Below are 132,494 nucleotides of genomic sequence, written 5' to 3' on the forward strand. Positions count from 1 at the left end.
AAATTACAAGTAAAGCAAAGATCTAGTAAATATCGTCTTTGCTCAGCATTTACATTGATAGCAAATTCTTACAAAAATGATGTTTACTTCGCTTTGCTGATATTTGGACATGAAATAAACTTGATGTTTACACACACATAATGGTAAATTCCGACAAGCGACACGGCGTTTAACAGCGACATGGAAGAAATACAATGGCGACGAACGACAAGACTTTTATTGAAATAGCGACAGCGAAGGAAATAATTAAATAAGAGCACTACGGCGAATCTCTCGGTTTCTTAAATGTTCGACGGCGAACCTGATGTAGTCACAAATCGACACAAATCCTCTGCCCCATCAGCATGCAGGGCATGCTTTTAGGTCCCGCAGCTATCAAGTCGAAAAGTGGATAAATACAAACAGTCAAAAATTGTCTTTGCTTGTCCTACTCACCAGTATTTCGCTCTAAAGGGAACAATATGACAGATCCTTATTCGTTATGGCTGTGGCTGATCAAATAGTTATAAATTCAATAAAAAATTGAAAGGAACAAACTCAGGCTAAACTAATGAGGGTTTGCATTAGAGCGGAAGAGCGAGAATGTTGCTGTTATAATCACTGAGCTGGCAACCAACTAACGTACTCAGTTCATCCTGATAAAGCATAGCAAAGTATAAGGAAATACGACAAAAAAGCCCAGATGTCATTTCAGCCGAGCGAGGTCAAACTCACCTTTGAAAAATTGACAGTGAACGCCTGAAACAGCGGACAGCAGTCCAAAAATAATCGCCCGTCGAGGTCGAGAAATTGGTGGAGAAATGTTTTGCGATCGAGAATTTTTGATCAGTTGAAAACACGTTCAGCTTTTGTCACGTCGTTTTTTATTGGTCGAGACATTAAAAACATAACTGCCTTTTTAAAATACCGGAGAAAGTTCTGCTCTGTGTACCTAGGTTACTCACGTGTATTGTGTTCTAAAGTTAGAACGTCGTGTTTTTTATCTGTCAAATGATTAAATTAATCTTAACGGCTCTTTCAAAATGCACGAAAAAACTTCTGCTCTGTGTACTTAGTTCAGAGTCATGTCGTTTTTTAATTGCTCGAAAACTCCTGCTCGTTTTTAATTGGTCCAGATATTAAAAAAATAAACTGCCTTATTAAAATACAGGGGCACCCAGCACACCGTTTCGGTGTAAATTCGGGTAATGGTATTTCGGTCCATAAAATTTTCTGAAGTTTGAAAGTACTAGCTTGCATATCCGAAAAGATACACTTTTCTTAGATAAGGCTTTAAATCACACAAAAAGGACACTTATAATAAACGATGTTCCGACGCCTATAGTAAAATTTTCTCGTTGAGTGCCCCTGAAAATACCAGAGAAACTACTGCTCTGTGAACCTAGGTTACTCACGCATTTTTTTAATTGGTTGAGAAATTAAAATATCTGAGAAGCTTCTGCTCTGTTACTCGCGCCCGTCCTTAGACGAAATTACGACAGCGACATGCGGACCATTCTTAGTTGCGACATGACAAGCTTTGAAAAAGGAGACGGGAGACATGCATACCTACCCTAACAGGGCCGCGGCAAACACTCAAAATTCATTGATAAGTTGGGACCCCGGAAAAAACCCTGCTGCTTGTTTCCAGCTTTCCTTATGTAATAATATAGGATAATATATAGAAGATAATACATGGCTGTGTGGAAATATGAAATTATCTTCGAGTGTGCAAGGTACATTTCATATCTCCAAGCAACCAACAAGCATGAACAAGGCTTTTGAAGATTTTCCGTATATTTCCGAAGATTTCCGAAGATTTGAAGATTTTAAAATGTTGACCGAAGGTCATATGAATGTTTTCAAACAGTTTTCGAACTTTTCCGAAAATTTGCGAAGATTTCCGAAGATTGCCGAGGAAAATCCGAAGATGTTTTGACTTAATATCGATAAACTTGGGCTTATTCAGCATTGCGAGACAACGTTTCCTGCGAAAGATTTCCTAGTATGTCATTGATGTTTATATAATAATTATTATAATTTATTAATAAATAATTAATAATAAACAACAGTGAAAAAAAATTAAATTAAAAAGAAATTTAGGGGTAGTACAATATACACACATTGTGTTGCGTACATGACCATACTAGTGCCAGTCTCTCTGGCTGTATAATATCCCGGATGTTGAGCGGCCGCGGTGGTTTGGCGCGCGTTCGAATGGCACTGTTGATTATTCCCGCCATTGTTATTATTGAACATGGCCGGCGGTGAGAAATTTTACAACTTTTCAACGAGTCTCTCTTTATAATGGGTTGAAAATCCTCCAAAACGTTCCTTAGTTATTTCTTCGTCTTTTATACCAACGTTTCGCCGCCGTGTTAACGGTTTCGTCTCGTGAGGATGGATACAAGCGTGCCCATTGCAACACTTGCTGGCATCACGAGTCTAACCGATCGTAAGTGAAATTTTGACATGGCAGTTAGCTTTATAAAAGCTTTAAACTTTAATCTTTCCCATTTGGTGAAACGAATCTATCTATAAAAATATAAAACAGAGAAGATACGAATTGATTGGAAATCTCAGATTTAAACTTGGTCTATTTACGACTTCCGTTCAATTTTCCAGCTTAGCTTTGTAGCTTTTATATTTCGTGATTCATTCATTTAACTTTAGCATATTTCTCTCATTGTAGTGCTTCCAGAATTGCCTTTTCCTGGACCTTCATCTTCCAATAGAACAGATAACTTACTTCACAGCCCAAAAGTCGCTGAAGAAGCCAGAGAAATTCTCAATCGACCCGAGCGTGCACTTGTTCAGCAACTTTCTCAGGCACTTTGCATTTCAAAGTCGACCACAGACCAATTGTAAGTAATAAACGTTCATAGTTCGTATACAACTGATCCGTTTAAACGTTTAAAATAACGTTATTATTATTTAGGCTTCTCGATAAATGTCAATTAATGGTTTTTATGACTACTGTATTGAAAACCATTAGTTAATCTTTTTCGTGTAAATCGCACATGATCTTATTAGCTTATGCTAAATTATGAAAGGTTACATGTATGGATATGGCTATAACATCAACATTGCTTACTCCTAATGATAACTCAATATTTTAAGTATTAACAATGGAGTTCTCTTTTGAAAAAAATATTACAACATGGTTTTGATGTGATATTTTAAATACATAATTTTGAACTTTATGATGAAGACATGCATATCACAAAACAAAGTAATGTAAGATCTGACTTTCGAAAATTTATTGTCTCTTGGTGTACATTTATGTTCATACTGACAGCTTGCTGTGTTTTGTTAACATTATGACTACCTTATTACATGAAATATTCGCGACACGTTAATTTCGCGAATTTCGCGATTCCAAAAAAAATCGCGAAATTAAAGTGACGCGAACAATTAATGTCGCGAACATAACATGACGCGAAAATTAAGTGACTCACTTTATGTCAATAATCAATAAAGAATAAGTTGAGCCAAGGGGTTTTGTGCCAATGAAGAAGGGAATCTTAAATGTAAATACAATGTAAATGGATGTCGTCGTCAATTGACTGACAATAACTCAAGCATAACCTACTAAAATAACTTGTAGATATTGTGAGAACTGATCTGTTGTTGCTATTGCCGAGATTTAGTCCCGTCCTTTGGCGTTATTGTTCCTTGGATTAAGTCATTTTATTTATTTCAAGGGCATGTTAAATGATATTGCCGAGAACTGTAAAACCAAAACGCGAGATTAAAGTGATTCAAAATACAAAATTTTTGCAAAATCGCGAAATTTAAATGTCGCGAAATATGCGCACCTCAAATTCGCGAAATTAACCTGTCGCGAAAATTTCTATAATAAGGTATTTATTACAGTAAGAGGGTCATATCTAACGGCTGGGAAGTGTGCATTAATTTTTTCAGTTTTTTAGATGTATTTTCTTGTTCAGTGATATCAAATAATATTATGCTACCTTATTGTTACGTATTTTTGGGGGACTTAAGTTTTGTGATTTCTGTGATTTTCAGAAAATCAAGTAATTAAAGCCCCGCAAATATGTATTTTAAACGTTTTTTATTGTATTTTTATGATAATTACGTATTTTTGACCAAATTTGTGAAAATTAAGTCCTGCGAAATATGCCTGTTCCATTTTCCACAAAATTAAGTTCCGCGAAAATAAGTAACAATAAGGTAGTTAAAAGGCCAAATGTTAGAAAACTGAAGATATTATACATTTCCCAGCAAAACTTCATCCCTCAAATGTGTCAAAATTTACTATCACAACCTTAATGTTTTGTTTTTATTTTTTTGGCTAGCTGGTTTAGCCAATTTTGGAATGACAAGTCAAACTTTGCAGCATAAAAATAGGTCATATAGGTCAGTTCTGGCTGCCTCTGGTATAAGTTGCTTAAATTTACACAGGACCACTAAACATGAAATCTTGCAAAGCAAGGACAATCCCTTTATATTTTAATGTCCCCTACCCCACCCCCATACCTGGAGTAGTTTTGTCCTCTACCCAGATTTCTGTTGCAAAAAAATCCAAAATGTTGGACCCAAGATTGAACCTGGCGTCTGAAAAAATAGAGCGATTGTTGAACAGTTTACAGGATACTGTCCCAGAGTGCATGTTATAATGAGAGGTTGAAGTCCTCTGAGTAAAAAATGAAAGAAAAAATAAAACAAACTGATTCATTAATTATGTTTATCAGGATATTGAAAGATGGGGTTAATCAAAATGATGACATTTCCTGTCAAGGAGCTCCACTGTTGCTACAGGCTATTATTTCACAGACACCACATGTGTTTAGCTCCCAGCCAGTTAAAACCGTGGCTGAAAGCTACCAAGATCCACAAGGTACATTGCAACAATTAAAGATGAATTCCAGTCCGTACTGCGCAATCTTGGCTGCAATGTTTATGTGAGCCCACACGAAGGAATGTTTACAAGCAAAACTAAAAATTCCGCGACAAACTTACCTTTTTCTTCATAATTAACGCCAGATATCCTTGCAGAACAAATAATATCGAGTAGAGGAACCTTGACGCTATTTCAAACCGACGTTTCAGCTCATCGGAAATTCTTGAACAAAACGAACTGTAATGACGGACTAAAAAACTTCATGTATGCTGTCACCAAAGTGTAACGTTTCAACGAATTCAAAACAAAAACGAAAACAAACCCCGAGTCTGCGCAGTACGGACTGGAAATCAGCTTTAAATGAAGGGCTCGGTGGGAAAAGGGCGGAAGTAATTTTTGGCTCAAAATGAACATTGCCAAAACAACTTGAAATGTTGGGTTTGTTTATGTTCTTGAAACATTGTCCTGGTTTTATTGTCGCCCGCTTTTGCTTCGTTTTCAAGAAATAACGCAGAAGAAAAAACCCAGTTTCTGCAGTCCGCGTCTTATTAAGTAGTTTCTTTGTTGTACTAAAAATTAATAAAGAAACTCTTTAACTGACTGGAAAAACCAAGTTTCTTGCATACATTATTTCTCAGAAACAAAGCAAAAGCCAGTGAAAATAGACACAGTACGCTGTTTAACTTATGTAAAACAGCATTTGGAGTTCATTTGGAGTGAAAATCACTCATGCCCTTTTCCATCGGACCATTCAAATACTAAGCTAAAATAATGGAAATTAATGACTGTTTAAAACTTTGTAAGCTATCTATCGTATTGGCTAGCAAATGACACAACACAAAGCAATACCTTTATATATTGATGGTAATAAACTGAACCTTGGAATGGACCTTTGAACAGATACTTCCCCCTCCCCTTCCACAAACACTGGAACCCAGACTCCCAGCACTTGTTGATGGGAATTTTTAAACTTGTGACTTCTACCACATCATAAGAAAGGGAAGCCTCAAGCGAAGTTTCTACTCCCCCTGAATGGGATGCTAGTCCATTGCAGGGTACCGTATTTTTTCGATTAAACGCCGGCCTCGTATAAATGCCTGGTCAAAATTGCTAGTTTTTAAATAAACGCCAGGGCCGTTTGTTCGAGGTCCCGGCGTCGTCCCGGCGTTTATTTGAGGTCAAGCTAAGGAGAATATATTCTGTTTGTCACAAATCTTGACTGCAACATAAACTATCCAATCCGTAATAGTACACCTTTGGGAAATAATCACCTTTGGCTACCCAGGGACACTTTTTCGGGGCAGAACGAAGAGAAAAATCGTCCCGCCTTGACAAACCGCCCCTTGGTCTCGAAGATCGGTAACAATAAATCAATCTGAAAAATTGGCAGAAAATTGCAGTCCGTTGATAAACGCCGGGCCCCGATTAAACGCCGGCTTCAAATAAACGCCTGGTTCACGAAGCCAAGTTTGAAATAAACGCCGGGGGCGTTTATTTGAGAAAATACAGTACTCCCCTCCCACAACATAATTTTGCCGGTACCTATTTATACACCTGGGTGGAGAGAGGCAAGTGAGAATAAAGTGTCTTGCCCAAGAACACAACACAGTGACTCTGGCCAGGGCTCAAACCCAGACCGTTTGACAGCCTTCTCCTTAGTTATCCGAAGCCGTTATCCAAGGTAACACTGGGTGATCGCTCCTTTACATATGCTGCCCCAAAACTTTGGAATGCTCTTCCTTTAGCCATCAGATCTGTGAACACTGTTACCGATTTTAAAGGCAAACTTAAAACATATTTGTTTTCTAAAGCGTTTTTATTAAAATCCGAATAGAATTGTAATTTCTTAGAATTTTAGATTTTAGTTAGGTATAAATTGTACTTAAACGCTTGTAATTTTTAACCTATAACTTAGTTTTTTAAGAATTTTAGTTTTTAAGCTGTAATTTTAACTTCTAGCGTGTAACGTTCATTTTTTGTAATGCGCATTTGAACATTTATGTATGGAATTTGCGCACAACAAATTTGTAATTATTATTATTATTATTATTGAGAGTCTAGTGCACCATTAGGCCACTACTCCTTCCTTTACCACATCATATTGCTCTTACAAGTTCCGATTGGAGACATTCTCATTGTCTACTGTTACAGGCTTTTCTCCTGTTGGATACAACCACATGTCGCCTCATCAGAGAGTAAGTCCAACAAAAGTAAGATCGCCAATGTATGCAGGTTCCCCTGGAGCATTACAGCCACAATCTCCTTACAGACATGCAGCTCTTCAACAGAGCCCTCCAGATCAGGCTGGTCCCCGTCAAATGGCATCCAGCCCACACCAGTTTCCAGTACAAAATCATGCGGTTCCTTACTCTCCATACAGTGGAACACCACAAGGTGCTCATAGCAGTGCTGGACACTCAAGAGGTGTGTTTCTATTTATAGATCTTTACAAGTACAGCTGTACATGTATATGTTTACTTAACAAGACTGAAGAGCAATCTACTGTATATCTAATTTGTCCTAACAGTAGCAAGACAATGAAGAACATATAAAAGATCATGATACATGTAGCTTTATATGAGCCCCAAGTAGTTCTTTTTTGCATCTCTGTGGATTGAAGTGCAGTAGAGATCCATAATCTCTCACAAACAAAAGAACAAAGTCAATATCCAGCCAACTTGATCAAACAAGCTTGATATATTCTTGTCTAATGGACAATACAAACTATGTTATAAATTTAAAACAATTATGTAGGTAGGGTTTAGAGCCACCTTAATTTATGAAATAATGATGTAGCTCAGAATTCTGCCAACAGATTCTTGAAAAAGATTGCAAAAATGCTCCTTTCATGGTATAGACAAAAATATTTCAAAAAAAATTTTTTTTTTTTAAAAAAAAAAATCTGTGATAAAGATGGGCACGCCTAAACCATTACGAGCAACCCTCCAAGTTTATTTTTTCCCTTAGTGGCCATTTTGCCATCAACTGCTCAAGTTTGGTCGCCAGTGAAAAATTTTAGTCACTAAATTAAGCTCACGCTTTCAATCCTTCTTCTCAATTTTAGTCGCCAGGCTGGCGACTTCCGTTTCAATTTTTATAATAACCTGAATTCTATGCGCATTTTGATTGGTTCTTACTTATGATCTATCAGAGTACAGACGCATGGATGACGTCACGCGGTGGTGTGACTCGCGCGCGTGATCAGAGTTCATAGTCCAAATCAGAGTTGTCGGCAAAGTTTTTCAAACTTGCGAGGCCACAACAAAGCAAAAAAGTTCAGCTGATAATAATTACAAATGTCCAGTGAGAAACAATACGCCAAGCATCGTTCACCTTTCGAAGCATTTAACTGGGCGAAACAAGCTTGAAGAAGACAGTGAATTATTCGAGAAATTATCCGAAATCTGTATGAAAGTTTGACCGATTTTGTGCAATTCGGACAACGCCACGGGAAACAAACGAATTGCGGTTGAACGCTTCGGTTATGTTTACAGATTTGAACAACTTTCCAAATCAGAATAAAGGTTAGCTTTTTCATTTACTTTCAATTGACCATTTTTCTGTTTATTCAATCGGATTAGCAGTGCTTCGTGTTAACGAAAACTTAATGGTGAAATCAAAACAACTTAGCTCATCTTTACGGCGGCATTGGTCAAACTGAAGTGTGCCGAAGTCTTGTGTTATTATATAAAACAAATAGATTCCATTTTGCCGTGGGTCTGTTCAGTTATAGATCACAGAAGACGTCAAAATGTGGTATGAACATCAGTGACCCACTTGGCTAGCGCCTCGTGGGCCACTTCTCTGTTCATACCACATTTTGACGTCATCTGTGATCTATTACTGAACAGACGCACGGCAAAATGGAATCTATTTGTTAAGTAGTTGCGAGCTCCAAATTTTTAGTCGCCATGGCGACTAAAATGGTCTTAACCTGGAGGGTTGACGAGCCACCTTTAAATGGGTCTACTGTTTAACCACATACATCACATTGTAAACTGCCAACTACACCTGTATATGTAGTGTTCATATGGGTATTTTGAAGTACACTTGTTAACTGTGATTATATAATATTATTATTTTTCTTGCTCAGCTGAAACCTCTGGACTTGTAAATGGAGGATCACCAAATGTACATTTAATGCAACCCCACTTAGTACTGAGTCCAACACAGACCTTTTCTCCAGTCAAGACAAGGCGTATGAGGCAGGGCCTCTCCAACAGTGAACCACAGCTTAAAACTAATCGGGATGTGCCTAATGTTAATCAAGGTTGGTCATTCTTTACTTTGCATTAAGGCTGAGATACCAGGAAGAGTTTTGGACATAAAATAGTGGTACTGTAGTTTAAAGGTCACACGGTTGCCACGGGTCAGGAACTGGTCAGAGAGAAATGAAATTCTTCAAGGTCAGGAAGAAGCCAGGGAATTTTTATTATGAGTCAGGAAAAATTGACTTATTAAAGAAAAGTCACGAAAAATTGAAATTATATCACTGCTGAATGATGCAATACCATTAAAGACTGGAAAAAATATTTCAGGTCAATGTGATCTCCGCAATGTTTTTTCCTTTGGAAATGGAGGCTAAATGCTGTAATTATATCTGACATTTTGCATTTTTGGGTCAGGGAAATTTGATTTCTATCAGGGAAAAGTCAGGGAATTTAAAAACTGAGGTCTGGTGCAACCATGGGTCAGTTTTAGGCATCTGTGTATGGCTGCACATTATTTTTCTGACTTTTTTTTTTTTTTTTGCATAAAGGTGCATTGACAGCTCCTCGTCAAAACAAGGAACAAAGAACTATTGATTTATCAACAACTGTGAGAAGAAATTTGAATGAAACTGAATTTTATCATCAACATGCTGCCCAATCTCAAGACGGAACAGCAAATGTTTATAACCAAGGTCCATATGATAGTCTTGGTGCCCTCGAAGCACTTGCATCACAGAATGGCTTCAATTTTGATGCCTCAGTTCTGGGACAAGCCTCACAACAGCTTGCTGCATTGACTGAAAAGCAAAGAAATGCTCATTTACATGAAAGAACTTCTGAACAGCCACAGGTCTTGCAACAGGAAGGCCATATTGGTAGAACTAGTGACTTAGAGTCACATTCAAAATCAAAGAAAAGGCGTAAATCGTCAAGAAGCAGATCAGAGCCAGACATAGAAAATAACCCAGTACAGCTCAGCTCAACACAGTTACCCAATTCAGGAAATGTAGAGCTTAACAGTGTGCTTAATACAGCATCAAGTGACAAATGCCTACACCGAAGACCGTCAAGATCAAGTAGAAAGTCTGTGGATGAGCACTATGGAACTAATTCAGACGCTTCTTCTGATGCGCAGAATTTAGCACCCATGTCAGCAAAGGACTTAAATATTGAGAAACTAAATCATTTACATGTGCTGCCCAATAGAACTGAGTTACATGTACCAACCTCACCAAACAGAGATCAAAGAAAGGATCAAGTGCCATGCATATCGCCAACCTTAAAGCTATCCCCAGCTCTCAAGGGAATTCAGTTGTATGTTCCAAAGTTAGTTATAACAAAAATAAAGCAGCGACGAGGCTCCAAGGAAGTGGAGACACACCAAGTAAGAGAAATATTGCCAGGGACTGAAAGTGATTTGCCAAGGTCAAAGAAGCGGCAGAGGTCAAGCGACGAAAAAATGAAAAACGACAGCAGTCATGATTCGGAAGAAGGTATGCCACATGTACTAGGTGTTTACACCTGCTTTTCTGTGTTACATGCATAGTGGCTTTCTTTCAACATCCATCTTTCGACATCGTCTTTCGGGGTGCTGATTGAAATGAGCCAATCAAAACTGATGCATTCTGTGTTTTTTTATAAAAATGAGCCACAAGAAAAGGTTATGCTAGTGGGCTGTGATTGGTGGATTTGGTCCATCGTAGTTGTTTAGCATGTCGAAAGAGGGATGCTTAGAGATAGCCGCTATGCACCTAACACTGAAAGCGGGTGTAAATATGACCAAATTTTTCAAATGTGATGTTGTTTGAATACATTTCGTGTGTACCACACCATTACACCTGAGGAACTCTTGAGTCTCGAGCCTACCAGGCTAGGTGCTTAAATCACAAAGACAGCTTACTGTACTCCACTGTTGGTAAACTTGGTTTTATTAATATTTGTTAATCCAATTTAACTTTCAAATCACTGTCTTTATAGCCCCACCAAAGAAGAAGAGCAAAAGCAAGAAGCAGAAAGTTCAAGAGTCTCATGAATCTGAAGGTAAGATTGCTCACTGTAGCATTTTAAGAAATAAATTATTATTTTGTCAAAGTGGCTTTCCTGTACTTGTTTTACTTTGTCCAGAGGATGTAACTAAGTGCAGTCTGCATTTCACTTCCACTGTCACTTCTCCTACAAATGAAGGGCTTATGCTTTTAAAACAGCTACGGTTTTTCTAACATATGTTTGAAAGTACAATTCATCCAAATGCCTTTTTCTATTTATACTTTTGTTTAGATATCATGGAAACACCAACCTTCAAAAAACTTGGAGACTTACTTGAGAACTTGTTTGAGTTTGATGACGAGTGTAATGCACCAAGTTTTCATGATTTGGGTAAGTCATATCCAACCTCAAGGCTGCTGCCTAACGGGCGCCCGGTCGCCAGGGGCGCCTAAGTTACGAGTGCGGGCGACTGAATTTTTGTTCAAGGAGCCCGCATGGGCGCCTAAACATTGATCTTCCACTCCCATCTTTTGACTTCAATTTCCTTGTAACCTTGTTTCATTGGCATAAAAAATCCCATTTAAAACAAAAAACTGCTTCATTTTAAACGGAAACGCTAAAATTGTTCGCATTTAGCGTATCAAGTACGTAACGTGTCTTTGCAAAATTTAGCAACTTCGAAAACCATTCGCTTTCAAGTGTTTAGGACTGGGCCTAACTTCCAAATATGGAATGTGTTATGTTCTGGATTACGTTTCATTTGCTTCGTTGACGTTTCGGAAAATTTTCGAAGTGAATCTGAAGAAATATTTACGGATACAAAAGTGAAATCAATCTGTTTGCTACTGCAGTCATGGATCAGGTCTGAAATAATTTTAATCTGCAAACGCTTGGTACAAAAACCTTTCCGACAGGCTTAAACTTACGTAAAACAACGTGCAAATATCGTGATGTGTACACAAACTTACGTGGCGTGTTTTACATGTAATTCAGCTTAATCTATAAAGCATTGAACGCTTAACTTTAGAATGAACAAAAAGTGTATGCCTCTTTCTTTTCATGTGACATTTCATATCTGCTGCCGCTTTTTTGTGGACTAAGGTTGTTATTTTCAACGAACTGTTTCATGTTTTCGCATTTATAATGAGGAGCATTCTCGGGCATTGATCCGTAACTAGCAAATTTTTGTGCTGGAAACCTCAGTGCTTTTTGCCTGCTCAGATGTTCAGTTTGAATAAAATGAATTGCTTTTGTTACTACATTAATTTTATAAACAACTTATTTGAAGAGTTAAGTAATTTGAAGTGTTTTCACAATTTAAATTTTCTGTTCTATTTTTGTCAACTGGTTTATATCATGTAACAAAGATAAGATCATAACTTAATTAAAGTGTTTACACAGGTGTTTTTGACTTCTTATTGCCTTTTTCTAAACCTAGGAAAAATTGACCTGCTTAATTATTGCTTCTTTTTTAACCTTGATTACTAAAATATTCATTGAACTGGATTTTCCTGCTTCATGTTCATTGATTTTCTATGTGAAAAAACTAATGAAAGTACATGAAATGCACTCAGACTGGCACTGGCTTAACAAATGAATTAACCCTTCGTGCTTTCAACTAAATGCATGTCAGTTTTCATTGTTGGTTTATTTCTCCCAGCCCAGCTAGTGATTTAACCAACAGAGGGGAGAGATAATATATATTGCTGATATTGATGACTTATCAAACTTCTTTTCTCTGGGTCTCTTAGGTTGCTGCAGAGTAAAAAACAGTTTTATGGGGAGGCTCTGCCCCAGGGTACCCTTACCCTTTATATATACCCTTTCTGCAACCTCATTCCCAGGATCTCATGAACGAGGTTGCCATTTTTGGTATGTGAAAGCGACCCTTAACCTTTTAGAAACCATATGCCCCCTCATGAAGATGACACCCCTTTCACATACCAACAAAAGGAATACTACATCTTTTTACTTATTTTTCACTTGAATAATAACACTTAAAAAGACTTATTAAATGACTTGATCATTTGGTGGGTCTGTTCAAGCATTATGAAGGGTTCTTTTAATACTTTAAAACCAGTTTTCCCTCCCCTTTTGTATAGTCCAACTCATGAAATCCCCGGGGGGGGGGGGGGGGGCACCCGGTATATTTTTGGGTGGGGGTGTGCCGCTGGGAATTTGAAGCCCTTAAACATACTACTTGCAAAAAATGGTGAAAATTTATTAAGCGCCCAGCCTCGAATAAGCGCCCACCCTGAATAAGCGCCCACCCTCGAGATCCAAAAATTTAATAAGCGCCCAGGGCGCTTAATCAAATAAATACGGTAGTCCACTATAGGGAGTACCCCTAGGGGACATTCGGGTCTATTATAGCTATAATGTTGGGAGGAGGTTTAATGCCTGGGCCCCTCTCCTAGCTAGGCCACATAGTCGACCACATATTTGCCTAAGTAACCTCCACCACCCCCTCCCCCCCCCAGATTTGTCTTTGGCAACTTAAGCTGGGCTCCTAACATAATGGCTTGGGCTCCTAAATTTTTAAGTTAGGAGCCCGAAGGGCTCCTAAAAAATTTCCTTAGGCAGCAGCCTTGAACCTACATGTACTGTAACAAAAGACCACTTTACAGTGCGACTACTATTGCCGGGGTCATTCAAACAAAATTGATTAATCAGATTATGAGAAACAAATGAATTCCAAGTAATTTGTGACTTGAACATTGCTTTCTTTCCCACTAATGATCGATTCAATAGTCTTTTGTTGGATTTCATTGTTTGTGTCCTGTAACCTGATTGGTTACATTTTGTTTTAGTGACCCTGGTAATAGTAGTCGCACTGTAACTTTACTTCCTATATCAGATCATGTGATGTAAAAAGAGCCTTAATTTTATTGGCTTGTTTTCTCCCCTTTAGATGATCAGGAACCAAATCCAGAAACCCTACTTTCAAGATCATCCATTTTGGAATTTTACACTGAGACAGCAAAGCTCAAGTCTCTAGGTGTATTACATAAGGTAAACATGTTCCAGGTTGTAATGTGTGGATGTTCTAGATTTGTGCTACTAATAAGAGAATAATTTGATGAATTTATTCTGAAATACTCCTTTATTGTATCATCAGGTACCCTCAGATGATTTGATGAGACTGTTGAATATAATGGAACGGCACATTAGAGATGGTTTACATTTGCAGTTACAATGCAATGCAGACCAGGTAGGTAAATTCTCTTATTACTCTTAGAGTTTTACTGCACCATTCAATAACACACAACTACTCAAGTCAATGGTTGCATTTTTCGCTGCCGTCAATCATCTTAGCGGACCTCACAGGTAACAGAAGTTCACTTCAACTGGTTCGAAAGGTCATGTCTGTTGGTTGTGATTGGTAGATTTTGATCCATTTTGTTTGTTTATGTTTTTCAACGTTTGTTGGCTATTACCATAATTATAATTGACAGCAGCAAAAAATGTAATCGATAGTTGGGTTTTTCAAACTTTAGAGTTCACATGTAATTGAAAGGCACAGTAAAACCAAGTGGTAACTGTAAAACTGTGATCTAGTGATCAACGGTTCCAATGCTACGTTAGGTTATATATATTTTTTGCAGGAATTTCCTAGCAAAATGTATTGTGCATGTACATGGTACATGTGTGGCTACAATGTTTGTCCAACAGCGACCTTGAATTTTCAAGTTTTGTTCTCTTTCAGGATGATGATGAAGAGCAAAGACTGTGGCGTGACTTGTGCCTTGATAGGATGGTTCGAGCAGTGGAATCTTCTTTGGTTGTACTTATCATCCTAACTTCTCCTTCAATGCCCAAACAGTTATACCTTGAGGAAGTCATCAACAGGGTTATTTCCCTCACAAAGTTCCAACTGAAAAACAATATTTTCCCTGAGTATGATCCCATCTACAGAGAATCAGATCCTAATGGTGAGATATTGTGTAACACAGTTCAGTGTGGATTACAGCACCTATTAGCAACATTGATAATGAACAAGTCAAAAAGCAAGTGATTTGCAAATGTTACCACGACAACCTCCCTATCGGTAAAGCCCCTGACACCTGTCAAACTGCTTACTAACTGCTTAGTAAAAAACTGAAGGATTAATAAAAATGAATATCTGTAGATCAGATATACAAAATGTACATTTACCTGATAAAAGGAGGTTATTTTAAAAAGTCTGCAGTCTAAATCTGATTGATTTTTTCGGAAATGCAAAAACAAGGCTTGAAAAAAGTGCTCTCGGGTCGTTCAGGACAAGTAGATTTTCTTGCCAGGCAAGTGACTTTCATCCTCACTTGCCCGATGGGGAAGGGTCCAGGGCATTTTATCTGTCAACTTAAGGGCATTTGCGCTAATTGTTGATGTGCATCATTATTGCGCACATAATTCATGTCGCAACACCATGTCACGTCATGCATCGAGTGCTTGTGCTGACGAAAATTCCAAACACGTGTAGGATGGGTAGCCGTCTTGTTAACTTTGCTTGCAGTTTTGCTCTCTTAAAAAGTCAGTGACCTCCAAGCATGCAACTTTCCATGGCAAGGAAAATTAAAGAGCTGCTTGTCTGAAAGTCAAGCTGGAATTCAATTTTTCTTTTGAGCCCTGTTAACATATAATAAGTTGTTTACAGACTTACTGATCAGAATTTTTGGATTGTCTTTTTTAGAGAGTGCTCTTATGATGCCTAAAGCCAAAAGAGCCAAGTCTTCTAATGCAAAACTCAAGTCCATGTCACTGTTTTATAACAAAGTTTGTGAGCTGGTCTCATTGCTGGGTGATCTTGTGGATATCCAAGCGCTTACTGATACTGATATTTTACAGGTACCAGTTTTGTACCACTATGATTTTGTTAAAAATTTGCAATTGGTAAAAAGACAAAAATTATACAGTATCATTCAAAATTTGGTTACCAGTCCAGTTTCATTTCACACCAGACAAAATTTCTGTGCCAAGGGACTTGACTCTTAATCAGTGAGAGTCTGCACTGAAATGGCAGTGCTTTAAGTGTTGTTTTCCGCTGGCTGAGGAACGAATTAAGCGAAAAACATTTTTCTCACACACCTCTGGGAGTCTGGGTGAAAGTGTGCGGGGGGTCTAGGTCACATGGTCCGACAGGGTTTTCAGTTTTCTTGTTGCCGTTCGCCATTACCTGACTCCCGCCCACCCGCCCCTTTTTTTGCAATGTTGATAGCTGTATTGCGAGATAGTCATTGGTTATTTTTTTACTCTCTATTTTGTGAGGCCCTTGTCGGGTTTATCGTTTTTTCGACTTTCAGTCGTAGAACTTGTTTCGTAAGTCGAACCTTTTTCTCATGGTTGCCGGACAGTTGTCAATTTTTTCAACCTAATTTTTTCTCGTGATTGTTACCAGAGCTTTTTTCTAGTGTTGTTACGTTATGATTTTTGTTCCGTTTTGTTATGACTTAAATAAAGGTCAGGCTGCAAGTTCGGCTTGGTATTGCTCTTGGCATTGCTCCCAGTACTAGTTGTGTGTGAGAAAAAGAAATGACTGGAAATTGTCTCACATGAAACCTCTGGAGATGGTTTGTCACAGTACATGTAGTTTAAAAACCTGCATTTGCATAAGTAGAAAATCAGAAGTGGTTGGGAACTATTATTTTACACGGGTTAAAATATGTGCATACACTGTATGCATTATGGTTTCATTATAGAAGCTTTACATACCATCATAACACAGCCTACAGTTCTGTTACTGAAAATATTATTTCTAAACAGGGTATACAACTTACCTGTCATTTTCTTATTGTCACGTCTAGGTCTCAAATCTGGGAACATCTCCATTTTTCGTAGAGAACATCAGTGACCTGCAGCACAGTGCCCTCAAGCTAGTCAGATCGGTATGTTTCTTCTGTTTTTTTTTTTTCCAGTTATACTGGCAGGTTTGTCAGCTTTAAGTCATTTTTTACTTGGGACAGACCATCAGGTCTGATTGTCAAAGGATATCCAATTCCTGTTAAAGAATATACATGTACATGTAATGTGTTCAGGGACTTGTGCTGTTTGGTGTTAAGAAGATGTTGCACAACACTGGTTAACAACTGCATCACTTAATGGAGGTTGGGTGCCTGGAATGTCCAGGGGCTTCCACTTTTGACAGCCAACCCCTAGACTGAATAATGCCCCCTTGGCTTGCATGGTGGTGCTACCCAGCCATGAGGGGCAGGGCCCCTGTTGATATCAGCAAAGTGCTGATTGGGCCACCCTGCCTAATTAAAGTTGACTTGACTTGATGAGGGTATACATTACAGGATGTAGAAGGTTTTGTATTTCAAAGCATTCCAACTTTACAGTTTCTCCCTTGTTTTGGCAGATTTTCCGAAAGTATATCAAGCACAGGGACTTGATCTTGGAAGATATTTTTGCATCATTGGCAAGACTTCCTAGTAGCAAAAGGACACTCCGAAGTTACAGGTTTGCCATGCAGATAAATGTTACTTATACTTTGAATATTTATAAAGAGACATTTTTACTTTGTTATGGTACTGAATGAGATTGAAACTCATGTGCACACCTCGATGAGAAAGAAATGTGTAAACATGCACAGGACTTGTAGGATTTAGAACAACAACAAGTTACCATCGCTTGCATCTAAGCGTGAACACTCGCCACCGAAACATGATCTAATTGGGTATCAAACGTGGCATGATTGGTCATCAAACGTTGAAGTTTAGCAGACCGTAACAGCAACTTTCGCGCTCAAAATGCTCACCATAAACACTGGATACAGGCGAAACTTTACACCAGAAGTGATTCAAGTGAACCTGCAAATGCATACTGTATCTACAGAAATCAGGATCAATTTGTCGGAAGAAGTCTTCATATCCAATCTTTCCGCCATTTCGCAACCGGAATGTGTTGCACTTTTGGCGCGAAAGTTGCCGTTACGGTCTGTCAAACTTCAACGTTTGATGACGAATCATGCCACGTTTAATACCCAATTAGATCATGTTTCGGTGGCAAGTGTTCACGCTTAGATGCAAGCGATGGTATTAATTACATAAAATTACCTTCAAGATGGACTTGCTCATGACTTTGTTAAGCTGATTCAGTGTTTATTGTCTTCTTTCCTTTCCTCAGACTTAGCAGAGACTTGTCCATACAGATGGTCACAGCCTTGGTTCTTCAACTCATTCAGTGCTCAGTTAAAATCCCAGAAAAGACTGATGAAATACAAGATGAAGCTGATACTGAAGATGGAGGGGATGAGAGCAAACCAAATGTAAGCTTTGTAACACTATTTTAAGTTTTTCGGTGCCTTAAAAGAAAATGTTGCCACAATTCTGGACAAAACCAGTCAAGGCAAGCAAAATATCACATACTTTTCGTGTAGGTCATGACTAATAAGTGGGTAAGAAATATGTTATCCCCTGTTCTCCTTGCTTCCTGCTCAATGTTGTTTCATGGGGTTTGCAATTCATCAGGTTTTGTTTTCACAGCGTGACAACATTAATTGACAGCATTGACATGTGGGGAGAGGGGGTTGAAAAAGTGAGCTGTGGTACTCAGATAATTGCAAATTTGGCCAAGTGTCTCATCAGTGTTGAGCAGGATTGTAAAAATGATCTTATTCTACATTGTAGTCAATTATTTTATGTCAATTTGCAATTTAGGTTGACAGGAACCTCCTTATCATCACATCCTATGAAAATGCTTTGAGAACAGCACAGAATTTCTTGTCAATGTTTTTGAACAAGTAAGTTGTTACAAGTTTTGGTTTCTTTGTATTAGTATGGAAACATAATAGTAATTATATTATGCTATTAAGAAACACATGATAACAAGGAGTTATGTTTTTTTTAATCAATAAAGCCCCAAATATAAATTCTGATTTTCTACATTGTAGTTGACCTCTGAAACTAAAAGAGTTGTTCAAATTGGATGGCTCTAACATCTTTTCTTACAAATGTTAGCTTGAATTGTTTGTCGTAACTTAATATTAAAACAAATATCAATTTGCAGGTGCATAAGTGTTGGAAAAGATGAAGAAGATTACCGTCCATTGTTTGAGAACTTCCTACAAGACCTTCTGGTTACACTAAACAGACCTGACTGGCCTGCAGCAGAGGTTCTACTCACACTTCTTGGTAGACTGCTGGTAAGTTAGCTAACTGTGCTTACCAGTAAAAAAACCTTTCCATTCAACTATCCTGCAGTGCTAGAAGTTCTTGAAAGTACAGTGTAAGAGCAAGCTCTCATGTCTCTCAACAAGAAATTGAATTTAATAAAAATTAAATATCAATAAAAAAAAGAGAGAAATTGAATTCAAAATGTACATGTATGGTTACAAAAGAGATGTTTAAAAAGCTGTCAGTCCTAGTAAGTAATATTTTGTGAAATTTATTACACTGTTTTGTAGATTGTGACCTTCAACAACAAATCAAATGATGTCAGTCTGAGAGTCTCAGCCATAGACTACCTTGGTGTTGTTGCTGCTCATTTGAGAAAGGATGCCGTGAACAGCCAACAAGATACAGAAAGCATTACAGAAATTTTAGTGGAGGTAAATTATATCAGCCAATCAATCATTCTACTTTCTTCAGTCCACATACATGTACCAAAATAAATATCATAATGTGATAATTTTTTTAATTGTTTACTAACAGCAACTTGGGGAAGTGTCTGATGACTCCAGTGATGAAGTTTCTCATCTGGTAAGTTTCTGTTACCTAAGTTTGAGATTTTGATATAATACAAAAAACTTTTGCACAAAGCAATCATGCAAGTTACACTTTGTGATATTTATCCTGTTGGAGAGCACAGTATAAGATATCAAAAAACAAACATAATGTAAAAAATATTAAATTACATTATTTCCTTCAGGATGAGCGTTCTGACAAGAGAAACCAGATTTTACAAAAGGCTGTTGCGAACTGGTTGAATTCAGAGGGAAATACAGATGCAGCCTTCATGGTAAGAAGATAAAAATATTATTTGCAGCATTTTATCAGTGGGTTACAGATACATGTATGTAGATTATTCACCTTTGTCTTTATTAACAAAATATTAATCTCCTGTTAACTTAATCTCTCTGTAATCTCTCTGTAACTTTATTGCAATATTTTTTTCCGCTTGGCCCAACCACTTAGCTTGATTAGCCTTAGCTATTTCTAAGTGGCTGTGCTCTTTTTTATTGTTAATTTTTCCTCTTGCATGTATTTATTTATTGTAAAACTCTTCTGGGCACGAAATAAAAGATTGTTGTTGTTGTTGTTGTTCCTTCATCTTTGTATTCACAGAAATTCTTGTACCCTGTCTCAGTGCCTCAAGTGATCACCCTCATTTTTCAAAATTTCTGCTTCCCAGCTTTATTATTATTTTTTTTTTTTTCCTAGTTTGCAAGGCAATTCTTTTTGGCACAGTGGATAAGAGACAACCATGTTGAAATGGAGCGTTCACTACGAAGTCCTGCTGAAGATCCTCTTGATGGTGCAGAAGGAATTAATAATGATGCCTTGCTAGGAGCACAAAGTATTGCAAAGTTGGAGGACAAAAAGGCTTTCCTGCTGTCTATTTTGGATGGAAGAAATCTGTCAAACTTCAGGTTAATACTAACCACCTCTCTTTCTGTTTTAGGGATGTCTGTTTTGCCAGGCTAGGACACTATCAAACTAGTTTGGAATCAATTTGACCTGAAAGTCATTCAACACCAATTCCCATTAAAAAATGATTGTGATTTCTGTGATACCATTTCTCTCCCCCCCCCCCCCCAAAAAAAAAAAAAAAAAGGAGGTGTGGTGGCCTTATGATTAGCGCACTGGACTCCAGATCAAGCGGTCCAGGTTCGAGCCTGGCCGGGGTCATTGTGTTTTGTTCTTGGACAAGAATCTTTACTCTCATAGTACCTCTCTCTACTCAGGTGTATAAATGGGTACTGGTGAACAAATGTTGGGGGGTGGTAACCCTGCGATGGACGAGCATCCCATCCAGAGGGGGGGGGGGTAGAGATACTCCTAGCCGATTCATGCTACAGAAACCGGGATAAGCTCTAGCATGTATGGGCCACTAGGCTTAATGCAGACTTTACCTTTTATGTCCCCCAAAAAATTAAAATCGACTATCATTTCTTAAGGACCTCGATAAAAAAAAGTTATTGTAGTAGTAAAGATGAGCTTCAGTGAGATTTATTTCGGTATATGAACAAAACAGGTTAAAGTGCATTGTAGTTGTACTTGTACCTTTTCAAAGGACTGTTTTTTGACATGCTTTGGTCTTTCCAGGTCATCTCGCAACTGTTTAGACTATGAACAGGCAACCTTGGTTACAAGACACCTTGCTTCATCAAGATCATTCTCAAAAAGCTTTGATGCATACTTGAGCCAGGTATGACTTAATTTCACATAAGACATGAATACATTATTTTGGAGTAACAGGAAAATCTGAGGCTTACTCTCCTTTTGCACTTATTCAGTAAGCACACGTACACTGCAGGGATGTCTCTACACTGTAGAAAACACTAAGCTGGCTCAACAAACGAGCCCAGCTGGCTTCACTGGTCTTGGCAGCTAGTTTACTTAAGTCTTTATTTTCATGTAAAATTTTGGCCGGATTTAAGTTCTCTTTCAGCCGGTGAAATTTGCCTCAGCCAGCCCTTAGCAACATAACTGGTACATGTAAACAGTGTTTCTATCCCTATGGTCATATAATTACAGCAGCTAATTGCTGTTGTTGGCAACCTGTGCTGTGATCTCATACACACATCCTTCTTGGGAAATGTGCGAGCAAACAACAATGTAGCTGAATGAATTGACCTTTGACCTTATTGCATGTACATGATTGTATTTCACAGATCCTGAGAGTGCTTAATGAGAGTGCTGTTGCCATTAGAACCAAGGCAATGAAGGCTCTTTCTGCTGTCATCTCTGCTGACCCATCCATTCTCTCAAGGGTAAGTGTATTTTAGTCCCTAAAGCCATACCTTTATTCAAGCATTGATTTCTCTGTTATCTTGAATGACACTGCTTTTTTTGTCAGTCATCAAGTAATTGCTGTGCTCAAGCGTATGAAATTTTACTTGTGCTTCTTTATTCCAAATGGTAGTACTCAATAGTGATGATTAGATAATAATAATATTGTAGAAATTATTTTTGTAGAACTTAGGCCCTTAGTGCTTACTTACTTCTAGTAGTACAGGCATACACCCCTATGACTAAATCAAGCTGTCTGTCTTAGAGAGGTGTCTACCTAAATAACATTTGGGAAAATATTGATATGATTATTGCTTCATTTTGACATAAACACTATGTGGTATGCAAATTTTATACAAGAAAAAGGCCTAATACCACTAAAATTTCTAAAATAACATTGAATTTTTTTCTTCAGAAATTAAGAACCTAATTAGCCTAAATTTTGTGTTAATAACCCTTTATGTAAGAACCTGTTTAGGCTAACCTGAAAAACAATAGGTTCTTTCTCGCGGGTTTTTGCTGTTCACTTACAGTCAAACAAGTAAAATTCAGCCATGATCAGCCAGGGGTCTACTTTGAGAGAATTGACTATATGTCCTGATTTTTTTTTGCCCTTTTGTATTTATTTCCATCTTCAGGATGATATGCAGAAAGGAGTTCATGCTAAATTTGTTGACATGTCAACCAGTGTCAGAGAAGCAGCAGTTGAGCTCATTGGACGTTTTGTCCTCAACAAACCAGAGCTAATTCTTCAATACTACGACATGATCATTGAGAGAATACTTGTAAGTAGTTTGTCTTTAAAAACATTGTACAGGGTGTGGTGTTGATTGTGTTGCCAGAGCTCTTGGCAATCTAAGTAGCTCAAGGGGATTCCCACAGACAGGTGGACCTTTGACTTGAAGCTACATTCTTTCTCCATTGGGTTGACTTGAGTTAATAACAGTAACACACACTAGATATTAACTACCCCGGGCTTGTCACCTTAATGGCAGTAGGAGCTAAATGAGTCCTTGGCAAGCTGGATTGATTAAAGAAAAAAGACTGCAACATAGGATAGCTCCTGGTCCTCCAGGTTAGAGGGGTTGAGTACAACTATCACCCAAACCATAAATGATGCTACAGAGGTGCACTGTTTCTAAGGAATTACATGTAGCAACTTGGAGAAGAAAAATTTATGTCCATAAAGCCAATGTGAAGCAAAGGAAATAACATATCAGATAGGCCAAATCTTAATCTATATTTTTTGGTTTTGTTTTGGCAGGACACTGGTATCAGTGTAAGGAAAAGAGTGATCAAAATCCTCAGAGACATTTGCATTAGCCATCCAGACTTCCCAAAGGCTACAGAAATCTGTGTCAAGATCATTCGAAGAATATGTGATGAAGAAGGAATCAAGGTAAAACAGGATTAGATCGTGGTTAGAACTAATTAAATCTTTTGTAATTCTTTTTTTTGGGGGGAGGGGAGGGGTACAGTGTAGATGCCAATTCTATGTCCTCTTAAGAAAAACCGGTAATCTGTTTTACTGAAGTAAGATTTGCTTTACTTGTCATTTCAGGAACTGGTTACCAAAGTGTTTCAGCAGATGTGGTTTACTCCACTCAAGGGTGATGAAAACTCAGATGTTCTTGTCAAACGTGTCGTTCACATGACTGATGTGGTGAGTTCTTTATCTCCTTAATGTGTGAATGTTTCATTTCTTAACCATTGTAACATTGTTAACAAAAAAGTGACAAAATATTCTGAATGTCTACAATACAGGTTGCAGCATGTGGTGAGAGTGGGGACTGGTTTGAGCAGCTACTGGAAAATGTAAGTTACATGTAAATCTAACTTTAATTTTATACATGGTCCAGGAATTATAGTCCATGCCAAGGGGCAGGGCTTAAAAAAAATGCTGTCTGGTCATTCAGGACAAGTAGATTTTTGTGTCCAGGAAGTAAATTTTCATGCTCACTTTCCTGATGGGCAAGGGCCCAGGAAAGTCATCTGCCTGAGTAAATCGTAAAAATATTAAAAGACAAGCATGCAGCTGCCTGGGTAAGCAAAATTTGAGAGCTGTTTGTCCAAGAGGCAAGCTGAAATTCAATTTTTGTTTGTATCCGCTGAAGGGATATGTTACATGTACATTCCCAAGATAGTTGGTATTATTTAATATAAAGTTACAACAAATCAATTACTGGTATTACCAAATTCTCAGAGCTCAACAAAGAGAAATGCATGGTAATTATCTCAAGCTTGGTACTGAAAGTGTTATTCTTTATACTTTTCTTAGCTGCTTCACAATGAGGAAGACTCAATTTCTAAAGCTTCAGAAGAGGCCAGTCGACAAATTGTCAATTGTCTGGTTGAGAACGTGTTAAGTCTGGAGGAAAAAGCAGTTGGTAAGTAACTCAGAACAATTTTTTGTTCCACCCAGCCTATACTATAAAAAAACCCCTAACACCTGGCTATTCGAGTGTACAAGAAAGAGAAAAAGACCCATCAAAAAAATGTTGTCCTGATGAACAATATCGTAGCAGGATTTATCTCATGGAGAGGAAAAAGCTCCCAAGGATTAAGACCATCATGGATTTTGATATACAGTAAGAATAAGATTATGAAATGATTAACATCTTTATTATCCACATATAGAAAGGAATTAATAAGAGCCAAGGTTTTTGTGACTACTGCGCATGCGCCAGTAGTCACTATTGCTGTCATGTCCGTCCCGAAAGTAAGTAAGTAACAATAGAGTATTCTTCGGAGCCAATCAGCACAAAGAAATACAGATATGTGAGTCTCTTCGGTAACACTTCGTAACAACGATAGCCTACCGATGGTCTACGATGACAAACGAACATCTTTGTAGTGATCGATTACATGTTCGATTGCGAGGTCTGTGTTTTATATTTTACAACATTATATTTACCTCTCACAGCTTTCGTATTTTGTTTCTAACCGAACAGATGAAAGGTTCGTGAGAATTTTTCAGCTTTTAGGTCGGTATAGAAAGTATACGACAAATTTCTCGGCTTCGCTTCGCTCTCAGCTTTGGAACGGGTTGTTCGATCGCGAGTTAAGTGTTTTTATATTTTACAACATCACACAGCGTCCACATTTGCTTCCAACCGATCAGATAAAAGGTTTGGTGAGTACATTTATGCCTTTAGCTCGACCAGTTATTAGTGTGCGACGAATATGTATTGTATTTTAACCTGATTTGACCACGCGTGATAAACAACACGTGCGCTTGCCGATACTCCAACTCCATAATTGTAAAGTACATTAGCCTCGTGTGAAGAAATTGAACCCCTCTTTAGGAGAATTCAGCTATTGCGGATGAATATTTCGCGCTTAAGTGTTAGGGGAATACATGATCCTCTCTCCCACTATGGTAATAATATAATATTGTGTCCGTTTACGTAGCAAACAAATCTGAGCAAGTGCCTGCTATTGACCTCTACTGTTGAATTAAATCTTCTAGTGATCGCGAAACTATCGATATGAAAGCTGTGGTGAATCATTACGAAAAAAATAATTACTCCAGAACTGTGATTTGTTAGATGTATTAAAACATAATGATCGTAAACCGTGGTAGTTCGATCAAATAAGCGATAAACTACAGTGTTCATCATTCAAGCCCTCGCAGCCTGAAGTTTAAGTCACGCAATCGCTTTTATACAAGTACTTTTACATATATACAACTCCACAGTACGCTTTTATTTGAGATTTTAGTCTTAATATCCGCTTTTTAATTGCAATTCTTATTGTAATATTTTACTAATATTGCAACCTTTATTTACTAAATTCAGCAATAATTATTTCTTTATTGCAAATCATTTAAGTGAAGTATTTATATACAGGTAAATATTTTGTTTAAAAACAACTTCCAGGCATAGAAGATGAATGAAAGTTTCCGGTTACAAACACAGTTTTTCTCGAGTGTATACAATGAAAAAAGTTCTTTGATTACCAATTACAAGGAAATGAACACCAAGAAAGTGTGAAGTTTTTACCGATTACAGTAAAAAGAAAAACCCATTTGTATATAAGTTAAAAAGTTCAACGCAGACACCTTTTCGAACACCAATAATATATTGATGGGTTCAGTTGTAGATACTATGATATGTAGCTGAACACTATCCACTTGACTTCTCAAGATCAGAAAATGAGAAATTCAATCCTATTGTGCTTCTATTAAAGGCAAACCAAAAGCAAATATGAATAGTCCATTTTACAGCTGACCGCCAAGTGACCCAGCCCCCGAATGGCAGCGAGGCCGGAGGCGACCCCGCACCGACACAAACCTCCCCGCCCTATTATGTAAATCCAAACTAGTTAGCATCAGAACAACACGATTTACACAACAAAAGCAGTGAGGTCTGCCCCAAAACAAGGCCACCCCCAGCCCCACCCCCATTCAAAGGCCAGGCAACCAAGCAGACAACTGCAAAATGGCCTATTGTTCTGCAATGCTTTGAATAATTATGTTCTGTTCTTGTTACCTATAGATATACAAAATAACGATGTAGCAACTTCTGTTAAATAGATCTCACTAAGTTGTTGTATCATTCTTGTTTGATATTAAAGTTTATTAAATTAATTGAAACTGTTTTTGATTATCCAATAATTTTTGGGTTGTATTTTGGAGCCGATTTCTGGTTACTTTTGTGGGAGGCGCAGTGGCCTAATGGTTAGTGTGCTAAACTACTGATCAATTGCAAGCAGTTGGGGTTCGAGCTCTGGTGCGGCGTTTTGTTCTTGGGCAGGAAACGTAACTCTCATGGTGTCTCACTTCACCCAGGTGTTTAATGAAATGGGAACTGGCAAATTGACTGCTAGGGGGTAACCCTGCAATAGACTTGCATTCCATCCAGGGGGAATAGAAACACTTCTAGTTAAATGCTAAGGAAACCGGGATAAGCTTCAGCCTGATGGGCTACTTAGCTCATACGTAGACTCTTCCTATTATCTTCTTGATTACCACTGATTTATACACCATATAACACTCTGACCGACAGTTTGACAATAAATATAGCCGCATATATATGCCAATTCTACTTTTGTAATTTTCATCGTCTTAGCAGTAGTCACACGCGCCTGTAGGCGCCTATTTTTAGATGTGCATTTTGTGATGGCAGTGTGTCATTTTGTTGCAGCCCAGTCTGAAGGCAAAGGTTCAAGCAGCCAAAGACTTGTATCCAGCTTGTCTTCATTGTACCTGATAAGCAAGATCAAGCCACAGTTGTTAGTGAAACATGCAATGACTTTACAGCCATACCTCAGTACAAAGTGCAGTGTAAGTATTAGTAACAGTAATGTACTTACAGTAAGTTCTGAAAATGCACTCCACCTTAACCCCTACCCCTTCTAAATAATTTATTAGGGAGTTAAAAAACCAAGACACTGACACCAAAGACAAGGTCGAGTAAAAAATTAATTTGTATTTCACCTAGTGCAAAACTCACAATAATCTACATTCATTCTTTTTGTCTATATCACCGCAAGAGCCCTCCCAAAACTGAATTTATAGGACAGCTTTCAATTTGAAAAGGAAACTTATAATTTTCTTCTGATTGTAAGAGGTCTTCACTGTACAGCTTGTTTGGCATTTCTTTTTGTTGCAGTGTGTTTAGACTTAAGGTGTACAAAGTATTTGCTTGGTTTGTGTTGCATATAATAATTTTTATGTTTAGAGACTTTCATCCTGTAGAATTCTTAGTAATCTTCTTCTTTGTTTTTTGCCATATCCTTCTGATAATGAGCCCCTTCTTTAAAAAAAAACTGCACATCCTTTAAAAATCAAAATGACTTTCCAAAGTGTATTTCCTTTTACATATTTATTGATGCATTGATTCACCTTTTTATCACTCTTTCTCATTAGACCCAAGGGGATTATCTTGTGATCCACAATGTTGCACGCATTTTGGAGCTTGTTGTTCCTCTGATGGAGCATCCCAGTGAATCATTCCTGGCCAGTTTAGAGGAGGACTTGATGAGACTTACTGTAAAATATGGACAAACGGTATGAAGGGTATAAGGGTAACTTAAATAATAGGATTTGTTGTTGTGATTGTGAAGAACCATTCTGCAGTCAAAGGATGAATGAATGAATGAATGAATGAATGAATTTCCCATGAAGTCAATTAAGTACATTAGAATGTATATCAATATTATAACTAACTTGGAAGGAAGACTAAAGAAACCCTCACGGCAACCCTCCAAGTTAAGACCATTTTAGTCGCCATGGCGACTACAATTTTGGAACTGGCGACTACATTGGAACCGAAGTCGCCAGCATGGCGACTAAAATTGAGAAGAAGGATTGAAAGCGTGAGCTTAATTTAGCGACTAAAATTTTTCACTGGCGACCAAACTTGAGCAGTCGGTGGCCAAATGGCCACTAAGGAAAAAAATTAACTTGGAGGGTTGCACGGGCTTTTACAAAGTAGCCTCCTTTTAGTAACAACTTAAAAAAAAAATACATTCAATTTATATCAGTCAGGTAGTACAATAATACATGTACAATAATAATAATATCACTCTAATTAAGTAATTTCTAAAAATATTATTTACAAGGCTAAAAAAGGTTATAAAATTTTAAAAAGGAACCGAACGTTTTCGACTTGTTGTCATCATCAGGGTCAGGGTAATTTCTATTTTCTTATTTTACTGAGCTGTCACTGCTAAAGATAAAATATACTGTTTCAGTTTCTTTTTAAATATTTTTAAAGACGCTGAGTGTTTGATGAACAAAGGTATTCTATTCCAAAAGTCAATTATTTTGTTTCTTGTTGAATATTTTCCGTAATTTGTTCTGTTATAAGTTTTATGAAGTTGCTTTGAGTTTCTAGTATTATATTCATGAACTTGCGCATTTTCTAAACAGATATCATGCAATTTCTCTTTTAAGTCTGTTTGTCTAATGTACTGTGCTTTGTTCCCAGTTAAATTGGACGATATTTACTGCAAGTGCATTGCTAAAAAAAATGATGGCATTCACTTCATTTCTGGAAGAGAGATATTTATAAATTTCAGGGGAATACTTTTAATTTGCTGAGCAATCTTCAATTGGCTACATTCTTGGGTATTTGGATTCCAAGAAAACATCTTGTACGCATGTACATTTGCAGTGTACAGTGTTCACCCTTGCAGTTTATACCACGCCATAGAAAATACAGCCAATCAGAATACAGGAAAGCCGTTGTATATTCAAGGGTATTCAACCCAACCCTCCCATAGTGCGCTGCGATCTTATTCTTGACGAAATTTTGTAAGTGTATTTTCTATGGCATGGTATAAAATAGTTACATGACACTTTCCTCGTTGAATGCTATGGAATAACCAACGAGTCACTTGTATTTTCTCGGTATACTTAAAAAATAGTCAAAAACACTTGAAAGCATTGCATAACTAGTATGTACACCCTTCGTACATTGTAAAGTGTCAAAAAGCATGGCGATGTATTGAGCCAACATTTTGTTCTGTTTTCCCTTTCAGGTTGTTCAAAGTTGCATAAGTTGCTTGGGTGCTGTGGTTAATAAAGTCACCCATAACATCAGGCTTGTAAAGGACTATTTCCTAAAATACCATGGTAAGCTCAGGCCAAAAAGAATCAAACTCAGTCATGCAAAAAAGCCATGAAAATTCTAGTGTATGGACAGAACATCTTAATAAAGATAAATCAAACTTATCACCCCAGGTAACTGCGTGTACAAATCGTAACGCAAATTATGCCCAAGACCTCCCCTGGGACATGTGAATGAGACTATCCATGACCAGCATTTTCCTAAGGTTAACTATCTGTAATGGATTAAAATAATTTTAATGATTTGTGGACATGAAAAGGCATGAAATTTTACGCAACAAAAACCATGTGAAAGCATTTCATGAAATAGCCAGAAAAATGTTAGAGCTGTTGGATCACATCCCCAAATAGTGCACAGAATTGTATCAGTAGTGAATGCACTGTTTTTATACTCTTGTGGTTAATAGGCTACCTGGCAAAGTCTAAGGCAGATCTATGCAAGAATCCTAGCAAGGCACAGGTGAACAGACCAACCCTACTACGATCCTTGTTCACTCTTGGACTGCTCTGTAAGCAGTTCGACTTTGACAGCGATGTGAAACCAAAGAATGAGGTAAGCTTAATGCAGTCAAACTGCCTCAACAATTTAAATTTAATACAGCCACAAATCAACTTGAGCAAAAAGGTTGTTTAGTTGAAGAGCCTCTCCTAGGGGTTTCAGGGAACAAGGGAATATTGCCATAAAATAATTGGGAACAAGGTAACAAAAAGAAAATAAAACTGGGAACATGGGAACAAAACCTTTTGTTTGTGATATCTTAGGAACAGAGATCACAAAAATCGAAAATTAAAGTACTTTTAAGGTCCGTTTACACAGGCGATTTTTGCCGCGCAACTCAATGCAATTTTTGTCGCGCCGAAGTTGCATCATGTCACCGCGATATCGCGGCGACTTCATGCAACTTCGACGCGATTTCGCGGCGATAAAATCGCCATAAAATCGCTGCAAGTTTGCACGCGTGAAAACAAGAGGCAATAAAATCGCCACGAGTCGCAGGAGTTTCAACCCTGTTCGAAACTTGATGCAACTTCGGCGCGACGAAAATTACATTGAGTTGCGCGACAAAAATCGCTTGTGTAAACGGGCCTTTAGGGAACAGAAGGGAAATTGTTTTGGGGAACAAGGGAACATGGAGCCCCTCCCCCCACCGGGAGAGGGGCGCATTCAAGTGAAAGCTATTGCACAGTACTTTCATGTGATGCTTTCTGTTTTCATTTTGCTTAAACAACATACTTTTCGTTATGAACTATTGCTTTGTTGGGAGTGACAGGGTTTCTTAATCACTCATGTGCTTATTTTCTCTCTTAAGCAGGGTTCCACTAAGGACAGAGTATTTGCTGTGTATATCTACTTTACTAAGCACTCTGATGAAGAGGTTTGTCAGAAAGCCATTACAGGACTAGGTAGGTGAACTAACGTCCCATTACCCAGTTTGGTTTCTCCAGATGGGAACTCGGTAGACGTGCCAGCTTTCATATTTTCATGGACTCTTAAACATATATGTAGCTGCCGATTGTAGCAGAAAAACTGTTTAAATTTTCATCTTTATCCCTTTAATCCCACTGACTCAAACTGTGTTAAACTCAGGTATTTCCGCTATTGCATTTAAACCTTCATCGGTTTGAACTGATCGCCATTTATAGGCCATTTCAAAGTTACCCTTTGCCTCTGTTTTAAAACAAGTCTACGTGCAAAACCATTCATATGAAAACGAGTTTTACCTTACAGGTCCATTTTCATGCTAATCAAACTCATTTTCATTTTAATGGATTTGTACGTAGACTCATTTTGAAACAGAGGTAGAGGGTAACTCGGAAATGCCTCTAACATTCACTACACCTGATTTAAGCTGATGAACTCTAAAGCACTAGTTAGAATGTACATGTATCTGCAGTGGAACCCTCTTAATCTGACAACAGGCCACCAAAATATTTACGTATTCACAGGGTGGTCGTATTCAAGGTGTTCTTACAAAAGAAAATGACTAAGTTTTTGTGTGAGCCCCAAAAAAGTTGCCTTATAGTGCGTTTGCCATATTAACAAGGTTGATGTAAAAAAAGGTTATTCTGTACTTCAGAAAATATCTGAGACATAAAATTTGAACGTTGTTGTTGCGTTATTTTTTAGGGTTTCTTTGCATGAGGTACGGTGAGTTGCTGCTCAAAGGAGAAGCCAAGGATCTTTACCAGGGCATCCTATCACAGCCTAATCAGCCTTTAAAGCTTAAACTTCAGGTAGGAGTTTCGTGTATAATACAGTCTGTAAAGAACCGGTATCTTTTCTTGTGGCTAGCGTAGATTGATTGATTGATTGATTGATTGAAAACCGTGATTTAAGCCACGGACGAAATGATTTCAATTTAAAACGTACAACTTTGACTAAGACTTTTGCTTTGGAATTCAAGCGATATTCGGGGAAGAAAGAACTCGCTTGAATGGTCGACATGTCAAACGGCACATTTTCTGTTTTCAACCACAGGTAATCTTTGCTAGGCGATGTTCGCTCGCTTATTTTTTCTACATGTATGGTTAACAATGGGTAATTAAAATCTCGAGAGAAGTTAGAGCCGTGAACTTGCAGTTTTTACAAGCGTCTCGCGAGACGAGACACTCGTCTCGAGAGACGAGAGTCTCGTCTCGCGAGACGAGAATCGCGTCTCGCGAGAGGGTGGTAACTTACTTTTGAGCGGTACTGTAAGTGCTAGGAGGCGACCCTTATTGTTTAGTTATTCAATCTACATATGTAAGTAAAGTGCTTAAAAGACCACGCCCAACCAGATCCCTTTATTGGTACAGTGGATTCTTTGTTTATGCAATTTTCTGTACAGTGTGAGTGACATTACCCGTTTCAAAAGGCTGCGAAATTTTGCTGTTGTTTGACATATTCGTTTTCCTTTACTTTTATAAGGTATTGAAGAACTTGCAGACACACCTTTTAGAAGAGGAGAAAAGACTTCACGTTCAAGATCATCACCGTAAGAGAAACACTTATAGACTCAATTAATTTTTCCTGTTAATAGCTCTGATATCACAATGTTCTTCTTGGAATGAACTGTTCTGCTCTTTGCTAGCCGAGGACAACTCTCTAGTTGTCATTCTGAAACAGTTAAATGTTCATGTTTTAAAACAGCTAGGCACCTTAGATATAGAAAAAAAAAACATGACGACAGTGGATGTTTGTTAACCTTGAAATAACGATAATCTTCATTTTTTTTGGAAATGAGCGAGTTGGTTAAGTCGAAGTTGTAATGTGGATTAAATTCATAAATATTTCTTGGGGGTTTAAGCAAAAACCAAACCAAAACAAACAAAAATTGTAGCGTGGCTGTACGTTGTTGTATGGTTGTAAAGTTTTGTGTGAAGCATTCCCCACATACATTCATTTGTTTTCTCATTTATTTTAGGACACAGGAAGGCTGAAAAAGAAAAGGAAAATCAGAACCTCAAGGAATTGGGGGATAGTCAGTCTGGGTAAGTAAAGTTTTACCTTCAGGGTTTGTACGTACGGACGCTTAAAAGATCCTTGAATGGTAAATTTGATGCTTCAGTCCTTGAATTTAAAATGTGTTGTTTTCATTTATTGTTTTCTCTATTGATTGATCTTGCAAATGGTAAATAGATGATCAAAAATTGATATAACTTTTACATTAAGGTGCAAAATCTTCATGATTTTATAGTTCATCGCAGTATATCCTTGAAAGTCCTTGAATTATTGCTTCAAAAAGTACCAACCCTGCTTATGCATAAACGCAGTGGCCATTTAAGTGTCGCAAAATGTTGTCCTTCTCTAATCGCGATAATATCATGGAAAAGTTAGGCTTGTCATTAAAGAGAACTTTTTTGATTAAATCTACAATTCAGACATAAGGATGTAGTTTCTCCAACCGTTATGTGTACATGGTTTTCTTTCTGTAGTACAACCAGTGCAGTAATGCAAGTGTATCTCAAGAGTGTGTTGGAGAGCTTTTTACACCCGCAGCCTTCTGTTCGTATGGCCGCCCTTCACGTTGTGAATTTAATTTTGAGACAAGGTCTTGTTCATCCTGTGCAGGTTGGTGGTTTTACTTGTCAATCAGAACAGCAGCTTTGCTAGGGTAATGTTTTAGGGAATGTCGCATTGTATCCAACCATTCAATTAAACAAACTAAACTGTTATCGGTTGACTTGGTCAATAAAGTACTTTTCGATGGGTATTCCTCCTGTAACGTGTGCTCGCACGCTTGAATACACGCACCCAGAGACGCAGGCAGCCACGTACTCACGCACGCACGAACCCACGCTCGTGCATTCTGTACGAGCGTGGATATGCCATATCCTTAGTTGGTCCAGGGCTCGAAAAAAAAAAAGTCTGGTTGTCTGGGACAGGTAGATTTTCCTTTCCTGGTAAGTAACTCGTCATTCTCACTTGCGCGATGGACAGGAACCCAGGCAAGTCGTCTGCCATCTAAATCATACAAAAGAGGAAAATATGACTAGCATATTACTGTATAGGCTCGATTTCCAGCCACTTTTCGGGAAAATGAGCCCGCGCTCCTCCCCCCGAAAGTCTCTCTCGGGGAGGAACAAAGGAGGCGGCGGAAATCGAGCCTAATAACTGTACAGAGTAATCAAAATATGAGAGCGGCTTTTTGGTAACAGTAGAAGAAAGGCTTATGCTTTAAAAGTCACAGTGTTCTTTTACTTTTAAATTAATTCGATAATGAACTTACAACATTGCTCAGGGTTGTTCTCTTTGTCACGTTCTCTTTAGTGTGTTCCATATCTGATTGCCATTGGAACCGACGAAGAACAGCAAATGAGAGTCAAATCAGACCAGCAGTTATCAGAAATCGACAGCAAATATTCCATGTTTGTCCAGGTTGGTAATGGTTTGGCAAAGCTAAGTCACGCATATCCTTACCTCTCAAAGAAAACTGTTTTTTAAATCGTAAACTGAGTGGTTTGCTTTCGCTTCGCCCGTTAGACTTCTCGACTAGTTTGGATTCCATCTTGCCTACTATTTGACTACTGCACCTGCCATGTAAAAGTTAGATCCCGCTGGATTACGCTAAATGTATCGTTTCTTTTGTAGATGAAAGCCCTGGCTGGAATAAAGATGTCTTTTGAGCTTCAACGCCTTTGTCACAAGGTATGATTTGGTTGTCAAGATATCTTTTTGATCATTGGTATTGTATAGCAGCAGGGTTTGAAAAATTGTATTTGTTGTTTCATTACTATATCGTTAAAGTTGTCGTCAACCTAGCAGTAAGATAGTGATTAATCTGCAGACAGGCTGCTAACTTCTAAGATTTTAGAACGTTAAACTCCACTTTAACATCTTACTGGTTTGTTTGTTCCACAGGACAAGGAAATACCAATCCGTGGATTCAGAAAAGAAACAAATCAATGCCTGCTAGGTCATCTATATTCCATAATACGAACTGGTAGACAACCAAGGCGGTCCCTCTTACAATCCATGCTGAGAATATTTGATGATCACAAGGTAGACTAGCTTCTTTATTGGACTTAAAATCAAGTGTTTATTCGTACTTTATAATTTATCGCAGTTAGTGGTACAGCCGTCAATACGGACACCGTAACGACCATATTAAGTGTCGCCATTAAAGATATGTCCGCTTTAAACAAGTTGGTAATGTACCAGATAGGGACCAAATCCACTCTTCTCACACACAACTGGGAGCCATGCCAAGCCGAACCATGCAAAACAAGAGGCAGTGGTGGATGGCAAACAACAAACCGAACCTTGTACCGAGCCATGCGACCTTAAATCCCCCGCACACTGGAACCCAGACTCCCAGCAGTGTGTGAGAAAAATGTTTTCCACTTCATTTGTCCCTCAGCCAGCGGGAAACCACACTTATCTCTCTTCCTTTTTTATGTGGAGGTTGGGTGTCTGGGTCATCCTTGGGGCCCACTCTGGCTAGTCATTCTCTAGATGGAATACCGCCTCCATATCAGGCAGAAGGATGAAAAGAAGAAGGGACGGGGGGGGGGGGGGGCGGAGAGGAGGAGAGGAGGAGTAGCTTTTAGGTTTGAAGACAAAACATTCAAGACTGAAACAGCACTACAACATATCAGTGGCACTTCCACTGGAGAGCTCAACGGCTAACCGGCCCCTTGTATACTTGGTTAAGTTTTCATTTAACCTCATTCAATATACTGTACGATTGTCCTTACACCATACTTTTTCCTCATTTAGGGTGCCAAAGCGGACCTTCTGTTATACATCGCTGATAACATGGCACACTTTCCGTATTCTGTTCAAGAGGAACCACTCTTTGTTATTTACCACATAGACAACATTCTATCCGTGACAGGTGCAAATCTACTTCACTCCTTCAGAGAGGTAAGTCATTTTCAAGCCCAGTTAAGAAGTTTCAACACTAAGGCCCTGTTGCCCGCTTGTCAAACAGTTCGTCAAAATTACTGAGGCTTATTCATTTCTAGAGTCGTTTAATAAATGAAATTTAAAAAGGTTTTGATGAAACACAACTGAAGCTATTACTGATTTCACAAGTACTTATCTGATAAATCGTTTAATACAATGAAAGGTAAGCATGTTCATGCCTTGGTTTCAAACGAAAGTCTTATCTTTCATGCTTCTTTTCTTTTCATAGTTTGAAGAATTAGTTTCCTCTCTACTCTTCAAACAATTTGCACACACATTTGAATACACTATTTCCAGAACGTAGTTAGCAATTTCCTTTTTTTTTTGTTGTGTTTTAATGCGTTTTCTTGTTACTTCGACATTCATCATTCGTAACGCCATATTGAAACAATCTGTAATTTCAATATGACAATTTATTTTAACAGGCTATGACTGCCCAAGCGAAGCCAACCGTTGAAGGAGGAGACAATGTTCAACCAGTTCTAGAGAACGAGTATGAAGAAGAAGAAACCTTTGAATCTGTTTTAGGTAGGTCAAAGAAGGTACAAAAATACAGTCGCGATGAAATGTATGCAGCCTGAGTATCAGCAGTGGGAAGAAATTGAAGGGTATGTTATGCAAATCAGTGATTTTGATTAGCCGAGCCACCGTTGGGTGGGGTAGCAGTTCTCACAAGGTCTTAGATGAATGTCTCGCCACCCTTCGAGAGAACAATAGAACGAACAACAGGAACAATGCCCCTGGCCTCCAACAACAACTGTTACACTGGAGGACCGGTAGTATCACAAGCTTACGAGAGCTGCCACAGCAATGGTTAAATTCCAAGCATAATCATAGATTCAAAAAGCCGCAAATAGTTTTATTTACGCAGCAATAACATTAACTTTGGTGTGAAACAAACTTTTTCTTTCTTTGATACAACAGCTCGGATTCCCCCAGACCCAACAATCTTTGAGCAGTGTTGCGTCTCTTCACAAGGCTGCCTGCTTCTTCTTTATTTAAAACAACACCTCAAAGAAATGTATGGCTTTTCAGACAGGTAAGAAGTCATAAGGGAACTTTACAAACTTGCGTTAGCCACTATCCTGTTTTTGTCAAGCAAAGGTAGTCACTCCAGGGAAATTTCGCTTTGATATAGTGATTTGGCTACGAGGAAGGAATTTGGTGCTCTTCTTCCTCTTTTGCTGAAACCGATTGAGTTGAGTCTGACAAATCTTCAAGACATACACATAGTTGCAATAAGGGATCCCCGTCAACTTGGACGAAACAGTGCAATCTGAGCTTATCCTAATTCCTCAGTAGTAAGTTGCCCAATCATTTCTACATTCCTTCCTAAATACAAGGAAGCCAATAATAACGTAGAGTTTCCTGCATAGCCGTTACATTCATTTTACCTTTGTCACACAACGCTTCTTTTACTGAAGAGAGTTGTGTGACTCACATAACACTTCCAAAGGAAGGTATGGCAAGAACGAGGCAACGCGCGTCGCGATCTAATGCAGAAGGTTTTGACTCTTTTATTTTGTAGTAAATGCCACAAATATTCCCCGTCCGAACCAACAAAGGCGTATGACAAGACTGTGTCAAGAAAAGCAGGAGTTGTTTTTAATCCTGAACAAGTGTTGCGGTATGTTGAAGAGCCGGACGCTGTGAGGAGCCACGAGCAGTTAGTGCGTGATTACTTAGAGGTAAAATTTCTTATATTTGGAGCGTTAAGTCGCTAGTTTGCTTGTGCTTGTAATGTTATGACAAAATGACACTCACTCTTGTTTAGTCTTGTGATTCTAGGCCAATCACTAAAACAAAATTGACACAAGGTATAATAAAATCTGGACGTTAACGGGATTGAAATCAACAAAAATGACAATTACAAACGCAGTTTATGTGAACTAAGGCTCATCCACGTTGTAACCTAGTAGTGGTTAGGCTGCGTTAGAGGGTGTTATGTTAACTCAAATTCAGCAATAAACTAGATCTAAGTTTGGCTCTGTATGAATAGTCGGCATGCGGATTTTGATATGAAAAGAACAGCTCTGTAAGATCCGAAGTTGAGGTGTTTTTAACTTAAGTGACTACGGATGCTTAGTTAACTAAAACGTTATTGTTACCTCTGCAGTTCAAATGTCTGATGATGAAGCTTGATCCATCGGAAGAAGACAGTGACGACTCTGGCAACGGTGGAAGAGAAAGTCCCACGGGGGAGGGGGGACAGATGACTGACCTTGAGGTATACTCAGAACTATTATTTTTTCTGCTTTGTCTCTTTTTATTTCTGGTCATGCGGATTTATTAGCTAAAATTTATCAATTTTCACTTCTCGACTCTGTCAGATTCTCATACTGTACGTTTAGCGCAGATAGTAACATCTGTTTTGCTTTTTATTTAAGGGAAATGTTAAAACTCCTGGTGGTAAACCACGGGAAAAACGCGCTCCAAAACCAAGGAAGGTTATCAAGGGTCGAAAAACGCCACAGGCAAAGACGAAACCAAAGGGAAAGACACCTAAGAAGAAAATAATATCCTTTGATTTTAGTCATTTTTATTCTTTTACAATAAAACAAGTTGTTTGGACAGTAACAGTGTTATAGTCTGCGACAGTCAGTCTATGACTGTCATGCAGGCAGGCTGGCGGAATATCAGTCAATCAGTCAAGTTAGTCAGTAGGTCAGCAAGCCAGTCGGTTGGTCAGTCAGTCAATGGTTCGGTCGGTGGGCCGGGGCTGGTGGGTCGGTCACTCAGTTTGTCAGTCAGCCAGCCAGTTGATTGGTCAGTCAGTCGATCGTTCGGTCGGTGGGTCGGGGCTGGTGGGTCGGTCACTCAGTTAGTCAGTCAGCCAGCCAGTTGATTGGTCAGTCAGTCAATCGTTCGGTCGGTGGGTCGGGGCTGGTGGGTCGGTTACTCAGTTAGTCAGTCAGCCAGCCAGTTGATTGGTCAGTCAGTCAATCGTTCAGTCGGTGGGTCGGGGCTGGACGGTCGGTCACTCAGTTAGTTAGTCAGCCAACCAGTCAATTGGTCAGTCAGTCAATCGTTCGGTCGGTGGGTCAGGGCCGGACGGTCGGTCGATCAGTCAATCAGTCAGCCAGCTAGTCGGTCAAATCGTTCTGTCAGTCAGGATTTTTTCAAGTCGCGTTTAGTTTTTATGTGTTTACAAAGCAGTCATAACTGACAGATAAAAACTTTATAATAAATGAACCGTTCATGATCTTTAACATTGAAAACGCATCTATAGATCTGGACCAGAGCCTGTTGGAAGACAGTGACGAGGATGTCAACCTTTTGTGTCAATAACCTGTGGCAACATCCTTGTACGACGTGAATTATTGAAGGGAATTTCTTTATTTGGCGAATTACAAGTCTTTTAAAATTTAATGTAGAAAGATCAAGTTTAATGGGAAATTTTTAACTCGCAAAATTATTGACGAAAAGTTATTGTTATAGAATCGCAGTTGGATACAATGCAGACATTTTTTTACATTTCTGTTGTATTTTATATCATCTCTTTATTTCATTGTACATAGGTTCTTTTTACCTCATAGAAGTGTTCATAGTGTTCGAGTGGTTGCGTTTGTTCATCGTGCAAGCTACGTGAAGTTTCTGCTTAGTGCCATCCATGTACTAGTTTATCATGTTCCCGTTCGAATTTGTCTTAGGTGGGAAAATTGCTAGAAAAAATGTCTTTGAAGTGGTCAATTCCCAAAAAGTAACAGTTATATCTTGTAAAGAACCATAAAAAGCACTGTTAATTTGCGGATTTTACAAACTACAGTTTTATCCCCTTATAGTCTACGGGGTAATACTTCGTTTCTAGTTCGGATTTGACTAATTTCATGATTGCGCTTGTTCCCATAGCAACAATGGGTATCCTCCAAAATCTGTCCCATCCTGAAATGTTAGTGTTAAGGGTAAATCCAGTTCTCGTTTATAAAACTGAACTGCAGTAAATCGTTAAAGGGCACTCTTTAAAAAAAACCATCTAATTATTTAATGGTTGAACTAGTTTCTTTTTCTTAATTTAGTTATTTTTTTGTTGTTGAAATGTATTGTATTGTAATGTTTTTAATTTAGATATGTTTTTGTTGTTGTAATGTACACAAGACTCGTTCAAATAAGGGACTTAATTTTAGCTTTTTAGAAATTTAAAACCGTTATCTCGTGAGTGATATAACACAAGGCAATCTACATTTATCGCTTTATCTGCAGTTTCTGTTCTGATGTCCACACGAATTCTCCCTACTGGTATCCATACATTTCTTATAATTCTAGTGGGGAGAATTTAGAAACAATCGTTCTCACAACCCGCACGCACAGCTTTCTGTTGATATGGCATTGAGAAGTTTGAGACTGATCACGAAGGGTTAAATGATTTTAATGAGCGCTTTACATATTGCATTTCGTTATAAGTAAATAATGGTTCGTCTTTAATTGTAGTAGACGAACCTCTCCAACGGCCACCTTTGCAATCCGTTCCTCTTGCCGTAAGGCGCAACATTCGTGTAGACTGTCTTACTGCAATACGGTCCAAAAAAGACTAACATTCATCCATCTATTTTACAAAATTGGCCAAAAAAGGCGAAACTTCGTAACTGTGTCTGAATACCTACGGAAGTTCGACTGTATTTTGTATTTGGTTTATGGCCGAATCATCTGTGAACTTAACGACAAGGAAAAAAATAACTGTCTTTGAAGTCTTATAATTTATGTACGGAACTCAGGTAATTTAAACAGACCAATTATATTTGTAGCCCCGTACCATTATGCCTTACCAAGTTTGTTACGCCAAGATACTCGTCGTGTAATAAAAGGTAAAAGAGAATTCTTGCCATTGTAAAATTGCCATCAATCAAAATAAGAAACTGTAAAAATTCCAAATGTATTGCGATCTTGACATTACTTTTACTGAGGATGTAGCAACGCTGTACTTATTAAAACATCCTAAACTTTTGTGCACTTGTGTGTTGAATCGAAGGACTACAGTAAACACCCGCGTGTACGAACCTACAATTTTCTTAGTTTGGCAAAATACTAGGTTCTTGTATTTGGGGGTAGTTATTGGTAATTTAGGCTAAGTAGGTTCTTAATAAGGTTCTTAATTTCTAAGGAGGAGCCATAGTTTTTTATTTGTCCTTTATTATGCAGCATTTATTCATAACTGTATTGCTTCAAGCCTCATGCAAGGTCCAAAGAAGACAATTACAGTCTATGTGAATCTGTCTTTTCTTTATTTGTAAATACAGTTTGGGATGTTCTGTTAAAAATGTTCATAAAAAATTTCTATAACCCACATAAGAACCTGCTGAAATTTGCTTGGCTAAACAGGTTCTTATATTTTGGGGTATTAAAATGGCAAATTTCTGCCAGCAGGTTCTTAAACCACAAGGTTCTTACACGCGGGTGTTAACTGTATAGCTTTCGCAAAGCTATACAGGCGGACAAACTTACGGAATACTGGCCCAAACAAAGTGTGAAAATTAGTAGAATAATGAATCCCTTATTCGATGGTTTAACAGCGCTTTCTTAGCGTCTATAAATATTAACAAGCGTCATATTAACAAAACGTTTCGAAACGAGCCACGGGAGTGTTGATGGAAATACGTTTTTTAGTTAAAAACGCATAATAAAGCAACATTTAGCCCCATTTATAGTACTGTCGTCCGGTAGAGGGGGGCTTATATCCGAGGGGGCTTATAATCGGATGTATTTTTTTGTTTCCAAGCTGATGGGCCTATAACCGGGGGGGCTTATAACCGGAATTTTACGGTATATAGAAAGTAAAGTAATGGTAAACATCTAATGGCGCCATATCAAAGCCATTCGATACAACGTTTCATCTATTAGAGAAAGTGTTTTCTTGTAATGTCAAGTGTTTACTCATTTGCATGTTACAAAATGTCGCGTTTTGTGTTCTTAAAAAAGGAAATTGTCAGTAAAAGCATTCTTTACTTAGCAATTATTTTCCTAGGTAACAACTGAAAAATCTGCTTTATTATCCTTCTTCGAATAGTATTTGTCGTCTTATATTTTAAAACTGTAACATTTGAGCGCTATTTTACTACTCAAAATGTTTTAGCCCGCTGTTTTTTTCATTTGCTTGGTGCAAAAAAAATAATGGTTAAATTTAGTGTTCTTGAAACTCGATTATCAATATGATAAGCCTTAACTTAAACAGTGTTCTTAATGCCTTCTTCGTATAGTGTTTGTCGTTTTTATATAAAAATTATAAAGTTTGAGTGCAATTTCGATGCTCAGCATTTCCCTTGAACTCATTTGAGTTCCAAATTGTGAGTGTGATTGTTAACATTTACGTGACTTCTGGCTGTTGCTCTTTTGTTGAAGAGGCCACCTCTCCCCCATACTGCTTATGGCTGCTTACAAAGATCATACTCGTAAGCGGCCAACCCCCATGGACACTTTTTTACTTCCTGTGGGTGTCTGCATTTGGGAGTTTAGACAGTATTTTCGAGTATTTTCCTAGAACAAAACAATATCTCTAGTCAGCGTCTAGTGACGAGAATTCAGTGTGTTTTCCATCCTGACCAGTATATTCACAGTTACCAAAAAGTATTTCTTTAAACAAGTAATTTATTGTTAGATAAAAATCAGTTGCGTTGCATAAGTAATATCAATCGCCTTTCGTTTCGTGATTAGTAATGCTCAAAATATTGCGTGCGGTTTATGAGAATCATTTCGATAAATGTAATGGTAAACATGTAATGGCGCCATATCAAAGCCATTTATAAAAAGGAATCGTACATTAGAGAAAGTGTTTTCTTTTAACGTCAGCTTTGTTTGACATTTTAAAAAGTGTTTACTAATTTGATTTTTGCACAAACAGTCGCGTTTTGTGTTCTTGAAAAACGCATATTGTCAGCAAAAGCATTCTAAACTTAACAATTATCTTCCTAGGTAACAACTGAGAAATGTGCTTCGTCATCCTTCTTCGAATAGCCTGTGCCGTCTTTTATTTTAAAACTGTAAATTTGAGCGCTATTTCCATACTAAACATTAGACCTTTAACTTGACTTTACCGATCTGTAAGAATGGTTGTTAATATTTACGCTCTTTCTGGCTGATGCACTTTTTTTAAGTCCCTTATACTGCTTATGGCCGAAAACAAAGATCATTCCCGTTAGCGGCCCAGCCCCGCACGGACACATTTCGGATCCCTGTGGCTGTCCGCATTCGGGAGCTTCGACTGTATAAAAAAATGAAACAGTATCAGACTATCTCTACAGAGTGTCTAGTAACGAAATTACAGTGTGATTATCACCATGACCAATATCTTCACAGTTACCCAAAAGTGTTTTCTTTAAACTATCAATTTATTCTTGTAGATAGAAATCAGTTTTGTAAGATAAGCAAAATCGATCGCGTTTCGTTTCGTGTTTTTTTATGGGCAAAAAATTGGTGCGTGCTTTATGAAAATCATCTCCATAAGTAAATGTATCGGTATACACCTTATTGGCGCCAAATAAAACGATAGATAGATTAAACGTTTTGTCAGTTAGAGAGTGTTTTCACGAAACGTCTTTTTAGTTTGACACTTAATTTGTTCTTATTTGCTAATTGCTTTTAAATGGTCACGTTCTGTATTATTGAAACTCGAAAGTGAAACCTGCTTCGTTATCCCTATTTCGTAGTCTTTGCCATCTTTTGTTGAAAATCGCAAGCACTGAGCGCTATTTTTAATTCAGTATTAGCCTGAATCTTGAGTTCCGAGGAAGAAGATTGATGCTAGTATTCACATTATCTGAAAATGTCTTCAACTTTTTTGAAGTTAACATAACAAGTGAGAATTTTCTTTTTCTTTAATTTGAACTCGGCAAAATTTTACGTTAAAGTAAATAAGAGGCCCACTTAAGGTGCATACAACTGGGCATGCTCTGCCTGTAAACTCTACTGGCGTCAGCAAGTCTCGATAGCTTTAAGCAGCACTCAAACATAATTTTCCTACCTGACAGATGTCACTTTTATATTTTATCGTTGCTAATAAGCGCTTCATAAAAAGTTGAAAGCCACCGATCACATTCAGTTCTATACAGAGAGCTAACCAACAACCAAGGCCTATCACAGAAGATCGAGGAAACCTAAACGAAGATCCTAAATTGCGGTGAGTCCTTTAAAGCTTCTTTAAGTATTAACAGCTGAGTAATATACTTGCTCACTTTTTCGTGGATAATGCCAAATGGGTACACGAGGAAATTCAACTGTTCATTTTCGTTCTGAAAATATAAATGATAAGGTTACAAAACATATTTCGCTCATAGACGAGCCGCGGGGAAACTAAATTTGATATTAAAATGGTTTATCTTCAAATTCAATGTAAAATGTTTCGTACTAGAATTTTACGCTTGATGATTTATTAGGTAAGATACGTCCAGAAAAGATGACCAGTTGTTGCCATTTTCAAATGCAATTTTACCCCTTTTAGGTACTCTTGAACTCTGTTTGTTAAATAAAACCCTAGTATTCCGAAAAAAATACTTTAACGAAAGTTAAATTTATTGTTGGAATGTCTATATTGTTTTTAATATGTACCTGCATGGTTAATTGATTCTTTTAGTTATAATTTTCCCCTTCTCTCCTAATCAGCGTATGTTCAAATCTTTACTACTTGTTTATATCTTAAATTTTGTTTTTCCCGTTCTGTGTTTTAATCCAGATAAAACAATCGATCCCCTGCGTAAAAAGGCCCGTGTCGTGGTCCGGAAATCACACGATTGGGACCCGTATTCTACTAGAATACGGACCAATCCGGGGGTGTCGTGCTTCACGACACGTGACGTGTCCATCGCGTGTCAGGAAACGAATTGTTACGTGATACCTTCTCGTGCAGTTTAAAAGAGCTTTTAGTTTGCGTGTTTACTTGTGAGTAACGTTTTTTTTTTCTATTTTCTTTTTACAGAAATGGTCACTCATCTGCTGAAGATTGCTTTTGTGACATGTCTGTTGTCATCCATTCTGATACAAGAACTCAAACCTGTCCTGGCGAAAACAGGAGAACGGCTGCAACAAAGGCGGACAACAATAAAAGAAACGGCGGGTAAGTGATACCTTATAATCGCTTGTCGCGGGTAACGCACCACCTGAAGAAGTTTTAGTTATCTTCTTTTTCGTGCACCAAAATATTATAAAAAATATTATATAAAAAAACCTTCTGGTTACTGGTGTAGGGGAAACTGACATTTATTTGTTATTTGAAATGTTTATAACATCTACATCTACATTTTAATATGTCGGTAAAAAGTCCATACGGATATCACACCAACGTCTAAAAATAAGTAAAATACAATATGTACATATATAATAACTGAAAAATTCTAAATTTAAAAAAAAAAAATCTAAAAATTCTAAAATTCTAAAAATCTAAAAATCTAAAATTCTATGGGTAAACCACTAAATTAATAAAAATGCTCGCGCAGTCCAGACTGGAAACACGCAAGAGAGTCGTACTCAACAATAGCCGCAGGGAGTGCATTCCACTCTCTTATGGTCCTCGGAAAATACGAGTAAAAATACACGTTTTTCGTCGCTCTATATTGCGTATATTTGAAATTATGGTTGCCGCGAGTTCTGGATTCATTATGTCTACTAAGATAGGAGTCAACATTTATATGTTGAAGACGTCTACAAAACATTGCCATTCTAATGTATAAAGTAAAACACGGACTTGTGCCCACTTATATAACAGAAATATTTAATACAGCCCCGAAACGATATAATCTGAGGAACGCTGATTTTAATATTCCACGTTTTCGCACAGTACATTATGGAAAACATTCTTTACGATATTTCGGGCCTTATCTATGGAGCAAACTAGACCACAGTGATAGAGAAAAACATAATGTCACGAGTTTTAAAAACAGTATTGGGAGGAAAGACCTCACCCGTCTTATACAAACTGAGTGTCAATGTGACATATGCAGCTAGCCGATATACATTTTTAAATTTTTAATTTTTAACTCTTTACTGCAATTTTTATCTTTCACCTACTTTTATGATAAAATTTTATATTCTATTGTAATTTATTGATTTATTTATTTATTAATGTATGTAGTACGATTCTTCAGTTTTTCTTCTTCTTAGAATTTAAGTGTAAATATTTTAACTTTAAATAGCTTAGATATATAATAATGTAAATAGTGTCCACAATTAGTTTTTTTAAGCTAAATACTTCAGACACTTTAATAAAGTATTTCATTCATTCTTTCATCTACAAGGTCGTGACTCATTTTATACAGTAATTTAAGTCGGAAAGATTTTCTTCGCTGTTCCAATGTTTGCCAGCCCAACTGCTGGATCATATCAGTTACACTGGCGGTTGGGTGGTAGCCGTTTGTGGAAAACCGCGCCGCTTTCCTCTGTACTCTTTCGAGGGAGTTTATGTCCTTTTGGAGATAAGGATCCCAGGCTGCGCAAGCTTTGGGCGAACAATAGCTGTGTATGCAGTTTCTTTCACATTCTTGGGCATTCTCGTCCCCAGAGGCCGCGATCCTTTTGGTATGGACAGCTTTTATTGACTTAAGCTGGAACTGCAATGGGCGTCTCTCTCCTCCGCAGAGGTCTCTTTCGTGTTTCGGGCTGGGAAATAGGGAGAGGAACGGGGAGAGGCGAAAAGTAAGCGCGCGGAGCCTGGAGAGAATCGAAACGAAAGCGCGCGGGGCACACTGGGAAGGGGAAAGGAAAGCCTTCCTCCCCCCGTGTTTTTTCGCCTTCCCCCACGAAAGAGGCCTCTGCGGAGGAGAGAGAATGGGCGTCAAAAGTCCTTGAGACAGTTGGATGAAATTAATACTAATTTAAAATTGCCGTTTTTCCACCTTTAATAAGCTGCCGCTTTTGAACCGCTCCCCCTCCCCCCTTTTCAATGTTTTACACAAATGAGGCAAGTCTTGCAGATAACAAATCCAAGATTGTTTCGGGGGGGGGAGGGGGTAATATTGAAGGGACGAGGGGTAAAATTTGTCCAATGTACTCGAAAAGTGCCGACTGTCTCAACACTTTTGGCGCTAATTGTGGGTACTTCTTATCATCACAACAACAACAACAACAACGTTTATTTGAACTGCAACATTACTTACATCATAGCCTTGATTGAGACGCTATTTTCTTCGTTCGAAAACTTCAGTCTAAAGGATCTTTAAATTTAATTCAACGTTGCACATTCTGTTTTTCAGCACCTGCAGCAGCTGGTTTAGAGGATTCAGAAATCTTGAAAAGAAACCTCAGTTATCTAAAGGTTTTAGGCGACTTTTTAAACTCTGTCGTGCAAAGCAACTCTCAGTGGAAGCGTTGTTGGCGTGCGTCGCTGGATGGCTGGGCTGCGAAAACGTTTCATACCAATTGCGACGACAAAGGTCCCACTGTTACAATCGTACGTGTCGGCAAGTACATCTTTGGGGGGTACACACCAGCATCTCATGGACTGACAGTAAGTGACATGGTTATATTGCTTTAATACATGCGCATACTCAAAAGGAAAATAAATATGGCTACAAATTTGCCCAAATGGTAAAGAGACAGTGCTTCTGTGATTTAGTGAACCTTGCATTTCTAAGGCAAGATTGGTGTAAAGTATCATCGCCCTTTAGAGAAATAGATAATTTTGTTCAAACACGATAAACGTTTTTTCGGCCTATTTGCAATGTTCTGAAAGATTCTCGTCAGTCACTATTCGACTCCATCCAGGGAAGGGGCAGTTGGGGTGGGAGAGGTTTGGGAGGGGGGGGGGGGTATGGCAGCACGCCGGGCCAGCAGAGCGCTCGAAGCTGCACCCACGGAAAAACTTTCTGCTGTTTTATCCGATAGAGCTCAAACTTTGCACAATGATAGAACGTTTTATCCCAAACAATCGTATGATTTTTGTTTTTTGAATTTAACGGTTTTTGGCGGGAAAATGACGTCACAGTGCCTAAGTCAAATTTTTATTTCCCTGTTATAATTATGGCACAAAAAGTACATGATTCTGAAAGAAGTCATTGAGATAAAGTGAAATGCGAAAACATTATTGAAAAAGCTCAATCCGTCTTGAAGATATAAGGTTTGGATATTTGAATTTTCCGCCATTTTGTTACTACTTTTAGAACATTTACAAAATTCAGATCCTTATTCAAGCTTTTTTTTTTTGCGAAATCGTTTCCATTTTTTTCTTGCTCCTTTTCCTTTCGTTTCTCTCGGCTTTGTTATTTCCACTTCTTTCTACTGTATCCGTCCTTCCTTTAGACCAAAAAAGTTTTGATTAAAACATTGGTAAACCCTGAAAAGAGGACCTCGATCTTTTACAGGTGTTTTGGCTTAAGGTGGCTCGACCCAGTTTTTTTCTAGCGATACCTATCAACTTTGAAACCCTCATACTTAAAGGGATTGATGTCAATGACAAAACTACTATATCACATGCATTACACATAGACTGAACTTCAATATGATATAAATTTTTTGGCGATCAGAATGAATATCACGTGGCAATGACGTCACACAGGGTTTTGCTCTGAATCGAATTTTAGGCGGTAACCGCATTTTCTCTCGAGATCCTCCACGCTACGTATACCTTGGGTGTTTGCCTTCATCTCAGTGGAGTTTCATCGAAATCTACAAGAGGAATTTTGAAATATCTTGGAATTTCTGTTTAGATGGTATAATTTATGCGTAAAATAAAGTCAAGACTTCATATAAAGAAATTTGCTTCTTTTTTTATGTTTAATGAGAGGATTTAGCCCCCATTCGTTTTAGAAATGTCCCATATACTACATCCAAACCTTTAGAAGAAAGTAGACTTGCGCGATTTCGAAATATATGAAATATATGAATCATAGAGAAGCTCAATGTTTACCTCTATTTACAAATTTTCCGCCTACTTTTGCAAAAAGGCGATTATTTCAAAAACTCGTCGATGAATTTTTTCCAAAATTTTTCAAGATGTAAAATAATCAGTACACCACACAATTCCTAAATTTCATGCTCATTGAAAATTTCTAAGGTTGTCTAAACTAAACGCAAAATTGAGTAAACATTGAAGCGATGTCGAAGTTTTGAATAATTTTGTGCTCTGGGATTTCCTATTGTTTTGATTTAAACACAACATCGAATTCCATGCACCACGCATGTAATGACCACGCTTGGCTACCCTCCGAAAGCTTTCCGAAATAGTTCGGAATATGGTAATATTCTCATCGAGTTCAAGTAAACAATAATGGATGAATGAATACATCTCCAACTGAAGAAAGCAGTCGCACAACACCAAACTCAAAGCCGGTTAACTTTTATCTCAGCCAAGACTTCGACCCAACAAGAAAAGCTAATGCGTGACAATTTCTTTTCCATTGTTCCATATTTCGGAAAGATTTCGGAAAGCTTTCGGAAGGTAGCCAAGCGTAGTCATTTCACGCGTGATGCACAGGAATTCGATGTTGTGCTTAACTCGAAACAAAAGAAAATCCCAGAGCACAAAATTATCACAAACTTCGACATCGCTTCAATGTTTACTCAATTTTGCGTTTAGTTTAGACAACCTTAGAAATTTTCAATGAGCATGAAATTTAGGAATTGTGTGGTGTACTGATTTTTTTACATCTTGAAAAATTTTGGAAAAAATTCATCGACGGGTTTTTGAAATAATCGCTTTTTTGCAAAAGTAGGCGGAAAATTTGTAAATAGAGGTAAACATTGAGCTTCTCTATGATTCATATATTTCATATATTTCGAAATCGCGCAAGTCTACTTTCTTCTAAAGGTTTGGATGTAGTATATGGGACATTTCTAAAACGAATGGGGGCTAAATCCTCTCATTAAACATAAAAAAAGAAGCAAATTTCTTTATATGAAGTCTTGACTTTATTTTACGCATAAATTATACCATCTAAACAGAAATTCCAAGATATTTCAAAATTCCTCTTGTAGATTTCGATGAAACTCCACTGAGATGAAGGCAAACACCCAAGGTATACGTAGCGTGGAGGATCTCGAGAGAAAATGCGGTTACCGCCTAAAATTCGATTCAGAGCAAAACCCTGTGTGACGTCATTGCCACGTGATATTCATTCTGATCGCCAAAAAATTTATATCATATTGAAGTTCAGTCTATGTGTAATGCATGTGATATAGTAGTTTTGTCATTGACATCAATCCCTTTAAGTATGAGGGTTTCAAAGTTGATAGGTATCGCTAGAAAAAAACTGGGTCGAGCCACCTTAAGCACTGATTTTGCACTAACAAGTGATTGACTTTTTCTTGATTAGCTCTGTCAGGATGCAACCGATACGCAAAATGAGTAGTTCTTTGAAAAGGTCAAACCTAGCTCTATCAGATGCTTATCACTAAAATCTGCTGACTTTCAAATTGATGACGTCACAAGTGGTTCATTGACTGCTCCTCCAAATGTCGAGAAAAGTCCACTTTAGCAGTGAAAGAGTTAATCTTATAATTATAATGTATAACATTTGTTGCACTGTGTTTTTCTAATTAGGCTCCAGTTGCGAATATCGGTACGATTCAGCAGCTTTTCTGTTCTCTTTGGTTAACAAGCCTGGTTGGCAGCCACTGAAACTAGATCAAACAGGAGAGTACAGTTATTGGAGATATTCCATATACAGTTGCTTTACCTCGGGACCAACATTTGGAGGAGGCTGGGATATTCACATTGCTGACCACGCCTCAATTAATGCAAGCTCAGACGCAATGCTTGGATACACATACGGCCCGCCAACTGGTTACAGCTTTTGGTCCTCCTTCGCCCGGACATTCCTCGGGGGTAGTAAGTACTTTCAACCTGACGAAGTGGAAGTCTTTTATGAAACTACCTGAAGGAATCGCGGAGATCGGAGTCGTAGCTTTACACACCCTGCACAATAAAAATAAACTTTGAAATTTATTAGTGGAATAATACAAAACCTTTAAAACTATAGAAGCGGGATATTAGAAAACTTGAGTATTTCAATATATCAGTTCACATATTCGTAATTATATACTACTTATACTAATTATTTCACTTCTGGGTCACCCTCAGAACTAACTACCATTTTTTGCATGTTATATACTACTTATTAACCGAGAGTGAGGTCATTACAGGGGAATCTCAGACCGAGGCCTTGGTGTATTGACCGAGCGATAGCGGTATTTATTGTCGTTTTCGCAATTGCGCTAGTAGCTTTTACTCACAACTCAAAAAACCGTCGAGCCGAGAAAATTTTTCATAATGCCCGGTCATTAAAAGAAAATAATGCCCGCTCAGCAGCCAATCAGAGCGCGCGTACTATTGTAGCCATATAATAATTACTCATAATATGCAAAAAATTGGTAGTTAATTCTGAAGGGTGATTACCGCAGTAATAAGTTGAAATAATTGATTTTGTTGTGAGGGCAGCGTTTTTGGAACATCATGTAAGATTATCAGTAGAACACGGTTCAGATAAATTTATGGTGTCAACCTGACTTAGTATTCAAACTAAGGAAAATCGGGAGCAGATCTATCCAGTAAACGACAAGAAATGAGACCTTAAGCTTGGAATGAATGACCTGTGGTTTTATGGGGCGTAACCGAATTTTCTCAGTTTCAATTTAGAATTCTTTCTCGAAAAGTGCATAAATCGAATCCCTGGAAAGCCATAAAATAACTTATCATGCCAAGAATGTAATCAGGCGTAGGTTCCAAGAAAAAATAGGGGTAGACAGTTTATATGGTAGTTCTTGTGCAGTTGGGTACTGTTCAGCATTTTGTCATTAAACTGTGCTTTCCCACAAAATAATTACTTGCAGTTGTGAAAAACAACGTTGTAAAAGTGTGAAACAATAAAGTAGAGCAGGGTGAAAGTAACGTGTTTTTTTAATCTTCGTTCTTGTTCTTTTCCCGTTCTTATATCTGCTATCTCACTGAAGTAGAGTTAGGCCCGGTTCAGACGCCGATCTTTTCATTAGCCCATAAGCGACGGGACCCGGACCGGGGGGGGAGACCAAGCCCGAAAAATGACATGCAGGACAGAAACGTGCAGAAAAGGTGAAGCCACTGCTGCGCTCAGGAAATGAAGCACCAATGTCGCGGTGTGCCCGAATGTCATGCACTGATCCCCTCAGAAACATCAACTCCGAGTTCAGCAAATTAACGTATTGGGGAGCCAAACATGTCTCTCACGAGGAAGCGAGGGAATGGGCATTCGAGGGCAGCCCAACAACGTCGTCACACTGACCACGCCGCACGGGCGGAGAATCCCCGCACCCCGCCCCCGTGCACCACGAGAACTGACCAGGGTCCAGGCGACACGACCCGGAAGGGAGGAACGACACGACGGAGATCAGAGCCCAGTATCATACCTGGATGTCTCACGTAATGTTGAGATGTCGGCCTCGGGCGTTGCCCGACCAAGCGCCCGAAAATTCGGGGGGGGGCGCAGCCCCCCTCGCCCCCCCCCCCCCCCGCCTCGTACGCCTATGCATGAGCCGAACCTAATTCCTTGCATTAAGTACATGAAAAGATCGGCGTCTGAATCAAATTAGAACGGCTATTTTAATTTGGAACGGCTCACCCGTTCTTCCCGCCTGGCTTGGCCGAGAATTTCGCCTGTGGAACGCCTTTGGAAGGACTTTGATTCAGACGCCGTACTTTTCATGTGCCGATCCTAATTCATAAATTATTATAATGTATTTTGACTGGTTTTATTGGAACTGTATTAGAAAAGGCCTCGGAACGGCCAAAAAGTACAGCGTCTAAATCAAGAGGCGTACTTTTGTCAATTTGGGTCGGTCCAAATTCGAATTGAGTTCGGCTCATGAAAAGTACGGCGTCTACGTGCGTCTGAACCGGGCCTTACTTCACGGTATTACAGGATTGCCACAGGTCGGAAAATGGCCAGTGAAAAATAAAATTCTTGAAGGTTAGGGAAAGTCAGGGAATTTAAACATTTCGAATTAAGAAAAGTCAGGTTAAATTACAATTTTAACAACTCTGATTTTATACCATTGAAGGCTGGAGGCTTGGAAGCACTGCTGTATCTGTCAGTTTGATTATAATTTTATTTAGTCAGGGATTTTTTTTATTTATTTTTTTGGAAAAAGTCAGAGAATTTTGAAAACTGGTGCCTGTAGCCATGCATGAAAGAAATGAGAACGATGCGATGCAAGGAAACGTTCAAAATAAAATCCCACTTAAGTGCACTTTCAAAGCACCGGTCACGCAATGTCACGCAAGATAACAGTTAGCAAACTGCAATTCTTGAGAACGCATGAAAATGACGATTTTGGGCCCTTGTGTTAAAATACCACCACGTAGATTAAAGCTTATTTTTACTCCAGATCCAACAAAACCGGCCAGTTTGAGACTTGAAATATACAGTTTGTGACCTTTTGGTAAAATACCATCATGTGGATTCATCCTAATTTACACGCCCAAAAGAATTGAATAAGAAGGTGCTATCTGAGCCACTGAAAATGACGATTTTGGGCCCTTGTGTTAAAATACCACCACGTGGATTAAAGCTTATTTTAACTCCAGATCCAGCAAAACCCGCCAGTTACAGACTTGAAATGTACAGCTTGTGTCTTTTCGGATAAATGCCAGCACTTGGATTCATCCTAATTTTCACTCCGGATCAAAAAGAATCGATTACGAAAGTTAACATGCGGTACCTAAAATTACGATTTTGGGCCCTTGTAATGAAATACCACCACGTAGATTAAAGCTATTTTCACTCCAGATCAAGCAAAACCGCCAAGTTGGAGACTTGAAATGTACAGTTTGTGACTTTTTGGAAAAATGCCATCATGTGGATTCATTCCCATTGAAATCCAGGTCGAAAAGAATTAGTCCAGGAGCAAATGTCGCTAAAAAAAAGTTCCGTGGGAATTTCGTGAAGATTTTTGCCGACCAGTGTAAAAGTGTTGTGGAGGGCCTAAGGGACCCGATAAATGTTGTTGGCACTTTTGTAACCCGTGCAGACGGTTTCTATGGGGCGTTTAAATGTGCCCTGTGTGGCTCAGCATGAAAACGAGGCTGAAATTCTGAATTGCTTCGCGCAAGCTCTAAATTGGTTGAAATATTGCCGTTTTTTGTATTTTAGGATGAAATTTTCCTAGTCCTTAAAATTGTGAAATGAAAATACTATGTTTGCACTAATTATACTGGTCACAGGTCTTAGCCCTATTGAGACCCGGGGGGGAGAAGGCTTTTCACGCCTGCGCTGACTTTGAACGCTTATAACTTTTTCAGGGTTTAACCAAACGCTGCCAAACTTTGCGAGATTATCTTAAATTTATCCGAGAATAATTTCGTAGGATAGATTGTTGTTTCAGGAACTTGACATCACCACGGCAACGGCATTTTGACTGGCATGTTTTTCCAAATTTGTAATTTTCGTGTTTCTGTTAATGAAAATCAACTTAAATGCAAATATTTTCACCTTTTTACGGTTCGTAAGCACAGTTTTATTGATTTTAAGTACTTTGCAGTACTTTTGGGTGGTTTTCTTGCGTTTAGGAAAATTTTTGAAATCCAAGATAGCGGATCCAATATGGCGGCTGTTTGACATTGTGATGTACTTGAATTGCACGTGATGTTACGTAGTCATCCCTCGTAAAGTATACAAAAAGATAGATGTTCAGACATATATACATCCTATTAGCTTTATTGTGATTGCCGAAAGTTATTCTAGAAGCTACGTGGTGGTGGGGTGCGGGGGTTCCCTCGGTCCAGGAAGGTCTGAAGGGCCGAGCTAGGTTTTTTTTTTTTAAAAAAAAAAGCTGCCCTGAATGGCAAGCTTTGAAACAACTGATTACTTCCAATATCAAATTAAGATTCTTAGATATTAATTACTTTCGTATATTGTTTAAAACTGTTAAAACCTCGGCATGTTAAGTTTAAAATTAAAAATAACTGCAGCAACAGAAACCTATTGGGTGTGAACTATAAGAGGTCAAAGATGCCCATTATTTTGCAAAATGTCCTAATAGAATGAAGTGCGAGTCTTTCGGCTCTGAACGTGGACAAAGAGGAAAATCAATCATTTATTGAACTTTTGTTTCTAAGGTGTTTCAAAACTAGATTGCTTTTATGTCTACGTAGTGAAAACCGGATGAAAATTAATGGTAGAAAAAAAAAAACCGTTGTTATTACTTTAAGAAGCCTTGAGGTCTATAGAACTTTTTTCATGGCAACAGGGAAGTGAACAAGAAACCGCGATAGGATGGGATACCACTCTCGATCACGTCAGCCGTTTCATGAAGGTTGCAGGAGGACTTATTGGGATCACTCTAGACCTAAGTGCTAGAGCAAAGTTTTTCGTAAGGCAAAGCAAATGGCTGCGATGTCTTCAGTGATGCAGCTTTTCATAACGCGAAGACAGAGTTATTGATTGGTTGTTGACCACAATGCGGAACTTTGCTACCCCGTTTAAAGAACTTAAAAATTGTAGTAGCCAAAGTAGTCATGATCATGCCTGAAGCAATGAAGAGTGATCTTTGCCATAAAAGTGAGAGAGAGAGAGGGCACTTTGTAAGATCTTTGCTAAAGACAGAATTCACTCGAACATAGTGAACCGCTGGTCCCAGAACAAATAAACGCAAACTTCTTCCTTGGAAAGACAGCGGAAAGGTATCAAAGTATCTTGCAAGGATAAAGTGGTCGAGTTTCACGACTAATGACGCTACTGTGGTCCCGAAATCCATGTTTGCATCCGACGGTATGATGCTCCATTGTTCCGCAAAGAGCTCGTTAATGATAATTCTTTACAAGCATGGAGGCGAATCGCAGCAGAGAACGAACACGGCTACTTAGAATAACGAAGATGACACAATAAATGTGGACGCGGAGCCTTAACTGCAACTAAGAGTCCCTGCTGTTGACGCTATAAAGATGGCAGAGCTGCAGTACCTTGATAGGTCAGACGGTATCAAAGACTGTTCATAGTCACTGGCACTGGCCAGAACCACCATGTAATTGAACTTGGGTCGATTGCTAGCGCTCTTGGCAGTGCTAAAATTGCAGCACTATGTGTAGCCTGCGAATACAGCCGCCTCTCATTCGCTCCCGCTACTGTAGCGGGAGGAATGAGAGGCGGTTTCGCAGGCTAATTCATAACTGGAAGTTTTTCCTGCGTGCTGAAAAGCCTCAGAGACACAGACAAGGACGTAATTATGCTTTCGGATGTCTTGGAACGACGCTGTATCCAGAAAGAAGACAGCAATATAATAGAGAGATGTTTGCCGCTTAGCTCAGAACAAGCATCTCGAATCATGATGATAAAGACCTCATGTGGTAGATGTGAAAAAGAACAGGCTACCACCTACGCAGGGTGCACTTTATGAAGCAATTCTCTGTACCCAAAACCAGATAAACGCTTTTACCAACGACAGAGTATGCAGTCCTAAGTTACCACAGCCAGATGGTTACGGCTAGAAAAATTAGGGAGGAGGAATGGACGACTGTAGCGATGCGTAGAAAGTTCATCTACAATACTTGCTACAATCTGAGAGGGGGAATGGGAGGGTCTGTAGATTTAACTATATTTAAAAGACGGTTTTTACTAGCGTCACTAGACCATACAAAACCTATAAATTTCGTTAAATTGCCCAACGCCGGGATATTCATTGATTCCTACTGACATATCTTGGAAACTGTTTGGCGAGGGGACGGGAGGCACTATGGTTCCAGGTCCGTTCTAGATTCAATGAACCACAAGAAAATGCCGCCTCGATTTCATGGTCACGTGATTGAGACTATCCATATCAGTTAAGATATTCTTTTGGACATCTCAGTCTATCGAAACTGCTAATAGTTATTCTAAAATACCAATAAATACCACATTTTTGTGAAGTTCATCATTCAGCCTCGTTTTCATGCTAAGCCAAATAGGCGATGTTTTTAAATTCCCCTTCTGAAGGCCTTTGCACGGGTTACAAGATTGCAGACAAACATTTATCGTGTTCCTTAGGTCCCCCTTAACACTTCTAAACTAGTCGGCAAAAATCTTCACGAAAATCCCACGGGAATACCATTGCTCCCAGACTAAATCGAATAAGAGAGTGCCCCATGAGCCACTGAAAATGACGATTTGGGCCCTTGTGTTGAAATGTCACCACGTAAATTGAAGTTTATTTTCACTCCAGATCCAGCAAAACCGGCCAGTTTCAGAATTTCAATGTACAGTTTGGGTCTCTTTGGAAATCCGCCATAGAAAACTTGGGCTCGTAGTCTAATCGTTAATTAGATAGCTTAGATTAGCATAACCCAGGGGGGGTACTCAAAGTGTACATGACGGGGGGTCCAACATTATTTTTGGGTTGAATTTACACGCTCAGTATTTTTTTGGGTAAGGGATCTGTCACGTATTTTTATGGGTCTTATCCCCGAGCGAACTTTTCGTTTCAGGTTTTCGTTGCGATCAGAGGATCAGAAAAATATTCATTCGAACTGATGCCGAGGTATTTAAAGTTTTGGGTCTAAAATTTCGGGCTTGTTGTATTTTTTTGGGTTTGCAATATGAAGCTCCGTCGGACCCCCCCGTCATGTATATTTCGATTGTACCCCCTGGAGCGCGTCAAAAGTTATAGCTAAGAGAATAGAAAATGTTCTACCAAGGATAATCCATCCTGGCCAAACTGACTTTGTGAAAGGAAGATATATTAATATATTAGATTGAATAAAGGGGCAAATTGTCACGGGGATTTTCCTGCTTTTCAGTTAAAAGAACTAAAATTGGCGATGTACTCTCTAGGCTTTTGTACATTATGCTTTTGTTTCCCCACTAAAATGCTCCACATAAATGCTCCCTTTTTCCTACTAAAATGCTCGGTCTCGCCCAAAAAAGTCACTATAATGCTCGGATAATGTTCATCATACAAACGGTTTTTTTAAATTATTTTTAAAATTTTTAACATGGTGTTAACTGTTAACACTTTCAAAAAAAGTCCAGAAAGTAGTTGACTATCTCTAGAAAGCTATTTGTAGTTGAATTTTAAGTTTTAGTCTTTATTAAATTTCTCTAAAAAAAATTTCTTTTCCATGTTCTCGGGGAAAAAAATCAATTTTCCAGGAAAATGCCACTAAAATGCTCGAATAATGCTCAACGCTTTTACCTCACTAAAATGCTTGAAAAAATGCCAGCATAATGAACAAAAGCCTAGTACTCATTTACACGTAATTCAGTCTAAGGACTGCCAAGTGTAAAAGTTTTTTTTTTTTTTTTTTTTTAAATAATAAACGATATGGTACTCTCGCTCATACACGAAATACATTTCCCTTTAATCAACCTTATAATTTGACCAATATATCTTCCTTTCACAAAGTCAGTTTGGCCAGGATGGGTTATCCTTGGAAGAACATTTTCTATTCTCTTTGCTATAACTTTTGACGCGATCCTAAGCTAAATTTAAAAGTGTAATTCTTATTGACAAACAAGAATCATCCTTTAGCACAAGTTGCAAATGCATGTGAAAGTTCACACCGGTCATGACATGTAAAATCAAGTTTTATTTTACTTTCTGTCATATTCTCTATTGGTGACACTACTATACAAAGCAAACCATACATTATACTCTCTATACGGTGTCACCTTAATAAACAATTTGAGATGACACATATTTTTAGCTACAATGATTAATTTGTTTAAAAAAAGATTGTTTTAAAAACGAAAATCAAATGTACAACAGGACTGGTATCCTCTAAATGTTTTTCAGGGAAATAGCTTTATGTTTTGTGGGCATCTCAATCACTACCCCGGGCCCCCGGGGGGGGGGGGGGAAGGGAAGGACAGGGAGGGAGACTCCCATATGAAAGGGACAGGGATGCTGACTGTGCCCGTGGGTGTAAATTAGAGATATTTGTCTCACTGACGCTGTGACTGTGTTGGCAAATGAGACAGATCACGCATGAAAAATGGTATCTTGTAGGGCATTAATTCAAATTTCCAATAAACATCTTTTCCTTTTATATAGGAGTACACTCCCCCCCTCCCCCCCTGGGACCATTTTCTTTCCCAAGGACATACTCGCATAAAAATTAACCAGTCTAAGTGAGCTCACATTTGGGGGCTTGCATGCAAGAAACAATGCTGCAAGAACAATATGGCTCTCATGGGAGCAGTCATAACCTTATAATTCTACTGGTCCTCTAGTGTAACAATTGTTCCTGTTGTTTGTTGTATTTTTCTCTAAAAGGGTAGTAAGCCATTCATGTAAGACCTTGCGAGAGCTGCTACCCAACCTCATGTGAGACTCAAATGCGAGTCTGCTAGCAGGCTGTCAATCAACCCACAGTGGAACTCTGCCATACAACGAACTTGTTAAATAAGATGTCTCATTAACTATGCTCATGACTTGCTTAGTACAAATCAAGTAAATTTTTAATTAATTTTTTTTTTATTCCTGTTAAGGCTGTTCCAGGCATCTGGTTAGGTAGCAGAGAGAAAAAATGGTGAGTGAGGAGGGGTGCGGGGAGAAGAAGGAGCTTCCTTGCCTTAGTTCCCACACCATTCTTTGTGCTGCTCCCAACCAACTGGTTGCCTGAAACAGGCTACGGTTCCTGCTAGCCTGAATCAGTTGTCTCTCACCCTCTGTCTTATGGGTCCCAAACACATTTACTATGCAACAGAACACATATAACGTGTGATAACCATACTCTTTCAGAGTGTACACCTTACAAAAGTGAGATCTTCTAAACACTCTGAATCTAATTAATAATTTTTTAAAAAAAGTTGCATTTTTCAGTGGATGAAATAGACTGAAATTTGTACAAATGATATTAATATTATAATCCTGGAAAACTGCAAGTTGCAGACTGAGGTTTTCCTCTTCAAAAGCCCCAGTCATCTTCACCAGAAAAGACGAGAAAATAAGCCAGGATAGTGAAAAAGATGAAGACATTTCCAGATGACACTAAGGCAAAGGCACCCCATTTTATCTAAAAATAGAAGGGCACTGATTAGACCTGTAGAAATAGATGAATCTCTAGTGTGTAACCATTCAAATGAAAGCTACTAAGCAGTGCTAACTTTTGAAGTCTGTGGATGAAGCCCTATAATGGGTGACCATTCAAATGAAAGCTATTGAGTAGTAATTTCATGTGGTACTGTTTATTACATTGTACAAGGTGGTTCTAACTTTAAAAAAAGGGAGGGAAGGGGTATGACAAGATCTAGAGATTAATATAATTTACTAATTGATCCTATCAATAACAACATTCGAGGTTTGGAAGTCTAAGTTGAAAACCTTTTTTTGTGTGAAAAAGTCAAAGGCAAATTTATTTGGCTGTACAAACAGTAGAAAAACAGCAAGAAAGAACCCATTTAAATGCATGTGATTGACGTGTGAATGGAGTAGGTGTCCAATTACAGGTATCTAATTTGAAGTTGTTCAAATTGGATACCTCTAATTGGACACCCATGAGATTGCACGCCAATTACGCGACAAATCGGCACGCACAGAACCAATCAAAATCAAGCATTTTGTTATAGATACGATAATACTTACAATTCCAGTATGTGCAAGAACCAGTGGAAGACCTAAAAGAAAACAATTATTATAAGATTTAGTAACAAAAAATCCAAATGGCAGTAGTTTAAGGTGTAAAAAGCAACGGCATGATCCCCACAGCAAGACCACATCAATTTAAAGTGTATATGACATGAAAAATATTCTGCTAATTTGAAAGGCCTTTTGAAATACAGAAGAATTGCGTTTTTCGTTTCGAAATATCTTTTTTCGTTTCAGAGATATTGACGTTTTTGTATTATGCAAATTAGATCAGTGATGACGTCACAAGATTTGACTCTAAAAATGGTAAAATACTGAATAAACAATATCTCTAAAACTATTAAAGCAGTGTTCTTGGAACCTGGCACCACAAATGTACATCACAAAAGAAACAAAATGTTACTCTTAGGGCTGTTGCCATGACAACAGTTTTGCCGCTGGTGCTATCTCAATAAAAACTGAAATCCCCAGTTTTTGTCTGAAACCAAGAACATCTAGCGCAGCCAAACCGATGGTGGGAATTAAGACAATATGGGAACTATGTCTGTTCTAAGCAGGACCCTTTGTCTCACTTTAGAGTTCAGATATGGGGATATTTGTCTTTTTGACAGAGAGAGACTGGAGCTGAAAGAGTTGCTATGACAACAATACTAAGGGTGTCATTTTGTTCCTTTTGTGATGCACATTTGTGGTGCCAAGTTTCAAGAACACTGTTTCGATAGTTTTAGAGATATTGTTTATTCAGTATTTTACCATTTTTAGAGTCAAATCATGTGACATCATCACTGATCTAATTTGCATAATACAAAAACGTCAATATCTCTGAAACGAAAAAAGATATTTCGAAAAGAAAAACGCCATTCTTCTGTATTTCGACAGGCCTTTTAAATAAGCTGAAAATATTTTTCATGTCATATACACTTTTAGCAATTGGGAAAAGAAGCCTGGGAAAAATAAGGGTTCAGCAATGGGTTTTACACCTGTGATCTCTGTGGTACCAGTGTGATGCTCTACCAACTGAGCTATGAAGCTTCACATTGGACGCCACATCATTTTTGTGGGTTCTAACTTTCTCATGGAGGACTAAATGACAAAATAAATTAACTATCGGCACAGGAGAGGAAACTATGAAGCTGCATATTGGTAGCCAGGTCATGTCTGTGGGTTTTATCTTCAGAGAACCTGCAAAAATGGCTTCGTAGCTTAGTTGATAATAAATAGCACAGGTTGGAAACAGTTTACTGTATTAAAACAATACTCTAGTGAGGGTTTATAAACCAGCCAGCACACCAGGGCTGCCAAATAAAACATTCTTATAAGGAAGTCAACCCATGTCCTGGGTAATTGTAATATTTTACACTAGTAAACCTCGATCAACTCTTCAGTTATTCTGTGTGCAGCAACATTATTTGACCATGGATTAAATGCAAGATCTGACAAAGCCAAAATCCAAAATGCATGAGGTAATGTCCAATAATTACTTTTAACCAAAGTAACAAATAACTCACCAAACGCCGAGATGACAATTCCAGAAGTGAGAAACATTGCTGTCTCCTTCAACACACTAAGAGGATATAAATGAATTAGCGAACCATCTCTAAGCAGAAATTATTTAATTAGTTTTTGGACTTAAAGGGGTGCTGGGAGGTGCAGTGTGGTCAACTAGTGTGCTACACTCCAGATCCAACAGTCGGGGTTTAAACCCTGGCAGGGGCACTGCATTGTGTTCTTGGACAAAACACTTCTCTCTCATAGTGCCTCTCTTCACCCAGGTGTATTATAAATGAGTACTGGCTAGTTTAATGCTGGGGGTAACCCTGCAATGGACTAAGCATCCATCCGGGGGGGGGGGGGAGAAATACTGATATAGTAGCTTCATGCTATGGAAACCAGGAAAAGCCCTGGCCTGATAGGCTTGTATGGAGACTTTACATTAAAAGGGGTGCTAACAAAATTGCAACATATTGGCTTCTGAATTAATTAAAATATGTATAGTTTGACACTTACTTGGAAGCATTTGAAGAAAAGTCCTCACTCCACCTTTTGGCTATAACTGTGGGTACAGGGGCTAAAGCATAAAAGAACACTGAAAGAAAATGACAACAATTAAATAAGGAAAATGACCACACAGCCGAATCTCCACTGAAAGACACCTCCTAAAGGCAGACACATGTATTCCAAAAGCAGGATTTTGGTAATGATCCCAGCTACCTATAAACACTACATGTTTTAAACTCCAACCAGCAGACACTTCCCCAACGTGGTATTTTTTCAATTCTAGTTCAAAGGCTTACAGGAGTTACATTGAAATATGACATTGTAGTGTACAGTTACATGTATATCAAAAGAAGATTATTTTTATTCCCTATTTTCACTGCTTCCATACTTCACCTTGTTTACCCCCCAGCGCCCAGCGCCCCCCCCCAAAAAAAAAAGTCTTTGCATATAAGTATTGTTTTCAATTTTTTTTTTTTTTTTGGGGGGGGGATTAACAATTGTCTCAAAAGAAATTGAAAAAAGAATTCCTACACTAAGTTCAATTTTGGGAGGTAAACAAGGTACATGTATATTATGGAAATTGGAAAAAGCGAATAAGCCAGGGATCCGAAACTACAACCCCAGACAATACTGTTGGGAAGGTCGCCAAGTTTGCGCTCCCCCTCCCCCTCATTCAATGTTGAGGTATACCTAGAGACTTCAATCACAGCATATTGTCTATCATAATGTTCAGTAATACTCTAACATTGATATGGGGGAGAGGGAGGCCCATACACCTTGTGCACGTACCTATAGATCAGATTTATTTTAAAGTTGTTGAAATCAAAGCGATCATGTGCAACCTTCCCGAGGACTAAAGTCTTGGGTTGTAGTTGACATCCTCTTTATTTTGTATATTTCATTTAGGGGGAATCCTGTCGCATAGCCTGTTCCAGGCATTTGGTTTGTCGCTGAACAGCAGGAGAAACAGGATTAGCACAAAGAAAGACAAGCAGAAAAAATTGGGAAGGGTTAACCAAACCCCCTTGAACACTGGCTTCATATCCCATAAACCCAATTCTTCTCATAATTTTGCTAAAAATAAAAGTTTTACTTACATACAAACATAGGCCACCATATTCTGAAAAAAAAATACAAAATTTAAACAATGATTGACACTTCTAAGCAGTTAAGACCCTGCACCCTCCCCTCCCCACCCCCTTCCATACTGCTAGTGTGTATGTTTGTGTTGAACTCATCCTAATTGGAACCATTTTAAACAAGATTTTCCTTGGGGAGGGGGGGGGTAAAATAGATCCACAGAAAAAAAAAAAATTCACGGATCTTTGGATCTTCATTGTATTAAGCAGATTCACATAATTTTTTTTGATAAGAGATAAGTTGTGTTTTCCCTGGATCTTCATGTTAGAAAGTTCGGATCCTTTTTTTATTGATCTTTGTTGGTGTTTTAGGAAAATGGCCATAAAAAGGAGGAATGAAACGAAACTTCCTAAAAAATTGGCCTTAAAACAACATCTACTTCCTGTTGCAATGAACCTGTACCACACAAAGTTTTCAAGTTATGCAGATTTGAATTGGAATAACAATAGTGGAAGATTGACAGAGTGGTCTAGTTAGTAGAGGGAGCTCCGATTTGGCCAAAAAATGCATGGATCTGCGGATTTGTGTTCCCCTACTCACCCCCTCTCCCTCCTTTAACATTTTAAGTATGTCACATATTCACATGAAATGATCATGTTAAAAGTCACAAACTTTTTTGTCATTGATTGGTCATCGATTTCCAATATCAATCGATCAATTGAAATTGATTGATATCGATTATTATTAGTTCCATCGATTGGTTAGGCAGGGAATTTTATATGACACTATCTTTTTCTGGCAAATAGAGACAATGTACTCGTTGACATTGGCTAAACTACTAAAAATCTCGTCAATCAATACAATGTACACATTATTTATGCTTTCATCAAGGTCGCTGATTAAAGAAATATATTTGATGAATCGATTAAATAAAATTTGACGTCAATTATTAAGATTTGACAAACTCACCCATACTCTTTCAAAGCACAGCCCAAAACAACGAAAAGTACACCGATCGCACCAGAAAACGACAAAGCAATGATTCTAGAAAATAGAACAAAAGAAATTATTTTCACCTATAAAGTAAATCACTGGCTATGCCAAAAGAAAGTATGCTAGACATCTGCAAAATATCGCAAAAGTTTACGACAGCTAAATCTTCAGAAAATTCAACGTTATACTTACGCTATGGCGTCATCCATGAAGAAAGCACGAGCATGAAAAGAAGGAAACAAAGTTAACGTATTTACAAATTAAGCAGGTACTGTTGAACATGCTTATAAACATAATAAATAAAACAAATCACTGACACAAAATAAAATTCCACTACCTCTGATGCCCGCCATTTTGTTTCTAGTTACCAGACCTCCACAAAATACGTAAGTCACTATTTTTAGAAATTACGGGAAATTTCCCAGTCAGTAAAATTCCTATCAATTTTGTGGTAAATTTTGGATGTTTGTAACGTAAATAATGTTACTAACACTCTAACAAAGTTGTAAATAAACTTTAACGAATTGAAAGCATTTTAAAGAGAGGATTTTAAAAAAATACCACTCTCTGCAACTGGACGAGTGGGAGCTGGGAGCAACAAGGTGGTCAGTTGCTAAAAATGGCGGACAACACGAATATTTGTGTACAAAATGCGCGCCATTGTTTTGTTAGTTTAAATTTTCCTGGCGACTTGCAAGGCTGCCTCCGGTAGAGAATATGAAGCATAGATCAAATATATTATGTTACTGAAACTCGACGTTCTTGCGTCAACCACGATCAAGAGGAAAAAGCCATGGCCGACCCTCGCGTGGCTCGGAAAGGTGAGCTCAGAAAAATAATGATCTTGAAATCTTGATAAACTCTTCACAGTATGGCTTTCTACAAACAACGTCAAGAACCCTAGTTTTATTTCATTCATGATGATAATGGTGTTAGAGTTGGGTAGACCAGAGAAAAATATAGGGTTATCAAGTCTGGTTTGCCCAAACATGCAAAAGAATACGGTAAGTTTACTGAACAAATACTTTAAGCTGATTTCCAGTCCGTACTGCGCAGACTCGGGGTTTGTTTTCGTTTTTGTTTTGAATTCGTTGAAACGTTACACTTCGTTGACAGCATACATGAAGTTTTTAGTCCGCCATTACAGTTCGCATCGTTCAAGAATTTCCGATGAGCTGAAACGTCGGTTTATTTGTTCTGCAAGGATATCTGGCGTTAATAATGAAGAAACAGGTAAGTTTGTCACGTAATTTTTAGTTTTGCTTTGTTTGTGAGGCTCACATAAACATTGCAGCCGAGATTGCGCAGTACGGACTGTAATTCATCTTTAAAATACATTGCCAATATTGTTAATTACCCGGTACGTTTTAAAGTCTTTAATAGTTCCTTATCGACAGGTTTTGCCCATGAGCTGAAGGGTTTAGGACAATTTTGTAGGGCAAAATTGATTCTAAAATGACTTACTACAAGGCTGTGAATCTTTGAATGTGGATACTTCTTTGTGTCAACAATAATATCATAAATAGCAATCGATTTTAAAAAATCGATTGCTATTAATTAAAATCAATTGATATTGGAAAGTGTATCAACACCTGATTCCCTCTTTAACGTGCACCTGCATCGAATTGAATCATGGTACTTGTATTCATCAAAACATGGGCAAGATATAGCACGCGGATGATTACAACTGCCACGATTTCCTGCAAGCATGCACCATAGAGGGAATCGGGCATAATGTGGCCATAGATTGACGATTGACTAGTCATTGATAATGCTTATCAATTGTTATTTATTTTTATCGAGTGTCAATCAAATGAAGATAAGATGCTGAATTGGATGTGCAGTGTGATTGGCAGTAGCACTGCAGAACTGACAATATTACCTAGTGAGACTATGTATCCGTGACTTCAAACAGCAATAAAAATATTGTATGACTTGTTTGACAAGTTTCAAATTTTGTTCGAAATCCCAGCAGTATCGCAGCTCTCATAAGCCTGTAATTCTTTTGGTCCTGTAGTGGTGCAGTTGCTATTGGTTTTGGGGCATTGTTCTTGTTTGTTCTATTGTTCTCTTGAAGGGCGCAGTAGCCTAATGGTTAGCGTGCCAGACTCGTGATCGAGTGGTCCAGGTTCGAGCCCTGGCCAAGGTCACTGTGTTGTGTTCTTGGGCAAGACACTTTACTCTCATAGTGCCTCTCTTCACCCAGGTGTATGAATGGGTACCAACAAAATAATGCAGGGCCCTGGAGGTGCCCTGTGATGGACTAGCATCTCATCTAAGGGGGAGTAGAAATATGCCTAGCCCCTAAATGCTATCGAAACCGGGATAACCTTTAGCAGTATGGGCCACTTGGCTCGAGGCTTCCCTTCTCTTGAAGGGTACCGTATTTACTCGGATAAGCGCCCCCGAATAAGCACCGCCCTCAAATAAGCGCCGCATTTGGGACAAAAAAGTTAATAAGCGCCGCCCCCGAATAAGCGCCGCAGTCCCGATGCGGCGCGTATTCAAGGAATTTTTTTTCAACTAAAAACAGCACTACAGAGCAACTCTTAAAAAAACTTGGACATATTTTCCATCAAAAGCGATGTTTTTTAGTTCAAAGTGATTATTTTACTATTCGCCCATTAGTTTTCTTTCCAACATTACTACAATACATAGTTCTGAAAATGTTGAAAAGGCTGCGAACTTTGCCCGGACAGCTAGTGCCACTCTTCTCTTCAGCAAGAGACGAATAATGATGATCAAAAGACAGGATTTTTTTATTTCTGTAAAAGATTATACTCTTTGTGGCGTTCAAATTTTAAATAAGCGCCGCCCTCAAATAAGCGCCGCACTTGAGAGGCGCCAAAAATTTAATAAGTGCCGTGGCGCTTCCACCGCGGTCAAACGACAGAAATATGCAAAAAATAAGAAAAGTACTGCAAAGATAAGGTTTTAATTTTCACAGTTCAAAGTTTGATACATAAACGGTATCCTAAGGGTTTACTAAGTTTTTTGGAGCTTTACTAAAAAAGTTCTACGTGTTTGAAAATAGCGATATGCGGACTTGTAGCTACTTGTCGGCGCCATTTGTCAGGGCACCTTTGGTTCGGATGCGAAACATTTAAATAGTAAAAACACTCGTTTACCTGAGGTAATGGGATTATGCTTTCACTCGGCAAGTATTTTTATCTATCCTTGCTCGTACTAACACTTCAATACGAACAAAAAACGCCGAAAAGCTGCCTGAGACGTTTGACCGCGGTGAACGCGGCGCTTATTGGAGTAAATACGATACTGAGCAATTCATCTGAGACCTTGTAAGAGCTGTTACCAGACCCCTGCATTGTGCAACAGTGTTTTTACATGTATATGGATGCAACATGCGCTGTACACAGCAATAACAAATTACTTTAATTAACAACTAGATTATGAACCTGGGTAATAAGTGAATAATCATAAGGTATTACAGCCCACTTGACTTTGCAAACGTTTTATCATACAATTATGGGTTTGTATTTTATTAACACCTATTAATTTTGTATTTTACATTCTAGGATGTTGGAGATCTTTTTTTATTTGACTCCCACCGGCTCAGCCAACTTTACTTGCCATCAGGAAAAACCAAGAAAAAAATTCCTCTGGTTCAAAGCTATCTAGAAGATGTACAAGGGTTTGGCATTTCACCCAATGGTAAGAAATCCCCCCCCCCCCTCTCCTAAGAAAAGATGTGTTTTAAATTTGCTTTTATTTTAAATTTAAAATATCATGTTACTTTTTTATGTTTTTTTTTTTGCCTGATTGCCACTGTTGTAAAATAAAACAAAACAACTGGTTTATAAAAGTTCTGATTTAAAACAAAATAAAACCATAATGTTCATGCTATGCTATGCATAGATATTCATTGGCATACATAGTCGCATGGCTGCAAGCTGTCCCCTTTATGTCAGTTTAACTGGCAACAATTTAAAACAAGCAAATCTTGAGATGGGAAAATTGGGCAGGCAAAGCAAAAAGGAAAAAGAGATGTTACTCGTTTCTGCAGAAACTTGTTTTTGCCTGCTTGACTGACTTAGAAGTGACAGCTAGCATCCTAGGGTATGCACTGCGTAAGTTTTATATATTTTAACAATAATAATTATTTATCACAAACCATATATTATTTTATTACACAAGTAGCGTGAAGGACAAAGCAGTCACATATCATTTTATGACAGGGCATTATAAGCATTCTCACAGCTCACTTCTCTGTCATTTTGCAGGTTTGTTTGTGGCTGGTGCATTGAACTCGGGAAAACTTTTCATCTGGAACAAAAGTTCAGCAACAGTCAAGTTAACAGCTGTGTTGGACAAGATAAGAAATGTTCAGCCTGGAACAAGTAAGTTATCGAGATATTCTAAAGTTAACTATTTCTACCATGAATCACGAATCATGTTGCTTTCAGTTACTTTATATGAAGGGGTCTTTTTTCATTCATTTTTTAATATTTTATTTCTTTTTCATCTTTATCTTCTAGAACACTCCAACCCACTACTGTACATTTCAGATTGCGGCAGAAAAGTCTTGCTACTGTCAGGGTTTCGTCAAGTTTTTCTGTGGGAAACATTAGACAGTAATGAGGCTGCAAACACAACTGGTGGTATGTGAGCTCTTTTAAAAAATATGTATGTATAAGTGTTATTTTCCACTGGCTGAGTGAAACGAAATAAGTGAAAATTTTTTTTCTCACACACCTGCTGGGACCTGGGAAAGGGTCATGTGTCCTTTGACAGGTAATTTTTTTTTTGTTTTGTTTTTTTGCATCTGCTATGACTGACCTTTCCCCACCCACCCGCCCAAAGATTTTCGGTTGGTGCCGTATCTTTTGCTACATGTAGCTTTGCCATTGTGTAATTTTCTCTATGATGTACATGTATGGTTTTGTTGAGTTTGTAATAAAGGTCAGGTTGTGGCGGTCCGCCTGGCATGGCTACCAGTGGTGTGTGAAAATATATTATACAGTGTATTCTACAATACAGTGAAGAGAATTGATATTAATTTTTGGGTATCATTTTGGCTTCTCCTTGTAATCAGCCTAAAGGGACTAAAGGGTATAACTGGTCCGTTGTTTAACTGGTTTTCTTTTCATCTCTTTGCATGTGACAAGCAGTTGGTGATTCCCTGAGGGGCACTTGGCATCAGATTCAGTGTGGAAATTATGTCTTACCAGATGAAAGAAACAAAGAAACAGCCATTGATGGAGTGTTCTTTGTTGATACAGTAAGTCTCAAATAATTAACAATAAAAATTATTTTCCAAAGGCAACTATGGGTATTCACCCACCCTGCGAGCAGAGCCCCTTCTTTTTCTACTGATATACTTGAGAAGAAGGGGCTCTGCAAGAATCGTGTAAAATCTTTGTTGAGCATGCGCGAGGTTTACACGATGCTTGCGCGTTTAGCTTGCGCGAGGACCACTTAATCTTAGCATGCGCGCGCGGAATGGCGTGTCGGATCGTACACGACATTGTGAACGAAGTGTTTGCTTTACAAGTTCTTTTCTTCGAAAAGCGTCTGAGTTCCCTCAGTAAAAACATGTCAAGCACGGCTGAGGTCGTATAAGTGACTTTATGGTAGAGATGTGCTATTTAAACCGTGAAATTTCTTCTTGGTTTGCGAAAAAACGAGATCTTAAATGATCCACAAGCTGCACGCGCGCAAAAACGGTAGCAGATGGCGAGAGCAATCGTCAGCTCTAGTGCTTTCGAGAGCGTACTGTGGGCTCCGTCTTGGCCATTAGTTTCTCCAAAAATTAATGCCCGCGCAGCAAAAACCGGTTTAATCCGGACTGACCAGCCCAAACTTTGGGGCTGCGGCGACTTCAAAGAAATGACACGATTCACGCAGAGCCTCTTTCTACTTCCCAAATCTCAACCGTAGGGAAGTTAAAAGAGGCTCTGCACGCAGGGTGGTATTCACCAAACAATGTTTTAATAGTATAATGCCAATGAGGCAACCTCAAGTCTAACCCATGTACATGCAAGTATCACTGTGCCCCCCTGAAATTGTTGGTTGTATGCAACATTTCAGAGGGGTGATGATGAGGTAGGATTCTGAGTGGTTAGATGTGGCATATTTTTACACCATGTTCAATCCTTTACCTTACATCAGTTTACAGTGAGGCTAGATTGGAATTTGGGAATAATTAAAGGGGCGTAGTATCTTGATATTTCAAAAACATGTATTAGCTGTTTGAATTAATAAATCCATTCTAACTCATAAGTTTCTGATTTTGTTTAAGGTTTGTGGTACTTCATGTTCTCTATCTTGGGTTTTCAACAAAGGTGACAAGATTCATGTCACCACACTTCACTTGTTGTGGCCTGAAAAGAACTACAACTTCCAAGAAGGTGGCTCCAAGTCTCAAATTGAAGAAGGTAAACGCTTTGCACAAAGCCTTTTCAATAACTGTTCTTTTGTATTAACCAAGTGGGAGGGTTGTACGTGGAGAATATTGGTCATACTGTAGGTTTAGAGAATAAGATCTCATAAGGGACAACACACATAGTGGTCACTTACCAGAGCTTTAAGCACAAAGCTTTCTACCTCAGTCTCTGGGTAACACTCTTTCTCCACCTGTAAATCATCTTGAACTTTTGATTCAAGATCGTCATCGCCAAGCATTATTAATAGGCAATGTATGTAACAGTAATTGTTAAAGTGTTAACTAATAATATTATGAATAAGAATCTTTGTGACTGGTCACTTATGAGAGCTTGAAAACAAAAGAAAAGACCAGTTTGTAATTCCCAAAGGCAGTCATGGTCACACACGAGAGTTGTCGCTTAGGAGAGATTGTACATGTAATTGCAGGGTTTAACAGGGATGTAGCTATTTAAACACTTACATTGTAACTGACTCTTCAACAAACCCAGCTGGCTTTTCTGGCCTTGGCAGATGTGAAATTTCAGTCGGATTTAAGTTCTCTTTCAGCCGGTGAAATTAGCCGGCAGCCGGCCCTTAGCGACATCCCTGGTTTAAGTGAGGTCTCACAATGGTGGTCCTTAATAGAGTTGCAAGTTGCAAGGAGGCTTTGCTTCGACTGTGTTTCTAACCTGTATATCACTATGATCTTTATTGCAGGTCTTGAGTCATCTTTCTCCCCAACATGGCACACTTTTAAATATTCTTTGTATAATCTGACACCCGCTGAAAGAGTCATGAAGAGCCGAAAGGCCTACATTGCCAGAATATCACCAGATGGGCAGGTCCTGGTACTAGCCATGAACCAGAAGTTTGCGGTTCACAACAGAGTGATGTTTTACTCACTGTCACAGACGGCAGTGGCTGTCATTGCAGACTTGAAGGGTTGTGGTGCCAAGATGAATGCGAATGGACAGCCTCCTTTTGGAAAGTTAGTTTTAATCTTTAATAGATACTTTGCTAGGTAACTTAGCGTACAGGCATACAGTCATGTATGTTGTCCAAGGGTTTAGATTTGTTTCTGTTTTGGAATTTTATTTACCAGTTTGGTTGAGATTACATATTTCCTGTAACTGGCACAAAAGGCAAAGTAAATAGAAAGCAAGCCAGATTTTTTTTTTTTTAGATTTCAAACCAAAACCAAATGTAAACCACAATAATTAACTCTGTAGGTAGAGTTTATGAGAACGATACACAAGATAGTATAATCACTGGTTTACCTCAGCAGTAAATTTTCTGGTATCCATTTATACACCTGGGTGGAGAGAGGCACTATATGAAAAAGTAAAGTGTCGCCCAAGAACACGACAATGACCCCAGCCAGCATTCTAGTAACCAGATTGCCACATCCAGAGTTTATTCTGCCAAGCTTTAAGTTACTGCAGCTCCCAATGGTGATGCTAAATTAAATACCTGATTCCTGGGTCTGCTTATTTCTTCAGATCCTGGTGGATTGCAGACATGGCTTGGACCAGAGACAGTCTTCTAGTGATGTGTATCACTCGACGTGGTTCTGTCGCAGTTTTAACTAAGCTTGGTGAACCTTTGGAGATTTGCACAGAAGGTTGTTCCTTGCACACTGGCCCTTCTCTGTTTTTGCCACTCCATCCCAAGATAACATTTCAGTAAGTACTTGCAGTCTATACAGACTCAAGCTCTAAAGTTTTCACAAACTGATGTACAATAACATGTACTTTGCCATTTTTTTGCGTGAATTAAAAATAGTCAATTTTTCTGAGCTCAAAAGATGTACTGCCCCCCCCCTCCCCCTGCACAACAAGAGACGTCTAAGATTGGACCCTAAAAAATTCCATACTGATAACGTAGCTCTACAGAGATCTGTGTAGTACAGTCAACTTTCTCTAAGATGGACACCTTCAGGACTGGCCGCAACTATCTGTCTTAGAGAGGTGTCCGCCTTGTAGAGAGTCGAGGTACCTAACATGACACCAGTAATTCTGTGATAATAAAGCTCAACCTATGCACAATGCAACAAACCTTTGCAAACTGCAACAAGACTAAAATAATAAAAGGACCATAAAAGTTTAGAAAACAACCTCTTTAGTGTCCATACACGAAAGCAGAAAAGTAATCCGTTAAAGCGTCATTGTTTTTGGTTAGTAAGCTTGGTATACATGTATCCTTATGGCGCTGACTAACTTTGCTTTAAGTCGATACGAAGTTTGGAAGTATTTTCACTAATAAACATGATAAAATACACTACTCAAGTGTCCGTTAATGATTTCAAAGTGTCCGCTGTCCGTCTTAAAGAGGTGTCCGTCTTATAGGGAGTTTGGTTACTAACAGTACAATGACTGAAAAACGGCAGGGACGGGACCAATACTAGGTGTCCGTCTTATGGAGGTGTCCGTTAAGAGAGAGTTGACTGTAAGGGGATGTGTGTTTTTTTCTTAACAGGAAAACTTTAGAAGCTTTTCATTCAGATTCCTCAGAATCGTGTGCATCAGAGAAAGACCCCCTCTCCCAGAGGTTCTCTGTTGCTGTGCACCCCTATTTGCCAGTTGTTTTGAGCTCCGATGGTTACCTAGTAACAGTGATGCAGCTACCACCTGTCGCCAGTTACCAAGGAATCATGACAGGCTTCATGAGAGACGTCACGAGGTGTGCACTGTTTATGTTATAACCATTGTACCTTTCTTTCCACAGATACAGCAGTAGTGATCTATTTCTGAATTCTCCTAGCTGTGTTAGTACAATGTCAAGCATACAGGTTATGGGATTGAAAGTTTGGATCAACTCCGTATAATACTTTGACTTATTTAAAACCACATTCTGGGTAAAGAGGATTTTCACAAAATATAAACTGTGTGAAAATGTGGGTGATAATTGTAAAGTTTGCCACTGGCAGCAACTGGATTCCTGGGTCATCACAATTAAAAGCTACTTTCAATGACTGACTCTAGAAAGCTGGTACACCAACTTCATGCACACTATAAACAACTTGTTTTACGACCTCAGACTAGACATACTTTTATACTACTGATACTTGATGGGTATTTGTCAGTTTGAGCAAGCTAGAGCGGTTCTCACTTGAGTAATTCGCATTTGCTTTGGTTTTGCATTACTACGCGTCGTGATTGGTTTAAAGAAACTCGTGCAACTTTCTCAACCAATCAAAAGAAAAACCCAAACCAATCGCGACTCACTCGTGAACGTTTTCCCGCGCTTCTCGCCGGCTACATGTATTTACTTCGAGTTTTGATTGGTTCACTGTAATGTTTGCCTCCTTTGTGATTGGCCAGAGTGATTACTTTGGTTTTGAAAATGATAAAGATGGTAATTTTTTTAAGCTTGGTGATAAATAGTGAAAATGAATTTTTCAACAATGACACGAGCATGGGACAAAGAAAAATTCTGACTCCCCGGACGGGGATCGAACCCATGGCCTCCCAGATACCGGTTGGGCATTCTAACCAACTGAGCTACGAGAGACTCGTTGTGAGCTGGGCCATTTACTAGGTTGACATGTGACACGCGTCCTGCATACTGCTAGGATCAGCAATGTCGAAATCATCAAGTGTGTTGTAAAATTTAATAATAAAGATGGTAAATTTTAAGCTCGTTAATAAATAATGAAAATGAATTTTTTCAACAATGACACGAGCATGGGACAAAGAAAAATTCTGAGTCCCCGACGGGGATCGAACCCATGGCCTCCCAGATACCGGTTGGGCGCTCTAACCAACTGAGGTAGAGAGCTTTTGATTCTACTACACTCAAATGAAAACTGCTCTATCCAGACGTAAAACTTAATTGCTGCCTATATTTTGGGGTGGGTGTAATTAGGACGGGTGGGGGTCTGTCAATGGCACTAGTGCATTCGGTACACTACAAATTATTAATTAAGAGATGTATTTTTTTTTAGACTAGTTCCAGATGTGGATGTGGAGGTTCAACCTGGGAACTTGTCACGAGTGTCCTCTATCAGCAGAATCAACATCATGCAATCTGAAGCTAACGTGTCACGTGGTGTGACGTCAACAGATTTTTTATCAGACGCTCCGAGTGAAAACAACTCCACTGGGTCATCCACTGTTCCAGGTCAGTTTATAGAGAGCGTTACATTATGCAGGTTCTAGTGTGACTACGGACTGCGCGCGTGTGAACCGAAATCATTTTGGCAGGAAACCAGCATACGAGTACAACTGCACGTATGTGAACCAAATTTTTGGCGGGAAAAAAAAGTGGGAACTTTACATTGCGTGAATATTAGTACGTACCACTGCCATTTCGCGTATGTGAACCAAAGTCATTTTGGCGGGAAACCACGTACGACTACAACTGCGCGCTTGTTAACCAATTCATTTTGGTGGGATAAAATGTCGTACAGTTGAAGCTGTCGCCATTTTGCTACAAATTAATCTCAACATGTTGTAGCTCTGTATTCGTTTACATGGTACCAACACAAAATGAGAAGAGAAGAGAGAAATATCGTTTATTATTAAAAAACTTTTACACTTGGCAGTCCTTAGACTGAATTACGTGTAAATGAATAAAAACTATATATATTACAAGATTTAAAAAATATTAAAAGCTATTTACATTAAAATATATTAAAAACTATTAAAAACGATCTATACAATGTAATTTAAACTATTATCTATAATAAAAGAATTTTTAAAACGGTCCGTTTTACAAACAGGCGTGTTGAACACTATCTTGATCCGAAGTTGGTGGCTGTTATATATATGTTATACCAGTGCGAGTTCGTCCCAGTCGCTGTGTCCGTTTGAGACTTTCGTTCCGATTCGAAAACTCGCACTTGTATGAAATCAGTCTCCCCATAGACTGGAACGGGTAGTGCATGCGTAGTTTTTTATCATCCAATCCAGGATGAAGAAAAAAAGTAAACGTGTAAAAAGCGGTGTGAAATGACAAAGTCAACCTGTTGTGCAACTTTCACCGGTACGAGTTTTGACTTAGTTATTTTTTCGACAGTAAATTAAAGAATGTGCGCTTTTGATATACAACTTTTGAAGTCATTCTGATCTACTTACAAATCCTCATATCCAATATTATATATGACTGTATGAAAGTCAGTAAGGAGAATTCGTATTTAAATCTCGTCTCTTTGTTTAGGTTACGGTCTAGCAAGTGGAGATCAAGGCATGAGCTTCTTTGGGCTCAGTGACCCAGAACTTGAGAGCTCTCTTCCCGAGTACGAACCAGGGAGCCTGGACGCCATTTCTCATGCCCAGAGCCTTTCCATCGTGGCTCTTGCTCTGGGAACCGCATGTGGGGTGAACTGGAAACAAGATGTTGGTTCTGCCATGGATCTCACCATAAACGTAGTGACAAAATTTTTTCAATTCCTTCTTCAAAGCCCTGAAAGCATTTCCTCATCTATTGGTGATTTATCAAAAAGGCGAAGCTCTAGCCCAGTTGTTGACTCGCAACTTTCCAAGGCCCTGGCGTATTTTCGAATGGTGCTAGAAGTTTTTCAATGGGATTCCACTCACAGAAACGCCTTCGCCTGGGCGTTTCATCTCACGCATGGTATTGTAAGAGAAGTTCTTCTCTTGAGAGATGCCAGCATTGTTTACCGGGTTGCTACCTGTATGAGGGTGTTAAAACTAGCAGAACGAGTTCTTAATCTTGTGTACTCGTCAGGCAGTGAAAAAATGCCACATTTGCCTAGCCATGGATCGTCACAGCCGGCAAAGTTTAAACAAGAAGCTGCTACGAAAAGAAAAGAAGAGGATTTGGAAGGTGCCGTTGGTGGCGCTTCAGATAATATAACCGGCTCGCAGGACCATGACACGAACGCTTCAAATTTGGACACACAACAGCAGCTAACTTTGTGTCAAACGCATCTTGGCGGATCGTGGCTTTTGTTGTATAATTTCACCTCGGAGAGTTGCAAGAAGATGCAGAGAAGACGAAGTTCTTTGTTTTCGGTTCAGGAAGGCGAAAGTAGAGGAACTGCTGAGAAGAAAATGGTTGAATTGCTTTGTGAGATTCAAGAGAAACTGCAGACCCTTGGCGTGAAGATACCAAGTAATGCTGTTGAAAAAAAGGAAAACGTCGAGAGTGAGTTTTATATGTCAAAAGAGATTATTTTAATCATACAAATGTATTAGTGATAGGAATCTGGAAATTAGCTTTGTTAAACTTGTTCCCAAGGAAGAGAACCTCTTTTTCGTGCCACCCTGAAGAAGGCAGTATTTGCCGAAACGTCGGAGCAGTTTTATACCGCCATTTATTGTCATTTTGGAACATGAACAATTATTTTTAAGAGAACCTCTCACTCGCATGTTTCACGAGCAGCACGTGAACAGCGAGCGCTGTTCACGTGCTGTGCTGTGCTGTGCACGCGCTGTTCACGTGCTGTGCTGTGCACGCGCTATTCACGTGCTGTGCTGTGCACGTGCTGTCCACGTTCTCCTATATTTCATTTCTTTCTTGATTGGCAGAAGCAGCCCAGCCCCTCTTTTTGCTTTTTCACTGTTTGGAATTGAAAAGGGTAGAGAAATTACAAAATTCCACGTCATTACCACAATAAACAAGTAGAATGCACACACCCCTGCAATCTGATTTAAGATTTTGATCACGGTTATTTAAGTAATGTTGACAGTCCACGTTTTCTTTTCACTTGTTATTGACATCAAAATGTTATGTTTGGAAAACTCACTTCTCAAGTTTACTCATTTACAATTCATCAAGTTAAAACAAAGAAAATCATAATCATGGAATCAAGTTTGGATACCCGGTCTTAATTAGCATGGATTTTTACAACGTTATTTCTCCGTTTACTCCGTAGTTTTTGTTTTGATTGTGAGGATATATCAAACACTCGAGACAGTGTTTCATCGGCTATCCAAACACCTCGAATTTCGTCAAAAATACTCCGCTGTGCGTTGTATTTTGAACTCTCTTCTCGGTGTTTTGATATCACGATGAAACGCTCTCTAGTGATTGATATATTACCTAATAACCATCTAACAATGATTACTTGTTAATCTTGTAAAATTCTGTTTTTCCAGGTGTCAGCGCCTATCTGGAGGGCAGCTTCCACAACCTTCCACCTGAAGGACCTCAAGACTCCTTGTTCTCAAGAAGACGGTCCAGTCTGTTCGAGACTGCAGCTCAGGAGCAAAGTCCCGTTACTTCGAGGAGATACGGGTCACCGTATAGAGAAAACATGGGGAGTCAACAATCCCTACATTCCCCAGGGGGACTATCTGCCATGGGAAGCCCGGGTGGTCCTGTTAATGAACAAGACTCTAAAACTCTTTTGTCAATTCTTTATATGCAACTTCAACAGTATGACCTTAGATCAGCGCTTGATCTTGTTTACTCATTGATCGAGCCGGCATTTTCGTGTGAACAGTTTGAAAGCAATGCCAATTTTTCACTTCTTCCTCTTACACAAAGTTCTTTTCAAGCGGGTAGCCACCAAACAAATTCTAATCACCGCATGGAAGTCTTGCTTCAGAACTATCCCATTGCCCGAGTTGCGGATAACAGAGGACTAAAAGTGGTGCAGACTCTTGCCAGGTTTATGTCGGCGTATTTTTCCAACCTTTCCCTTTATGTTTACCCTCCATATCAACCTATGGCACTTCCATCGTTTCACGAACAACAAGCTCAGAGGGAAGTCAGGTCAGAACTTGAGGATGGTCCTCAAGCATTGGAACATATTGGACTCGATAGGGCCAAGGTGTCCCAAGCTGTACGGGACCAGGGTCTTTATGAGCTTTGGAGTGCCAACAGCACTTTAGAGCTTTTACTCGTCTCTGGGCTGGTCTCGGAAGGCGCTTGGCTGGCCAGGAATTTGGGTGATTGGAAAAACGCCATGTTGCTGTCTTTCGCAAATGATGTGTTGACCTCTAGATTTTCCGAAACTGCTACAGATCCGCAGATCACGCTTGTGTTCCCAACACCACCGACAGACATAAAACCTGATGCGATTGCCTTGTCAAGATTAAGCCCTTCCTTTAAGAAAACGGTAACCGCCACTTCTGGAGACGAGCAATCAGACAGTTTAGCCGAAGACAAGTCAATTGCCCATTCGTCAACAGCAAGGAAAAGCCAGCGATCAAGACAGGGTGCTGTAGACTTTGGGATAGAGGTGGACGATAAGATTGTCAAGGAAGTGTCCAGGATCCTAGAGGCTGGTGTAGTGGCTGGTCTCGACTTAGTGCCGTCGATTTTAACTGGTTTAGTAAGCCAGTTAAAGCACGTGACGTCATTGTTCGAGTGGATAGTCCCTGAGGAATTCTATTTGCCTTACCCGCCATCTTTCTGCCCGCAACCAATGAATCCTAAGAAGGTAATCATTGTCATTGTAGATTTAGCGACTACACACAAGTAAATGTAGCAGGGACATGTTTAGTCTCCCTCGCAGCCGTTTTTAGTGTCGTCACGCAACATTCCTCCCCACAAACGGCTGCTCACATTCGAACAAGATTCCTTTCCCTTTGTTTCTTATGTGACCAATCACAACACAGGAGATTAAAAACGGCTGCGAGGGAGACTAGGACATGTTTTGACATGAATTTGTGCAAACGAGTTTTGAAGGGAGTCGAAATCCTCTCATGTAAAATATATTGCTGGTTTTCACTGTCACGCAATCAAAAAATAAATTCGAAACCATTCAACTACAGAAGCTATGAATTTCAAATATTATAGATGATAAATAGATAAACAATTTCTCCAAGTTTCGGGTCTGTGCGGTGTACCGTTCGCGAGTTATTTTCCGAACCTTTCCACGCAAATTTATAAAGATTTGTATGGAGAGGCCATAACTGTGTCCTGCCGAGGGACACAGTAATGGCCGCCGTGATGTCAGAGAAACCATCTGGAACTCAATTCTGTTTACAACAGCGGCTATCCTTGGCTTAAGAGCTAGTACACTTTCACATAAACACCACTTATTATGTCTGAAATGTTCAATCTGCACAAAATGGAAAGGAAAGGCCTTTTTTCAAACAAAACAGCTTTGTCACGGCACTCAGCTTGATTCACATACGACGGAGAACTCAAATATTCAAAATGCTCTGTTTTAAAAACGAATGACACTATTGATCTGGAAATTTGCAAAAAGATATATTTTTAGTTTATCTTTTGCCTAATGACAACGGAAATTTAGCAGGCCTAGTAAATTTTGATTTCAGAATTTTATGACGTAACATGAAAACCAAGAATATGATTTTGTCGTTGCTACATGTTGCTACAACCCTTCGACAACAACTTCTGGTTTTAGTCCTTTCTTTGAATTGCCACTTAAAGCTGGAACTCCGTACGTGACAGGATAAGAGGGGCATCCTCACTAAATGATTTTACAAATGCAATCCGACAGTGTAATATTTTAAACTTATAATACTTTGTTTCCCTGGTTGCCAGAGGGTATTTTGTTTTGTTTTGCGGCGGCAGTGAGTGGCGAACCGCAAAACAAAAAAACAAAAACAAAAAAAAAACCTTTTGGCACCCATGATACACGTAATAATTTGTATTTTAACATAGGCTTAGCACTATAATTATTCTGATATGAACATGATGAGAAATTTACTTTCTTTTTGATTAGGATTATTATTTAGTTATTTTCTTTTTTTCTCAAAGGTATAAGCTTCTGTGAGCTATTCTTAAACTCGAGATGAAATAAAGTTCTATGTATGTTTGTGTAACCTGTCCCTGTTACATGACGTTTGTGTCGACCTCAATCATTTTTACGCCCTAACAATCCTTCTGTTTAGGACTCGCTGTCCTCTGCTGCCGAGAAAGAAGAAAAACTCCGCATTGAGGCTGCCAGCATTGTCCAGAAAATCTTCCTCCTTCTGAATGCGTCTAATTGCTTGGTACCCTGTGTAAGATGGTACACGGAACAGCTAGTCGTGACAACAGAGAGCTGGTATAATGTGGTCAGAAACGATTCAGAGTTTCCTGTGCCTTCGTCATTAGCTGGATATGCTGATCGAGGATTTAGCTTTCACGAGAGAAGAGCCGACAGAGGGAGTCACGTGTCACCAAAGAAAAAAGGTAGGGTTGACTAGTGCTGTGTTTTGATTGGTCAGTTCAGAATTGTGTCAGGGTTTGATATTGATAGCTCTTTAGAGGATTTGGATGTGTTGACTGAAGCACATTTTGTTTGCTGTGTCACGGATTTTAGCCAAATTTAGGCATAGGAAATGGCCACCAAATTCGGTGAAATATAAAAATAACCGACCGTTTAAAACAGTGAAGAAACATTTCAATAACACTGCAAATACAAAAGAAGGCACAGATGGCCAAAAGTGAAGAAGATTGAAACGGATTGCGATATGGTTTTTTGAACTACTGTAAGTCTGTACAGTTTTCAAAGTTTATCTCGTTTGCTTATAACTTTAAATGATAACGCCCGGGAGATACATTTAGTTGTAATGAAGCTATGGTTTTGTCATTTAGATCCATAGAAGAAATGTCTTTGCAAAGGTTTTTTTTATGGCGAGTATTTGGTAAAAATTCATAAATAAACTAAACAACTCTGCCGTGACACAGTCCCTTTAAAATTGTGCTTTTCAGCATACATTTAGCTTTGAATTAGTTTATTAGTAGAAAGCCAAAACGTAAACCGTTTTCAAGGTTTTTTATTATTTAGCTTAGGACTAGAACCAACAACAGATTCAACCACATGACGCCGGGAATCGAACCCGGGTCACATTGGTGGAAAGCAAGCGCTCTCAACACTGCACTATCCCTGCTCCCTACCAAAGTGTTATCAAGTTTCCCACCCACCCCTCCCCCAGCACTTTTTACGGTTGCGTTCAGTGAAGTCTTACTAAGAACACCGCAAAATGAACTCGGACAGACTGAAACGATCAGTCTCTAGACTTTGAGGCAGACTGCATCACACTTAACGGGTCCGGAAAGATATAATTACTACGATTGCATTTCAGGCAAGAAAGGGTCTGACCATAAAGAAGAGAAAGGTGATGAAAAGCTGCCATCTTCGATTGGGAGTGTGCTGTGCAGTTTTCGTGAATTCTGTGCGGTTATGTGGTTATTGCACGCACGTGATAAGATGAGTAAATCATCCAGGAAATACAGACAGCTGCGTAGCCAATCCACCGGCAGCGAAGAGGTATTCACAAGTTGCAAGGACATTGTGTCTTTGTGGGATACTGTTTATTATGCTGTACAAGATGATTCTAAATTTTACATCTGTGGATGAAACCCCAGTGTGTGACCATTCAAATGAAAGCTATTGAGCAGTACTTTCATGTGGTACTGTTTATCATGCTGTACAAGGTGGTTCCAACTTTCAGTTTTGCGAAATGAAAGCTACTTTTATGTGATGCTGTTTGATATTTAATATTTTGCCAGTTGTTTCCTTTTTCATACGCATTCAGTCGCAAAAAAAAAAAAAACGTTTTTCTAGAGAATGTGAATGCTTGGAGTAAGATTCGCCTCCCGCTCGTTTTCTGCTTCAGTTTTCCGCGAGAAAAGAGACTTTGCATTCTGTTCGTTCGTTCGTTCACTTCGTTCATTCGTTTCCTTCCTCGTTTATCCGTTCGTTTGCTCATGCGTTCATTTAATTTTTTTTTTTCACTAGGAGGCCTCAACAATCCACTCCATCTGCTGGGAGACCCTCTTATGGACCACACGACTGACTCCCTTCAGCTCATTACTTGGTGCTGCAGACAAGATCAATGACACCCTACTCACTCTATTATCCGAGTTGCCACCCAGTACTGCTACAGCAGAGCTAACCGCTCAGTTCTTCAATGATCCGGAAGTCGTTCAAACAGCGAGTGGACGAGCCAAATTCAAAAGACTCATGGCGCAGTTTCGGGGCGTTAGCGCCCGAGACGATGGCGGGTCAGATGATGAACACCCTGATGAACCGCTGTCTGTGTATTATCGCAAGAAGTGCATGGATTGGGAAGAGGAACTTATGGAAAGAGAAAAACTCTTTGGCAAAGTTCGCGATCAGTTTTTCGAGGTTAGATTAGATTACTTTAATGTATCGGCTTGCATAGCACACTAGCAGGACGTCATATCCACGACATGTTAATAACAATGAATAGCTGCTTTCAGGAGAAGGCACCCATCCCCATTGTGAATCTATTTAAAGTAAAGGACATAAATTATAGCTTATGGGAGACTAACATGCTCTTATCTCCCAAAGTAAATAGTAGCACCGAGCATGGTCTTAGGTCTTTTCGCTACTTCTTTGCAAAGACATGGAATGCTCTGCCCGATTCGATTCGCGCTATGGCCGGCACAAGGGAATTTTCAGGAAGTGTTAGGTAGCATTTTAATATTGTAATTATTGTAGTAATGTAGCATTTTAAAATTGTAATTTTAAAATGTTAAATTTGTAATTATACATGCACTAATATATAGATAATTTTTAAATTTTTAATTTGTAATCATACATACACTAATATACAGATAATTAGATTCTTGGATTTTTTAGATTTTTAACTTTTAGATTGTAAGCTTTTTTATCTTTCCTTTTGTTTAACTACTTATTTGTTTTCTTATTTGTGGGCTTCCTCTAAGTGGAGTGCCACGTTGAATAAAAGATTTTATCTCATCTCATCTCATCTCATCTTATCTTATCTTAGGTTGACGATGCATATGAAAATGCGACGGCTAATGACAGCATTGCAGTAGCAAAACATGGTGATCAGGGTGTGGCTGTAGGATCAGCCGCGTTTGAGACACAGCCACCTTATTTCCAGTTTTTAGACACGTTTTTCATGATTACCGTCTCCAAAACTGTGCTGACATTTCACAACAAAGCTCCTTATCCTGTGCCATTACTCGCCCCTTACAGCAAACACCTCTTAGTTGCAGACACAAAGTCCCTGGCTGTGCTGCAACAAAAAGCTCACAGTGATACCCCAGCTAAGCCCATCAAGGGTCCCTCCAGTCTTTTCAGGAGCCATAGCTTTACGGATGTGCGTTCCTCCAGGTCTAAACCAGAGCCTCCACCTTCGAGCTTAGGGTCAGGAGCGGAGATTAAACGAAGCAGTAGCCTGAATGATGTCGCAAAACTAGGCTCCCTTCCTGGGGTGCGGACCCTTGGTAGTCAGTTGCTAGAGATACTGCCTAGTCTTACGTGGTTGAGTAAATGGTCGATGGAAGGCTCATCTGTGCCTTCAAGTAAATTTGATCTTAGTATTCCTGGTGCTAGCGACTCACATCCAGTAATGCGCATTCATGTTCCGCTTCCACTGTTGGTCAATGGCTTGTGGCTTCTTCAGAATATCTACTGGCCTTGGGTGTCAGATACGGAAGTCCAGGTCGATATCAAAGTTATCAGGCAAGAGATATCTCCACAAAGGAAAATAACAGATGGTATGACAAAACGTTCTCCCGGTGTACAAGATGTGGCTACGCCTCCAAAGGGCTTGCGAAAAGTCTTGAGCGATTCTAACATTCAGAGGTCTGCAAGCAGGTCCACGAAACGAAGCAGTATTGCCGGTCAAGGTCAAAGGTTACAAGAAGACCATCATCATCACAAATCAACTCCAGATATACTTCGAAAATCTCAAGGTGACGCAAGGAGTTTGGTGTATGAGACAACAGAAACGAGTAGGTCAATACCAACACAGGCTCAGCAAGAAGAGATGGCATTCAGAAGACCGTCACGCAAGGATCTACGAGTCACGCAACGCCTTGACCGTATTCCCAAGTCGAACAGTGAACCAAATATCCCGAACATTGTCGTACAGAGCCCGACAACTGATGAGGAGAAGGACTTCAGTGGCGCGTTAAAAAAGCGGCATTCACTGCAAGACAGTGGAAGAACTGTTGTTTCTCCTGGCAGCCAAACAACATATCACTCTGATACAGGTATGAATATTAAAATTCTCCTTACAGGTCGCCTTACATTTCTTTTAATGTTAGTTCGGAGAATTTGGTGGTATATTCCAGTCGATGACTTTTCTATCTTTATTCCTGTTACCAAGTTGTCTGGCAGTGTGGTGGGGGGACCTTGCTTGATATACCCCACACTTCCCAGGGGTACTCCCGTAAATTTCGGATAGGGGTGTGCCGCGATGGTTCTTAAACCCTGACTTTATTTAAGGATGAAGAAAACGAAAATCGATACCCTTTTTAAGGCGTAAACTCCAAAAATGGCACCCTATTCAAGGGAAAAACAAACTAAAAATGGCGTGAACGGGTCAACTCCATATCGTTTTTGAAACGAAATAGAGCTTCGGCTCCGGCGCCTATGGGACGCTTGGTTTACAGTAAAAAAGTAATATTTTGAGATTTTGTTTTGTGTCTAAGAAGTGTCCTTCGAAGCCGACCGCAGAGCTGACTTAAAGTTACATTACTTGACATAGCTTATCCATAGCTTTTTCATGTCTCGTTGATGTGCGATCAAGGTACCAATGCTCTTATCATGTTCCTCACACAGAGTTAACGTCTCCTGTCAAACCAATCGAAAGTTCCACTCCTGCAAAAACTAAACGCTCACGAAAAGGCAAAAAGAAGGATCGTAAAAAGGCAGAAGTGTCAGATGAAGAGAAAGAACAAGCGAGGAAAAGACATGAAGAAGATGCACTTGATTGGAAGGAACAACCACGGCAAGGTAACTTGTTAAAAAGCCTTAGTAAACATACGTCTCTTTCTCTCGCTCTTGCCCACCGATACGACTACAAAATGTTGGAATCTCCTCCCCCTTAAGTTGCACGCCTCTTCAACTGTAAATAACATTAAGAATGCTTTGTACAAATTATTAGTCAGCTCAAGAATAAGATTTTTACTCCTTTTTTAGATAATTATTTTTAGATTGAGAAATTTTAGTGATATTTTCTGGATTAACACTAGCTTAGCTTGTAAATTTTTAACTTACATTTCGATTTTTAATTAGGTTTTAACTAGATTTTAAATTAGACTATTGTTTATAGTAGATTTTTAAATTTTAGTATATTTACGAGGCCACAGATTTGTTAGTTGAAAAACTATTACGTGTCGCCCTCGTAAAATAAAGTTTTGATTGATTGATTGAAGTCTTGATGCCACCAAAAAATTCCATACTGATGACGTAACTCTACTGAGATTCCGTGTAGTGTCTCTGATTGGTTGTTTATTGCGCGCGAAAATTCAAAGCCGAGCAACAACCAATCATCGACACTTCAGTTATTGTGTTGATGTGAATGAGGTATAATAGAGCAGTTTTTAATTGATTGTCGTAAAGCGAGCACCAAAAGAGTCGCTCTGACCAATCACAATTTCACAAACAACAAAGACAATCCAGTGAACCAATCAAATCTCGAGGCAAATACACTCAGCCGGCACGAAAGGCGCGAAGCGCAGGAAAACGTGTGTGAACGAGTCAAAATTTGTCTTGGTTTTACTTCTTATTGGTTTAAAACCAATCACTAAACGTTGTAATGCAAAACCAAAGCAAATGCAAATTACTTTTGACACCCAAGTGAAAATCGCTCTCATCTACAGCAGAAATTTAACAAATTAAGTTCCCAAACTTACAATATAATCCCCATTACTTGAACCTCCAAGGGATAGAAAAATTGGTTCGAGAAATTGGAGGTTTAAGAAATCGCATTTTCATTCCATTTATTTTCTGAATTCTATTAACAGAAATAGAGAGAACGACAAACGAGACATTAGCAACTCGACACCCGGAAGGCCCAACACATCCCATAATAAGGACAGCTCCGTCACGCCAAGCGAAAAGGAAAATGAAATCTTCAGTAGAGCAAAAAGACCAAGAAAGAATTGGTGCTGAGGTCGCAAAGGATTCAAGGCAGAGAAACGCAGTGGAACAAGCTGAATGGAGTCAGTCTTCAGCTACTGAAGCGCTGGTGTCTCAAGGAAAAATGGAGTTACTTCTTGTCGTGAGGTGAGGTTTGTATGTCAATCAAAACTGACACAAAATGTTTGAATCTGAGATCAAGAAATTTTACGTTTCAAGAACGTTTGAAGAGACGTTGCGTCTGAAAATGTTTGGGTATTAACAATATAAGGACACCGCATGGTAAAGCTACCACATTAAGTACAAAACAATTTTATGAATAGGAGGTTTTCAATTGAAAGAAGTTTTATATTTCCCCTTATATTCAGTGAGGGAGGGGGTAGCTTATTATCAGAAAAATATTTCGCATCTTAGAGGACAATTTTTCGCTATTTGTACTCGCCATCGCCCGTAAAAACGACTTAACCTTGCCCTTCTTATTCCCCGTTATTCCTGTAGACCAGGCGATGGTGGCCAGGCATCCAGCTTGCAGACAGGCATTCCTCTTTTCCGTATACCGACACTTGTGGACAGCAGTCAGAGCTCAGAGGTAATCCCACCAAGCGACAAAACAAGACAAACAACCCGAGCAGAAACTGCGTCACAAACTGAACATCACAGAGTGACGTCAGCTGCTTCACAAACACTACAGCATTCTGGGATTCCATCTGAGCAAGAGCACGTGACTGATCGGTCTGGTCAAATGACTAACACTGGTGGTGACGGGGAAATTGTTGCGAGAACTGCTTGGGTTCAGACAGAACCCAGCATAGAGCCAAAGCAAGAAGTTTCTTTGCCTTTCTTACCTTTATTGCAGCAACAGCAAGCTTCTACACTGCAACAGCAATTTCCACCACCACCAACGACACAATATCAAAATCAAGCGAGAGCTCTGCCTTTGCTTCATTTTCCAGTTACAGACCCATCTACCAAGCTTGACCTAAGCAAAATGAGGCTCCTTCAAGTCCCCAAGCGAAGTGAAGACTCGCCGTTGTTGCATTTTCCCGAATCAAAACCGACGACTTCTCAACCGGCCGTACCCGATTTAAGCAAAATCAAGTTCTTACAAATTCAACCCAAGAAAGAAATTTGGGCGAACACCGTTGAACCCAAAGGGCCTGGTACCGAACCTGCGCCTGCAAACAACTGGGCATTACTGCGCAAGACCGGAAGTCAGGCGCGCTCAAATGGCGTCGACTTAAGCAAAATGAGGCTTTACGAAAATCCGCCCACAGTCCGTGAAGCATGGCCGCTTTTAGAAACGCCAAGGCCAACACAGGCAGAGGTTCCAATGCTTATTCCTTTGGAGAAAATACTAGCTTTTGAGAAAGGACTCAGGGACAAGCTGTCGCCATTTGGTGAGACCGCACACTACCCCCACGAGAAGGAAAATATACGACCCACGGTGGAAAATAAACCGAAGCTGGTGAAGTCACACTCAGAGCCTCAGAAAGTTTTGGAGCAGGAAAACAAGAGGAACACGACCTCCAGGTAAGCTTAGGCGAACAGCAATCAAGCATCTTATGAGCCACTGAAGAACATTGAGTATACTGAAGACTTATCGCGGGCCGGGTTTGGGAGGGGAGGGAAGGGTATTCTAGGGTGCGATTGTAAAGTACGAGGATGTGCAAAGAATATTTTTATGTTTGGTGTAAAATTTGTAAAAGCAGTTTATTGAAGGGTGAAAAAAAATTTCTTTAGTATTTATTTCGGTGAGACGCATTCAAAGAAGTTTTTTGTATGTGTGTCCGGGAGGGCGTACATTTTAAACTGGCATATTTTACTTTGGTACGTTTGCTGTGGAATATTTTGGGAATTTTTAAACGAGATGTTTTTTTTTTTCAGTTTATATGTATAAGATTGCGTGGCTAGCCAAAAGAGTGTTATTTTTAAGAGGCGACATTAATCTATTTTCTTATCCACTAACTCGCCAAGTGTTATTTCCTCTTGACCACGTAATGACGATTCTTTTTCACTGATTTCTTCTCTGTTTTTAGACAAAGAAGAAGGCAGGCTTTGGAAAAGCAAGCTCGACCTCGTTCCACCTCACCCTTGTTTAAGAGCAGGCGAGGCAGGGCTCCTTCTCGCAGTAAATCTTCACAGGGAAAGATCATCACGGTACAACCCGCCAAGAAAGCGAGAAAAGTCGAGAAAGTGTTACCTGAAAAACAACATCATGAGAAAGGTCCAGTTCCCAAAAAATCTACAGACACGAAGCCGCGTACGGTACAGAAAGTTTCAAAGAAAAGTTTGAAGAAAAGCGTAAGCTTGAGCGATAGTGAGTTGGAATTATCGGAGATTTCTGATCAAGTTTTGGACGTTTCCGAGGAAGAGAAATATTTTCGCGTTGAGCGAAGCCCAGAACCGATTGAAGTTCCGGAACGGGACCATAGGGTCGTCAAAAGCGCCAAAGACAGGGAGGAAAAGATTAGTTCCGAAGCATTTGAGGATGTAATGCCGGGTCCGCCTTCAATGCGACATATAAGAGAAAGAATCGGAAGGAAACTTCATGAAGTTGACCGGCAAATGTCTGCGTATCGGAGTGGCAGTCCAGATTGGAAAACTGCTCTTGATAAAGAGCAGACAGAGTCTGTAGGTGGCAGGCAAAAACCTCAAGAAACCCGCCCACAGCAGAGTACTGTTGGAATCCAAGTTGACGAAGGAGAACAACCACCTCAAGTTAAATCTGTGGGATTTTTTCATTCCGGTTTGCCGGATCGTGTTGGAGCTAGTGTCTTGAAAGTTAGCTCCAGTTCTCAAACTGACCAGGCCTCCGCGCGGCCCATTCCAGTGAGAAGAGACCTGGTAACGTCTGGCGTTCAAACGGAGAAAGAATCTGTTGATTCTGATCACGTGATGTCGCACGCGCCAGTTCTGCCACCGGACATTTTTCTTAACCTCCAAATGCCCAAACCCGGGCAAGACACACAAGTTGGGGTAGATGTGGTGGGGACATCGAGGGGACTCCCCCCGGAACCTGTTGTTGATTATCACCAAACTGTTACTGATCGACCTGTGTCTATCCGGGGGAGGCAACTGGGAGTTGATGTAGGAAGTGAGCGTGGTGATGCCCCTCCTACCGCGCCTAAAATTCCTGAAGCGGTCAGGGGGAGGCAGTTCCTTAGTGTGGCTGATATAGATCATGAACAGTGGCTTGAGGTTCAGAGTACTCCTATGACTAGTACTACTGCAGACGGATTGGACGAAGGAATTCAAGAAGGAAGAAGGGACAGTGTTCATACAGAAACGGAGCCTCCATCAAGGACAGGTAAAAACCACTAAGTTCATCTCTTTTTGCACTCTCTCGCTTCACATTTACCGACTTTCTTTACTGACAAATTAAATTAAAGACTTCGGGTTTGTTTTCTTTTTCATCAAGCATCACATGAAAGCCAAAACTACGAGTCAGAGGAGGAACAAGAAAGAGCCAAACAAAAAGACGAGAAGCATTATGAAGGACGTGATAGAGTCACAGTGGAGATGATGGACTCCACAGACGTCCCAATCCAAAGGTCAGTCATATGCCAGTCGTAAGAACTGCTCAAGCTATTATTCAAATGGTCACACACTATGATTTTTGAACCACCTTTCATCCACAGACTTAAAAGTTAGAACCACCTTGTACAGCATAATACATTAAACAGTAGCACATGAAAGTACTGCTTAATAGCTCTTATTTGAATGGTCACACACTAGGGTTTCATCAACAGACTTAAAAGTTAGAACCACCTTGTACAGCATAATAAACAGTACTACATGAAAGTACTGCTCAATAGCTTTCATTTGAATGGTCACACACTAGGTGCACATCCACAGACTTAAAAGGTAGAGCCAACTTGTACAGCATAATAAACAGAACCACATAAAAAATAACTGCTCAATAAGCTTTCATTTGTATGGATGGTCACACAAAACCAACATTGTATTCACACACTTTCCATACAGTTGCTGCTATTTGGTTAGTGGCGGGACTGCAAGTTTCGCCTTCATCCAAACCCACTGAGGGCCTAGTTATTTGCAGAAGTTAGAAAAAGAAACTCAAAATTCTTTTTATTCTCGTTTTCTAGGTTTTACCCGCTTCCATTCCCAACAGCTCCCCAGTCTAGCGCCCGAGCTGTATCAACACAGTTCCTAAACGAGAGAATGAAAGAGATGAGTGAAAGGATTGAAGCAATGGATCAAATCACACACAACATGGACAGAGAGTTCAAAAGTTCTCGTGTGGTAAGTTTTATTACTCACTTGAGAAACTGTAAGGAGACTGGGTACCAGCTTGGTTCTTTCTAGGTTTTCTGGGATCGTTTATAGATGAAACGATGGCGGCTTTTGTGAGCTGAAGTGTTCCTTCAAAACAAAATATGCTAGAAACATTAAATTCTTCCCCAAAGGGTCCAAGTTGTACTGAAATCTTTCACATTAAACTTGACCTACTTAGATTCTATAAAGTCGTAACAAACTCTCTCTTCGTAATCAAATACAATACAATACAATACAATACAATGTTTAATGTGGTCATTACACTTAGCTATGGTTTCGATGCGTCCCGCAGATATGGTTAGCAAAATCTGCGGGAACGCACCAGCTAGTTTACAGGTAAGCCACAATGAAAAAAATAAAAATAAAAATAAAAATAAAAAAATAAAAAAATAAAAAATAGATAAAAATAAAATAAAATAAAGTGAATAAAATTCTTCAAAGCTTTAAAGCTTTAAATATGTGCGACGCATTTCCTGATTAAAAATGAGCTAAAAGTTATAGAATATATACAATTATTTAATTAAAAATTACAAATGACGACTAATGACGACTAATATCGGGTATGAAAGTTTTCCAAGTATAATGAAAACCTTGCATGTTTTATTTTTTTTTATTTCCCAGCTTCTCTCTGCGATTCAAAGCATTGACGAAGTGCTAAACCCTTCATCGAGGGCTTCGTCCTCCAGGGGGTCCGGAGAGTCCCGTCGGGGAATGCCCCGGAGATGGGGAGACACCGCACCTTGGAGGAGGAAAGGAACAACGTCAGCTGGAAGGCAACCGGCCACAGAGTTGCCGCAAACAGAAGGTACAATTTTACGGAGTTGGTGTTGGAAATCCTTAGATGATACGATTTTGCCTACGGTTACTACAACGCGAATCGCATCATGTAAAAAAAAACCTGCCACTGACATCGTTACGACAGACGCGCACGCATGCCGGAGTGCAAGAAAGTCGTACCGTGTAAACTGGCCCTTAGTTACGTACATGGTTTGTACAGTCTTGAAACTGAAAAGCCCTTTAATTTTGGCCGTCATTTTGAAAAGTCTTTAAATCTGCTCAAGTCTTTTTAAAAAGTGCTTGAATTTTTTAAATGAGTCTTGAAAAGTCATAGAAAAATTTGAAAAAGCATTTTCTCTTTTTTGATACACTATTATTTTTGGAAACCAACTTTCAACGCCCGACAAAAGGAGTGTACGCCATTATAAAACTTGTGTATAGTATTACAAAGTACACTAGCGTGGATATTGCCTGTAACTTTAGTATCCAAAATATTTGTTTTAGGCGGACTAGCAGATGTCTTCGAAATTCTGAGCAGTGAGATCAAGTGCTTGGAAATTAATCTTGTGTCCTTAAAAATTCCTTAAATTTTCTTTGGCTAAAACTGCACGAGCCATGTGATAATGTTTAATTATTTTTGTCGTCAGATGTCGAAGACAGTATTGGTGTGGACGTGGATCATGCTAAAAAAGATGAGACAGCCGATGAAGCTAATGTTGAAGGTAGCAAAGAAGGCGAAACTGATAATGAAGACATTGAAGAAGAAATAGATAGCGAAAAAGATGAACATGACGATGACAGAAGCTTCAGTGAGGATCAAGAAGGCGAAAATGTGCAAGTCGCTTCTACTGACGGGGAAGAAAAAGTTTCTGATGAAGAAGAAGAAATAGCTAAACCTAAACAGTGGCATGATTCTTCAGAAACTGAAGCGAAGTCATCCGTTGACAAGGGAAATGTGCCCTCGTTTCCACAAGATAGTGAAAGGTAAATACAGGTTTTTCTATTTCAGAATTAGAATCATACTCAAGTTCTCGTTAAATTCAACTAATTACGTTTGTTTCCATGCGTAGTAGCTCTTACGTTCAGGTGTTTAAGTCTGATCTCTGTTCAGTCCAGTCCCTTGGCGTTGTCGGCTCAAGGGAGTCTAAATCTATCGTGGGCGGTGACGTCTACGAAGAACGCTCCCGTCCCAGACTTTGCGCGGTAACTGAGAGAGAACGCCTGGATACTAGGCTGGTCTCTACGTATTGCTACTCCTCCTGGATAGGATAATAGGGACCTTGAGATCGAAGTACGACTTTCGAATTTCGATTCATTCAGTTACGTTCCCAGAGCTCTCACTTCTCCCTGTTGCTGACCAGTTGAAAAGGAAACTAGCAGTGCGAGATTGGTGTGAAATGTGATAGTCGACAGCATAAGCACTAGGTTTGAAAGTCGTACTCGTACTCAATCTCGTACTCGTACCCTGATCTGAAGGTCCCTAATAGTTCGTTACAGGTTACCCACCCACTCCACCCCCAACCAGGGAGTTTGTCAAATTGCCCTAGCAACACCTGGTTACAAAGTGGTTCGAAAGTGAAGTATTTTACCTAGAAACAAGAAAGCGATGACCAGACACGCGTGTCTTTGTTTGTTTTTATCCTTAGGAGAGAAAAACCACAAGCTTCACCACTGGATTCTTTAACACTATCGCATGATAAGCTGAAAGAAATATTTCAGGACAAAGATGTGAAAAGAACTCGGTAGGTTGATTTGTTTTATCCTCGACCCTACCAAGAGTAAAAAAATTCCTTTAGACGGCATCAAACACTAATCAATAACCCACTATTTAATTTCATAGAACTAGTTTGGAGAATTACATCATTAAAATAGTATACCAGCTGAAAACTTTTGTTTGAATTAACTTAGTCCCTTTATGTCACGAATGTTAAGCGAATTGTAAAATTACCTTCAAATGGTAAAAAAAAAAAAACCCTTAAAAAATGGCAGTTTACTTAGGTAGAAAACACCAAAAAGGTAATGAGGAAATAAATATTGGGCAATTTTTCACATCTTACGCACCCAAACTCTCTCCCCCCCCCCCCCCCCCCCCCCTTCAACTTTAAAAGGTCTTACAAATTGAGGGAGCGCTAACGGAGTTTTTATGGCACCTTGCTTTACTTTTGCGTGTCTATGATGGCGGGTAATAATATTACCTGTGTGTATTTTTCTCGCAGCAGGGACCCCAGCCCTGATGCCAGGCAACACCTGAAAGAGTGGATGAAAGAGAAACGTTCAGAGAGGCAAGCGGAATGGAAAGGACAACAAGAAGAACTGCGTGCACAGGAACACCAACCATTCATGTCTCCCACACAGGTGTTTATAAACAACTTCTATTATTCTTGACAACTACTTGTAGTTCAAAATCATCCTGGAAAATCCACCGGAATATTGTAAAACTAATTGGTCTGTAGAGGGGAACTGTGCACAGGGCACTATCAGAACTTTACAGCACTGTACTGCGAGTCTGCACATTTATAACACGGTTGCCACAGGTCAGGAAATGGTAAAGGAAAATGAACCTTTTAGAAGGTCAGGGAAAAGTCAGGGAGTTTTATTTTGAGTCAGGGAAAATTAAAATTTTAAAGAACAGTCAGGGAAAATGAAATAACACCTTTGATACAATACCATTGAAGGCTGAACATACATTTCAGGTCTACATGATGACAGCGTTGTTTTTCTTTTGGAAGTGGAGGGTGGAGGCCGCGACTACAATCTGACATTTTGTATTTATTTGGTCAGGGAAATTTTGTTTGTATCAGCGAAAAGTCAAGAAATTTTGAAAACTGATGTCTGGCAACCATGTTTAACGTCATATAGTGTTTTGAAGATTCTCTGACTCCTATTCTCGTTTCCAGGGCTCTACCAATTTTAAAAAGATGAAGTTGATGGAACAAGAAAGAAATGTCAAACGCAGGTAAGGGGTAGACTATCTGCTATCATAGATTTGCGTGACTTACCTTGTGTGACACAATAACTGAGAAGTCACGCTAAGGAAGTAACGCAACTGTCTGGTCTTTGACAGGGTATTGCTGTTGTTTTTAGTTGAAAGTTTTTTGCGTTTACTGATATATTTTTTAATGTTTGTTTTACACAGGAAAAAAGAAGATCAGTATAACCAGAAAAGAATGGAGTCTGCGTCCAATCTTCTTTCCGAGATGTTGGCCGAGCCAGTTCCCAAACCCACGGACCGTAAACCAAATCTCCGTTACGGAGGTAGCGTGAATTCGCGTTATTCAACATCACTTGCAGGAAAAAAGAAAAGAACTAGTGAACGAAACAAAAAATTACCTAAAGCTCCGCTTAAAGGTAAACGCGGCCGACAAGAATCAGCTCCAACAAAAGAAAATCGTTTGCTTGAGGAACAACAGTACCATGTAGATTCGCCATTGTCTGAAGAAGTCGCGAGGCGAGGGCAAGCAGATCTAGGGGTGAGATCTCAAAATACTCCTCGATATGACTTAATACGGACTAGCAGTCCAGTCACAACAGCTGAATATAGTTTAAGGAGATCACAAGAAGAAAACATTGATGAAGACAGGGATAAATATAGTAAAGAAAAACAGTTACCGACCGACGATTTCTGGCGCTCGAAGTCTCCTACAGGCGCCGAGTTTGTCACGACACGAACATATCGGAAGTTCGTGAAGGAGCAACCTAAGCGATTTAAAGCAAGGGACGCTGCTATGCGCAAAACGCCTCCAGGGGGGCTAGGTGGGTATGGTTTATCCCAGCAGCTCCGAGGCACGGCCGCTATGGGAAGAACTTTCCAAAGGACACGGCCGACGGACCCTCTCCTCCCTGGAGGTGAAACATTAGCGGAAATAGATCGCCTGTTGGAGGATATTCCTGACGATGGTTCCACTTTTGATCAAGAGAGGCTTGAAGGAATAGAAAGCTTGTTAGAAGGAGATGATGAACTAAGGGACTTGTTATCTGATGTAGATTGGCGTGCTATCAGCAAGGTGAGTCTACTAGATTTCACTTTTTTGCTCTTGTCACGCATTATGTCTCGTAGCGTGTCACGTATCGTGTCACGCATCGTGTCCCGTCTCTTTGATACTGCGTGACAGTAGGACACACCCTGGCTACACCTCTTGTCACGACAAATATCCTACCTCTTGTCACGTTTCTTGAGACAATCCTTTTCTCGCTCCTTGTCACGCCTCGTGTCGATTGTCTCGTCACACCTTACATGACAAGACGCGCCGTGACACCTCTTGTCACGTGTCTTGTCAAAAAGTCACGTCTCTTGTCGCGCTTCATGTCACGAATCTAGTCAAGGTTCTATTTTTGGACCATCGTTAGTGCTCACACTTTTGCTTAACACTGCCAGTAAAAAAAAATTGACGCAAGCTTTTTTCTATGAAAACATTTCTAATCTTATTGTTTCTAACAACATGACCGCCAGGTAACCCAACCATTGTAGAATTAAGAGTACAAACTTTTCCTATTGACTACAGAGTAACAGTGTAATTTCTTTTAGCCTCAAAGGGCCGATTCTGTCAGAGCAGCTAGAGAACATTCCAGTGTGGTTGACGCAAGAGGAAGAGGTAAATAATTCAACATTTCTTCTAAAATAGCAAAAGGCAGCAAGATGTTGAGAAACTACCTTGTACAGCATAATTATCAGTACCACATAAAAAAATCCTGCTCAATTAGCTTTCAACTGCTCAATTAGTTTTGACCAGCTAGTCATGTGCTTTTTGTGTTTCTCTTTTTCAGATTGGCGATCAAAAGTCGGCCAGGGCCATATGCCTCGCCATGCTGAGCCTGCAGTACCTTCTGACAGCAGTCTGTTGCCAGAGTTTGATGGTGACGTCAGCCTATGGAATACAAGAGAGAGTATGCGCGCATCTGACGATGTTGCACAGCTCCTGGTGAGTGATGGAATAGTTGTTGTATCGATGAAAATGACGATGAATTTGAAAGAGATTAGCGCTGTCTTTGGTTTCCTCAAAATCATGCAATAAAGTATAATATGAAACGTTAAATCTGTTTCGAAGCATATTGTTTCTCTTCCCGTGAATTGAAAGCTGAGATGCTTGGGGGTAACCTTGCAATGGACTAGCATTCCATCCAGGGGGGTAATAGAAATACTCCTAGTCAGTTCATGTTATTGAAACTGGAGATATACTCGTTTGTAGACTTTACTCTTATTATTATCTCGCTATGAAACGTGATGTTAGCGAAGAAATGTCTTCTATGGATCCAAATGACACAACCATAGCTTCATTACAAACAAATTTGTCTCCCGGGTGTTATAATTAAAAGTTACAAACCAACAAGATGAACTTGAAAAATGTTCAGCCTACATTTTTTCAAAAAACCATATCGCTATCCATTTTAATTTTCTTCAATTTTGGTCCATCCGTACCTTCTTTCGTGTTTGTCGTGTTACTGAAACGTTGCTTCACTGTTTTAGGTGGTTATTTTTATACTTCACTCAATTTGGTAGCCATTTTCTTATGTCTAAATTTCGCCAAAAACAGTGACACAGTTTCTTTAAAGGGGCAGTATGACGAGAAGTCTACTAGGCTTTTGTGTTAACTATGATAGGATTATGAGGGTGCACTCTCAGTGATCAACAACATAACTTTTGAACAACAAAAGAAAGGCATAAATTCCTCAGGGGGGGGGGGGGGTTCTCGGGCTTGTAAATGACGGGGATGATCGAATGGAGGCAAAATTTAGGACCCAAAAAATCCCGTAGTCTTCCGACATTACCCAAAAAAATCCCTGGACCAAAAATAACCCCCCCAAAAAATCCCTTGTCAAATTACCCCTAAATTGCCTGGAGGGGCAATAACATAACACAGAGAACGCTCGTTTTGTTTATTCATCATACCATAAATATGCCAAGGTCGCGCCAAGGCACTTTAGTTCGTTTTTAATACCCAAAAAATCCCCTTTCTAAATCAAGTCACCCAAAAAAATACTTGCCAAATTTTCCAACCCAAAAATATCCCGGAATCGAAAATTTCAAACCCAAAAAGAATCCTTCGATCATCCCCGTCATTAACAAGCCGGAGTACCCCCCCCCCCCCCGGGATAAATTCATTCTCCAAGGTGCGAATATACGTAATCAACGGCTTTTAAGTGATTTTCTTCCAAGTAACACTGGCAAACTTGAAAACGTCGGCCCGTCCTTTTCAAGTTTTTGGCCACTACTACCCTATCCGTACGTAGCCAAACCACTTTTTGACAATTTTCATGACTAGTACAGTACGTTTTAGCAAGGCCAGCCCACTATTCAATTTAGTGGATTTGCAATTAATACCAGCACATTTATTATACGGTAGCCCGGTTTTCGAATAGCACTAAATCATGGTGACACTGTCCCTACGTCACGGGGAATTCGCGGATTTTTGGTCTAAACTATTCTAAAGTTGATGGTAGGGCAACCTTACCTACGGCTATTAATGTTAATTTTTTTGTTGACGCGCGGAAACAACTTGAAAAGTGTAGTCTCAATTTTCCAAGTTGTAATCCATTTCCATCCTAGCCATCCACAGGCAATGACGCTTGTTGACAGTTTCAGTGCTCTAATTGCGGGCTCAATTTGAGAGGCCCGCAACCCTAATCTTGACAGTGACCAGCGGATTGCGTTTTACGCGTGCGCGCCACGTTAATAAAGAGCGAACAGAAAGCGGAAGTTGAAAATTTTGTTCTTCCACTAAGAACGATCGGAATGCGAAAACTGTGTCAATCACGACAGTTTGTCGTAAGACCGGAAGAGAAAAATCTGTTCTCCAAAAACGATAAGAATGCAGGCTTCTGTCACATGGAAGACTCGATGGAAGACGTTGTTTTATAGGTATTGCTTTTGAGAAAATTTGCTGTGATTGTATCACAGATAAACCACGGCAAAGCGAATGATTCCAACAACGGTTATTGTCGAGAAATTCGTTATAACACTGACAACATAGCGAGTTTTACGAATGAGAAAAATCACATCTCAATTCACACCGCGTGCTCGATAACACTTCCCAAAACCGTCAATCAAAAAACAACTTTGATCGGTTCGCGGCAATAGAAAACGATGAAAACGTGCATTCCTTGCGTGACGCGTTACTCGGAATAATTGTCTTTTGTCCATTTTATCATTTATTTATCGACACTGTCTACCAGAACCTTTTCTAAGTGCGTCAAGGCCCGCACTTTCTAACCTGTGGTTACCACTAGTATAGCAATAGTTAATAAAAATGGACCATTATGTTTAGGTTTCCTACCACAGAAATATATATTTTGGCTGTTCAAAAATCTGTTAAAAATTCGTGACAAAGCCCTTTTAATGATTATGCTTGTTCACTTTTCAGGCTGAAGTTGACGAGGCTGTAGGAAACATGTCGGAAAGTACTGGCAGTACCAGAAGTCAAATCGATTGGGAAGAAGTCGATAAAATCATGGGTGAAACATAGTTCAGGAAAACAACGTTTGCTACTATAAAACAAATTGTGATATTTTCCAAGGCCATTAAAATAATGGTTGAAAAAGCATTCTTATCATCTAACCCAAAGGTCTTCTGGAACAATGCGCGTTTTAACTATTGCTTTCCTGGCAGTAAATAAATTTGATGTGAATAACATTAACTTATTATTGACAAAGAGACTATTTATAAGAAATTTGATGTTTGCAGTGCCATGATTTGTAATTTTGACGGGTATTGCGACTTATATTTGTACTAGATATCCACTCAACACCACAAAACGTATCAAAAAAGTGAATAAGCTTTTTATTTCAAAAAAAATGTAAATATGACAGAAATCGGGATATCATAAGAATATTTTATTAAAGTAGTGCTTTTAAATATGTTTCCATATTTCTTCGCGGATTTCCATTGATGTTTACTTGAACTGTAAAAAAAAAAAATCAGTAACACAGAAGCTGTCCTCACCAAATCAAGACAGGAAGAACTGGTGACAGAAATAGAGAATAAATATTTCTTATAGATGTCTTACTGTGAAGTATTGTTCTTTTGTTGCGTTCTTGAGGACAGAACTCAGGAAATTATCATATTACTATCATATAACTATCATAGGAAATTAACGCGAATTTCAAAAATTCGCGTTAATTTTTGTTAACGTTAATTTCCGCGCCGTTAATTAAGTGGAGCGTTAATTTCCATAAACTTAATTTTCATAATTTTGGTCCCAATTTCTCGATACAGTCCAGACGTTCTTGACTCCTATGAAAGGCATTATTTCACCAGGGTGAAAATCTGCCGGTATCGCTGAAACTGTGAAGAACGCTCGAGGCGGTCAGATTCCTTCGCTTAACGCCTAATGTTGAAATAAACTTGTTCCTGTTGTCTAAACAAGTTTTTTTCTTTGTGTTCGTCACGTTAATTTTGAAATGTTACCCCCTCTTTTGCGTTAATTTCCTTTATTGGGAAGTAATTTTTTCTTCAATTTGTGTTATTTTAAAGATGATTTCCAGTCCGTACTGCGCAATCTCCGCCGAGTGTGAGTCCACAAAAGAGAATGTTTACAAGCAAAAATAGTCCGGGACAGACTTACCTTTCTCATTATTAACGCCAGAATCCGACATTACGAGTAAAAGAAGCTCGACGGACCGGACGTTTAGCTCACGGAATCGAACGAACGCTGTAATGGCGAACTACTTCATGACGCTCACCGAAGTGTAACGTTTCGACGAATTCAAAACAAAAATGAAAACAAACCCTGAGTCTGCGCAGTACGGACTGGAAATCATCTTTAAGTCACGTTAATTTTAAATACCTTTATTAACAAAAGCGTTAATTTCCTATAATAAAGTATTAGACGACTACACAAAACTCAAGTGTTATTGTACTCTAAGGAGTAGCCTGCGACCATTCTCACGTTTCGACAACACAGTTTTACTAGCCTCCTTTAATTCGTCACGCAATCTTTCCTCCCAAGCAAACGTCGAGAAAAGATTGCGTGACCATTGTAGATTAGGTAACGTCTGCGTAGGAAGCTAGGAGCACACGCGCTAAAGAATTAAAGACAGAGCCACGAGAACGGCGGGAGGGACTTGAGTTGGATAATAACACACGGTTGTGCGAAAAAAAAACACGTCACATAAGGCTAAGTTCTGTAACTGCCAAATTTAAAGGGATTGTGCCACGGGTAAGTTATTTTTTTGTTATTAAATTTTGCCAAATATTCGCTTAAAACTAAATGTTTACAAAGAAACTAATTCTATGATTCTTAATTACAAAACCATAGCTTCATTGCAGCCAAAGGTGTCTCCCGGGCGTTATAATTTTAAATTACAAGCAGACAAGATTAACTTTGAAAACTGATCCGCCGGACCATATTTCAAAACCCTACATCGCAATCCGTTTCAATCTTCGACACTTTTGGCCATCCGTCCCTTTATTGCATTTGGTGTGTTATTTAAATATTCCTTCACTGTTTTAAGAGGTTATTTTATACATTAAAACGAATTTGATGATCATTTCCTATGCCTAAGTTTGGCTAAAATCCGTGACACGGTCCCTTTAACAGTCTGATCTAAAATGTCGCCATAGAAATTCTCCCAACCCATCTGAATACGCTCGTTACAGTTCTAGCTGTGAAAATTTGTGAAATTATCAAAAGGAGAAAGCAAATTCTCATCAGACCCGTCCCTCTGTATGCAATATACGTTTGTTAAGCCCAGGGTTGTGTGTATAGATTGTGTGACTGATTGTAATTAACTGGTCTCTGACTCAGCTTTATAAATAGTTTATAACCCAGGGGGCGGACTCCGTTGTAAATGACGGGGATGGTGGAGGCAATCAGGACCCAGAAATCCCAGTCTTCCGACATATCCAAAATCCCTGAACCAAAAAAACCCACAAAAAACCCAAAAATAACCCCCAAATCCCCCAGGCCAACCCCAAGCGGGACAAACACAAAGAACGCCGGACACGCCAAGGCCGCGCCAGGCACTGTCACCAAAAAACCCCACAAACAAGAACCCAAAAAACCCGGAGAATCAAACCCAAAAATCCCGCCCCCGTCATTAACAAGCCGGAGTACCCCCCTGGGGTTTATAAGTTTGCCATATATTAATTATTGATCAAGAATGTTTCTAAATGTATTGATTTTTGAGATTAAGTGACCTGTGGTTCGTACAAACGATTATCGAACACAAATGCATGCCACAGGAACCTCAAGTGTCTTTCGTACCCAATCGTCGCCATGTTTGGCAAGTAACTTAAAATATCGAAACAACTTTTGGCACGTGCCACGTCCATTAAAACAGGAACTATAAAGAGAACAATGGAAGTTTCGAGTCCTTAATATTGCTACTCCTTCAAGTGAATATTCAGTTCTTGTAGTCAGGCAGGTCCCACATGGATTGCTCCCACCTAGAACAATTCCACATCTCTTTGACGGCTTGGAAGAGGATAAAACGCTTCTCTTCACTTTCCGTGACTGGAAGGAATTTTCCTTGCGTATTACGCTAAAAGAAACGGAGAGGTGTAATGGGTAAGAGGTATAGTGTATTAGTCAGGCTTACTCGAACATCAGAGCTGCGAGACGTATGAGGAGAGCACGGAAATTTAGTTCTTCTTTTGCCATTTTCGTCCCCATAGCCCTTTCCGCTTCCCTTTACGGGGCCTTGGCACGAGAAACGAAGGGCTCTGAAGACGAAGGATTTCCAGTCCTAGATTCTGGGACTTCCGGTCTTCATGTATGCAGTCGTGACGTTTCTATATACTGTGTGACAGTCATGGCGTTTTTTCAGTTCCGTTCAAGATTTCTTTGTTATCAAACAGCCAATCAAAGAAATTTGAACTAATTCAAAAATATTTTATCTCGTACCAAGCCCCGCCGGCTAAGAGAAAAGAAAAGGGCTATGGGGACGAGAATGTTTTTTTTGCCTTCTCCCCAGTCTTCCCTTCCTCACGGCCGGGGCCGCGACCAGCGCGAGAAAAGCAAAGGCCACCCACCACAACGAGGCTGACGTTTCGACTGGGAAATCTTCGGAAAAGTTTCAGAAAATGGTCGATATGTCAAACTTGTCTTCGCGTGTTTAAATCTCGACATCGAATTAAACACTGAGAACAGTTTCTTATCTCCGTTATTACCATGTGTTGTTCTCTATATAATTCCGTGTGAGTCAAAACGTTCCTTCCAAACTTTGTAACGACCCTTTAAGGAGAAAAAAGCTTTTTATCACGATCTGGCTTACCTTACATTCGGAAGGTCTAGAACCCCAATTTTTCTAAGTTGTAGAACAACGTCTTCAAAGGAGGGTGAATTATTGCGATAAAAAGCTACATCGTTGTTAGACGATCGTCGGGAGATAATATGTGTGACTTTCTGCGTCACGCGCTTGATGTACTCTTGTTAGCTTATGGTGATTGCGTGACTTCCATTTAAGCTGAGTCTTGCGTGACCGGTGTAGGCTATTCTTGACAGTTAAAGGGTACAGTATGATTAAAAAGTAGATGGTGGCTCCCCGCATGGTTGGCAAGCTGTAAAAAAGAAAGTTAAAAATGTTACGAATTAGAACTTATTTGTTGCTAGGCGTTGTAACCTTGTGTAAGATAAAGTTTCTTTCAAGTCGGTTTTAGGTCATCAATGCGATGCTTATCATATTATTTGGTATTTTTTTTTTTGTTAGCTAATACCCCTCCCTGAATAAGTGGAGTAAAATACTTCATGTGATTAACCAGCTTTAATAATTTTCAATATTCGATTAGATTTTTTTGTATAATTAACGAATAGCATATCTTTAACCCTGTGAAGTTAGTGGGGCATCGATTTGAAGCGAAACGTACTTTATTATACCCTTTGTATTGAACACCCTTCGTAAAATGGTCTGGGGCCAAGACCGCGGCCCTTGGAATAAATCGGTCCGAAATGGGCCGATTTTTGAAAGTACATCCAAGTCACAAGGTTGCTTTACGGTTGTGTATTCTTTTGTATTTATTTTTGTATTTTTTTAGCATTCATAAGTATTTTTTGAACTTCCCAGTTTTTAAGCTCAAAGATTCAGTTTCTAATGAAGAAATCGGTAGGCTTCATAGATTCCGCTTCCACCCCCAACTCTTTAAAGACGTTGTTATACCCGTGACTTTGAGCCATCTTATATTTTAGCAAAGTTAAATGTAAATTTTTGAAAAACAAAACTGACTTGAAAATACCTTTCCTATGAAAGCCAGTTGAATGCAAGAAACCCGGTCATGATCAATGAACATTTGATCTCCTTAAATTACAATTTTAGCCCTAAAAAATTAGAAAATTTGTTTGTAGCCTATTGAATGTTAGGACCACAAGACCGCTGATTAAAATCCGAAATGGGTCGATTTGAAAGTGACCAGTCTTGGAAGTCACAGGGTTTTATTACACTTTGTATATTTTTGTATTTATTTTTGTATTTTTTTTAGTATTTTTTGTTCTTTTTGAGTTTTTTGTAAACATTTATGCGACGTGTCTAATGAAGGAATCGGTAGACTTATAGATAACTCAAAACGTTGATACACCTCGATTTTTAGAACGTATTTTTTAAAAAAAAATTGAAAACTTTTAAAATCGAAACTGTCTTAAAAATACCTTTCCCATGTAAGCCAGTTGAATGCAAGAATCCCTGTCAATCAATGAACATTTGATCTCCTTTCATTGACTTAACTGGGCTTCCTAAACTTACTACAAGTTTAAAATTTGTTTGTACTATTGTTGTTAGAGCTGGTTAAATAAGCTTAAACTTCTTGTAATGCAAATGAAAGAAAATATAATGTAAAATCTCTTCGCTTTTTTACCCTCTTTCTTTATATCACAGCATGTGGTAAACATTTCTCTGCCTGCCTTAAATCATGTGAACGAAAAACTTCAGGTGGGAAAATGTGACAATTACCTTAGAAGATTAGACTGTTGCTCCGTGTTACCGCTAGAAGGTGTCACATTCCGTTGAGCATTCTCCTGTTGATTTGTAGTTTAAAAACTTCTTGACAGATATTTATCAATCAAAAGGTCGAGGAGAAATTCCACCTGCAAGTTGCTGGTGTTTCTCGAATAAAAAAATAAACAACAGGCTACAACTTTTTTTTATTCTCAGAAAAAACAGGTAGTTGTTACCAGATAAGCATATACAACAATTCTTAACAATAACAGCAAGCCTGCGTTGCAATTGGCCAAATAGGAGAGTGGGGACGAAGGAGGAAATCGGCCCCATTCCATTCTTGTTCCCAGCCGCTTGTCCCCTGGAACTGGGGCGAGGAAAGTGACAGGGACACAAGATAGAGGAATTTCAGCAAACCATCACCGTAACCCTGTTGTGGGAGTAAACGGTGATCGATTGGCAATTTAAATTCCATTGTAATATCTAGCCAACAAATCATGTGTCTCCAGAGCAACTTGATCTTGTGCCCCAGGTTCTGTTGGCTAAGAGGGACAAGCGGCTCTGGGAACAAGAATGGGCCTCATTCTCTTTGCGACATCAACGCTCGCGCCAGTGAAATTAACCACGCACTGAAGAAAGGCTAAGTCCGAAACGTTTTACGTTTTAAAAAGCTTTCATGACACTAAACGAAGAGTTTTCTAACCATTTTGCTAAGGTTAATCACAGGTGACCAAAACGTACTATAAGAGTCATAAGAGTTTGTATGGATTTAAAATCGAGCGTTTGTGTGGATTTGAAAATAAGTGGTAAAAATATCCTCTTTTTCCTTTGAAAAACTTCAATAAAGCTCGAAACATCGCCTGGTGTCCTTTATTTTTTCTTTCTAGACTAGTGCTTCAGGAAAGCCATACTCGCCGCGATCTTCGCTTCAACGGTCTATCGCACACTAAAAGAAAGACAAGGTTGGAAAGCAATTTTTGAAAATTTGCGGAAAGCACTTCAATTATGTTATTTGCGATATGAAAAATGAGGAAAGTCGCTACACTTAAATATTTTCTCTTATTTTTAACATATCCTCTTTGCGCCTTGAATACCGAACGTTTCTGGCGGGAAAATCGAAGAAAATTTAAATTGCAAATATCTTCCACTATACGGGCTTTCTGAATCTGCTAATTATTCATCACGAGTCAAGTTTGCTATCATCCACGTTTGTTGATTTTCGATGGTGGCGTGCCGTTTATGTTTGCAAAGAAATGGGAAAAATATTTGTTTGGTTAAAGCAGAAGACTTCTAATTACAAGACGAAAGATCTGTTCCAACAGCCAGGCGCTATGTGGACCGAAATATCGATGCGTCCAACTTTAAAGGACAAGATTTGGACAGACGTAAGGTACACGTGTTTAGTTTGGTCTTTGCTAGAACTCGCGCTGTCATTAGGCATAAATAGATTGTGCTCGGCATTTTGAGCAATTTAGCGTTTTGAGCAATTTTTGTAGTTCCAGCAACCTAGGGCAACTTTTGCCTTCCTTGGCAATTTGAGCAACAATTGTATAAAACCGATCCAAACCATAAAAGGTCGTTCATTTCGAAGGATTTTATTAAAACTTTAGCCATAGTAAACATATGATGCCCATCCAAGTTGTGCAATGAAACACTAGAAACGTTTTTTTTGAAGTATTTGAGTTTAAAGAGTAATTGAATCAAAAAGTATTTTTTTAAGAATTTTAATAAATGTTTTGACAACAAACAACAACACGTTTTGAGTATTTATCAAAAACAAAACGACCTAGAGCAAGCAACTTTTCAATTTTGGTGGCAACTTTTGATATTTGAGCAACTTTAGAGCAACTTTTGGGTATCTTGTGAAGCAACTTTTCCTGAATTTACTAGCACAATCTATTCATGCCTAGCTGTCATGGCTGTTTAGCGAGTTGTTACGTATTCGTGAGATTTTTTTTTTTTTTTTTTTATTTAAGCGAGAAGAATACTTTGTCTGCTTCACTCTCCCAAAAACTTGAAAGAGACGGGTCTTTGTCTTGAAGTACATTGATTGAAATTTGTTATGTTTTGGAGTAACAACAGACGAGAAATATTCTTTAGAAAGAGGCGCGCACTTTTAAGTTTGAAATAGTACGAAATACATATTTAAGATGACTCTGTATCCATCTTAAGTCTTTCGGTTCGCTTTAAGATCATTTATCTTTATGTTTAGATGTCCAAATGTTGAATTGTTTGGAAAGATCTTCACATAGCACCATCATTAATTTTGCATACAAATTATTCCATATAATCCTTCACACAAAAACTAAACCTGATTGAAGAAACGTTGACCCATGAAAAGTATAAACGATAAACGATGCGACCCAAATGTTTACTGGGAAATCGGAAAAAGTAATCGTCTTCTGTGACAGAATGAACATAATAATACGACAGATTGCATAAATCATGCTTTCAAAGCTCTCAAAGACAAAAAATTCCTTGATTATAAATAAATTGAACATTACTATGGGTTCTACTATGCTTACCAATGCTGTCTACCCAGAATCCCGTTCGGTCTTATCGTTCTTGGTTTGTGCTTTTCATGGGTCAACGTTTCTTCAATCAGGTATATACTGTAGTTACAAAATTGTACGAATTATTAATGTAGGATGCTCTGCAGAAATTTTGCTAATTGTTTTGGTATTTTTGTAATATTCTAGGCTTGTTCAACGGAGGGAAGTGAGATGGACCGGTCCAAACACATCTCTGTGACGTCAGACATGGCCGTCTGACCTTAGGTGAGTCGAGACTCACCTACATTGACACCTACATTGACACCTACATTTATGTTTCTTGTTTATTAAATCAACAAATCAAATACCAGCTAGTATTTTGCTGTTTTCATAGTGATTTACTAAAGCATATTCATTTTGCCACAAATATCAATACAAAAGCGTCTAATAGCCATATTCGACAGATTGGACGGAACAGCGCAATGGAGGCCATGCGGGGAATTTATTAAAAACAGCTTCATATCATTTGCATTTGAAAAGATTACCCGCATTAGCCCCATTGCAAGCAGTTCCAGTCCAATACCGAGAATACGAATAAGGCCTATTGTTTCACGCAAAAGAACCTCTGTTTCCTAACAATTGTGGAAACGCATTGACGTCATAAAATCCAAAATGGCGGCGCGCGGGAAATTTAAAAGCGATAATCTTTTCCGTTTATTTAATACAAAGAATACACTTGTCCAGTGATGGGAAACAATGACTGTGAAATACAAAACAACAAGTTTCTTTGACTTTGGTGTTCCCCGTTCCCTATAAATATGCTTCTGATCCCATGTTGCCAAACGATTAATGGCCATGATCCCTTGTTCCCTAAAACCCCTGGGCCTCAACGAAAAGTGGCAAGCTTCACAATCTGAAATTATATGTCAATTTTTTCTTGCATTAAGGTTATTTGTTTAATATCCACTATACAATCGGTGACATTTAGAATTTAATATTTCCAACAGGCAAATAATTGAGCGTCATTGAGTGTGGCAATATCGCTATGAGTGGTTTAAGCTAACAAGAAATAAAGGAAGGATTCACGCATCATTAAACAACTCTTCTGTCCAAGGTATGTGTTGGGTATTATCCTTTTAGTTGGAGAATTAGTTGAGATTGCTGTTTCATTTATTATTTTCTGATTGATCGGACAAATTTAGAATTTTTAGTTCAGCTTGGTAATCTCGGCAATTTCAACTTTGAGCAACTTGTATGCCACTGTAAACAATCCGACTGAAAGCGATCAATACAGCTGTACTAAAGAAAGATGAAAGTTTCAGATGAGATAAGTTTCATCGAAATCGGAGTTGCCATAGCAACGTTATGACGTCACCACCCATTTTACACGAGACCGATTTTCTTGTTATGAAGGGATTATTTTGGAAAAATACTACTAGATCTTGGACTTGACATAGTTTTCTCAAGGTTTGTGAAATTAAAAGAATTTTTTGTGCTAAAATATAACAAAAACAAAGCAGTCGTAAAACGTTATTGAGAAGACGTTCACAAGGCCCGCCAGATCAAATAACATTTTGGTCTTAAGTGGAACTTGTACTTTCTAATTACCTCGTGTAGTGTGTAAATCTCAGAGAAATCGTTCCATTTTTTTAGTGCTCTAAAATAGCAATTCTTAATAAAAATGGACCATTATTTTTAAGTTTTCTAAGACACAAATTTGGCTGTTCAAAAATCTGTTAATATCCGTGACATAGTCCCTTTAAGTAATAAATTGTCTGATTTTCAAAGTAATTGAAAAATGCTGTACTTTTTTTTTAATCAGATGTAAGATTGAACACGAAGCCTCCTTTTCTTTAAAATTGGAAAACATCAGTATTTCATTCGCAAGACAGACACTAAACGCGCCTTCAAAATAAAAATAGAATTGTGGACTTCAAATTGAGTATTGTCTCTTCTTTCTTACAGCAATTTATCACAAAATATTGTTTGCCTGTTTATTTGTATTCTTTTATCCAAAGTTTCCAAAGTTCTTTTAGGAATCGGTTTTGTGTGAGCATGAAACTTTTATATACAACGCTTGTTCAAAAAAGTTTCTTATTCATTCTTATTGCTAGTCTAAAAGTGCTTGAATGTAATTCTTGTTTCACTCAATGAACAGTAGTTTTGCTGTAAACAATCATTTCCTCAGACTTGATCAATTCTTTTCAAAACAAAAACAAAACGTGACCTATCATTAGTCACACCTCTTATATGAGTGTCACGACATCGCGCGTGTTTCGCGTTCCCAGTCACACAACATGTGTAACTATTGTCTATGAATAAGTAGGCCAGAACACATCTGAAATTATTTAAGAAATGTAATGTGTTGTTTACGCGTTGATAAATTGATATATTTTTATAGCCCATAAAAGCTGCGGTTTTCCTATTTATTGTTTTGTTCTGTTATGACATGCAGAATTTTTTTACGAACCGTAAACACTTTCTGGGCTGTTTCTCGAGGGCAATGTTTTTGGTAGCATTTAGACAAACGAGAAAACCAACTACTGCTACAGGCTGAATTTACCAAGAGTTTTGGTGTTTCTTTTAAACAATAATAAGTTATCGTGGTTATTTCCAGATCCTTGGCAACCCAATCTCTTCGTTGCTATGGATTGTCTCAAACAAGCGAAATTGGCGAAACTACACTGTCCGTACGGCAGGCCGCTCTTATGTAAATCTGGTTTTCGGATTTCCTCGCTGCCTTTAACACATATCTAGCGCTAGATCCACTTATCATGTGGGAACCATATCAAAAGCAAAAATTCCAATCAATCATTAAATATTTGCCCACTAATTTTTGTCCTTAAATGTTAAGCTGACAAATGCATCAGGAAATTAATTTCATTTTAGAATTTATCGATAGATTATCTGCTGATTTTAGAGAGTTCAACTGTTATGTTAGTTAAGGCTGTTTTTAAAATTCAACTTCTGCCATTCCACAATTTCCAAAACATCAGAAATGCTTTTTGACTTTTTGTTCTTATAACTCTATGCTCGTATTGAAGCCTTGCTGAATTACTGGACTCAAATCGCGTTTTAATGCTTTTCCAGGCTGTTAATGTTGATGAAAACAAGATGTTTCTGCGGTCGAATTTATGTTGATTTTTTAACCAAGGCATTCCAGGGCACCAACTAAACCAAGATAACAATACTTTATTATAATAACCATTGTGTTTTTCTTGGAAAATAACACATTTGAATTTTACAGCACATCTTGTGATATTCAAATTTGCGCTCGCTTCGAATTCCAAAACAGCGAGTTCAAAGTAAGATATTAATGTAATCTTGCATAGTCAGGAAAAAAGCTGATGTAAAATAGAAAATACATTGTACTATTTAGGTGTTACCGTGAGCGTTTAATATAAGGCTATATTTTCTGCCACTGATTCTAATGAATCTATCCATGATTCTAATGTCGTTCTTGTTTATATTGCAGGGCAAAAGAAGTTGATCGTGCTGAGAAGCGACAAAGAAGCTATTCAGTCAAGCAAACAGCCTTCGGTGAATGGCGATTCATCGGCGAAAGACATTGAATAAATATAGTGAAAGTTTGAGTAGTTTATTTGGCGGGGAACGCACAGCAAAAACTTTTCCGCTTTAGAAAGAAGCTTTGCGATCGAAAAAACTAAGTCTTTTGACGGGAAAAATTTCTGCGCTTTTGAAAGGGTTTTTTTTTTGAGCAAAAAAAAACTAAGTCCTTTGGCGGGAAAAAATTCTGCGCTTTTGAAAGGAGCTTTTTGAGCGAAAAAAAAAACTAAGTCTTTTGGCGGGAAAAAAGGCTGCGCTTTTAAATGGTGTCTAGAAGTGAGTCAAAAATAAACTAAGTCTTTTGGCGGGAAAAATCTGTGCATTTACAGCAGATTTCACCCATCAAAAGGCAGGGTTTATTCTGATTTGATACTAGACCCCGTTCAAAAGTGCAGAAATTTTTCCCGCGTCGGCAACCCTCCATAGGCAAAATATATAAAAAGAGATAGCCTATATTTTGACTAGTTACCAGGCCCCTTTCAAAAGCGCAGAATTTTTTTTATTTTTTCTAGTAAATAAAGCAAGACTCATTTATTGATTACAAGTGTCTCTTTATTTCAACTTTTAAATCACAAGTTTATAGTTATTATACAAAGTAGTAAGCGCTAATTAACTATATTTCTAAGTGTAATAACAAAGATGGAAATAAATTTGAAGGCAAAAAACTGAAGTAGATTTTTCCTGCTTTTACAAACAAGTAACTACTAGCAAACTCGCCAAAGTTATAATAAGTCTAAGTCAGTTGGTTATTTATTCTAACCGATAAATGGCTGGCAAAAGCAAATTAGATTGAACTAAACAACTCCTGCTAGTCTGTTGATAATTTTACGAAATAACTAATTGCGAAAAGCAACTACATGTACTGGAAAACTTCAAAAATATAAACTAAGTCTTTTGGCTGTTTGATTTTTACAATAAATCGTAGGTAAAACTAAATCAAATCAAACTAAACAATTTTTGCTAGTTTTGTTAAGATTTAAGCGAATACTGGAAAATTTTCCTTAAATATAAACAAGTGTCTTGGTTGTTTGGCTTTTGCAATAAATCATAGGCAAAACAGTCAAAATTTCTGCTGATTTGTTAGACATTTTTGGCAAACAAAATAATCAAATTGTCAGATTACGAAAACTTTCAATGAATGAAAAAACACGTACAATTTTAGACGTAGACCCGTACAATATATGAGAAAACCATGCGAAAAAGATCGTTAAAAAATGTAAAGTTTGTGCTCCGTTTATTTTGGTATACATTCAGCAAATCAAACAAGTCAAAATTGATTGAAATTTGTTCTGCGAGTCAAATAAATTTTCAAGATATTTCTTTGGATACTTGCTTGATAGTGGCAACACACTGACTAAATGTTTTTCGAGTTTTGAACATCGTTTAGTGAATGTTTTACAGAGTTGATGTACGTTGTGTAAAATTTGATAGATATTAAATTCTAATCGTTTAGTAAAACAACGACTTGGATAAATTATAATCTAGATTTTAATAACTGTTCAAGAAATTCAGGGCACTTCTTGTATTTTTAACTGTGTGCAGAATTTTGTGTCGCAGGTTGGTCAGAAGCTACTTGAACAGTTTTGTAGATTTTGGCGTACGTATGGTAGAATTTTAACAGAATCAAATGTAACTTTGGAAACGGTCTTGGCAAATTGCAAGATGAAATTACCATCAAAATTTGTTTTTAATATCAAAATTGTTTTGCGTGTTTACGGCAAAGTGACACAGTTTCAAGACAATTTAGTGGATCCTTGAATTACTTTAGCTATCAAAAATTTAGTTTCACGAGTTTTGCAAAATAAATGATAGCTGTATCGAAATCTATTTTGTAAGATATTTTGGTGCACATATGTAGAAAATGTAAATTTGTAGGAATCTTGTAAATTGTGAGATAAATTTATAATTTCTCTTTTTAAAATTGAAAAACAAAAATTTTAAATTTTAATTGTCCGAAAATAAAATCAAAGGCCTCCTTCAATATTGTACGGGTCGTGGAAATATATCTAGCCCTTATCGTGAGATAAATTCTCATTAGTGGTCTTTCCAAATTTCCTTATATCAGGAGAGGAGAATTTGGTTGTTTATCGAGACAATTTCTCAATTAATTTCTCTGCTGATCAGTTCAGTTTTTCTCCTGACCTCGACGCTAAGTATCATACTCGAAAATGTTTTGAGAAATACGATTTTGATCGCTTAGTGAAACTAATGTTATTTACCTAATAAAGCACAGAACAAAACTTGTACAGGTGTGATTGAGATTTCATCTCGTCAGCTTGCTTCTGTAATCCATTGAAATCCAAAGCTGGCGAAAATCTGAGGAAAAATAAGCAAAATTCAATGTTAACAATTTGTTATAAATTTCATCGTTTTACAGTAAACAGGAATTCTAACGTAGATGTTGGCTACAGGCAGAAGGATATTTGATGTGATTTGCGCGTTGGAACGTGAAATATATATATTTGAAACACTTGTACAAATAATTCGATTTGGCACCCAAAATAATTTATCATGGTTCGTGTGACAAAATAAATTAATTTACATTTTGTTGTATTCGCGATCGCCGGCATTTTGGTCTTAAATTATGATGCAAATTAGTCTCCTGATTTTTGAGGACGCAAACAAACTTTTAAAAACCCTCCAAGATCTCAAACAAAAATTCTTAGTAGGCCGACTTACTTTTTTGCAGCTAATGTTTTTGCTGAATTTGAGATACTTTAGTTCTCATTTATGCTTTTGGCGCAAATAAGTTTTTTTTTTAATACGAAGTTGTTTACACACTTGACAAATAATTTGCATTATAATATGAAAACCATCATGGCGGCGATCGTGACCGCGGTCCACTGAAGGTCATTCAAGGTCAACCAAATTGAAAGGAGGCGGCATAGGTCTCCCCAAATATGCAAAAACGTTTTAGCTTTCAAATATTCTGTCACATTTAGGGAAAATACCCCCTAATTGTTAGTGAGCAGGATAAAATGACTAAAAAAAGTGCCAACACTGAAACATGGTTTGAGGAGCAAGGTTATTTTTAACATCAATAAAAGATTTGAAAATAATTTCGTGTGTTTTTGCTGTGTTTTTGCTGTGTTACCGCATAGCAGTGTTTGAGCCTGCGATGAAATATTCTTTTGGATAAAATCGAGCAAACGAGCTTTTGTAGGTTTGGGGATTGTTCAAAAGGGGTTTTTTTTTTTTTTTTAGGCTTTCGAGTCAAATCATTGCCAGTCCAGAGCGATCCAACAAAATTCCTTTTGCGATTAAATCTCGGTATGTTGAGTCCCATTCACACCAATAGAACATGTGTAAGCTCAATCAATTTTTAAATGATTGCAAATCGGTGCCAGGATTGTGAAAGTCGTAATTTACACAAAGTTTTAATAGACTCCTACTTGTTTCATTATGCGATCATGTTGAGTCAATTACAGTGACCTCGAGCTCGGTAAACAGTGTGTATACACAAAAGCTTTTTTTAAACTAAACAGCTTCAGCGCATGTTTAAGAATTGGTGTGAACAGACCACATCACATGCCCATTTTGAGTGTGAACGGGTTTTAAACTAAACGAAAAGCACTGACTGTTTTCACTAAATTCATGAGAGCTTTGAAAAGAAATAATTAACTCACCATCGTCTTAACATCAAGATCTTCCGTCTCCAATGAGCTTCAGTCTCCAGCTCTAAAACAGCATTGTTTAGTCTGTAAAATGATCAAGAGAACATAATAAGTGATTATGATCTTAAAGGAACAGTGTCACCATGATCTTTATTAATAAATTTTGGGTTTTTTTTTTTTTTAGTGCTACTTGGAAATCCAAAGAAAATGTTAGTATTAATTGGAAATCCACTTAATGTGGCCTGGCTTTGCTAAAACGTCACGAGAATAGTAAAAGGTGGTTTGGCTAGAGACGGATAGGACAGTGGTGGCCAAAAACTTGAAAAAGTCGGGCCGACATTTTCAAGTTTGACAGTGTTACTTGAAAAAATGAAAATGACTTAAAAATCATTGATTGTGTTTATTCACATCTTGGAGAATGAATTTATGCCTTTCTTTTGTTATTTTAAGGTTATTTTGTTGATCACTGAGTGTGCCCTTATAATTCTGTCAAAGTTTACACAAAAACTTAAAAGACTTTTTGTGATACTGCCCCTTAAAAGAAGCTTTAGCATCCCATTATTTTCAGTGTGAACAAGATTTAAAATAAACAAAAAACTCTGATCGATTACACTGAATACATAAGATATTTGACAAGAAATAATCAACTCACCATCGACTTAACATCAAGATTTTCCGTCTCCAATGGGCTTTAGCCTCCAGTTCTTAAACGGCATTTTTTAGTCTGTAAAATAATCAAGAGGACAACGTAAGCTTTAGCACCCCATTATGGTCTTTATGGGCCTGTTAATTATGGAGAAAAGTTTTCCCTGGTGGGGGGGGGGGGGGGGGGGCGGGTTACCCTCACTACCGAGCCACAATGGGCGATAGATCTTTTCATACGTTTCTTTATAAATAGCTGCGAACCGTTTATACGAGAAATTACAAAGTTGGCTCTGAGGGCAGGTGAGTGACCCTGGGTGGAGGGTCACTCTCTTTCAAGGTAGGGTGACCCTGGAGAGCGAGCCAACTTTTTTCCATATAAACGGATGGAGAGTTCCCGTGACCGGACGTTCTCCATCCGGGAATCGGATATCCAAAATGGCAGAAATTGACATCAATGTACTAATTTGCTGAAAACGTCCTTGCCATTTTCAGCCAAAAGCCCGCAGATTAAAACAACTCTCGTCAGTCTTTTGAACCAGGAGCGCCAATTTTGGCTCGGTAAAGGGATTTTTGATATAAACCCTCGGAAATGGTGGCTCGGGGGGGGGGGTAATCCTCCAGGGGGGACACCTCTCCTCCCCTCACCCAGATATTGATTGTCAATTGTGGGAAATCAAAAAATCTAGCGCAAAACTTTAATAATTTTTGATTTACTTAAAAAAACGCTCTTAAAGATTTATTTAATAAAATTCGTTTACAGGAAGTCAATCTACTATACTTCGTAATAAAAAAAAAATTCTAAAGAAATTTGTGTGACTGTGTAGGTTTTTTTAATTTTAATTGTTTATATTTATATTTTCCCTAAAAAATGGAAACAGTGCCTGACTAGATTTCAAGAAAATCCGGCTCGTTTGAAAACAAAAGAATATAATCGTTGCTATGGTTACTCCTGTTGCTAAGAAACCATTAAAAATTCAACTATGGTCATATCTGATCTTAACGGTGTAGTTTAGCAAAAATCGAAGACTGGCTTCCGAGTGAATTTTTATTTTTAAAACCGCCACCCAAAGGCAAAAAACTAAATCTACCGTCCTTAAGCTACATGTCCCAAACTGAGGATATCATTAAGAATGTCCTGAAAATAAGCCCCTTCCCGAAAATAGCCCCCCTTCCAAGAAAAATACCCTAACCCTTTTAACGTCAGACACATCATAAACCCCTATTGGAAACAGGCCAAATAAAATTGTTTTGGAACAAGTTAATCTCAGGCTTATTTTCAGTAATTGGGTGATTTTTGGATGGTATATGTAAAAGGCGCAAATGAATGACTAAGGCGTTTATAAAACTGTAAATTCAAATTGGGAGCAAACTCTAAATTATGTTGACGGCGGTACGAAATTTAAAAAGAGTATCGATTTATTACCAAATTTGTAGTAAATATTTTCAAAAACGTACCGCGCAATTTGTCCCCCACAATTGCTAGATTGGCAGAAATATTTTGTTATTGTGACTAACATTCTGCATAATTTATTTCAGTTTACAAGTTACAAGTTGAAAATCCTGACATGTTATGTTTGTGCCCAGTTTTATGTCAACACATTTTCAAGAAATATACTGTATCTGCTAACGAAGATACCTAAACAAAATACATGAAATTCATAGTTTCGTACCTTGAAGAGGACTCGAAGACCATTTACTGTGAGCACATTGCAGCATCTTTGTCCAGAAACGAACCATGTGCTCGAAAGACTTGGTTGAAATGAAGTTCTTGTCCAGGTATTTGTGTTTCGCTACAGCTTCAAGCGATGGCACTACCAAATTGAAGCCTGGATGATGCTTTTCCGTGGCAATAAGCGTGGAAAAAAGATAGGTTTCTGCTTGTAATTTTTAACATGGATGGTAAACGTCCGACATCAAGAACGCCACATGACAAATAGTTTATCACATGTATAATTTACAATTTAAATTTTTAGAGTGTCGTTTTAATGCGACCATTTGATTGGTTCGCTTCGCATTTTAATCAGATGCGACAGGGGCGTAGCCAGTTTGGAGCGTAGGCCGGCATCGGTCCGTAAGGGCTGCGTCGAGGAGGTAGGGCGGAAGATGAAGGTTCGCCAGGGAGATTTTGGAAAGACCCGAAAAACTTCTCCCACTTTCTGCTGATGTTATTGTACGGCACAAATTGTAACATTTCATAGGATGGAATAGCTGCAGTTTCACTCAGCAATTGTGCGTTTGTCTATCATCTGGCTAGTCTAGAAGGCTCCCAAGTGCACGTAGATGACAGAACCGATCCACGCGAAAGGGTAGGCAAAATATATAATAATAAGATACGTTAATTGCTTTCTATTTCATCTTCAAAGCGTTCAGTCTAATTTTTGCTATCATACATTTTAAAAATACGAGGGGTCGAAAGTAGGCCCGGGCCTACGGGCCTATAGGCTGGCTACGCCCCTGTGCGAGAATTTTGAAATTTTCAAAACAAGGCCCCGGTGAATTGAAATGAAAAGGAGTCTGAAAAGTAAAATTCTGGGGAACATTTCTCGATACTTTTACTGACCAGAGTAAGAATGCCACATAATAACTTTCGCAGGAGATTTTTTTTATAGTTGCGTTCTGTTTATGGACGGACCATTATTTTTCTGGAGGGGGTATAAAAATATTGAAAACAAAATGTTTGCAGGGCCTATAAAAGAGATAAAATAAAATGCTTGCAAACACGATAAGTGGAAACAACAACAAGTTTGCATTTCGGAAAAAATGTTTGCTGAGGTGCATAAATTAAAAAAAAAGTTTGCAGAGGAAAATTTTTCATAGGCACGGGCAGCCAAAGTCGCTGTTTCATATGAGGGTCCCTGCACATGTTTTCAAGTCTCTCTGTTCGTCGAAGCTCGCAATAGACGCCTTTTATAAAAAAAAGTGTCCCATTGTTCGTGACAAGTTCTGGGACTCTCATTCACCTAGAGTCATGATCAAGCCAGTTATTTGCAATCTTCAAAATCGTGTCGTAAATCCAAACTCCGTTGACCTTGTTTCGTGGAGGAAGATTGCGTACGTTGAAAGGCATGGTACTGACTCGGATCTACGAAAGGTCCTGTCTTTCAATTCTGGACAACGCTTGGCAAATTCCACGGCGGCACTGGCATCCCACGAAATCGATCTTGATAAATTGCTGATGAAGTGTTCTGTTTCTTGACTCTCAGCTTTAACATCGTTTGGGAAATCAAGATTTCTTTCCGTCTCTTTAATTTGCGCGCCACTTTGAACATGAATAGTCGCAGTTGTCGTTAGAATGGACGAGGACTGCTGACGGAGCATCTCACCATCGAAGCAGCTATTGCATAGCGAGGGAGCAGACAATGATCTCTTCAAAATTAGTTCATTATTTTGATGAAAGCAATCTACAACCATGGCTAGATCGCAGGATTCTGATCTTAACAAGCGGGTGCCTTTCGCTGCCCTTTCAATCCCGGGCACAATTTTACGTGAACCTCTAGGGACCACTCGCCTGACAGATCGCTTAGAGCCTTTTAATGGCTTGATAGCTTGAGGTTTTCTTATTCCTAACAGCTCTTGCACAGCGTTCCTAAAACGGCGATCTCTGAAGCAGTAAATAATAGGGTTTATTAAAGAGTTCAAATGCACACAAGTCTCTCCTGTTCGGAAACCCGAATTTGTTCTGAGGAATGGGATAAACCACACAGAACCCCATGGCACATATGAGAACAACACAACTGAAGTTATAATGAAAGTCGTCTTGGCGACTTTGGATTCAAGTTTCGCTTGAACTAGAGAGGTAGCCTGACGGATTTCGTTTGCTTTACGTTTCCGTAATCCAAGATATACCATGATGTAGAAGTAAAATAATAATATTGTCAGAATGACTCCCAAAGCAACCTGACAATAGCTCCAGCCTTCGATAATGCTTTCAGCCACCCCAGTCAATCGCATCACGTTTCCTAAAACCGCTACAAAAGTCAATGACAACCAGCCGGCTATGGCGAGCTTTTTGACACGACTTGTTGTAACGATCACCTTGTAGTCTATCCATTTTCGTACCGCCACGTATCTCTCCCAGGCAATCACAGTTATATGATACAAAGAACACATGGAAAGGAAATCGTTTAAGTTGAAACTAAGCGAATCTAAGAGACAAATATGTGCAAACGAAGTTCGGCGGAATATTAACATATCTACAGCGATTGAGGACGGCATGACTATAGCGCCAGTAAGAAGGTCTGTGACAGCCATACTAGACAGCAGAATGGTCGAGGGCTTCTGAAGAATTTTCTTTTTCCGCATTGTTGCAAACACTAATGTGTTTAAAACAATGGTACAAGGAAACGCAATGCAGCGGATGGCGACTAAAATCCAGGCATAAGTGGTGTCATCCAAGTCCCAAGTGAAGTTTGGTGTCAATGGGCAATAAAACACTGACTTGATATGAGTGGATGAGTTCGTGGTTGATTCTGTGGCGTTGAAGGACATCAAGGATAGAACGTTCTCGTAGGCAGAAGAAGAGTCTTTTGGGTTTTGTCAAATGTTGAATTCACCGACTTGTTTCAGTTATCGCAAAGTGTCTTTTGGTTACTTGTGCTTGGCTTTTTTTCTTCAAATGCTTTGTGCTGCAGTGACCTTCCACTTGATCCTATTCAAAGGTAAGATTAAAAAAAGAGATATCCGCTGAACGCCTTGTTTCTTTAAGAGGCTGTCTGCGTGAGAACGGGTAAGGTAAATTTTGAACCTTCACCGATTTCTCAAAAATTTGAAATCAGTAATTTAAGAGTAAATGTCGGTCGCTGCCAACAGGAAACGTAATCCCTTAAAGGCGATGTTAAACGGGACGACTTACAACAACGATTTTTTGCGCAACACCGCGTCAACTTTTCGTGGTATGTTAACGAGTCAACTTTTTGCGCAACATCGTGCAAAACTGGCAACAGGCATGTTACGCGAGGCGATTTTTAGCGCAACCCTCGACTCGCAACATTTCGCGTATCCGAACAGAGTTCTGGGAAGGTGTTGCGCAAAAAAATCGACGGTGACCCTGTTACACGAACCAACTTTCTTAATATTCGTCATCTTGCGTTGTGAGTTTTTGATTTAGGTTCAAAAAACTCGCAACGTGTTGCCGAGTCAAAATTTGCGCGAAAAATCGTCCTCAGTATCATGTTATTAATCAAAATTATGATATAAAGTGGACATTCTAAATCCTTTTTGGAGACACCTTAATCACTCCAGTTGCAATGTAAATGCCAATGTTGAAAATCATAAAGCATTATTATTGATACAATCGCATAAATACAAAGAAATGGCTTGCAAATTTCACAAAATGAAAAGGCTGAAAACCATTAACATTCTGTTAACAACAATGTAAATTTTTCTTCAGAAAATAAGAACCAAAATAGCCTAAATTTGTGCTAATTACCATTTATGTAAGAACCTGTTTTGGCTAACTTGGGAAAATGAAGATTCTTACTCACGGGTTTTTATTGTATTTCAAAAGTACTTACACCAGCCTAGAAACGACTCGAATAAAATCTTTGGGCACTCTGCACTTCCCGCCGTACAGAGCTGCACGAATTTCCCAAATATTCGCCATTTTGATAAAAACCAAAGATAACAGCGGTCCGATTTGTGACCGCGAACGCCTAAAGAAACGATAAGTACCACTAAAACGCCACATTGTTGACTACAAATAAATTATTTTTGTCGTTTTAGCCGTTGTTCAGAAAAATTTACTCTTCTCTCAGTAATTTCAATAATGAAAGCGATAAATAACAATATGCAAATTAGCTGCATAAGCGACGTGCTGCTATATTTCCCGGCTGTAATTCCCGCAAACATTTTCCTTAAAGATATTACTAAGGCAAAGAGTTGTTTCTTACCTCAGGAAATATTTCTTTCAGTCTATATGTAAAAGCTTTCCTTTAAGCTCTGAGTGGAAATTGTCATTTTGCACACTGCGGTCACACAGTGTTTGTTTTGCAACAGGAGGAGTTATGCGTGACACGTGATTTGAGCGAAAAATAGGGAGTTACACGTGAAAACAGCTCAAATGTATCCGTGGTCCGTGAATCGCTAGTCTAGTATAACGCGTGATCGGCGGCATGACTGCATTAATTGACACCGGTAATGACATGTGAAAACTGTGAATTTCTTTGAAAGCTGGAAACGAGTATTGTTTTTGCTTGAGTAAGCTCTGTTCAAATGAATTAATAGGGTATGTAGACTTACCGGATTTGAACAAAACAAAACCCGAATTTTTTTGTGGTGACGTCCCGGTGCGATTTCACTCGCGATTTCAAGTGATGGGGATGATCGAATGGGGGCAAAAAAAAATCCCCAGGGCTGCCATGTTAGGCGAATGGTCGTTGTCGTACGTCGAATGCCCGAAACCATGCCGCTAGTTATGATGACCATAAATATTTAAATGCATGGTTGTCCTATTTCTGTGCATGGATGATTCTCCTATTTTTATGGTTATGGGGCTCCGCTAAGATGAAGACAAAATGACCAAAAGACAAAAAGAGGAAGACACAAATAAAATAAAATAAATAAATAACTTTATTTAACTGTGTATTAAGCTCTGTTGTGCTAATTGTAGACACTGTAAATAAATAAACAAATATTGCAAATCGAACATAAACTTGTTAAAAACCCCAACTGGCAGGAGGTTGACCAGTTCGCTATTAACAAAGCGTGCAGGAGTTGAATTCGGACGACCGAAGACAAATCCATTTAGTGGCAGGAAGGTGGATTTGAACCCGGGGCCTCTGGATAACAAGTCCAGAACCCCTCCACTAGGCCACGCCACCTCCTTCAAAAAGCGTTAAGAATACAATATTCAGTTTATATGCTATAAACGGCAAATCTAACAGTTTTAACAGTTGTTTTATATTAAGCCATTATTATAAACTTAGTACTTGTTTCCTGCGTCGGTTTCCCGGATTAATTTACAGCTTTTTATATTTCCTTTTCACTTTACCACTCGCCGTCCACTTTCTAACGAATCTCCTCCTAAGTAAAATGCAATCCACAGCAGCTTCGGAAATAAAAGCCTGTATTATCAATTTACATGTACAAATTATTAAAAAGAAAAAGCTTACATCACTAAAAAATCCGCGGCGTTTTCAGCGGTTGAACTGAAGACCCTAATTCATCTCCAGTCTCCTAACATTTTTTGGCGACAGCTCGCCTCAATCCCAGGGTCTTTCCGCGTTATGGAGGAAATGGAGGAAACTTAAAAAACCCGCACGGGACGAGGTTGGCATTTATATACACTGTTTTCAAAGATAAATAGACAGACAGAAGTCATTTTGTACGTTCAGTTCAAAACCACTTTTTTCGAGCGAGTTTCTTTCGTTCTTGAAGTGTTGGACTTTCGGTCGAGTCATTCAAAATCAACCTTTCGGTATTTGCTATTAACTGAGCTACAAACGAGTCCGGCGAGAAACTCCTTGGTTCGATGCCGTTTAGCATGTTCAGTTTCCTCGCGGTGTTGCATAAGTCAATCATATCCTTGCTGTGATTCATGGCCTTCTGCAGTAAACTGCTGACCGCTTGCTGTGTCCTTGAGCCGGGAACAGGAGGAAACTCAATCACTTCTTTGAGGTCGTCTTGTTTTAAGGATACCTGCTTCATTCCTCGCTCGCTTTTGATGGTGTTAGCGGTGCTTGAAGAATTCTGTTCAGTATTCTTGACCCTGAAGACATCTTCGCTTTCTTTTTGCAATGTGGAGGAATTTCTTGTTCCTGGCCTTCTGGCGATTGACGAATCTGTTCTGCATTGATCATCTTCTGCTAGGCTAGGTCCCCTTTGACGTTCACCTTCTTGTTTTGCGCCCAATTCTTTGTATGTTGGATTACATTGTGACTTCATTGACTCTCTAAGTTGACGCTGTTGTGGTTGTATATGTGGAAATGGCACGCTTCCCTTTCCCATCTTAGGACTTGTTCTTGATTGAGTCTCTCCAACCTCTGCTACGTTGTAATTGTCCTTGGAGTTTGGCTGTTCTTTCTGTTCTTGGATAGGAGGCCATTGGAAAGCGGATGCCATTTGTGGTGGAGCTGAAACCGGCATTCTTGGTGAAGGAGACAGACGGGATGGGGATATCCTGGAAGGAGACAACCGTGGCAAAGAAGCTGATGAGCTGCTGCGGCGATACGGAATTTTATTGCCCTCTCGAGCAGTAACCAGCGATACATTGCCAACTGAGATCAATTCTTGGGGACGCCTCCGTGGACATTTGAATTTGGAGCGTGATCCGTTTTCCTGGAAATGTCGGTCTCCCGATGAAGTGAATTTTCTCTGCTTTTCTTTATTTGAATTTGCTCCAACAGCAGACATACCTTGCTGTCCCTTCGCTTTTGGCTTGGCCCCTTGTAAGCGGTAAATCTTCTCGTCTATAAGGACCCATTCGTCGTCTTTTGACATATTGCCTTGTTGGCCCTGCTTTTGTCCATTTGAATTTGCTCCAGTAGCAGGCAGACCTTGCTGTCCCGTCGCTTTTGGTTTGGCCCCTTCTAAGCGGTAAATCGTCGCATCTTTGGGGACGTTTTCGTCCTGTTTAGACATAGTGTCTACTTTGCTCTGCTTTTCGATAACTGGAATGATGAAGCAGAGCACAGAAATAACCAAGGGGAACTTTATAAAGGCATTCCTACCATGAAGCCCGATAGGTCAAACGCACTTCGTTAATTACTTTCTTTTTTTAATTTATTAGTGGACGTGTGACATCACAAGGGCGGAGCTTTGAATATGACGTCAAGAATCCATAATATTTCGACACATATTAATATCTAAAAAACCCGTTTGAGTCATGCCCACTTGTTTTTAAATGATTAGAGAATGCCTTTAAGCTCTATTAATTTTAAATAAGCATCCTCACCATTCGTACATAGACTGCAAATTTGTACTAATTGACCTTTTGTACTGAAGGACAAAAAGTCGAAATATAAGGCCTTTTTTGGCTCCAGTGGTTAAGTATTTGATGCCTTATAAGTGTAATTAGAAAGAGACCGACTTCACATTTCAATTAAGGTCTAATTATTTTCTTTAAGTTTCGCAATCATTGATAGACGTCACAAGGATTGGACCAACGTCACTTCTAAATTAGATTCTAATTATTTTATTTCAGTTTCCCAATCGGCAAGGTCGGACCAACGTCATATCTAAATTAGAGTCTAATTACTTTATTTTCAGTTTTGAATCGTTAAGATTGGACCATCGTCACATCTAATTAAATAATCGCAACCATTGGAACAACCTCACATCTCAATTAGCGTCAAGTATTACGCTAATTGTTTCCTTTCAGTTCAGCAATCTTGAACATTGGATCAACGTCACATCTCAATTAGTGTCCAATTACTTCCTTTCAGTTCCGTAATTGTAAACATTGGATCAATGAAAGGAAGTGATTAGACTCTAATGGGAGTCCCATTAGAGTCTAATCACTTCCTTTCAGTTCAGCATTCGTGAACATTGAATCAACGACACATCTCAATTTGCGTCTATTTATTCCCTTAAGTTCAGTAATCGTGAACATTGGATCAACGTCACATCTCAATTAGCGTCTAATCACTTCCTTTCAGTTTAGCAATAGTAAACATTGAATAAACGTCACATCTCAATTAGCGTCTAATTACTTCCTTTCAGTTCAGTAATTGCAAACATTGATCAACGTTACTTCTTAATTAGCGTCTAATTATTTCCTTTCAGTTCAGTAATTGCAAACATTGGATCAACGTTATATCTTAATTAGCGCCTAATTATTTCCTTTCAGTTTAGTAATTGCAAACATTGGATCAACGTTACATCTTAATTAGCGTCTAATTATTTCCTTACAGTTCAGTAATTGTAAACATTGAATCAACGTCACATCCAAATTAGAGTCTAATTATTTCCTTTCACTTCAGCAATCGTAAACGTTGGATCAACATCACATTTCAATTAGTGTCCAATTACTTCCTTTCTGTTTAGCAATCTTAATCATTGGATCGACTTCACATTTCAATTAGCGTCTAATTACTTCCTTTCAGTTCAGCAATCGTAAACATTGAATAAACGTCACATCTCAATTAGCGTCTAATTACTTCCTTTCTGTTAAATGTAATGGTTTAGCAATCGTAAACATTGGATCAACGTCACATCTCAATTAGCGTCTAATTACTTTCTTTCTGTTTAGCAATCGTAAACATTGAATAAACGTCACATCTCAATTAGCGTCTAATTACTTCCTTTCTGTTCAGCAATCGTAAACATTGGATCAACGTCACATCTCAATTAGCGTCTAATTACTTCCTTTCTGTTCAGCAATCGTAAACATTGGATCAACGTCACATCTCAATTAGCGTCTAATTATTTCCTTTCTGTTCAGCAATCGTAAACATTGGATCAACGTCACATCTCAATTAGCGTCTAATTACTTCCTTTCTGTTTAGCAATCGTAAACATTGGATCAACGTCACATCTCAATTAGCGTCCAATTACTTCCTTTCTGTTTAGCAATCGTAAACATTGGATCAACGTCACATCTCAATTAGTGTCTAATTACTTCCTTTCTGTTTAGCAATCGTAAACATTGGATCAACGTCACATCTCAATTAGTGTCTAATTACTTCCTTTCTGTTCAGCAATCGTAAACATTGGATCAACGTCACATCTCAATTAGCGTCTAATTACTTCCTTTCTGTTTAGAAATCGTAAACATTGGATCAACGTCACATCTCAATTAACGTACCTTATTATAAACAAATTATTATTTTGATCTCACAGCGTAAAACGCAATAGCATTTCCTGTTTAAGCCAAAGAAGCAGCCCTACGGTCAAATTGCTCGTTATAATTGGAATTGAGGCCTTTTATGGGCATAATAAAAAAATTTTTTTTGATCTCGCACAAAAGGCACGGCCTGATTACATGATTCCGGAATGATTAACGTTCTGCCCCGGGGGGGGGGGGGGCTACTTGAAAAGGTTTGATACGGGGAGGCTCCGCCCCGAGGTCCAACCCCTTACCCTTTTATATACCATTTTGACAGAAAAGTTTCCCCTTTCGTATACCTTTTATTGAAAAAGGCACCCCTTTCACATACCTAAATGACATGACATATACCTAAAGCAGGAAGTCTTATTCTCCTTTTTATGTAGCGTTTACTAAATTAAAATGATAAAATGATTCGAAATATTTTTATTAAAGGCCCCATTAAATACCTAAATGATAGATTTCCCTACCCTTTCACATACCTAAACTTGTGAAATTCCTACCCTTTTATATACCTGAAGCGTGAAAAAGGTACCCCTTTCGGGCGGAGCCTCCCCGTATACCGTAAAATTCCGGTTATAAGCCCCCCCGCTTTTAAGCCCCCCCCGGTTATAGGCCCATCAACCTGGAAACAAAAAATACATCCGATTATAAAACCCTCCGTATAAGCCCTCCTCTGCTGGATGACAGTACTGAACAGGGTTAAATGTTGCGTTATTATGCGTTTTTAACTTAAAAACGTTTTTGATCAACACTCCCGTAGATCGTTTCGAAACGTTTTTTTATTCCGCTTATAAGCCCTCCCGGATATAAGCCCCTTCGCTTATAAGCCCACCCAAAACCCCTTACGAAGTTGTATAAGCCCAGGCCTTATAACCGGAATTCTACGGTAGGCCATTATAGGGAGTGCCCCCCCCCCCTCGGGGGGCGTTCTGCATTCACATGAATTCTTGATTTTGCATTTACATGATTCCGAAATGAAGTTCGTTCTACATTCACATGACAAATGTTAAATGAAAATATACATACACCAAATATACATGTTATTGTACCCATTTATGGCCATATCGATCTGCAATTTTAATGAGAAATTTGAATCTTCAAACTGTGGCCTACGTATACGATTTCATGAAATGCGGTTTCATCTCTAAACGAAATTCGTTTGTGTTTTCACGATATCAGAATGAAATGATATTCCAGGACGAAAACTTCATTCCGGAATAAAAACCGGAATGAACTCTTTCCGGAATGACTTGACTTTCGTCTCGGTATCATATAAAGAGATTCATATATCTTATTCGATGGTTTATCATTTGAGTTGCGTAGTATTAAATCCCGGGGGGGGGGGGGGGGTACTCCCTATAATTTTCTACGGGGTTGTGCCGCTAAGTCTCTGAGACTCTGGACCTGTTGCAGAGGGAAAAAGCTGAATTTGCGACCCTGTTCCAGACAAACATTGCAAAATAGGTACCCTGTTCCAGACAATATCCACAATGGAAATATATGCAGATAGACATAAAAACACTGGCGTATATCACAAAGCGTTCACCTGACTTCGTCTGTGGCTTGGACATAAAGCGATAAGAAGAGCGGAGTTTCATAGCTAAACTTGATCGTGTTTAATCAGGATTCTGGGAAAAAAATCGACCCTGTTCCAGAGTCAAAAGAGTGATTTGTATACCCTGTTCCAGAGTCAGAGAGGCAAAAAGCATACCCTGTTGAGCGGCACATACCCGTATAGCCCTTATATGGGAGTACCCCCCCCCCCGGGTATTAAATACGACCAATGAACAAAATGTCCGCTCGTATTATATATGTTAAACCATCGAATAAGGGATAAATTATTCCACCTTTTTTTCACTTAGTTTGGGTCCGAACTCCGTTAGTTGGTCTGTCCATATTTTCCCTGTTTTACTGTGTTATAGTTAACAATTATTCCACGAGCGCGCGTTGGATATGAGGTGCTAGATAGCTACGCGCCGAGTTGGCTATAACGATCTCATATCCAACAAGCGCGTGTGGAATAACTGTTTTATTAAAAACGCCCAAAGAATTGCAATATTTGAGCTTAGTGGGTTTCTTGTCTGGTTTTGTTTCGTTTGTTTCTTTTGTTAACATCTTTGATAATGGCTCTTATATCAGATTCGCGTGGACGTTATTTTTAAAACAGGCCTCGCGCGCGAGACGCGTGAGGAAATTACCAAGACGGCTTTTGCCGCGAACTAGTAACCAATCGCGTGAAAGTATTTTTTACATCGCGCCTTTGATTGGTCGAACAAATTTTTGAAGTTGAGCAAGAAGAGCCGGGGTGCTTACCATTTGTAAGAAAAATCCGGTTGGTGTGACCGTTGCATAATGGTATGCGATTTTCCGAATATAGCGACCAACCGGATGAGATTATTCTACCAGGCGTTCCTTCCCGCTCACTCGATCTAGCGCTAAATTCAGTGTTGTTTTCTGTAGATATAGCTGACTATTTTGAGGTAGAAAACAAAATTTTTGACGAAGAAGATGAGCTGATGCTGTTAACTGCTATCAGCTGTTCCATGAGACGCGATTTAAACAGAATACAAGGTTAATTTTAGGTAACTGTTCCCACTTTCGCGCCGAGTGAATTTCGCAATCGAGTGTCACTTGGCACGTTCGAGCTAGATCCTGTCCCAAGAAAAAATATGAAAACATGAACAATTCAAACGTGGAATACCAGAGACAGACAGCTTATTTCTTCTGTTAAACAAGTGCTGTCATTTCTATGGTCGAGGTGAACATACACGTTCTATATCGGTATAAAGAGGCCATATTGTAAAACACGACTAAAACCGCGCGGAGGTCCTAAAAAGGGCCTGGAAAAGGAAAATTTGTTCAAATAGTAAGGAAATTTCCGACGTTCCGTTCCGAACGGAAAAAGAGGACAACCTCTGAAAGTAGTTCACAATTTCCGAATGGAATTTCTGGAAAATTACCTTACCATTTGACTTCAAACCGAAGTACTAGTGGCACTGATGTACGTTGATGAAAATTTATGTTATGAAGGACATCTTGAAATTTTAATATTAAAAATACGCAAACGAAACAGTGAAATTAAATATAGGCGTATTTCAGCATAAACCTCAGTTTGGCCTTTATTTGTAAAACGCTATAAATTCTTATTTTGGGATCTATCTTATTTAGTTTATTTTTATCAAGCTGTGCAGATTTTGCATTCGTGTCCCAGCTGAGTTAAGTTTATTTAAGTATACGTTTTGCCAAATACTTGCTCAGTATGAAACTTTATGTTTAATTTGCAATGAAATTTATCATATGGATCTAGATGACAAAACCAAATGTGTCTCCCCGAGGCGTTATAATTTAAAGTTACAAACAAACTAGACTGCCTTTGAAAACTGTTCAGCCCAACAATATTGTTGTGTTGTTAAAATGCTCCTTCACGGTTTTAAGAGGTTATTTTTATATTTCACTGAATTTGTTGGTCATTTCCTCTGACTAACTTTGGCTAACTCCGTGACACAGTCTCTTTTAGGAATAATAAAACAGTAAAACAAGATGTGTTTTGTTATTGGAATTCACATAATAGCTCGCTCAGAAATAAAACAATCACAAGAAATCTCCTTTTCCTTTTCGTGCCATTTACTTTAAACTCGCAATAGATTTAAGGTTTTTTTTGTTCATTGGCCACCTATGGTCTCGTGTATTTCTACGCTGTTCACAGCTAAAGTGATTTCGATAATAATTTATTCTTTTATCTTTGTTTAAATTCTTATTCATATGAACTTGAAGCATTCTCGCACAATTTATACTACTTATAAGTGCTCAATTTTCCCTTTTTTATTCAAATATTCAGGAAACGCAATAAAATTTGCTAATTTGGCTGTTGGACTGAAAACAAACTGCTCTTTATATGAACTTTTCATTTTTCTTTCTTTCTTCAGTCTGATGTTTAGTAAATATGCTAATTGAATTGCTGCTTAATAATAGCTAGCTGTTCAAAACCCGGAACCTCTCCAAGTTTCTCTTGAGTTTTTGTCGGATCTGAAGGAAAGTTCGGCTTTGAATTTTTCAGTTGAATAGATAATTGCTTGCAATCATCTGCAAATGTATTTGGTATATTGTTTGGTTTCTTTCTTCTTTTTTGGCATTTACACATAAAAAATTTGCACATAAAAAACACCAGAACCGGCCCTTTAAATAAAACAATACTGGATAATTTTTCTCAAATTTCCATGTGAATTGATTTGCCTAGAAAGGCTCTCGTTGCTTGACTTAAAAAGCTGGGTTTTTTCATTTAATTTTAATCCTCTATCTTTCGCAGGATAGCAGAAGATTCATTGAGCCTGGGCTTTGAGCCTTAAATTTTTACTTAAATGAATTTGAGGTACGTGGTTCCGAATTATTTCTAATGGTTAATGTCAATTGAATGTTTTTGCTCTATTTTTATCTGCTTGTTGTTAACCTTATTATAGGAAATTTACGCTCGTGTTAATTAAGGTGTGTGAAATTAACGCCACTTAAATAAGTGCGAATTGGAGGAAAACTTACTCCTGAAAAAGAAAATTAACGCGAAAGATGAGGTATATTTTTAAAATGAAGGAAATTAACGCGATTAACACAAGAAAGCGCAGTTTGTGGCAACAACAAGAACAAATTTTATTTCAACATTGAATGTTTTTGGCAAATCATAAGAGGTTGATATGTCAGATATCGAACTGCCCTTCTGAAAACAGGCATGAAATGGAAACATCGTAAACAATATACCCGTAAACTATGTCTGGACGGGATGCAGAATTTGGGGGAACGATAACGGAAATTAAGGTCGCCGAAATTAACGTTTCACTTAATTAATGTCGCGAAAATTAACGCCGACAAAAATGAATGTGGATTTTGAAAAATCGCTAGGCGTTAAATCATGGAGCGTTAATTAACTATAATAAGTTATATATTATATAATAACCTGAATTCTACGCGCATTTTGATTGGTTCTTCGTAATTTGGCCGAGTTTGTCGCAAGATTGAGCAAGATAATTATTTTATTATTCAACAAATTGTCAATTTTCAGCTAATAATTTTGTGGTTATGCAGCGCTTTGCAAAATATCTTGGTTTAAGGCCATCGTAACTTGATTAAAAATATAATACAAACAGCGGTAATAAAAATTATGAAAAATCGCATTTTACTCAACTTGACGTTTCGTATGCTAAGCTACATACATTTTCAAAAGTATGGCCGTTAAAATTTTTGGCAACTATTTATATATTGCAATGAAAGGGATCTGGTTACTTTTGGTTATGGTCTTGCATAACCAATCGTGACTCTCTCGCGCACATTTTCCCGCGTTTCGTGCCTGCTACATGTATTTGCTTGGAGTTTTGATTGGTTTACTGGATTGTCTGTGTCCTTTGTGATATGCCGGAGTAATTGCTTTGGTCAGTTGATTTGAAGACACTCAATTGAAAACTGCTCTAATCCGGGAATTATTTCGTAATAACAATTAAGAATAACAGAATACAACGTGCTACAGCCACCCGTAGAATGTGATGTTTATTTGTTACCTGAAGCTGGCCATGAAATCGACACATTTTTAATGGTTCTTGTTCAATGCGTTTTTAATATGTGGAATTAAAGCTGATTTCCAGTCCGTACTGCGCAGACTCGGGGTTTGTTTTCGATTTTATTTTGAATTCGTTGAAACGTTACACTTTGGTGACAGCATACATAAAGTTTTTTAGTCCGCCATTACGGTTCCTTTCGTTCAAGAATTCCCGATGAGCTGAAACGTCGGTTTGAAATAGCGACAAGGTTTTTCTACTCGTTATTATTTGTTCTGCAAGGATATCTGGCGTTAATAATGAAGAAAAAGGTAAGTTTGTCACGGAATTTTTAGTTTTGCTTGTAAACATTCCTTCGTGTGAGGTTCACATAAACATTGCAGCCGAGATTGCGCAGTACGGACTGGAATTCATCTTTAAGGTTAAAGGTGATTCCTTAGTTTTGTATTTCTTATCCTTACTGCGCAGAATTTTACGCGTGATTTGCTGGCGTACAGAAACAAAATGGCGGCTTGACCCGCGAGGGAGATACCTAATTGTAAGTTATTTTTACGGAAACTCAAAAAATTGCGTTTGGTGGAAAACCTGCTTTGAAAAAATTGAATTCGGCGCGCGCATGTTGTACCAGTCGCAAACAGCGTGCTAGAATGCACTGTATCCTTTTGAGTTAAGCAAAAATTAACGTATTTTGGGGAGCCAATTTAAATTATTTTTCCCTCACTTGAAAATTATATAAAAGCGTGTCAGGGGTAAATGGGTTAAAAAATTTTTTGTTTTGGAAGGAAAAAAAAAATAGGTTAAAAAGAATCGTAAAAAATCGCGAAAATTAATCCCGACGTTTCTGTTAAACGAGCGTAATGACCTATATTTTTTATTGCATAATCTTGCAGTACATACAGTCCTCTTTGTGTTCGGAAGGAAAAACAAAACCGTTACTCCGGGATGCAAATTATGACCTCAAAATAAACGAATCGAGGAACGTATTCGGTGTCGGTTGGATTTTTGCGATTTTTTTCTAGAAGTTATATATTACGTTGTTTATAACTCGAGAGCCGTCTACCTATCAAGTGTCTACCTAACTTTTACTTTTAAAAACTTTGATTCCAAATACAACAAAATGTACCGTAATGTGGACTGATGAAATAATGGGCGTGGTTAGTACCAAAACAGGGGTAAGATCAGCCCGTCACATCTCTTTTGCACACTTGGTGACCTATCTCTTTTATTGCATTTTTCGAATTAGTGCTTCTTATTATATACACATCAGTAAAATACCAGAAATCTTCGGCAAAAAAATCATATCTTCGGGGGGGGGGGGAAAAATGGGAAAAAAAATTTCACACGTGAAAATAACGTGTTATTTTCACATGTGA

The 132,494-nt window shown here is 38.7% G+C and overlaps 4 protein-coding genes and 2 long non-coding RNA genes across 8 annotated transcripts; 4 read left to right on the plus strand and 2 right to left on the minus strand.

Moving 5' to 3' along the window:
* Positions 1-2,214: 2,214 nt before the first annotated feature.
* On the plus strand, positions 2,215-40,873 carry LOC144638718 (nipped-B-like protein). 2 transcript variants are annotated; one of them, XM_078497944.1, is made up of 47 exons: positions 2,215-2,434; positions 2,672-2,843; positions 4,695-4,840; positions 6,995-7,267; positions 8,937-9,113; positions 9,603-10,547; positions 11,032-11,094; positions 11,332-11,430; positions 13,952-14,052; positions 14,159-14,251; positions 14,747-14,972; positions 15,713-15,867; positions 16,824-16,904; positions 17,378-17,478; positions 18,145-18,286; positions 18,678-18,760; positions 19,027-19,162; positions 19,424-19,567; positions 19,671-19,718; positions 19,888-19,977; positions 20,400-20,608; positions 21,285-21,387; positions 21,854-21,952; positions 22,610-22,756; positions 23,236-23,370; positions 23,533-23,634; positions 23,736-23,786; positions 24,250-24,358; positions 27,116-27,255; positions 27,841-27,981; positions 29,457-29,550; positions 29,952-30,097; positions 30,855-30,948; positions 31,673-31,779; positions 32,453-32,519; positions 32,949-33,015; positions 33,460-33,595; positions 34,295-34,402; positions 34,616-34,672; positions 34,886-35,026; positions 35,744-35,890; positions 36,358-36,460; positions 36,857-36,971; positions 37,461-37,620; positions 38,049-38,159; positions 38,320-38,448; positions 39,152-40,873. In XM_078497944.1, the coding sequence occupies exons 1-47, from the start codon at positions 2,380-2,382 to the stop codon at positions 39,218-39,220; spliced, it is 6,417 nt and encodes a 2,138-aa protein (XP_078354070.1). In that variant the 5' UTR covers positions 2,215-2,379; the 3' UTR covers positions 39,221-40,873. The 2 variants fall into 2 exon arrangements, with proteins under 2 accessions (XP_078354070.1, XP_078354071.1); XM_078497945.1 differs by having other exon boundaries at positions 30,858-30,948.
* Positions 40,874-43,986: 3,113 nt separating this feature from the next.
* On the plus strand, positions 43,987-50,890 carry LOC144639015 (uncharacterized). The gene is made up of 4 exons (XM_078498280.1): positions 43,987-44,039; positions 44,835-44,972; positions 47,104-47,357; positions 50,388-50,890. The coding sequence occupies exons 2-4, from the start codon at positions 44,872-44,874 to the stop codon at positions 50,723-50,725; spliced, it is 693 nt and encodes a 230-aa protein (XP_078354406.1). The 5' UTR covers positions 43,987-44,039; positions 44,835-44,871; the 3' UTR covers positions 50,726-50,890.
* Positions 50,891-58,356: 7,466 nt separating this feature from the next.
* On the minus strand, positions 58,357-64,802 carry LOC144638059 (leptin receptor gene-related protein-like). The gene is made up of 7 exons (XM_078497157.1): positions 64,640-64,802; positions 64,424-64,498; positions 63,472-63,494; positions 62,384-62,462; positions 61,885-61,940; positions 60,374-60,405; positions 58,357-59,804 (listed from the first exon to the last, which is right to left on the minus strand). The coding sequence occupies exons 1-7, from the start codon at positions 64,654-64,656 to the stop codon at positions 59,697-59,699; spliced, it is 390 nt and encodes a 129-aa protein (XP_078353283.1). The 5' UTR covers positions 64,657-64,802; the 3' UTR covers positions 58,357-59,696.
* Positions 64,803-65,079: 277 nt separating this feature from the next.
* Positions 65,080-100,021, plus strand: LOC144638717 (uncharacterized). 2 transcript variants are annotated; one of them, XM_078497942.1, is made up of 31 exons: positions 65,080-65,268; positions 67,984-68,119; positions 68,689-68,805; positions 68,944-69,066; positions 69,577-69,686; positions 70,707-70,842; positions 71,549-71,819; positions 72,331-72,513; positions 73,307-73,510; positions 74,775-74,950; positions 75,989-76,939; positions 77,893-79,181; positions 80,605-80,887; positions 81,784-81,968; positions 82,440-82,829; positions 83,458-84,691; positions 85,263-85,436; positions 86,450-86,711; positions 87,063-88,094; positions 88,601-89,871; positions 89,983-90,115; positions 90,671-90,827; positions 91,482-91,665; positions 92,285-92,621; positions 93,284-93,379; positions 93,854-93,992; positions 94,535-94,593; positions 94,774-95,641; positions 96,163-96,229; positions 96,402-96,556; positions 98,996-99,352. In XM_078497942.1, the coding sequence occupies exons 1-31, from the start codon at positions 65,188-65,190 to the stop codon at positions 99,095-99,097; spliced, it is 10,905 nt and encodes a 3,634-aa protein (XP_078354068.1). In that variant the 5' UTR covers positions 65,080-65,187; the 3' UTR covers positions 99,098-99,352. The 2 variants fall into 2 exon arrangements, with proteins under 2 accessions (XP_078354068.1, XP_078354069.1); XM_078497943.1 differs by lacking the exons at positions 65,080-65,268; positions 67,984-68,119; positions 68,689-68,805; ... (4 more) ...; positions 72,331-72,513; positions 73,307-73,510 and adding an exon at positions 73,527-73,619 and having other exon boundaries at positions 98,996-100,021.
* Positions 100,022-101,701: 1,680 nt separating this feature from the next.
* On the minus strand, positions 101,702-104,618 carry LOC144638780 (uncharacterized). Its single transcript, XR_013568006.1, has 3 exons — positions 104,514-104,618; positions 102,846-103,131; positions 101,702-102,113 (listed from the first exon to the last, which is right to left on the minus strand). It is a non-coding gene; the product is annotated as an uncharacterized LOC144638780 (long non-coding RNA).
* A 1,121-nt stretch (positions 104,619-105,739) lies between these two features.
* LOC144638773 (uncharacterized) lies at positions 105,740-111,119 on the plus strand. Its single transcript, XR_013568003.1, has 4 exons — positions 105,740-105,883; positions 107,198-107,275; positions 107,998-108,104; positions 110,466-111,119. It is a non-coding gene; the product is annotated as an uncharacterized LOC144638773 (long non-coding RNA).
* Positions 111,120-132,494: the final 21,375 nt, after the last annotated feature.

Source organism: Oculina patagonica, chromosome 14 (assembly GCF_052425735.1).
Source record: "Oculina patagonica isolate OP01 chromosome 14, crgOcupat, whole genome shotgun sequence".
In the NCBI taxonomy this organism is placed as follows: domain Eukaryota; kingdom Metazoa; phylum Cnidaria; class Anthozoa; order Scleractinia; family Oculinidae; genus Oculina; species Oculina patagonica.

What these genes read in the sequence shown, in the direction of transcription:
- LOC144638718 (XM_078497944.1), top strand. Translation starts at nt 2,380, where the DNA reads ATGGATACAAGCGTGCCCATTGCAACACTTGCTGGCATCACGAGTCTA. An exon ending in CTGATACTGATATTTTACAG is followed by an intron (nt 15,868 to 16,823) that starts GTACCAGTTTTG and finishes TGTCACGTCTAG; the next exon opens with GTCTCAAATCTGGGAACATC. An exon ending in TACTTCACTCCTTCAGAGAG is followed by an intron (nt 35,891 to 36,357) that starts GTAAGTCATTTT and finishes TTATTTTAACAG; the next exon opens with GCTATGACTGCCCAAGCGAA.
- LOC144639015 (XM_078498280.1), top strand. Translation starts at nt 44,872, where the DNA reads ATGTCTGTTGTCATCCATTCTGATACAAGAACTCAAACCTGTCCTGGC. An exon ending in AACAATAAAAGAAACGGCGG is followed by an intron (nt 44,973 to 47,103) that starts GTAAGTGATACC and finishes TCTGTTTTTCAG; the next exon opens with CACCTGCAGCAGCTGGTTTA. An exon ending in CAGCATCTCATGGACTGACA is followed by an intron (nt 47,358 to 50,387) that starts GTAAGTGACATG and finishes TTTTCTAATTAG; the next exon opens with GCTCCAGTTGCGAATATCGG.
- LOC144638059 (XM_078497157.1), bottom strand. An exon ending in AATTGTCATCTCGGCGTTTG is followed by an intron (nt 60,406 to 61,884) that starts GTGAGTTATTTG and finishes GTTTTCTTTTAG; the next exon opens with GTCTTCCACTGGTTCTTGCA. An exon ending in TTCTTGCACATACTGGAATT is followed by an intron (nt 59,805 to 60,373) that starts GTAAGTATTATC and finishes TTCTATTTTTAG; the next exon opens with ATAAAATGGGGTGCCTTTGC.
- LOC144638717 (XM_078497942.1), top strand. Translation starts at nt 65,188, where the DNA reads ATGTTACTGAAACTCGACGTTCTTGCGTCAACCACGATCAAGAGGAAA. An exon ending in AACATATCACTCTGATACAG is followed by an intron (nt 84,692 to 85,262) that starts GTATGAATATTA and finishes TTCCTCACACAG; the next exon opens with AGTTAACGTCTCCTGTCAAA. An exon ending in GAAAGAAATGTCAAACGCAG is followed by an intron (nt 94,594 to 94,773) that starts GTAAGGGGTAGA and finishes TGTTTTACACAG; the next exon opens with GAAAAAAGAAGATCAGTATA.